General features: G+C 47.4%; 1 protein-coding gene across 1 annotated transcript; it reads right to left on the bottom strand.

Annotated features, from left to right (window-relative positions):
* Positions 1–37,530: 37,530 nt before the first annotated feature.
* Positions 37,531–137,552, bottom strand: UBE2V1 (ubiquitin conjugating enzyme E2 V1). Its single transcript, XM_063958939.1, has 4 exons — positions 137,445–137,552; positions 86,095–86,243; positions 66,166–66,291; positions 37,531–38,285 (listed from the first exon to the last, which is right to left on the bottom strand). Exons 1-4 carry the CDS (start codon positions 137,464–137,466, stop codon positions 38,139–38,141), a joined length of 444 nt encoding a protein of 147 aa, XP_063815009.1. The 5' UTR covers positions 137,467–137,552; the 3' UTR covers positions 37,531–38,138.
* Between the last annotated feature and the right edge of the window lie 6,627 nt (positions 137,553–144,179).

Here is a 144,179-nt window from a genome sequence, read left to right as displayed (position 1 = left end):
AATAAATTCACAATATTATATTTTATCCTATATACAGAAGGAACCATGCTAATCGTGGCTCCGTCTGTGCACCGCCGGGAACAAATGGGACGCATGTGCATCGTAGACGCGCACGCGCCCCATTCACAGTGAATAGGAGCGTCTCTGTATAATCGTCGGTGTGCATAGGCACGCCATGCGCCCTTGCCTGCAATGCAGCCACGCTCAATGGGAGTGGCTCCATCTTTACTCACTGGATTGAGAAAACCATGTCATTCTGTGGATAAGACTATGGGGGAAGCAGTGAAAAGAGTGGAGACATGAGCCAGTTAAGAAGTTGCCCATGGCAACCAATTAGCTTTGAAGTAACATTTATAAGTTGCATACTATAAAATTATACAGAGCAGCTGATTGGTTGCCATGGGCAACTTCTCCGCAGTTTTCACTGCTTAGTACATCTCCACCTAAGATACAAATAAACCTTTATGTGCACATGGGAGGCAATCAGTTTGCCGGCTGTCGGGATCCCGGCAGTCAGGATACCAAAGCTGGAATCTCAACAGCCGACAATGCTGACAACCGGAACACCGGCTCACAGAGGCTATTCCCACTCGTGGATATTCACGATACCCATAGAATGAGAATAGAACCTGTGGCGAGCGCAGCCGGCCCCCCAAGGGAACACTCAGCACTCGCACCGCTGCCAGCATACTGATAGCCGGCATTCCGTCCGCCGGGAATACATATGTATTCTGTGCACATAACCTATTTATGCAAGTAAGCATACATGTAAGAGCCTTCACACTGTGACTTATTCTGCATATGTGGGGTGCCATAGAACAGGTACAGGGCGACTAAGAATTTTGAATAGGACTATTTCACCTTTTCCTGTGTGATTCTATACGTGGGGTGCAATTACCTAGCAATACTACACCATTATATTTTCTGTTGCTTTATTTTCATGTATGGACCCTAACCTGGAGTACATGTGGAAATAGTCACATTTATAAGTTTCTGCAGCAATCTATAGTGCAAGCGAGATCGTTTTTTGTTTTGATTTATACGGAAATGTACTTGCTAATGTATACTTTTTTCTTTTATGTGCCAGACACGCCCTGTGCGGTTTGACCACACCCACTTCACAGCAGTTCATGGCATGCTATTAAATGGGCCCTTCGTGCCAGTCTCCAATAATGAAAGACACAAAGTATAGGCAGTGGTTCCCAAACTCTGCCCTCAAGGACCCCTATAAGAACAGGTTTTAAGGATATCCATGCTAGAGCAGAGATTGTTAAATTAAATTAACTGAAGTGCTTATTAAGTCATCTGTGCTTAGGGTGCCTTGAGGACCGAATTTGGGAGCCACTGGTATAGAGATTTGGCCTAACCTGAAATGATGGGAGGCAGAAAATTTGCAGCCCAGTAAAGGGGGGTACACACGGAGATCCGTGCTTAAAATCTAAGCAATCTGACTAGATTGCTTAGATTTTAAGCACGGATCTGTCGTGTGTATGCCCCCCAGCGATAACGATGCGCGGCACCACGCATCGCTATCGCCGGTGCTAGATTGAGCCTGCATGCAGGCTTAATCTAGCGGGTCGCTCACTTCAGCGCTGTGTGAAGTGAGCGGCCCCCCGTTGTCCCCCCCCCTCTGTGTTAAGATCGCTCAGCACACATCTCTCCCGTCAGTACTGGCCTTAAAAGCGACATTTTCTGTCCACAACCCTTTCATCAGTGTTACATAAATTTATCTTATCTCAACCTGTAATACCTGGTGACCTATTTACCAGAGGGTTTCAACACAGTCTCTGAGTTACATAAATGTAATGGGTAACAGGGAGGGAACACTAGGGGGCTCACAACTTTGTTTTTTAATATTCTTGCACAGTGCAGTTTGGATGGGTGTATGGAGAACAGGATTTATGAGAAATGTGGATGCAGCAGTTAGATCAGGAATGTGGCTAATTGTGCACTATTTTATAAACAAATATATTGTAGATTTGTTAAATGTGAAGGGATTAGTTTTACATAATATTTTCAGGAAAAGATATATCTTTATTCACTCCTATACACAGATATGCTATGAGCTGAACCAACAGTTCTGGGAACACAGCTAAGAATTTCCCTAGGCACGGCACTTGTACAATGGAAATTTACTTCCACTGGCCAACAATACATAATTACTGATTATGGGGTATATGCAATTGCGGTCGAATTGCCGAAAATATTGAAAAACGGGTCATTTTCGACACAAAAAACCTGTCGAATTTGATTAGACAATTCAATACAGTACTTTTCGACAAAAAATCTGCCGTTTCATTTTTGACTTTTGGCATTTCGACATTTTTTCAATTCGACATGTCTGCAATGTTAAAATGCGGCTTTTCGACAAACGTATATTCAATTGAAGAATGTCGATTCGACAATAGTTCTTTTCGATAGTCATTTCGTCAATTTCATTCCGCATCATTTTTCTGTCGTGATCTAATAAAATTTTTAAAAAATTGTTTGTTTTGGTGCTTTTCTTATTGCTAATAGCATATCTATTTATATTTGAAGGGATTATCTACGTGGTTTGTCTATTTAGGAGCCACAAGTATTATTTAATCGTCTTTTTTTAAAGATTTTTTTTTTTTTTTTTACTAACTACAATAATATGGAGAGATCAGTGCATGTATTTCAGATGGAAGGGGTGTGAAATGGTTAAAAATCCTGAAAAAAAATGCGCGGGGTCCCCCCTCCTAAGCATAACGAGCCTCGGGCTCTTTGAGCCGGTCCTGGTTGTAAAAATACGGGGGGGGGGGGGGAGAAATGACAGGGATTCCCCCGTATTTTAACAACCAGCACCGGGCTCTGCGTCCGGTCCTGGTGCCAAAAATACGGGGGACAAAACACGTAGGGGTATCCCGTATTTTTCACACCAGCACCGGGCTCCACTAGTCAGAGAGATAATGCCACAGCCGGGGGACACTTTTATATTGGTCCCTGCGGCCGTGGCATTAAATCCCCAACTAGTCACCCCTGGCCGGGGTACCCTGGAGGAATGGGGACCCCTTAAATCAAGGGGTCCCCCCTCCAGCCACCCAAGGGCCAGGGGTGAAGCCCGAGGATGCCCCCCCCATCCAAGGGCGGCGGATGGGGGGCTGATAGCCAGAGTGTAAAATGAAAGAATATAATTTTTTTTTGTAGAAGAACTACAAGTCCCAGCAAGCCTCCCCCGCCCGCTGGTCCTTGGAGAACCACAAGTACCAGCATGTGTGTGGGGGGAAACGGGCCTGCTGGTACCTGTAGTTCTGCTACAAAAACAAAGACCCAAATAAAAACAGTACACACACACCGTGACAGTACAACTTTATTACATACATGCACACCAACATACACACATACTTACCTATGTTGACACGAAGAGTCGGTCCCCTTCTCCACGTAGAATCCACGGGGTACCTGTAAATAATATGCGCTACATTGTATCTCGAGTGCGCCACCTGATTGGCTGTGCTCGCCTGAGCTGTCAATCAGGAGTGCCATGACGTGGCGCTCCCTGATTGGCTGAAAGGACCCTCTTTGACAGCAGTCACGGGGGGGCCCACCAGTCGGGGAAAGGGGTCCCATGTGTAAACATGGGACCCCTTTCAGTGCGTGGATCGTGTTTTGCGTTTTTTTATTTTGCCAAGTACGTGGATTACAAACAAATAAGAGGACTGATCTACACTGGATTGTTGTGAGTATAATTTTATTTACAGGTACCCCGTGGATTCTACGTGGAGAAGGGTTCCGACTCTTCGTGTCAACATAGGTAAGTATGTGTGTATTTTGGTGTGCATGTATGTAATAAAGTTGTACTATCACAGTGTGTGTGTGTGTACTGTTTTTATTTGGGTCTTTTTTTGTAGAACTACAGGTACCAGCGGGCCCGTTCCCCCCCCGCATGCTGGTACTTGTGGTTCTCCAAGTACCAACTTGCAGGGGAGGCTTGCTGGGACTTGTAATTCTTCTAAAAAAATATTCTTTCATTTTACACTCTGGCTATCAGCCCCCCCTTGGATGGGGGGGGGGGGGGGACAGCCTCGGGCTTCACCCCTGGGTGGCTGGAGGGGGGGACCCCTTGATTTAAGGGGTCCCCATTCCTCCAGGGTACCCCGGCCAGGGGTGACTAGTTGGGGATTTAATGCCACGGACGCAGGGAACGGTATAAATGTGTCCCCCGGCTGTGGCATTATCTCTCTGGCTAGTGGGGCCCGGTACTGGTGTGAAAAATACAGGGGACCCCTATGTCTTCTGTCCCCCATATTTTTGGCACCAGGACCGGACGCAGAGCCCGGTGCTGGTTGTTAAAATACGGGGGAACCCCTGTCATTCTCCCCCCCCCCGTATTTTTACAACCAGGACCGTCTCATAGAGCCCGAGGCTGGTTATGCTTAGGAGGGTGGACCCCACGCATTTTTTTTCAGGATTTTAAGAACACTTTTGTGCCGTCCATGAAGTCGAATCCAGGCCGCCCACTATTTGTCAATTGGTCTGTTTTTTTACAGCGGGACTGTCAAATCCGTTATTTATTGAATATGTCGAATTCGGGTCCCGGCGGGAAGGTTTCGACTGTCGAATTTCAGCCGGTATTCGACCGCAATTGCATATACCCCTATGTCACACTGACTCTCCAACAAGACCAGATTTAGCATGTGCAAGATGCTCCAGGTCCCGATTGTCAGACTTCCCTTTCTTTTGTAGCAATTTGAATTGAATTAAATTACATTTTGAAGTGCTTTTCAGAATTTTTTTTTTTTTTAGGAACGAGGATTAATTCTGCCAACATTACTGCAATGGAATAAAAATAGGTGGGAAAAGCAATAAAAGCTTTTTGTGACAGGTGAAATGGTTTATGTTGGAGTGTCATGTCATACTGTATTGTATAATGAAAACTTAGCATTCATTTTTGAATGTCCCATTGAATCAACTCCACTTGATCCAACAATCGTCCATATATACTGTAATAGTCCTGAAGTGTGTAGTTTCAAGAATGTGCAATAATGAATATACTGTAGTACGCACAGAAAAGCTTTAACTACTGCAAAACAAATGATGAAAAAGATCAGAAATTATAGTAAAATTGGTGTTCTCTCATTGCTGGATTTATAATGTATTTTCATTTTAGTTGGTGAATAACAGCAGCTCCCCAAACATGAACTCATAATTGGAGTATTCCAATTAGGTGTTTCCTTCCTTAGCAAACCCATGATTAAGCAGGAATATCAATGTACAGTATCTGAACAATTAATAAAATTTTACTCACCGGTAAATCTATTTCTCGTAGTCCGTAGTGGATGCTGGGAACTCCGAAAGGACCATGGGGAATAGCGGCTCCGCAGGAGACTGGGCACAACTAAAGAAAGCTTTAGGTCACCTGGTGTGCACTGGCTCCTCCCACTATGACCCTCCTCCAAGCCTCAGTTAGGATACTGTGCCCGGAAGAGCTGACACAATAAGGAAGGATTTTGAATCCCGGGTAAGACTCATACCAGCCACACCAATCACACCGTATAACTCGAGATACTATACCCAGTTAACAGTATGAAAACACTGAGCCTCTCAACAGATGGCTCAACAATAACCCTTTTGTTAACAATAACTATGTACAAGTATTGCAGACAATCCGCACTTGGGATGGGCGCCCAGCATCCACTACGGACTACGAGAAATAGATTTACCGGTGAGTAAAATCTTATTTTCTCTAACGTCCTAGTGGATGCTGGGAACTCCGAAAGGACCATGGGGATTATACCAAAGCTCCCAAACGGGCGGGAGAGTGCGGATGACTCTGCAGCACCGAATGAGAGAACTCAAGGTCCTCCTCAGCCAGGGTATCAAATTTGTAGAATTTTTCAAACGTGTTTGCCCCTGACCAAGTAGCAGCTCGGCAAAGTTGTAAAGCCGAGACCCCTCGGGCACCCGCCCAAGATGAGCCCACCTTCCTTGTGGAATGGGCTTTTACAGATTTCGGATGCGGCAGTCCAGCCGCAGAATGCGCCAGCTGAATTGTGCTACAAATCCAGCGATCAATAGTCTGCTTAGAAGCAGGAGCACCCAGTTTGTTGGGTGCATACAGGATAAATAGCGAGTCAGTTTTCCTGACTCTAGCCGTCCTGGAAACATAAATTTTCAAGGCCCTGACTACGTCCAGTAACTTGGAATCCTCCAAGTCCCTAGTAGCCGCAGGCACCACAATAGTTTGGTTCAAGTGAAAAGCTGATACCACCTTAGGGAGAAACTGGTGACGAGTCCTCAATTCCGCCCTATCCATATGGAAAATCAGATAAGGGCTTTTACATGACAAAACCGCCATTTCTGACACACGCCTGGCCGAAGCCAAGGCCAATAACATGACCACTTTCCACGTGAGATATTTTAGATCCACGGTTTTAAGTGGTTCAAACCAATGTGATTTGAAGAAATTCAACACCACGTTGAGATCCCAAGGTGCCACTGGAGGCACAAAAGGGGGCTGAATATGCAGCACTCCCTTTACAAAAGTCTGAACTTCAGGCAGTGAAGCCAGTTCTTTCTGAAAGAAAATCGACAGAGCCGAAATCTGGACCTTAATGGAACCCAATTGTAGGGCCCATAGTCACTCCTGACTGTAGGAAGTGCAGAAATCGACCCAGCTGAAATTCCTCCGTTGGGGCCTTCCTGGCCTCACACCACGCAACATATTTTCGCCAAATACGGTGATAATGGTTTGCGGTTACTTCTTTCCTAGCTTTAATCAGCGTAGGAATGACTTCCTCCGGAATGCCCTTTTCCTTTAGGATCCGGTGTTCAACCGCCATGCCGTCAAACGCAGTCGCGGTAAGTCTTGGAACAGACAGGGCCCCTGCTGTAGCAGATCCTGTCTAAGCGGTAGAGGCCATGGGTCCTCTGATATCATTTCTTGAAGTTCTGGGTACCAAGCTCTTCTTGGCCAATCCGGAACCACGAGTATCGTTCTTACTCCTCGTCTTCTTATTATTCTCAGTACCTTTGGTATGAGAGGCAGAGGGGGGAACACATAAACCGACTGGTACACCCACGGTGTCACTAGAGCGTCCACAGCTATTGCCTGAGGGTCTCTTGACCTGGCGCAATATTTATCTAGTTTTTTGTTTAAGTGGGACGCCAACATGTCCACCTGTGGCCTTTCCCAACGGTTTACCATCAGTTGGAAGACTTCTGGATGAAGTCCCCACTCTCCCGGGTGTAGATCGTGTCTGCTGAGGAAGTCTGCTTCCCAGTTATCCACTCCCGGAATGAACACTGCTGACAGTGTTAACACGTGATTTTCCGCCCATCGGAGAATCCTTGTGGCTTCTGCCATCGCCATCCTGCTTCTTGTGCCGCCCTGTCGGTTTACATGGGCGACTGCCGTGATGTTGTCTGATTGGATCAGTACCGGCTGGTTTTGAAGCAGAGGCCTTACCTGACTCAGGGCATTGTAAATGGCCCTCAGTTCCAGAATATTTATGTGTAGGGAAGTCTCCTGACTTGACCAAAGTCCCTGGAAGTTTCTTCCCTGTGTGACTGCCCCCCAGCCTCAAAGGCTGGCATCCGTGGTCACCAGTACCCAGTCCTGTATGCCGTACCTGTGGCCCTCTTGAAGATGGGCACTCTGCAGCCACCACAGTAGCGATACCCTGGTCCTTGGAGACAGGGTTATCAGCCGATGCATCTGAAGATGCGATCCGGACCACTTGTCCAACAGGTCCCACTGAAAAGTTCTTGCATGGAACCTGCCGAATGGGATTGCTTCGTAGGAAGCTACCATTTTTCCCAGGACTCGCGTGCAATGATGCACCGATACCTGTTTCGGCTTCAGGAGGTCTCTGACTAGAGATGACAGCTCCTTGGCTTTCTCCTCCGGGAGAAACACTTTTTTCTGGTCTGTGTCCAGAACCATCCCCAGGAACAGTAGACGTGTCGTAGGAACCTGCTGTGAGTTTGGAATGTTTAGAATCCAACCGTGCTGTTGTAGCACTTTCCGAGATAGTGCTACCCCGACTAACAACTGCTCCTTGGACCTCGCCTTTATAAGGAGATCGTCCAAGTACGGGATAATTAAAACTCCCTTTTTTCGAAGGAGTATCATCATTTCGGCCATTACCTTGGTAAACACCCTCGGTGCCGTGTACAGTCCAAACGGCAGTTGATAATGGCAATCCTGTACCACAAATCTGAGGTACTCCTGGTGAGGATGGTAAATGGGGACATTCAGGTAAGCATCCTTGATGTCCAGGGATACCATGTAATCCCCCTCGTCCAGGCTTGCAATAACCGTCCTGAGCGATTCCATCTTGAACTTGAATTTTTTATGTATGTGTTCAAGGATTTTAAATATAAAATGGGTCACACCGAACCGTGCGGTTTCGGTACCCCAAACAGTGTGGAATAGTAACCCCGTCCTTGTTGAAGTAGGGGCACCTTGACTATCACCTGCTGGGAATACAGCTTGTGAATTGCCTCTAGCACAGCCTCCCTGCCTGAGGGAGTTGTCGGCAAGGCAGATTTGAGGAAACGGCGGGGGGAAGACATCTCGAATTCCAGCTTGTACCCCTGAGATACTACTTGAAGGAAACAGGGATCCACCTGTGAGCAAGCCCACTGATCGCTGAAATTTTTGAGGCGGCCCCCCACCGTAACTGGCTACGCCTGTGGAGCCCCCGCGTCATGCGGTGGACTCAGAGGAAGCGGGGGAAGAATTTTGATTCTGGGAACTGGCTGACTGGTGCAGCTTTTTCCCTCTTCCCTTGTCTCTATGCAGAAAGGAAGCGCCTTTGACCCGCTTGCTTTTCTGAAGCCGAAAGGACTGTACCTGATAATACAGTGCTTTCTTAGTCTGTGAGGAAACCTGAAGTAAAAAAATTTCTTCCCAGCTGTTGCTGTGGATACGAGGTCCCAGAGACCATCCCCAAATAATTCCTCACCCTTATAAGGCAGAATCTCTATGCGCCTTTTAAAGTCAGGATCACCTGTCCAGTGACAGGTCTCTAACACCCTCCTGACAGAATGGACATTACATTAATTTTGGATGCCAGCCGGCAAAATATCCCTCTGTGCATCCCTCATATATAAGACGACGTCTTTAATATGTTCATATGTTAGCAAACTAGTCTCCCTGTTTGACAGGGTCACAGACCACGCTGCAGCAGCACGATCTGCAGGTCTCAGTCTAGTACCTGAGTGTGTAAATACAGACTTCAGGATAGCCTCCTGCTTTTTATCAACAGGTACCTTCGAAGTGGCCGTATCCTAAGACGGCAGTGCCACCTTTTTTGACAACCGTGTGAGCGCCTTATCCACCCTAGGGGATATCTCCCAGCGTAACTTATCCTCTGGCGGGAAAGGGTACGCCATCAGTAACTTTTTAGAAATTACCAGTTTCTTAACGGGGGAACCCACGCTTTTTCACACTTCATTCACTCATCTGATGGGGAAACAAACACTGCCTGCTTTTTCTCACCAAACATAAAACCCATTTTTAGAGGTACTTGGGTTAATGTCAGAAATGTGTAACACATTTTTAATTGCCGAGATCAAGTCACGGATGTTCCTAGTGGATTGTGTATATGTCTCAACCTTATCGACACTGGAGTCAGACTCCGTGTCGACATCTGTGTCTGCCATCTGAGGGAGCGGGCGTTTTTGAGCCCCTGATGGCCTTTGAGACCGCCTGGGCAGGCGCGGGCTGAGAAGCCGTCTGTCCCACAGCTGTTACGTCATCCAGCCTTTTATGTAAGGAGTTGACACTGTCGGTTAATACCTTCCACCTATCCATCCACTCTAGTGTCGGCCCCACAGGGGGCGACATCACATTTATCGGCATCTGCTCCGTCACCACATAAGCCTCCTCATCAAACGTGTCGACACAGCCGTACCGACACACCGCACACACACAGGGAATGCTCTGACTGAGGACAGGACCCCACAAAGCCCTTTGGGGAGACAGAGAGAGAGTATGCCAGCACACACCAGAGCGCTATATAATGTGGGGATTAACACTATAACTGAGTGAATTTTCCCCAATAGCTGCTTGTATATACAATATTGCGCCTAAATTTAGTGCCCCCCCTCTCTTTTTAACCCTTTGAGCCTGAAAACTACAGGGGAGAGCCTGGGGAGCTGTCTTCCAGCTGCACTGTGAAGAGAAAATGGCGCCAGTGTGCTGAGGGAGATAGCTCCGCCCCTTTTTCGCGGACTTTTCTCCCGCTTTTTTATGGATTCTGGCAGGGGTATTTATCACATATATAGCCTCTGGGACTATATATTGTGATTATTTTGCCAGCCAAGGTCTTATTATTGCTGCTCAGGGCGCCCCCCCCCAGCGCCCTCAGTGACCGGAGTGTGAAGTGTGTATGAGGAGCAATGGCGCACAGCTGCAGTGCTGTGCGCTACCTTGGTGAAGACTGATGTCTTCTGCCGCCGATTTTCCGGACCTCTTCTTGCTTCTGGCTCTGTAAGGGGGACGGCGGCGCGGCTCCGGGACCGAACACCAAGGACGGGCCTGCGGTCGATCCCTCTGGAGCTAATGGTGTCCAGTAGCCTAAGAAGCCCAAGCTAGCTGCAAGCAGGTAGGTTCGCTTCTTCTCCCCTTAGTCCCTCGGTGCAGTGAGTCTGTTGCCAGCAGGTCTCACTGTAAAATAAAAAACCTAACATATACTTTCTTTCTAGAAGCTCAGGAGAGCCCCTAGTGTGCATCCAGCTCGGCCGGGCACAAAGATCTAACTGAGGCTTGGAGGAGGGTCATAGTGGGAGGAGCCAGTGCACACCAGGTGACCTAAAGCTTTCTTTAGTTGTGCCCAGTCTCCTGCGGAGCCGCTATTCCCCATGGTCCTTTCGGAGTTCCCAGCATCCACTAGAACGTTAGAGAAAAATAACTTTCCTTACTTTCACAAAGTGATCACTGAATCACACCTTTCTAGGGAAAGCGCCAGATCATTTTATAGAGTGGACCATGCCATATGTAGACAGAGATTATGTTGTCTGAACTAGCCATTGCGCCTCAAGTAATGACACCTACAGTAAAGCACAGTTCATGTTCGAATAGACAGGATGAGTAAAAACTTATTGAGGTCAGGTAGTGCAATAATCCTTTATGAAAACCTATACCCCTTTCACATCACACAAATAACCCAGTTTTGACCCTGTACATTGCCAAGTCGACGTGGGTCACTGTGCGGTGTGAAAGGGCCCATGGACGAATTCTCGGATTGCCTAACCCGGTAATTCAACCCGGGTTATAAGGGTTATTCCCGGGTAATTACCGGGTCAGACGCAGTGTGCACAGGTTACCCGGGTCGATGCGACCTTGTACCCGTTCACTGCATAGGGAGAGACGGCGCAGAGGTGATGTCATCTCGCAGCGCCGCCTCCACCCCCGATGCCGGCTCCATCCCTGGATGGCATATTACCGGGTCAAGATTGTGGTGTGTAGTGTCCAATACTGGGTCCCACCTGGGAAGGACCCGTTTCCAATACCTGGGCGGGACCCAGCATTACAATCAGAAAGCGGTATTAGAGAGCTTTCTAGGTTGCAAAAATATATAGAATATAGCAAAGTTCATTTTACTGTACTTCTAAAATGTATGGACACCACTGATGGCAACAGTTCCTGCTGGTGACAGAACCCCTTAAATATTACTTACACCTATACTAATGAAAGATAGCATAGAACCTAACCAAAGCCACTAACTCATGGAACTGACAAACAACTTAGGTGTAATGGTAGGAATAGTAATGCCTACATTCAATCTGAAGCTAAACACTTAGTTTTTATGAATATGTCAAGATAATTCCTTGTTAAAGATAGTTCACAAGACATACTCTACAAGTAAATAAAATTGGATAACATAAATAGCGGGATAATGTAAAAGATATTGTAAGCGAGAAAAAATAGGATTTTGGTACTTACCAGGTAAATCCTTTTCTTTGAATCCATAGGGGGCACTGGAGTACTCTTGGGATATGGACGGTGTTAGCAAGGACAGGCACTGAATATTTACATTTCAGTAACTCAATAGGAACAAGAAGAGAAAAAGAACTGTATTGTCGATGCACAAAAAGAAGGGAGACCTAATTATCGCAACCTTCTGAGAAAAATAATTTCTAAAATTTAACTTTTATTGATGTCTAATAAAATAGTGTGACAATAACTCACACACAAACCACGAGTACAGACGAAACATAGAGGTTAAAATCAAAACATACACAACATATACCACAAGTGCAGTGAAATAAAGGTGATTAAAGTTTAAAATGTGTGTCCGCGTGTCTATTCTTATGTCCGTTTATATACTTATGCTCACAATCCTGTGAGTTCTGATGATTGTTGTCAGCAGTTGGTCTCTATACATTCACATGACCATATATCATTGTCTCCAGTATCTGGAATAACCTATTCCTATATTTATTCTTATTGCTGACAATGTGATCCCAATAGTATCTGCTGTATTCACACTGTGGCTTCCTTGTGTTATAGGCAAAGGTCTGTCTATTTTCACTCCTAGTAAAGTATTTTGATCACACTTAAATATGTGCCATTTAATATATACTATTCATGTCCAGTTACGCAGCCTCATTAAGGTAGAGTATCATTCAATGTATACATATCAATTATTCAGTACCATATACCTCTCTCATGAGCCTTCTAGAGGGCATCTATTGAAAACATGAATTTAATTTAATGGTCTAGGGAGTAATGCATACAGTATATTATTGAATGCTTATATGCAGATTGTTGTTAAAGACAGTGCTAGTGGGCTATAGTCCACCAATATTTGAATATAATGATGTTTGACGTATTTTTAGTGCCAAGGAGACTACCTTTTGTTATGTATAGTAGTTGTATCAAAAGTCATGCTATTTACCTATAATAAAGGTGAATATTATTCTCACGCTTCAATGTAATGTGAAAGATATATAGCAATATAAGGTGTTATAGTATCCCTCTCACAGAAGGTACTTCATATCTTACCAGACTCAATCTGTCTTTATTGGAAAGGGATAATGTATTCTTTATCACCTTACAAATAACCAGCTCGTTGTTAACAGTGAATTATCCAGAGATGGCTTATATTCTCATCTCTAAAAAAATATAGATATACTTATTTATTAATGCTGGTTGCAGGTGGTCTGAGGTGTTAAATCATAATTATCTTCAAATGCTTTTTTGAGTTACATATAACCATACAGTCACAGGTTATAAATGCAACATTGCTGGCTTTGTTGCTGCTTCTAAAAATATAGATGCATTCGTGTGTCTACTGCACAGCTTAATACTGTAACATTTAGCCTGTTAGGGTTTGTTAAATTGTATCATATATGTCTCCTTATGATTAACAGGTGGCCTGAGGTATTGACTCTAAAACATTGTTACTTTGTTGTCTGTAAAAGCCACAGCACTTTCAGTTACTGCTCTATCACTGGCATAAATAGACTGTCTGTATCCACTTAAATTAGCACACTGACTCTTACTCATTAACAAGATAGATCTCTGTCAATAGTTAATACGTCTGCCTATTATTCAGTGCTGCAAGTATCTTTGGGATCTACTAATCACATATTCACATAATCAGAACTAGTAATACATTAATTTTTTATATGAGCGCGGACATAGATTGACAAGCGGACACATTTCAGTAACTCTCCTCCCTTCCATACTCCCAGAATACCTCAGTGTTTTTTCCTGAGCCGAACAGGAGCGATAGAGAGGATGAACAATGGAGAATTACCTATAACGTTATAACATAACGGACAACAATAAAGTTGACACATAACGTAACTGACAACTAAACAGTTGACACCATAACCGATAAATCGGTGAGAATGTGTTGCCATAAGATCCCCTGAACTTATCACAAACCAGGTAAAACTGCTCTGGGTGGGCGTCCAGTGCCCCCTATGGATTCAAAGAAAAGGATTTACCTGGTAAGTACCAAAATCGTATTTTCTTTTTCATCCACTAGGGGTCACTGGAGTACTCTTGGGACGTACCAAAGCTTCCCTCGTGGGTGGGAGAGCTGTTTGGCACCTCTGTAACACTAGGCAGCCAAAGCTAGACGCTGATGCCGCAAACGTATCAAACTTGTAAAAGCGCACAAACGTGTGCACTGATGACCATGTAGCCGCACAGCAAAGCTGCGTCGTAGAAACCCCACGACCAGCTGCCCATGAAGTTCCCACAGAACGTGTGGAATGAGCTGTTACTGATGTAGGCGGCTGTAACCTAACATGAAGGCAAGCCTGACGTATGGTCAGTTTAATACATCTGGATAAGGTCTGCTTAGAAGCTGGCCAACCCATCTTGGCAGGCTCATAGAGAACAAACAACGTATCCGTCTTACGAACTGCAGATGTTCGGGATACATAAACGCGTAATGCGCGTACCACATTGAGGGGTATATGCAATTGCGGTCGAATTCCCGAAATTGTCGAATTTCGGGAATTTTTCGCCAAAAAAAAAAAATCGTCAATGCAATTCAGTGCTTTCCGTCCAAAAAACGGACTTTCAAAATTCGACTTTTTGAAATTTGACTTTTGTCAAATTCGACTTTTCTGCAATGATACAAGTGCTGCAATTCGACCAAAGTGTATTCAATTGAAGTTTGGAAATTCGACAACAGTGCTTTTAGACAGTAAATTCGACATTTTCAATCCGCCACACTTTGGTGGGTGAAACTAATAAAAAAAATTTAAAACATGTTTTTTTTTTGTGTTTTTTTTATTGATAATAGCATATCTATTTATATTAGAAGGGATTAGGTACTTGGTTTGTCTTTTTTGGAGGCAAAAGTATTATTTATATATTTTTTAAAATAAAATATTTTTTTATTTTTTTTAAATGGAATGTTAAAATACCGGGAAAAAATGGCGTGGGGTCCCCCCTCCAAAGCATAACCAGCCTCGGGCTCGTCGAGCTGGTCCTGGTTCTAAAAATGCGGGGGGAAAATTGACATGGGATCCCCCGTATTTTTTAAAACCAGCACCGGGCTCTGCGCCTGATGCTGGTGCAAAAAATATGGGGGACAAAAAGAGTAGGGGTCCCCCGTATTTTATACACCAGCATCGGGCTCCACTAGCTGGACAGATAATGCCACAGCCGGGGGTCACTTTTATACAGTGCCTTGCGGCTGTGGCATTAAATATCCAACTAGTCACCCCTGGACGGGGTACCCTGGGGGAGTGGGGACCCCTTCAATCAAGGGGTCCCCCCCCCAGCCACCCAAGGGCTAGGGGTGAAGCCCGAGGTTGTCCCCCCCCCCATCCAAGGGCTGCAGATGGGAGGCTGATAGCCTTGAGGAAAATTACAGAATATTGTTTTTTCCAGTAGTACTACAAGTCCCAGCAAGCCTGCCCCACAAGCTGGTACTTGGAGAACCACAAGTACCAGCATGCGGGAGAAAAACGGGCCCGCTGTTACCTGTAGTACTACTGGGGAAAAAAATACCCAAATAAAAACAGGAGACACACACCGTGACAAGTACAACTTTATTACACACTGCCGACACACACATACTTACCTATGTTGACACGCCGACTGCCACAGTCTCCGACGATCCGAGGGTACCTGTGAAAAAAATTATACTCACCTCAATACAGTGTCCAGAGATAAATCCACGTCCAGAGATAAAATCCACGTACTTGGCAAAATAAAAACACGCACACCCGTACCAGCTGACTGAAAGGGGTCCCATGTTGACACATGGGACCCCTTTCCACGAATGCAGAGAGACCCCCCGTGACTGCTGTCACTGAAAGGTCTCTTAAGCCAATCAGCGAGCGCAACGTCCTTGCACTCTGCTGATTGGCTGCGCTTCTGAGCTGTCAGACAGCGCCTCGCAAAGCCTCTCCACTATATTCAATGGTGGGAACCTTGCAGCTAGTGGTGGGGTCACCCGCGGTCAGCGGCTGACCGCGGGTAACCCCACCGCTGACGGCAAAGTTCCCACCATTGAAAGTAATGGAGATGCTTTGCGATGCGCTGTCTGACCTCAGACGCGAGATAGCCAATCAGGTGAGCGCCACGAAGTAGCGCTTCCTGATTGGCTGAAGGGCTTCCTGATTGGCTGAAGGGACCTCAGTGACAGGAGTCACGTGGGGTCCCGGCATTCGTGGAAAGGGGTCCCATGTGTCAACATGGGACCCCTTTCAGACCGTTGGTACGGGTGTGCTTGTTTTTATTTTGCCAAGTACGAGGATTTTATCTCTGGACGTGGATTTATCTCTGGACACTGGCAGGTGAGTATAATTGTTTTCACAGGTACCCTCGGATCGTCGGAGACTGTGGCAGTCGGCGTGTCAACATAGGTAAGTATGTGTGTGTCGGCAGTGTGTAATAAAGTTGTACTTGTCACGGTGTGTGTCTCCTGTTTTTATTTGTTTTTGTTTTTTCCAGTAGTACTACAGGTACCAGCGGGCCCGTTTTTCTCCCGCATGCTGGTACTTGTGGTTCTCCAAGTACCAGCTTGTGGGGGAGGCTTGCTGGGACTTGTAGTACTACTGGAAAAAACAATATTCTGTCATTTTCTTCAAGGCTATCAGCCTCCCATCCGCAGCCCTTGGATGGGGGGGGACAGCCTCGGGCTTCACCCCTGGCCCTTGGGTGGCTGGGGGGGACCCCTTGATTGAAGGGGTCCCCACTCCCCCAGGGTACCCCGGCCAGGGGTGACGAGTTGGATATTTAATGCCACGGCCGCAAGGCACTGTATAAAAGTGACCCCCGGCTGTGGCATTATCTGTCCAGCTAGTGGAGCCCGATGCTGGTGTAAAAAATACGGGGGACCCCTACTCGTTTTGTCCCCTATATTTTTTGCACCAGCATCAGGCGCAGAGCCCGGTGCTGGTTTTAAAGATACGGGGGATCCCATGTCAATTTTGTCCCCGCATTTTTAGAACCAGGACCAGCTCGAAGAGCCCGAGGCTGGTTATGCTTTGGAGGGGGGACCCCACGCCATTTTTTTTTTTAGTTTTTTTTCCCGCTTTTCCCCATTTTTTTAAATCGCGGCAAAATCCGGCAAATCGGCCGTTTTTCGCCCGCGGGACTGGCGAATCCGTTTTTCATTGAATATGGTGAATTCCGGAAGCCACCTGCCGGAAATTCACCTGTCGAATTGTGCCGAATTAAAAAACGGCGATAATTTGCCGCTAATTGCATATACCCCTTAAAGTTCCAGAATCTTCTGTTAACACAGGAACTACTATTGGTTGATTGATGTGAAAAGATGACACTACCCTTGGCAAGAAAGTTCCGTTCTGTCATCATGAAACACCAAATACGGTGGCTTGCATGACAAGGCACCCAAATGTGAAACACGCCTTGCCGGAGCTAAGGCTAGGAGAAAAATTGTTTCCCAAGTGAGAAACTTAATATCCACTTGTAAGGGTTCAAAATATGAAGACTGTAAAAAAACTAAAACCAAATTCAAGTCCCATGGCGCTGTAGGTGGAATGAGTGGAGGCTATACTCTGAGGACACCTTGCAGAAAGGTGTGTACCGACGGCAATAGAGCCAATCGTCTTTGAAAGTAGATTGACAAAGCAGATACCTGCACCTTTAGTGTAGATAAACGCAGTCCTCCATCTAACCCCATTTGTAGAAATAACAAGTCGGGATAACTTGAAATATGATGTCGGAAACTTCCGAGCTTCACACCAACCTATATAGGCACGCCAAATTCTGTAATAATGAGCTGCCGTAACTGGCTTCCTAGCACGTAACATGGTTGGTATAACCGATTATGGAATGCCCTCTCTTCTTAAGAGGGCGATCTCAACAGCCACCCCGTCAAACGCAGCCGCGCTAAATCGGGGTAAAGGGACGGACCCTGTTGTAACAGGTCCGGACGTAGCGGGAACGGTGAAGGATCGTCTGCGAGTAGTCCGCGGAGATCCGAGAACCAAGCTCTCCGAGGACTCTCTTTTAATCCGTTGTAGCAACAGAGGGAGCAGCGGAAACAGTGGAAACAGATACACGAGGCTATACGGCCACACGATTGTGAGAGCATCCATAGCCACTGCCTTTGGATCTCGCGTTCTGAACACATACTGGGGCGTTTAGTGATTGTGGCGAGATTCCATCAGGTCCACTTGAGGGTAACCCCACCTCTGGACCAACATGTGAAACACTTCTGGATTTAATGACCATTCTCCTTGATGAAAATCCCGACGGCTGAGATAATCCGCCTCCCAGTTGTCCACTCCCAGAATGAACACTGCCGACAATATCACTTGGTGATGCTCGGGCCTATTGAAGATTCGAGCTACTTCCCGCATGGCCATGCGGCTTCTCATTCGTCCTTGTTTGTTGATGTATGCGACCGCCGTCGCGTTGTCTGACTGCACTTGGGACAGTCTGAGACCGAAGCATGAGCACTGCTTGTCGTAGCGCATTGTAAATAACCTGGAGTTCCAGGACATTTAGAGACAGCAATCTTTCGTGATCTGCCCAGAGACACTGGAGCTGACAATTTTGAACCGCAGCTCCCCAACCTCTGAGACTCGCGACCGTCGTTAGAATTATCCAATTTCAGACGTCGAACCGTTTTCCTCCGGTTAGCGTGTGTACTTTGAGCCACCAGATTAGAGATACTCTGGCCCGTGGAGACGTCACCACCATCTGGTGAATATGCCGATGCGAGGCCGACCACTGTGCGAGCACATCCAGGAGAAAAGGACGTGAGTGAAAACTTCGAACTGAAGCGCTTCGAAGGCTGGCACCATATTTCCGAACAATCGAATGCACAAATGTACCGAGACTGTGCGTGGCTTGAGCACTAATTGTACCAGATGACGAATACTCTGTGCTTTCTGTTCTGGTAGGTAAATTATGTTGGAGGATCATCTGTTGAGACAGATTTTGATGATTAGATGGTTCAAGTACGGAACTATTATCACTCCCAGGGATCCGAGATGAGCTATTATCACAGACATCAGTTTGGTGACTACCCAAGGCGCTGACGAGAGGCCAAATGGTAGAGTCTGAAACTGGTAACAGTTTTGCCGTAGCGCAAACGCAAGAACCTCTGATGAAGTGGCCAAATTGTAATTCTGTAGCTCTAAACCTGCAATTACTGACCGCAGGGATTCCATCTTGAATCTGTAGTAAGTGACGTACTGATTGAGACCCTTTAGGTTCAATATTGGTCTGACCGAGCCTCCGGCTTTGGTCCTACAAAAACCTGGAACAACAACCCTGACCTTGTTAGTGAACAGGGACTGGAAATAAACCGCTGAATCTAGTAGAGACTGAATTGTGATTTCCAGAACTCAGACATGGGGTGGGAGCACGTCATGCCCCAGGCTTCTTGGTGGCCCTAGCGTTGTAAACCACGTCCTCTACATCTACTAGGTGTGGGTGTTCCTTTACCACGGCCTCGAAAAGGCTGAGGTCTCTAATTTAGAATTAAACAACTTCTTTCCAGCGGAAGGTAATGCTTTCAGAGAGCCCGTTGTGCCGAACTAGTGACGCTGAAAGGCGAGAGCTGACCTGACAGACGTCCGTAGAAGCTGTACGTAAATACTCAGCAGCTTCACCGATGTGATCAGCAAGAAGTATAAGGTGGTTGACTTGCAGGCGGATCTGAGTTGTGTTATCAATATAATCACCGCCTCAAGTACCCAAATTCCATGGACTTTTAGCTTACGCTCTGACGGATCTTGAAGCGTAGTAGCCGGTGTTACTGGAAAGGTTAATTTTTTTTTTTAATAAGTTTTGACACATTCGAATCCACCATTGGCGGATTCTCCTATGTAGATGTCACAGACTGTGGAAACGGGTAACTAGACTTAAACCGGCGAGGTATAGAAACCCGATAATGCGGATTCTGCCATGCCTCTATTAACAGTCTGAAAACACACTAAAAATCTCTGTCGTTTAGTAAATACCACCTCATTATTTGTCAGCGGTTCTTCAGTGTCTGTAAAAATGAGAGACTGACGTACCGCCCTGATGAGATTATCAATGCCGGCTGTCAATATCCTTACTATATGACTGCTGGTCCAATTCACCTTCCTCATGCTCATCCTGCGCAGTCGCCAGGATGCAATCAAGCAGAAACTGGGAAAGTATAAGACAAATAAGAACGATCTTTGTGACCCGAACTAGACTGGGACCTGTGCAAAGACGGAGACCTATTCGGAGACCCTCTGGTATCTCTTGTGGTCTCACCCGAGCCTCAATTTCCCCCCCCCCTCCGTGTCTCTCTTGTCGAGCAGCGCCCATTTTGTGAGGCAACAGACACTGACAGACATTGCAGTTACACTGCATCTTTGTTTTTGCTGGTGCCTTATTCATTATGTTGTACGGCTGAAGCAGTGCACGTGGCCAGACTATAGGAAAAAGTGATCCAAAATTCCTACCAACACCCCTACGCCATCCGGTGGAGTATTGTTGTAGGACAGCCCTTTCTGGAAAAAGAAACAGGAAACATGGTTAAAATGGCTTCCAGCCATGTGCTTACATTGTATAACATAGCATACTAGGTTATAAAGACGTGCCCTTAAACCCATGCCCTTATACTCTCAATATAATGCAGCGTTTCTCAATATAAAGCAGCCTTACTATAACGCAGCCTCTCTCAATATAAACCTTACACAATATAAAGCAGCCTTAGACAATATAAACCAGCCTTTGGACAATATAAAGCAGCCTCTGACAATATAAAGCAGCCTCTCTCAATATAAAGCAGCATTTCACAATATAATACAGCCTTCTCAATATAATGCAGCCTTTCTTAATATAATGCAGCATTCCACAATATAAAGCAGCCTTCTCAATATAATGCAGCCTTTCTTAATATAATGCAGCATTCCACAATATAAAGCAGCCTTCTCAATATAATGCAGCCTTTCTTAATATAATGCAGCATTCCACAATATAAAGCAGCCTTCTCAATATAATGCAGCCTTTCTTAATATAAAGCAGCATTTCACAATATAATGCAGCCTTTCCTAATATAAAGCAGCATTTCACAATATAATGCATCAATTAAAGCACATATTAAATAACTTAGAATCTAGGCTTAACAGCCGGTCTAGTCCTGCTGCTGTGGGCATTATGTCACACACCCCCCCCCCCCCCCCCCCTTCGGCTGCGCTGCATGTAAAGGGGACAGACCGCGGCAGCCCTGAGCGCTGGCTCCTCCCTCTACGTCCCTCCACCAGACCTCAGTTAGAGAATCCAGGGCAAGACTCATACCAGCCACACCAATCACACCGTATAACTTGTGATAAACCTACCCAGTTAACAGTATGGACAACAACAGAGCATCAGATCAACCCTGATGCACCATAACATAACCCTTATGCAAGCAATAACTATATACAAGTATTGCAGAAGAAGTCCGCACTTGGGACGGGCGCCCAGCATCCACTACGGACTACGAGAAATAGATTTACCGGTAAGTAAAATCTTATTTTCTCTAACGTCCTAGTGGATGCTGGGGACTCCGTAAGGACCATGGGGATTATACCAAAGCTCCCAAACGGGCGGGAGAGTGCGGATGACTCTGCAGCACCGAATGAGCAAACACAAGGTCCTCCTCAGCCAGGGTATCAAACTTGTAGAACTTTGCAAAAGTGTTTGAACCTGACCAAGTAGCTGCTCGGCAAAGCTGTAATGCAGAGACCCCTCGGGCAGCCGCCCAAGAAGAGCCCACCTTCCTTGTGGAGTGGGCCTTTACTGATTTTGGCAGCGGCAATCCTGCTGCAGAATGAGCCTGCTGAATCGTGTTACAGATCCAGCGAGCAATAGTTTGCTTTGAAGCAGGAGCACCCAGCTTGTTGGATGCATACAGGATAAACAGCGACTCAGTTTTCCTGACTCTAGCCGTTCTGGCTACATAAACCTTCAAAGCCCTGACCACATCTAGTAACTCGGAATCCTACAAGTCACGAGTAGCCACAGGCACCACACTAGGTTGGTTCATATGAAAAGATGACACCACCTTAGGCAGAAATTGTGGACGGGTCCTCAATTCTGCTCTGTCCATATGGAAAACCAGATAGGGGCTTTTATGTGATAAAGCCGCTAATTCTGACACACGCCTAGCCGAAGCCAAGGCTAATAACATGACCACCTTCCACGTGAGATATTTTAACTCCACGGTTTTAAGTGGTTCAAACCAGTGTGACTTCAGGAAACTCAACACCACGTTCAGTTCCCAAGGTGCCACTGGAGGCACAAAAGGGCTGAATATGCAGCACTCCCTTTACAAACGTCTGCACTTCAGGCAGAGAAGCCAGTTCTTTTTGAAAGAAAATAGACAGGGCCGAAATCTGGACCTTAATGGAACCCAATTTTAGGCCCAAAGTCAATCCTGCCTGTAGGAAGTGAAGGAAACGGCCCAGCTGGAATTCCTCCGTGGGGGCATTCCTGGCCTCACACCAAGCAACATATTTTCGCCATATACGGTGATAATGTTTAGCCGTCACGTCCTTCCTAGCCTTTATCAGCGTAGGAATAACTTCATCCGGAATGCCTTTTTCTGCTAGGATCCGGCGTTCAACCGCCATGCCGTCAAACGCAGCCGCGGTAAGTCTTGGAACAGACAGGGCCCCTGTTGCAACAAGTCCTGTCTTAGAGGCAGAGGCCATGGGTCCTCTGTGAGCATTTCTTGCAGATCTGGATACCAAGTCCTTCTTGGCCAATCCGGAACAATGAGTATTGTTCTCACTCCTCTTTTTCTTAGGATTCTCAGCACCTTGGGTATGAGAGGAAGAGGAGGAAATCCATAAACCGACTGGAACACCCATGGTGTCACTAGTGCGTCTACAGCTATCGCCTGAGGGTCTCTTGACCTGGCGCAATACCTCTGTAGCTTGGATGCCATCATGTCCACCTGTGGCAGTTCCCACCAACTTGCAATCTGCGTGAAGACTTCTTGATGAAGTCCCCACTCTCCCGGGTGGAGGTCGTGCCTGCTGAGGAAGTCTGCTTCCCAGTTGTCCACTCCCGGAATGAACACTGCTGGCAGTGCGCTTACGTGATTCTCCGCCCAGCGAAGAATTCTGTTGGCTTCCGCCATCGCCACCCTGCTCCTTGTGCCGCCTTGGCGGTTTACATGAGCCACTGCGGTGATGTTGTCTGACTGAATCAGAACTGATTGGTCGCGAAGCAGGGTCTCCGCTTGACGTAGGGCATTGTATATGGCCCTTAGTTCCAGGAAATTGATGTGAAGGCAAGTCTCCTGACTTGACCACAGACCTTGGAAATTTCTTCCCTGTGTGACTGCCCCCCACCCTCGGAGGCTTGCATCCGTGGTCACCAGGACCCAGTCCTGAATGCCAAACCTGCGGCCCTCGAGAAGGTGAGCACTCTGCAGCCACCACAGGAGAGACACCCTGGCCCTGGGGGATAGGGTGATCAGCCGGTGCATCTGAAGATGTGATCCGGACCACTTGTCCAACAGATCCCATTGAAAGATCCTCGCATGGAACCCGCCGAAGGGAATGGCCTCGTATGATGCCACCATCTTTCCCAGGACTCACGTGCAGTGATGCACCGACACCTGTTTTGGTTTTAATAGGTCTCTGACCAGTGTCATGAGCTCCTGAGCCTTCTCCATCGGGAGATAAACCCTCTTCTGGTCTTTCTGGTCTGTGTCCAGAATCATGCCCAAGAAGGGCAGACGAGTCGTAGGAATCAACTGCGACTTCGGAATATTTAGAATCCAGCCGTGCTGTTGTAACACTTCCCGAGAGCGTGCTACGCTGATCAGCAACTGCTCTCTGGACCTCGCCTTTATGAGGAGATCGTCCAAGTATGGGATAATTGTGACCCCCTGCTTTCGCAGGAGCACCATCATTTCCGCCATTACCTTGGTAAATATTCTTGGTGCCGTGGAGAGACCAAACGGCAACATCTGGAATTGGTAATGACAATCCTGTACCACAAATCTGAGGTACGCCTGATGAGGTGGATAAATGGGGACATGAAGGTATGCATCCTTTATGTCCAGAGACACCATAAAATCCCCCCTTCCAGGCTTGCGATGACCGCTCTGAGCGATTCCATCTTGAACTTGAACCTTTTCAGGTATATGTTCAGGGATTTTAAATTCAATATTGGTCTGACCGAACCGTCCGGTTTTGGTACCACAAACATGGTCGAATAATAACCCTTTCCTTGTTGAAGGAGGGGAACCTTGACCACCACCTGCTGAAGATACAATTTGTGAATTGCAGCTAACACTATTTCCCTCTCTAAGGGGGAAGCTGGCAGGGCCGATTTGAGGTATCGGTGAGGGGGCATCTCCTCGAATTCCAGCTTGTATCCCTGAGACACAATCTCTATTGCCCAGGGATCCACCTGTGAGTGAACCCACTTGTGGCTGAAATTTCGGAGACGCACCCCCACCGGGCCTAGCTCCGCCCGTGGAGCCCCAGCGTCACGCAGTGGATTTAGTGGAAGCCGGGGAGGACTTATGTTCCTGGGAACTAGCTGTGCTGTGCAGCTTCTTTCCTCTGCCCCTGCCTCTGGCAAGAAAGGACGCACCTCGGACTTTCTTGCCTTTTTGTGAACGAAAGGACTGCATTTGGTAATACGGTGCTTTCTTAGGTTGTGAGGGAACATATTTTGACTTTCCAGCAGTAGCTGTGGAGACCAGGTCCGAGAGACCCTCCCCCAAACAATTCCTCACCCTTGTAAGGTAAAACCTCCATGTGCCTTTTTGAGTCGGCATCGCCTGTCCATTGCCGAGTCCACAGGACCCTTCTGGCAGAAATCGACATTGCATTTATTCTAGAGCCCAGTAGGCTAATGTCTCTTTGAGCATCTCTCATATACAGGACAGCGTTTTATATGCCCCAGGGTCATTAATATAGTATCCTTGTCTAAGGTATCCAGATCCTCAGACAAGGTATCCGTCCATGCTGCTACAGCACTACACACCCAGGCCGACGCAATTGCCGGCCTTAGTAAGGTACCTGAATGTGTATAAATGGACTTCAGGGTACCCTCTTGCTTTCTATCCGCAGCATCTTTTAGGGTGGCCGTACCCTGTGACGGTAGGGCCACCTTCTTGGATAAGCGTGTTGGAGATTTGTCCACCCTAGGGGAGGATTCCCAGCGTAGCCTGTCCGTTGGCGGGAAAGGATACGCCATAAGCATCCGTTTGGAAATCTGCAGTTTTTTATCTAGAGATTCCCAAGCTTTTTCACATAACTCATTTAGCTCATGTGAAGGGGAAAAGGTCACTACCTGCCTTTTTTCCCCATACATATGAACCCTCTTGTCAGGGACTGGGGTTTCCTCTGTGATGTGCAACACCTCCTTCATTGCTATAATCATATAACGTATAGCTTTGGCCAATTTAGGCTGTAACTTTGCATCATAGTCGAAACTTGAGTCAGAATCCGTGTCGGTATCTGTGTCAACACTTTGGGATAGTGGGCGCTTCTGAGACCCTGACGGCCTCTGCGACATAGGATCAGGCATGGGCTGAGACCCCGACTGTCCTAAGGTTTCAGCTTTATCCAACCTTTTATGCAAGGAATTAACATTATCATTTAAAACCTCCCACATATCCATCCAATCAGGTGTCGGCGCCGTTGGTGGAGAGACCTCATTCATTTGCTCCCGCTCTGCTTCCACATAGCCTTCCTCGTCAAACATGTCGACACAAGCGTACCGACAACACACACAGGGGATGCTCTTTTTGAAGACAGTTCCCCCACAAGGCCCTTTGGAGAGACAGAGAGTATGCCAGCACACACCCCAGCGCTATATGTCCCAGGAATCACACAGTAGCTTAGTGTTAACCCAGTAGCTGCTGTATATAATGTTTTTGCGCCTAATTTATGTGCCCCCCCTCTCTTTTTACCCTCTTCTACCGTGAATCTGCAGGGGAGAGCTTCCTCTCAGCGGAGCTGTGGAGAGAAAATGGCGCTGGTGAGTGCTGAGGAAGAAGCCCCGCCCCCTCAGCGGCGGGTTTCTGTAAAATTATGGCGGGGGCTCATGCATATATACAGTGCCCAACTGTATATATGCCCAACGTTTGCCAAGAGGTCCTAATTGCTGCCCAGGGCGCGCCCCCCCCCCCCCCCCTGCGCCCTACAGTGACCAGAGTATGTGGGTTTAGTGTGGGAGCAATGGCGCACAGCTGCAGTGCTGTGCGCTACCTCAGTTTGAAGACTGGAGTCTTCTGCCGCCGATTTTGAAGTCTTCTTGCTTCTTACACCCGGCTTCTGTCTTCCGGCTCTGTGAGGGGGACGGCGGCGCGGCTCCGGGATCGGACGACAAAGGGTGAGATCCTGTGTATGATCCCTCTGGAGCTAATGGTGTCCAGTAGCCTAAGAAGCAGGACCTATCTTCAGAGAGTAGGGCTGCTTCTCTCCCCTCAGTCCCACGCTGCAGGGAGTCTGTTGCCAGCAGATCTCCCTGAAAATAAAAAAACCTAACAAAATACTTTCTTATAGCAAGCTCAGGAGAGCTCACTAAACAGCACCCAGCTCGTCCGGGCACAGATTCAAACGGAGGTCTGGAGGAGGGACATAGAGGGAGGAGCCAGAGCACACCAGTATCCAATTTCTTTCTTAAAGTGCCGTCTCCTGCGGAGCCCGTCTATTCCCCATACGGAGTCCCCAGCATCCACTAGGACGTTTGAGAAAGTATGGTATCTATAACGATATCCGGTCAAATGGTCTGCAGTAACCATGTCGAAGTTCATAAAGTTAACACTACAATGTTGTCATCAGAACGTTGACATGGTGTCCTCAGGCTATAAGCCACCATACTCTAAGTGTTGATATCTGAAATATCATCATTCTTAGGGTAGGGTTGGGTTAGGAATTTGGATTACCGATCCTCAGACATGTGCCGGTACTCACGTGACTTCCAGCACCTGGAAGATGCTGGAACATTCACTACCACCGGGAGAAGGTAAGGCATCGCTAGACCACCAAAGACTGTTTGTAGACAGTTCATCATGTCGACATATCATCCGGGTAGACATGATGAATATCAAGATGGTCACTGTCGACAAGTCATACCACACCCTCTATTTCAGCATGCATTATCTAGAAATATCACATGTAAAGGTTCCTAAACCATGCTGGAAGGTGTTTCACACTAATCTTCTATAACTTACTGCAAGCTACTACATTTTCCTTGGACTTCAAAGTAATGTGTACTGAGAAATCGAGTTATGCATTACATGCTGCCATATGTATGTGAAACTCTACACTGTGTCCAAAACTGACTATCCAGTTTCATTCCCAACCAATGTGTCTTTTTGAAAAAGACTTTGGTTTCTCTCCCACAATTATTCATAAAATCACTTTTACAAATAGAACTGGACAGAACATTTGTTGCCAAGAAATCTTGACTTCTCTATAAATGTCAGAGTATGAGCGGCTTTCAGAGAATATCCTGGCAGTTCACATACTATTATAATGCAGTGTACAGTGTTCATCAACCGCTTACACGTCCCGCTCCAACACTGGAATACGCAGCACACTGCTTGCATTGTATCTGGCATCAATGGATGGTGGGTAAGGGTGTAATGACAAAATAAGAATTTACTCACCGGTAATTCTATTTCTCTGACGTCCTAGTGGATGCTGGGAACTCCGTAAGGACCATGGGGAATAGCGGGCTCCGAAGGAGGCTGGGCACTCTAGAAAGATTTATGACTACCTGGTGTGCACTGGCTCCTCCCACTATGACCCTCCTCCAAGCCTCAGTTAGGACACTGTGCCCGGACGAGCTGACATAATAAGGAAGGATTTAGAATCTCGGGTAAGACTCCTACCAGCCACACCGTACAACTCGTGATACTATATCCAGTTTGACAGTATGAAAACAACTGAGCCTCTCAACAGATGGCTCAACAATAACCCTTTAGTTAACAATAACTATTTACAAGTATTGCAGACAATCCGCACTTGGGATGGGCGCCCAGCATCCACTACGGACTACGAGAAATAGAATTACCGGTAAGTAAATTCTTATTTTCTCTGACGTCCTAGTGGATGCTGGGAACTCCGTAAAAACCATGGGGATTATACCAAAGCTCCCAAACGGGCGGGAGAGTGCGGATGACTCTGCAGCACCGAATGAGAGAACTCCAGGTCCTCCTCAGCCAGGGTATCAAATTTGTAGAATTTTGCAAACGTGTTTGCCCCTGACCAAGTAGCTGCTCGGCAAAGTTGTAAAGCCGAGACCCCTCGGGCAGCCGCCCAAGATGAGCCCACCTTCCTTGTGGAATGGGCATTCACAGATTTTGGCTGTGGCAGGCCTGCCACAGAATGTGCAAGCTGAATTGTACTACAAATCCAGCGAGCAATAGACTGCTTAGAAGCAGGAGCACCCAGCTTGTTGGGTGCATATAGGATAAACAGCGAGTCAGATTTTCTGACTCCAGCCGTCCTGGAAACATATTTTCAGGGCCCTGACAACGTCTAGCAACTTGGAGTCCTCCAAATCCTTAGTAGCCGCAGGCACCACAATAGGCTGGTTCAGGTGAAACGCCGACACCACCTTAGGGAGAAATTGGGGACGAGTCCTCAATTCTGCCCTATCCATATGGAAAATCAGATAAGGGCTTTTACATGATAAAGCCGCCAATTCTGACACTCGCCTGGCTGAAGCCAAGGCCAATAACATGACCACTTTCCACGTGAGATATTTCAGATCCACGGTTTTTAGCGGCTCAAACCAATGTGATTTTAAGAAGCTCAACATCACGTTGAGATCCCAAGGTACCACAGGAGGCACAAATGGGGGCTGAATATGCAGCACTCCTTTCACAAATGTCTGAACTTCAGGTACTGAAGCTAGTTCTTTTTGAAAGAAAATCGACAGAGCCGAGATCTGTACTTTAATGGAGCCTAGTTTTAGGCCCATATTCACTCCTGCTTGCAGGAAATGCAGAAATCGACCTAGTTGAAATTCCTCTGTTGGGGCCTTTTTGGCCTCGCACCATGCAACATATTTCCGCCATATGCGGTGATAATGCTTTGCCGTAACATCTTTCCTGGCCTTAATAAGCGTAGGAATGACTTCTTCCGGAATACCCTTTTCCTTTAGGATCCGGTGTTCAACCGCCATGCCGTCAAACGCAGCCGCGGTAAGTCTTGGAACAGACAGGGCCCCTGCTGTAGCAGGTCCTGTCTGAGCGGTAGAGGCCATGGGTCCTCTGAGAGCATCTCTTGAAGTTCCGGGTACCACGCTCGTCTTGGCCAATCCGGAACCACGAGAATGGTGTTTACTCCTCGCTTTCTTATTATTCTCAATACCTTTGGTATGAGAGGCAGAGGAGGGAACACATAAACCGACTGGTATACCCACGGTGTCACTAGAGCGTCCACAGCTACCGCCTGAGGGTCCCTTGACCTGGCGCAATATCTTTTTAACTTTTTGTTGAGGCGGGACGCCATCATGTCCACCTGTGGTTTTTCCCAACGGTTTACCAGCATCTGGAAGACTTCTGGATGAAGTCCCCACTCTCCCGGGTGGAGGTCGTGTCTGCTGAGGAAGTCTGCTTCCCAGTTGACCACTCCCGGAATGAACACTGCTGACAGTGCTAGTACATGATTCTCCGCCCATTGGAGAATTCTTGTGGCTTCTGCCATCGCCATCCTGCTTCTTGTGCCGCCCTGTCGATTTACATGGGCGACTGCCGTGATGTTGTCTGACTGGAACAGCACCGGCTGGTGTAGAAGCAGGGATTTTGCTTGACGTAGGGCATTGTAGATGGCCCTTAGTTCCAGAATATTTATGTGAAGGGAAGTCTCCTGACTCGACCATAGTCCTTGGAAGTTTCTTCCCTGTGTGACTGCCCCCCAGCCTCGAAGGCTGGCATCCGTGGTCACCAGGACCCAGTCCTGTATGCCAAACCTGCGGCCCTCTAGAAGATGGGCACTCTGCAGCCACCACAGTAGAGACACCCTGGTTCTTGGAGACAGGGTTATCAAGCGATGCATCTGAAGATGCGATCCGGACCACTGGTCCAACAGGTCCCACTGAAAGATTCTGGCATGGAACCTGCCGAAGGGAATTGCTTCGTAAGAAGCCACCATCTTTCCCAGGACCCGCGTGCAGCGATGCACTGATACCGGTTTTGGTTTCAGGAGGTCTCTGACTAGAGATGACAACTCCTTGGCTTTCTCCTCCGGGAGAAACACTTTTTTCTGGACTGTATCCAGAATCATACCCAGGAACAGTAGCCGTGTTGTCGGAACCAGCTGTGACTTCGGGATATTCAGAATCCAGCCGTGCTGGTGCAGCACCTCCTGAGATAGTGCTACTCCCACCAACAACTGTTCCTTGGACCTCGCTTTTATTAGGAGATCGTCCAAGTACGGGATAATTAAAACTCCCTTTTTTCGAAGGAGTATCATCATTTCCGCCATCACCTTGGTAAATACCCTCGGTGCCGTGGACAGTCCAAACGGCAGCGTCTGGAATTGGTAATGGCAATCCTGTACCACAAATCTGAGGTACTCCTGGTGAGGATGGTAAATGGGGACATGCAAGTAAGCATCCTTGATGTCCAGGGATACCATGTAATCCCCCTCTTCCAGGCTCGCAATAACCGCCCTGAGCGATTCCATCTTGAACTTGAATTTTTTTATGTATGTGTTCAAGGATTTCAAATTTAAAATGGGTCTCACCGAACCGTCCGGTTTCGGTACCACAAATAGTGTGGAATAGTAACCCCGGCCTTGTTGAAGTAGGGGTACCTTGATTATCACCTGCTGGGAATACAGCTTGTGAATTGCCGCTAGCACCGCCTCCCTGTCTGAGGGAGCAATCGGCAAGGCAGATTTTAGGAACCGGTGGGGTGGAGACGCCTCGAATTCCAGTTTGTACCCCTGAGATACTATTTGAAGGATCCAGGGATCCACCTGTGAGCGAGCCCGCTGATCGCTGAAATTCTTGAGGCGGCCCCCCACCGTACCAGGCTCCGCCTGTGGAGCCCCACCGTCATGCGGCGGACTTGGCAGAAGTAGCGGGGAGGACTTTTGCTCCTGGGAACCTGCTGTTTGTTGCAGCCTTTTTCCCCTGCCTCTGGATAGAAAAGACCCGCCTTTTCCACGCCTGTTTTTCTGGGTCCGAAAGGACTGAACCTGATAAAACGGCGCCTTCTTAGGCTGTGAGGGGACATGGGGTAAAAATGCTGACTTCCCAGACGTTGCTGTGGAAACTAGGTCCGAGAGACCATCCCCAAATAATTCCTCACCTTTATATGGCAACACTTCCATGTGCCTTTTAGAATCTGCATCTCCTGTCCACTGGCGAGTCCATAAGCCTCTCCTAGCAGAAATGGACAATGCACTAACTTTAGATGCCAGTCGGCAGATTTCCCTCTGTGCATCTCTCATATATAAGACTGAGTCTTTTATATGGTCTATGGTTAACAGGATTGTGTCTCTGTCTAATGTGTCAATATTTTCTGACAGTTTATCTGACCACGCAGCGGCAGCACTGCACATCCAAGCTGACGCAATAGCTGGCCTAAGTATAATGCCTGAATGTGTATATACAGACTTCAGGATCGCCTCCTGCTTTCTATCAGCAGGTTCCTTGAGGGCGGCCGTATCCGGAGACGGTAGTGCCACCTTTTTTGACAAACGTGTGAGCGCTTTATCCACCCTAGGAGGTGTTTCCCAACGTGACCTATCCTCTGGCGGGAAAGGGAACGCCATTAGTACCTTCTTAGGAATTACCAATTTTTTATCAGGGAAAGCCCACGCTTCTTCACACACTTCATTTAATTCATCTGATGGGGGAAAAACTACGGGTAGTTTTTTCTCCCCAAACATAATACCCTTTTTAGTGGTACCTGTATTTATATCAGAAATGTGTAACACCTCTTTCATTGCCTCAATCATGCAGTGAATGGCCTTAGTGGGCATCAGATTAGACTCATCTTCGTCGACACTGGTGTCAGTATCAGTGTCGACATCTGGGTCTGCGGTCTGAGGTAGCGGGCGTTTTAGAGCCCCTGATGACCTGTGCGACGCCTGGGCAGGCACGAGCTGAGAAGTCGGCTGTCCCACATTTGGCATGTCGTCAAATTTCTTATGTAAGGAGTCTATACGTGCACTCATTTCTTTCCATAAGCTCAACCACTCAGGTGTCTGCCCCGCAGGGGGTGACATCCCTTCTAAAGGCATCTGCTCCGTCTCCACATCATTATCCTCATCAAACATGTCGACACAGCCGTACCGACACACCGCACACACACAAGGAATGCTCCAACAGAGGACAGGACCCACAAAAGCCCTTTGGGGGGACAGAGTGAGAGTATGCCAGCACACACCAGAGCGCTATATAATGCAGGGACTAACTGAGTTATGTCCCCTATAGCGGCTTTTTTATATATAATTTATACAGCGCCTAAATTTAGTGCCCCCCCCAGGGAGCTTCCTTCCAGTGGATCTGTGAAGGAGAAATGGCGCCAGTGTGCTGCAGGAGATAGCTCCGCCCCTTTTCCGCGGCCTATTCTCCCGCATTTTTCTGGATTCTGGCAGGGGTATTTTCCACATATATAGCCTCTAGGGCTATATATTGTGGTATTTTTGCCAGCCAAGGTGTTATAATTGCTTCTCAGGGCGCCCCCCCCCCAGCGTTCTGCACCCTCAGTGACCGGAGTGTGAAGTGTGTGTGAGGAGCAATGGCGCACAGCTGCAGTGCTGTGCGCTACCTTGGAGAAGACTGATGTCTTCTGCCGCCGATTTTCCGGACCTCTTCTTGCTTCTGGCTCTTTAAGGGGGACGGCGGCGCGGCTCCGGGACCGAACACCAAGGACTGGGCCTGCGGTCGATCCCTCTGGAGCTAATGGTGTCCAGTAGCCTAAGAAGCCCAATCCGGCTGCAAGCAGGCGAGTTCGCTTCTTCTCCCCTTAGTCCCTCGCTGCAGTGAGCCTGTTGCCAGCAGGTCTCACTGAAAGTAAAAAACCTAAATCTATCTTTCTTTCTAAGAGCTCAGGAGAGCCCCTAGTGTGCATCCAACCTCGGCCAGGCACAAAATCTAACTGAGGCTTGGAGGAGGGTCATAGTGGGAGGAGCCAGTGCACACCAGGTAGTCATAAATCTTTCTAGAGTGCCCAGCCTCCTTCGGAGCCCGCTATTCCCCATGGTCCTTACGGAGTTCCCAGCATCCACTAGGACGTCAGAGAAATTAAAGATGGATAAGAACCCAGGAAGAAACATTAGCTCTCCCTTCATTGAGGGAGAGTCTACCTAGGCTGAACAGATGAAGCAAATATGGAAATGCAGTAAGTAAACGTGTACTGAAGAACTACTCTTACAGTATTCTTTATATGTTGTTTGTACTTTTGTCATTTTAAACATTTAAGTAGTGGGTAAGGATGGCATCTAATGTGATTTTATGCTATAGTTTTGTTATTTTTTTAATCTTTACTACTTTCAGAATAAAAAAATAACATTTCTATAACAGGTATAGGAATAGACAACATTTTTAAAAAGTGCGGACAGTAAAATATATGGAAGTCAGTGAAGGTCACACTGAACTGGCATGGTCAGATCACATGCGACCGCACCGCTCTCCTGTGTCACCCAGTTTTTGACGAGGAGATCTGTTCTGCAAATGTGCATAATATAGTAGGTAAATATTTAAAAAAAAATACTTTTTAAACTATATTGAATAACATGAACAGTTTTGAAATTTGTCTGTTAAGCAGTTACGGCAGAGGTTCCCACATTTATTTGAATCACGGCGCCCTAGATCATCAGAATTTTTTCCACAGCACCCCTAGGCCAAAAGTTTCTTATTGAGAAATTTGGAAAGAAATTTTAAATTAAGTAATTGTGTTTATATGTTACCCTTCAGTTCAGTTGTGTGGTGAAGGACAAGTTTTGCTTCGGTTTGTCCACATAGACTATAATTGGCAGCCACCAGCACTGGTTTTGCCTATTACATTGACCATAAATAATTAGAATTGGTCCTGGACCATCAATCCAAGGTACCCTTGCAAGTGTCCTGAGGCACCCCAGGGTGCCACAGCACACAGTTTGAGAACCACTGGGTTAAGGAACTGAGAAGCTCCTGGCAAGCTGATGTGCTTGAATATTAGTAGCAGCTCTATTATATTAAGAAAATCTTAAAAGGTGTTGAGTTCTTCGATAATGGATGCAGTCCAAGATGATACAATGCCAACAGTTATGTCGACTTTGTTGAAATGTCAACATTGAACAATTTGGTATCTGCCGAATGCCGACATTCACAATGTCAACATGTGAAATGTTGATAATCCGCAGGGAGTGTAACGTTAGTATTATGGTTAAGCACTAGGAAGAGAGGGTAAGGGGTTAGTGATACTTACCGCTAGAGGTTCTCATCAGCTGACCGCTGACCTAGAAGACACAGCTGAGCTGCTGTACTAGGTTAGTCACTACTGGTCGACAAGTAACATTTTGTTGACATTTCCATCAGTGTCTAAATGATGAATGTCAATGTAGTCAATGTCAACAAAATATAACACACCCATTTGATAGTATATACTCTCTGGTATCAGAGGGGTGTGGGTTGATAGATAGACCGTGTCTGGTTAGACAGTCAATAGATAGACACCAGATGTTAGACAGACATTAGGTCTTCAGGGTCAAAGGGTCTACAAAAAAAAAAAAAGGTAGACACCATGTTTTTTGCATTTTTGTGGTTAGTGTGGATAGTTTTGTCATCTGGGACCATCAATTGTAGAAAGGCCTTTGCTCGCGACGTTTCGCGCTCGGTGGCTCGCTGCGCTCGCCACAAGGTTTGTAACCAACTCTATGCCGACATGGATAGAGAAGGTATGAAATAGTTCAAAAACATGTTAAATTTACAAAAAAAAAACCACATGTAGACCATTTTCAAGTAGACATTTTGACCCTGTCGACCCAATGTCTGTCTAACATATGGTGTCTATCTATTGAATGTCTAACAAGACACTGTATCTATCAACCGGATACCGTATCAGAGAAACCTTTCGGTGCAGCAGTCAGCAAAAAAAAAACAACAAACCCTGCATTGACTGTTTCAAGACATTGCCACATGTTTAGGCAGAACATGGCTGTACTGTTACTATGCACAATGACACACCAATATAATATTAATGCACACTTTATTGTAATAAACTTAAGCAAATGGTTCGATACATTAAAAAGGAAGCTTATGGAATGCTTCAAACCACCCCCACCCCTTTTTTTTTTTTTTTTTTTTTACACAGTGGAACAAAAAGAGGGTATTTTTTATTTCATTATCGCCAATTTCTGGAAGAAAAAAAAAGTGTGAACGTGAAAATGGCTGTATTTAAAAGGGACCAGAGTGTGATGGCCATGAATAGCATGTTGGCCATGCATATATGCAAAAAGTGAATGAAGTACAAAATCTGTTTTGTATAACAGTGCAATGATGGCCATTATCATAGCTTAACCAATGTACTTCTTGAGAATAGTCACAATTGGGAAGATGTAACTTATGGGCTCTTCATCTTTTACAGCTTCAGGCATGCTGGTACTTGTAGTTACACAACAACTGGCGAGCCACTTGCTGTATTTCTCTGCTATAAATTTATATAAACTGGTAGCCAAAACGTTTCTTGGTCACCAACCCAAAAATTCTTGCCAAGTGCTGCTGCTAAAATGATTGTGATAAAAATATGTTACAACCCAAGTTCAGTTCCGATGAGCCTATTTTAGAGTGATATAAGAAGAATTAAAAAAAAAACCCATCTATAACAAGACAAACTTTCTGATATTGCAGTAGCTCCAAGAGACCAGAGACTGGTGTCATACACTAATTGTGAGGTCTGGAGCGCTCATTCTCAGAAAGAGTTAAGGCCCGTACACACTGGTCGATATATCGGCCGTTCTCTTGAACGGCCGATATATCGCGGGACCGTCGGCCAGTGTGTACGGCCGATACGTCTGTGAACTCCGTCGTTCACAGACGTATCGCGTCGGCCGCGCAGCACAGCCGACGGCCAATATATCTACCGATATATTGGCGCGTCGCTGTGTGTGTACGGCCGACCGCCCGTACACATGCTGCGGCGGCCGGCGGTGATTGCAGCTGAACTGGGCGGGCGTGTGTACGACAGTCCCCGACGGATCGGGCAGTGTGTATGCACAACACACTGCCCAATCCGTCCATAGATATATCTGCAGATCAATTGATCTGCAGATATATCTATTAGTGTGTACCCACCTTAAGAAGCATTCCTCTACATGGGAGATACTGCACTGACCAGGCCAATATTTGAAAACAAACTGTATAATTCAATTTTATCCTCAAGGGGAAAAATTTACACCTCAGTTAATAAAGTTAGAATCTGAAAACTTCACAACTTCATTAGTAATCACAGAAAACTTTGTAACGGAACATTCACCAAATAAAATCAGTGGACAAGAAAAGAAAAGAAAAAAGAAAGAAAAAAAAAACCTTAGTCTCTGATTTAAATGCTACAAGAATCTCACAGCTAAGAAAGTGCAAACAAAAAAAGCAAAATCTGTATTTGGACTCAAAACCTGCCATGCTACTCAATGTATCGCACAATTGGGGCAAGCTCCTAAAGACACTGTCTAAAATGGAAAAAAACAAACCTTTTGAATCTTGAGAACAAAGGAATTCAGAACGGAGAATCATACACTGAGGAACATTTATAAACAGCCATGAGACTGCTGCAAAAGCACTAAAAAGGCAGGTAAACCAGATTTTTAAATAGTAGTATACAACCGGAAAAAAAAAAGGAAAAATTATTCTGTATTTATATCTAAAGTTCAGAGAATTTATAGAAACAGCTAAAAGATTTGCATTAAAAGTAAAAATTAATACTTTAGAAGGACCGGCTTATGTGTATGGCCAATTAGCACTGCTGTGACTATTTTTGTACTTTTTTTTTTTTTTTTTTTATTCAACTTTTGAAACAAGTGTACCTTTTAGTGCTATTTTAGAAAAGCTTTTAAATAAAGGATAATAATTTAAAGAACAAATTTGACCTCAGGTGAAGGAAATGGGTAAGAGACCAGATCCACGGAAAGATATCAAAGAGCTACACAGATACTGCAGGCTGTAACAGCAGAAGGTGGCTAACTCAAATCTCCCAAAATTCATTTTGAACAGAAAACTTTAACATGAACTTTAAGTGCACCTGTTCAAATGCAGTTACTAATTTTGTGGGCTCTACCAATGCCCAAGAGAATCCCACTACTTCCTAGAGACAGGCTGAATAAAAGTTCAGGCCACAAACCGCTGCCTTCACTGCATGGTCAGACAGGTAAACGTTAATTGGACATTATGACAGTTTAGTTCTAGACATACAGCATGCAGAGGAGCAGTTTCAATAAGAAGCTATAGCCTTATGACTATTATATAGGTAAATAAAATGAAAAAGCCAGGAAATTGCATCTAATCCCTGAATGTGACAAAAGGACATTAAAAACAGGCTAAAATGGTTGTCTGAAAAGATTGTGAAATAAACCCGTTCTCTGAAGCTGGTCTTGGGGGAAACAAAAAAAAAAACAAAAAAAGCCTCTTCTCTCATCAGCAGCATTCAATGAAATCACAAAGACAATACAACCCGCAATCTGCCACATCCAGCATTTATTAGAGACGACACAAAAGGGAAAGGATGACCCAAATTAGCACGCGTTCCTATTAGTAGTCCATGAAACCCAGTCTGTAGACTGGACACACACACAAAAAAAAAAAAAGAGGAAAAATATTGAAAAAGAAACAACACCCTTGTTGGGACTCAAACAGCTCAACATAAAAAGGTCTAAAGCAAAGTAAATAAAACCAAAGAGGAAAAAATAAAACTGCAGCAATGTGATTGTGTGATACATGATTTCACAGTCATATAATGTGCCACACTCCTCTTAGACAGTAATAAATTTAAATAGATTTTTCTTGACACCGGAACTTCAACTATGCAGACAGGATTATTGGTTATAGCACAAACTTATATTTTGTTTTGAGATGGTAAAACAAAATAATAAAAAAAAAATATTAGTATAATTTACAGCGTCTCAAGATAAATGGCTTATCTCGGGGGACTTCCTTTTCCAGTACGTTTGAGGTCTACAAGATGTATCTAGAAAATTTACTACTGTTGAAAATGAAGACAGCTTAAATTCCTTTCAAATTGGGCATGAACATTTTTTTCTTTTGTTTATGTTTTTTTTTTTTTTTTTTAATTGCTGTAACATTGTCCTTCGGGTGGCTGCGGAAGTTTCATATTTTCTTTAGACATCATTAGACGCCGCATTTCTTGGAGGACAACTTTGATGCAATAGGAATTCTGCCATTTTGATAGTACGGATATGGCTCTGGGATCAACCTGAAGCAAAAGAAAAGAAAAAAGGAAGATAAAAGGTCAGAGCTTGCAATTCAATCTTTTTCTCAAGGTATAAAGAAATCCTGACTCCTCAGTGACATGGGGTCTTTATTTCTTCCAATTAATATTGATGATCTTACCTCCATGACCCCAGTGTTGTGAGGCAGTAATGCTTACCATTACACCATCCGTACAGTCCGAGTTACCCATTATTCTCGAGAGGGACTGCAGTCTGACCCTATGTAGCCCGCAAATCTAGACTTCTTGAACTTGGCCCCATACTTTAATGCCATCCGTGTTTTCGCTTTATGCCTGACTGAGGCATACTTGCTGGGGATTCCTCTCCTGCAGCCTTTGCCCACAACTGAAGGTTTAGGAAAGTGACAGCATGTGCAGGAGAAAAGCTTTTTATTTTTTTGCTGGGTTGTATTGTGCAGGGACAGCTGGTTTGCGCAACCTATGTCCCTAGATAAGTTTTGAATACAAAGACGTGATAATTATGCCAAAACGCTAGTGACCACCACGATAAGGATCACTACCTAAAGCTGCAGACCAGTTACACTTATGGGTGCCGACTCAAATAATTTGGGCGTCTGTCAAAAACGAGACGACCAAACAATTGTCACAATTCAATAATTGTTTGGGCGCACATTCATATCACACCCAAATAGGCAGTATTTAGCTGCAAAAAACAGCTAAAACCACCTAAAGTCCTACTTTTGGTGTCCAAACTCCCGCTCGGATGCCCAAAGTGCCGACTTAGTGCACATTTCTTCACCGGGCAAAATTGAGCTACAACTGAATTACTCGGTTTTGCGCCCCCCTAGTGGTAGCCGCGGGGTAAAACAACTGAGTTCCTCCCATTGTCTTTAGAATGACCCACACCCACAAAACAGGTAGGGAGTCTTGGCCAATGAGGGTGGTTGACGGTGTTGTGCATGCGCATTAAGTAACTTCACATGTGCTACAGCTATTCAGGCCTTTTTAACAGATTCTGTGCAGTATCCATGAAATGTCTGCAGTGCAAAGCACCTAAGCTTCGAAGTGATATTAAAGAACCTCTTTGTAAAGGTGGTATCCAGATGAGAGACAGTGTCTAGTTAGACAGTCAATAGATAGACAACACGTTAGACAGACATTAGGTCGATAGGTTCAAAAGGTCAACAAAAAAATGGTCGACATAAAAAAAGTAGACTTTTTTAGTAAATTTTAAATGTTTTTGGACTTTTTCCATGCCTTCTCTATCCATGTCGGCATAGAGTTGGTTATAAACCTTGTGGCGAGACCCGCGAGAGGATGCCTTTCTACAATTGGGGGTCCCAGATGACAAAACTATCCACACTAACCCCAAAAATGCAAAAAAAATAAGAATTTACTTACCGATAATTCTATTTCTCGTAGTCCGTACTGGATGCTGGGGACTCCGTCAGGACCATGGGGTTTAGCGGCTCCGCAGGAGACAGGGCACAATAATAAAAGCTTTAGGATCAGGTGGTGTGCACTGGCTCCTCCCCCTATGACCCTCCTCCAAGCCTCAGTTAGGATACTGTGCCCGGACGAGCGTGCATAATAAGGAAGGATATTGAATCCCGGGTAAGACTCATACCAGCCACACCAATCACACCGTACAACTTGTGATCTGAACCCAGTTAACAGTATGATAACAACGAAGGAGCCTCTGAAAAGATGGCTCACAACAAGAATAACCCGATTTTTGTAACAATAACTATGTACAAGTATTGCAGACAATCCGCACTTGGGATGGGCGCCCAGCATCCACTACGGACTACGAGAAATAGAATTATCGGTAAGTAAATTCTTATTTTCTCTAACGTCCTAAGTGGATGCTGGGGACTCCGTCAGGACCATGGGGATTATACCAAAGCTCCCAAACGGGCGGGAGAGTGCGGATGACTCTGCAGCACCGAATGAGAGAACTCCAGGTCCTCCTCAGTCAGGGTGTGCCCCTGACCAAGTAGCAGCTCGGCAAAGTTGTAAAGCCGAGACCCCTCGGGCAGCCGCCCAAGATGAGCCCACTTCCTTGTGGAATGGGCTTTTACTGATTTTGGCTGTGGCAAGCCTGCCACAGAATGTGCAAGCTGAATTGTACCACAAATCCAGCGATCAATCGTCTGCTTAGAAGCAGGAACACCCATCTTGTTGGGTGCATACAGGCTTAAACAGCGAGTCAGATTTTCTGACTCCAGTCGTCCTGGAAACATATATTTTCAGGGCCCTGACAACGTCAAGTAACTTGGAGTCCTCCAAGTCCCTAGTAGCCGCAGGTACCACAATAGGTTGGTTCATGTGAAAAACAGAAAACACCTTAAGGAGAAATTGAGGAAGAGTCCTCAATTCTGCCCTGTCAGAATGAAAAATTAAGTAAGGGCTTTTATATGATAAAGCCGCCCATTCTGACACACGCCTGGCTGAAGCCAGGGCTAATAGAATCTTCACCTTCCATGTGAAATATTTTAATTCCACAGTGGTGAGTGGATCACCAATGTGACTTTAGGAAACTCAAAACAACATTGAGATCCCAAGGTGCCACTGGGGGCACAAAAGGAGGCTGTATATGCAGTACCCCTTTTACAAACGTCTGAACTTCAGGCACTGAAGCCAGTTCTTTCTGGAAGAAATTTGACAGGGTCGAAATTTGAACCTTAATGGACCCTAATTTTAGGCCCATAGACAGTCCTGTTTTCAGGAAATGTAGGAAACGACCCAGTTGGAATTCCTCTGTAGGGACCTTCTTGGCCTCACACCACGCAACATATTTTCGCCAAATGCGGTGAAAATGTTTTGCGGTTACATCCTTCCTGGCTTCGACCAGGGTAGGGATGACTTCATCTGGAATGCCCTTTCAGGATCCGGCGTTCAACTGCCATGCCGTCAAACGCAGCCGCGGTAAGTCTTGAAACAGACAAGGCCCCTGCTGGAGCAGGTCCTTTCTTAAAGGTAGAGGCCACGGTTCTTCCGTGAGCATCTCTTGAAGTTCCGAATACCAAGTCCTTCTTGACCCATCCGGAACCACGAGTATCGTTCTTACTCATCTCCTTCTTATGATTCTCAGTACTTTTGGTAAGAGATGCATAGGAGGGAACACATACCCTGACTGGTACACCCACAGTGTTACCAGAGCGTCCACCGCTATTGCCTGAGGGTCCCTTGACCTGGCGCAATATTTGTCTAGTTTTTTGTTCAGGCAGGACGCCATCATGTCCACCTTTGGTTTTTCCCAACGGTTTACAATCATGTGGAAGACTTCCCGCTGAAGTCCCCACTCTCCCGGGTGGAGGTTATGCCTGCTGAGGAAGTTTGCTTCCCAGTTTTCCGCTCCCGGAATTAACACTGCTGAGAGTGTTATCACATGATTTTTCGCCCAGCGAAGAATCCTTGCAGTTTCTGCCATTTCCCTCCTGCTTCATGTGCCGCCCTGTCTGTTTACGTGGGCGACTGCCGTGATGTTGTCCCACTGGATCAATACCGGCTAACCTTGAAGCAGAGGTCTTGCTAAGCTTAGAGCCTTGTAAATTGCCCTTAGCTCCAGTATATTTATGTGGAGAGAAGTCTCCAGACTTGATCACACTCCCTGGAAATTTTTTCCTTGTGTGACTGCTCCCCAGCCACTCAGGCTGGCATCCGTGGTCACCAGGACCCAGTCCTGAATGTCGAATCTGCGGCCCTTTCATAGATGAGCACTCTGCAGCCACCGCAGAAGAAAACACCCTTGTCCTTGGAGACAGGGTTGTCCGCTGATGCATCTGAAGATGCGATCCGGACCATTTTCCCAGCAGATTCCACTGAAAGGTTCTTGCGTGAAATCTACCGAATGGGATCGCTTTGTAAGAAACCACCATTTTTCACAGGACCCTTGTGCAATGATGCACTGATACTTTTCCTGGTTTTAGGAGGTTCCTGACTAGCTCGGATAACTCCCTGGTCTTCTTCTCCGGGAGAAAACATCCTTTTCTGGACTGTGTCCAGAATCATTCCTAGGAACATTAGACGTGTCGTCGGAAAAAGCTGCGATTTTGGAATATTTAGAATCCACTCGTGCTGTCGTAGAACTACTTGAGATAGTGCTACTCCGACCGCCAACTGTTCTCTGGACCTTGCCCTTATCAGGAAAGCGTCCATATTTCTTTTAGGAAGAATCATCATTTCGGCCATTACCATGGTAAAGACCCGGGGTGCCGTGGACAATCCAAACGGCAGCGTCTGAACTGATAGTGACAGTTCTGTACCACGAACCTGAGATACCCTTGGTGAGAAGGGCAAAATTTGGACATGTAGGTAAGCGTCCCTGATATCCAGTGACACCATATCGTCCTGGTTCGCTATCACTGCTCTGAGTGACTCCATCTTGATTTGAACCCTTGTATGTAATTGTTCAAATCTTTTAGATCTCACCGAGCCGTTTGGCTTCAGTACCACAATATAGTGTGGAATAATACCCCTTCCCTTGTTGTAGGTGGGGTACTTTGATTATCACCTGCTGGGAATACAGCCTGTGAATTTTTTTTCCAATACTGCCTCCCTGTCGGAGGGAGACGTTGGTAAAGCAGACTTCAGGAACTTGTGAGGGGAAGACGTCTCGAATTTCCAATGTACACCTGGGATACTACGTGTAGGATCCAGGAGTCCACTTGCGAGTGAGCCCACTGCGTGCTGAAACTCTTGAGATGACCCCCCACCGCACCTGAGTCCGCTTGTATGGCCCCAGCGTCATGCTGCGGACTTGGCAGAAGCTGTGGAGGACTTCTGTTCCTGGGAATGGGCTGCCTGCTGCAGTCTTCTTCCCTTTCCTCTAACCCTGGGCAGATATGACTGGCCTTTTGCCCGCCTGCCTTTATGGGTACGAAAGGACTGAGACTGAAAAGACTGTGTCCTTTTCTGCTGAGATGTGACTTGGGGTAACAAAAGTGGATTTTCCAGCTGTTGCCATGGCCACCAGGTCCGATGGACCGCCCCTTTATACGGCAATACTTCCATGTGCCGTCTGGAATCTGCATCACCTGACCACTGTCGTGTCTATAAACATCGTCTGGCAGATATGGACATCACATCTACTCTTGATGCCAGAATGCAAATATCCCTCTGCGCATCTCGCATATATAGAAATGCATCCTTAAAATGCTCTATAGTCAATAAAATATTGTTCCTGTCAAGGGTATCAATATTTTCAGTCAGGAAATCCGACCAAGCCTCCCCAGCGCTGCACATCCAGGCTGAGGCGATTGCTGGTCGTAGTATAACACCAGTATGTGTGTATATACTTTTTAGGATATTTTTCAGCTTCCTATCAGCTGGCTCTTTGAGGGCGGCCGTATCTGGAGACGGTAACGCCACTTGTTTTTATAAGCGTGTGAGCGCCTTATCCACCCTAAGGTGTGTTTCCCAACTCGCCCTCACTTCTGGCGGGAAAAGGTATACCTCCAATAATTTTCTATCGGAGGAAACCCACGTATCATCACACACTTTAATTTATCTGATTCAGGAAAAACTACAAGTGAATTATTCCCACCCTACATAATACCCTTATTTGTGGTACTTGTAGTATCAGAAATATGTAACACCTCCTTCATTGCCCTTAACATGTAACGTGTGGCCCTAAAGGAAAATACGTTTGTTTCTTCACCGTCGACACTGAAGTCAGTGTCCGTGTCTGTGTCGACCAACTGAGGTAAATGGGCGTTTTTACAAGCCCCTGACGGTGTCTGAGACGCCTGGACAGGTACTAATTTGTTTGCCGACCGTCTCATGTCGTCAACCGACCTTGCATCGTGTTGACATTATCACGTAATTCCTAAATAAGCCATCCATTCCGGTGTCGACTCCCTAGAGAGTGACATCACCAATACAGGCAATTTGCTCCGCCTCCTCACCAACATCGTCCTCCTACATGTCGACACACACGTACCGACACACAGCACACACACAGGGAATGCTCTGATAGAGGACAGGACCCCACTAGCCCTTTGGGGAGACAGAGGGAGAGTTTGCCAGCACACACCAAAAACGCTATAATTATACAGGGACAACCCCTTATACAAGTGTTTTCCCTTATAGCATTTTCACATATGTAATCATATCGCCAAATAAGTGCCCCCCCTCTCTGTTTTAACCCTGTTTCTGTAGTGCAGTGCAGGGGAGAGCCTGGGAGCCTTCCTCACAGCAGAGCTGAGCAGGAAAATGGCGCCGTGTGCTGAGAATAGGCCCCGCCCCCTAAAACGGCGGGCTCTTCTCCCGGAGTTTGTGAGATCTGGCAGGGGTTAAATACATCCATATAGCCTCAAGGGCTATATGTGATGTATTTTAGCCATAAAAAAGGTATAATACATTGCTGCCCAGGGCGCCCCCCCCCAGCGCCCTGCACCCTCAGTGACCGCTGGTATGAAGTGTGCTGACAACAATGGCGCACAGCTGCAGTGCTGTGCGCTACCTTATGAAGACTGAAAGTCTTCTGCCGCCTGTTTCTGGACCTCTGGACCTCTTCAACTTCGGCATCTGCAAGGGGGGTCGGCGGCACGGCTCCGGGACGAACCCCAGGGTGAGACCTGTGTTCCGACTCCCTCTGGAGCTAATGGTGTCCAGTAGCCTAAGAAGCAAATCCATCCTGCACGCAGGTGAGTTTACTTCTCTCCCCTAAGTCCCTCGTAGCAGTGAGCCTGTTGCCAGCAGGACTCACTGAAAATAAAAAACCTAACTTAAACTTTTATTCTAAGCAGCTCAGGAGAGCCACCTAGATTGCACCCTTCTCGGCCGGGCACAAAGATCTAACTGAGGCTTGGAGGAGGGTCATAGGGGGAGGAGCCAGTGCACACCACCTGATCCTAAAGCTTTTATTATTGTGCCCTGTCTCCTGCGGAGCCGCTAAACCCCATGGTCCTGACGGAGTCCCCAGCATCCACTTAGGACGTTAGAGAAAATGGTGTACACATTTTTTATGTCGACCTTTTGACTGTCTAGCATGTGGTGTCTATTTACTGTCTAACTAGACACTGTATCCATTATACCACACCCTGTAAAGGTTTGAACAATGTAATTCAAGTGGTTTTCCTACAAACTCCACATACAAAACACAATTCTGTCTTAACGGGATGGTTTAGACGCCCAAACAATTGTCACTACTCAATAATTGTTGGGACGCACATGCATATCGGCCCAAACAGACCGGGTTTAGCAGCCTAAAACGGCTAAATCCTTTTACACTCCTTGCACTGTAAACTGGGCAAGGATGCTATCCGTTCTATACACCTTAGGCTATTTTTAGATGTTGACCTCAATGTGGAATAGGGAAGGTAAATAGGAGTCAGCCTTAGTGAAAAGTTTGCAGTCTCAGGTGTGACAATACTCTGTAGAGTGGGATGGTCACAAGTGTAATGGCCACAGATGTCAGCGTGGCTTATAGCAATGTATACCACGGACGTGCAGTGATGTAAATGGTTTAGTAGGCACTGGCTAGTGCCAGAACCAAATTTACAGACAATGGGGGATATTCAATTGTTTAAAAAGTCAGTTGGGTGTCTGTTTTTTCCTAATAGACAGGAAAACAGACACCCAACCGACTTTTCATACATTTGAATTCCCCCCTATATATGAGCCCAAGGGTGCATGTGGGTAATTATACACAGGTGCAGCAGTATATACTCCTGGAAATTTGGTGAGTTTTGATCAGAGATGTGCGGAAAAGATAGGCGCTTCATCTGTCAGACTTTTTACTCCGGAGTTTTGACTATAAAGATGATTCGAATAAGATATTTCTAAAATATTCTTAGTATTTTTCATATACTTTATATCAGAGGTTCTCAAACTCGGTCCTTGGGGGCACACACAGTGCATGTTTTGCAGGTCTCCTCACAGAATCGCAAGTGAAATAATTAGCTCCACCTGTGGACCTTTTAAAATGTGTCAGTGAGTAATTAATACACCTGTGCACCTGCTGGGTTACCTGCAAAACATGCACTGTGTGTGCCCCCGAGTACAGAGTTTGAGAACCTCTGCTTTATATAGTCATAACTCTGGTATATACGTTAGTATGGGATTGCAGTCAATTTACCTACAATCAAAATCCAGACGGTCAAAATACTGACAACCATTGACCTTTGGTCAAAATACCAACATGGTCACAATACCAACATTAACAATGTTGACATGGTCAAAATACAGACATTTAAAATGTCGACAGGTCAAAAAATCGGCGAGTTTTTCATTGAAATCAACTTGTTCATACTTTACCATCCCAGTGGACCTGGAGAGGGAATATAATAAGTGTGCCCTAAGCATGGCGAGGGGACGCGGTACACCATGTCGACATACACCCCCCAAAAATGTGAAAAACTCATGTCGACGTTTTGACCTGTCAACATTTTAAATGTCTGTATTTTGACCGCATCGACATTTTAAATGTCGGTATTTTGACCATCGGTCAGTTGTTGTCGGTATTTTAATTGCAGGTAAATCATACTGACTCCTATATCACTGAGCTATACCAATAGCACACTGCTCACTGGTTAAAAGCGGAGGCATTATCATGGTGACGAACATACTTCTGCTATGGAAAACGCTTAAACTGAATCTAGCACACTGAACAAGAACAGAAATGCACCCCCACCAATTTGCGCTATATGTGAGGCAGCAAGAAACAGAGTAACCCCTTGGGTGTTTATCCTAACCCAAAAACAATACAAATATAGAAAAAATGGGGTAACCCCTTCTCTGCGCCTCCTAATGAAATTAATACCATATGTTTCTACTTAACTTATGGATGGGCGGAGCTCTCTCAATCTGCTAATTTCTTCTTAATTAATGAGAGATGTGGTGTCCAGATAGGTAAACATGTAAAAATAGAAAAGAGCAATCTAGTGTAGCATATTTTGCAAGCGATATCAGTCATATAACTTTATCAACCTGTGATTCACTCATAACAGATAAGCATATATTTCTTAAAAACAGGTTTTTTAATATTAAAAATTTGTCATAAGGCACTCATAACTATGCCTTGAAAAAGATCAGAATCACTGACTGAAACGCGTTGGCTGATGAGAGGGACAGAACGGCGACCTGACCAGACGAGGAGAAGACGGGTGATCCTTTCTTGGAGCTGAAAACTTCCCCGGGGATTTTTTGGAACATCTATTGATTCCTTTTATGTGCACCTTATACTCCGTAAATCTGGTAGGAAGCCACCCTCATAAATGTTCGTATGGATGTAACATCTGTGGATTATTCATCATTTCCTTGCCTGGATATTTTATGATGAATTTTTTATATTAAAAAACCTGTTTTTAAGAAATATATGCTTATCTGTTATGAGTAAATCACAGGTTGATAAAGTTATATGACTGATATCGCTTGCAAAATATGCTACACTAGATTGCTCTTTTCTATTTTTACATGTTTACCTATCTGGACACCACATCTCTCATTAATTAAGTTAGCAGATTGAGAGAGCTCCGCCCATCCATAAATTAAGTAGAAACATATGGTATTAATTTCATTAGGAGGCGCAGAGAAGGGGTTACCCCATTTTTTCTATATTTGAATCTAGCACACTGTAACTTTTGCTACTACCCTAAAACTGAACATACTATATAATCTTATGGCTTCATGACACAGGATGATTTTACAAAATATAAGCTCTAATCATACAGTACATCCCCACTGCCTTACCACAGAGAGAATACCCCTACCAATCGCAAGCATCATCTCTAATTTGCAGCTTTCAGCTGATTGTAGTGTTTTACATATTCCTTAAAGTACACAAGGAAATCTAGACAATGGTTCTGATTCTGAGTTTGGAGCAAAACAAAAATAATATAGCAATATTGCACCTGGGCAGACCGTGTTGCACAGCAAGAGATGCAATAATAAGAATTTACTTACCGATAATTCTATTTCTCGGAGTCCGTAGTGGATGCTGGGGTTCCTGAAAGGACCATGGGGAATAGCGGCTCCGCAGGAGACAGGGCACAAAAAAGTAAAGCTTTAGGATCAGGTGGTGTGCACTGGCTCCTCCCCCTATGACCCTCCTCCAAGCCAGTTAGGTACTGTGCCCGGACGAGCGTACACAATAAGGGAGGAATTTTGAATCCCGGGTAAGACTCATACCAGCCACACCAATCACACCGTACAACTTGTGATCTAAACCCAGTTAACAGTATGATAACAGCGGAGCCTCTGAAAAGATGGCTCACAACAATAATAACCCGATTTTTGTAACTATGTACAAGTATTGCAGATAATCCGCACTTGGGATGGGCGCCCAGCATCCACTACGGACTCCGAGAAATAGAATTATCGGTAAGTAAATTCTTATTTTCTCTATCGTCCTAGTGGATGCTGGGGTTCCTGAAAGGACCATGGGGATTATACCAAAGCTCCCAAACGGGCGGGAGAGTGCGGATGACTCTGCAGCACCGAATGAGAGAACTCCAGGTCCTCTTTTGCCAGGATATCAAATTTGTAGAAATTTACAAACGTGTTCTCCCCTGACCACGTAGCTGCTCGGCAGAGTTGTAATGCCGAGACCTCTCGGGCAGCCGCCCAAGATGAGCCCACCTTCCTTGTGGAATGGGCCTTAACCGATTTAGACTGTGGCAGGCCTGCCTCAGAATGTGCAAGTTGAATTGTGTTACAAATCCAACGAGCAATCGACTGCTTAGAAGCAGGCGCACCCAACTTGTTGGGTGCATACAGTATAAACAGCGAGTCAGATTTTCTGACTCCAGCTGTCCTGGAACATATTTTCAGGGCCCTGACAACTTCTAGCAACTTGGAGTCCTCCAAGTCCCTAGTAGGTGCAAGGCACCACAATAAGCTGGTTCAGGTGAAACACTGACACCACCTTAGGGAGAGAACTGGGGACGAGTCCGCAGCTCTGCCCTGTCCGAATGGACAAACAGATATGGGCTTTTTTGAGAAAAAACCACCAATTTGACACTCGCCTGGTCCAGGCCAGGGCCAAGAGCATGGTCACTTTTTATGTGAGATGCTTCAAATCCACATATTTGACTGGTTTTAAACCAATGTGATTTGAGGAATCCCAGAACTACGTTGAGATCCCACAGTGCCACTAGAGGCACAAAAAAGGGTTTTGTATATGCAATACTCCCTTGACAAACTTCTGGACTTCAGGAACTGAAGCCAATTCTTTCTGGAAGAAAATTTACAGGGCCGAATTTGAACCTTAATGGACCCCAGTTTGAGGCCCATAGACACTCCTGTTTGCAGGAAATGCAGGAAACGACCGAGTTGAAATTTCTTTGTGGGGCCTTCCTGGCCTCACACCACGCAACATATTTTCGCCACACGTGGTGATAATGTTGTGCGGTCACCTCCTTTCTGGCTTTGACCAGGGTAGGAATGACCTCTTCCGGAATGCCTTTTTTCCCTTAGGATCCGGCTTTCCATCTCCATGCCGACAAACGCAGCTGCGGTAAGTCTTGGAACAGACATGGTACTTGCTGAAGCAAGTCCCTTCTTAGCGGCAGAGGCCATAAGACCTCTGTAAGCATCTCTTGAAGTTCCGGGTACCAAGTCCTCCTTGGCCAATCCGGAGCCATGAGTATAGTTCTTACTCCTCTACGTCTTATAATTCTCAGCACCTTAGGTATGAGAAGCAGAGGAGGGAACACATACACCGACTGGTACACCCACGGTGTTACCAGAACGTCCACATCTATTGCCTGAGGGTCTCTTGACCTGGCGCAATACCTGTCCCGTTTTTTGTTCAGACGGGACGCCATCATGTCCACCTTTGGTATTTCCCAACGGTTTACAATCATGTGGAAAAAACTTCTCAATGAAGTTTCCACTCTCCCGGGTGGAGGTCGTGCTGAGGAAGTCTGCTTCCCAGTTTCCATTCCCGGGATGAAAAACTGCTGACAGTGTTATCACATGATTTTCCGCCCAGCGAAAAGTCCTTGCAGTTTCTGCCATTGCCCTCCTGCTTCTTGTGTCGCCCTGTCTGTTTACGTGGGCGACTGCCGTGATGTTTTTCCCACTGGATCAATACCGGCTGACCTTGAAGCAGAGGTCTTGCTAAGCTTAGAGCATTATAAATTTACCCTTAGCTCCAGTATATTTATGTGGAGAAAAGTCTCCATACTTGATCACACTCCCTGGAAATTTTTCCCTTGTGTGACTGCTCCCCAGCCTCTCAGGCTGGGCTCCGTGGTTACCAGCATCCAATCCTGAATGCCGAATCTGCGGCCCTCTAGAAGATGAGCACTCTATAACCACCACAGGAGAGACACCCTTGTCCTTGGATATTGGGTTATCCGCTGATGCATCTGAAGATGCGATCCGGACCATTTGTCCAGCAGATCCCACTGAAAAGTTCTTACGTGAAATCTGCCGAATGGAATTGCTTCGTAGGAAGCCACCATTTTTACCAGGACCCTTGTGCAATGATGCACTGTTTTTAGGAGGTTCCTGACTTGCTCGGATAACTCCCTGGCTTTCTCTTCCGGGAGAAACACCTTTTTCTGGACTGTGTCCAGAATCATCCCTAGGCACAGCCGACGTGTCGTCGGGATCAGCTGCGATTTTGGAATATTTAGAATCCACCCGTGTTGATTGTAGCAGTATCCGAGATAGTGCTACTCCGACCTCCAACTGTTCCCTGGACTATGCCCCTATCAGGAGATCGTCCAAGTAAGGGATAATTTAGACGCCTTTTCTTCGAAGAAGAATCATCAATTCGGCCATTACCTTGGTAAAGACCCCGGGGTGCCGTGGACAATCCAAACGGCAGCGTCTGAAACTGATAGTGACAGTTCTGCACCACGAACCTGAGGTACCCTTAGTGAGAAGGGCAAATTTGGGACATAGAGGTAAGCATCCCTGATGTCCCGGGACACTATATAGTCCCCTTCTTCCTGGTTCGTTATCACTGCTCTGAGTGACTTCATCTTAATTTGAACCTTTGTAAGTGTTCAAAAAAAAATTTTTAGAATAAGTCTCACCTAGCCTTCTGGCTTCAGTACCACAATATAGTGTGGAATAATACCCCTTTTCTGTAGTAGGAGGGGTAATTTAATTGTCACCTGCTGGGAATACAGCTTGTGAATTTTTTTCCCATACTACCTCCTTGTCGGAGGGAGACTTGGTAAAGCAGACTTCAGGAGCCTGCGAAGGGGAAACGTCTCGACATTCCCATCTGTACCCCCGGGATACTACTTGTAGGATCCAGGGGTCCTGTACGGTCTCAGCGCCATGCTGAGAACTTGTCAGACGCGGTGAAACGCTTCTGTTCCTGGGAATAGGCTGCCTGCTGCAGTCTTCTTCCCTTTCCTCTATCCCTGGGCAGATATGATCTTATAGGGACGAGAGGACTGAGGCTGAAAAGACGGTGTCTTTTTCTGCAGAGATGTGACTTAGGGTAAAAAACGGTGGATTTTCCAGCAGTTGCCGTGACCACCAGGTCCGAAGGACCGACCCCAAACAAGTCCTCTTCCTTTATACGGCCATACTGTGCCGTTTGGAATCTGCATCACCTGACCACTGTCGTGTCCATAACATCTTCTGGCAGTTATGGACATCGCGTTTATTCATGATGCCAGAGTGCAAATATCCCTCTGTGCATCTCGCATATATAGAAATGCTCTATAGTCAATAAAATACTGTCCCTGTCAAGGGTATCAATATTTTTAGTCAGGGAATCCGACCAAGCCACCCTAGCTCTGCACATCCAGGCTGAGGCGATCGCTGGCCGCAGTATAACACCAGTATGTGTGTATATACTTTTTATTATATTTTCCAGCCTTGTCAGCTGGTCCTTGAGGACGGCCCTATCTATAGACGGTACCGCCACTTGTTTTGATAAGCGTGTGAGCGCCTTATCCACCTTAAGGGGTGTTTCCCAACGCGCCCTAACTTCTGGCGGGAAAGGGTATACCGCCCATAATTTTCTATCGGGGGGAACCCACGCATCATCACACACTTTATTTAATTTATCTGATTCAGGAAAAACTATGGTAGTTTTTTCACATCCCACATAATACCCTCTTTTGTGGTACTTGTAGTATCAGAAATACGTAACACCTCCTTCATTGCCTTTAACGTGTGGCCCTAATAAGGAATACGTTTGTTTATTCACCGTCGACACTGGATTCAGTGTCCCTGTCTGTGTCTGTGTCGACCGACTAAAGTAAACGGGCGTTTTAAAACCCTTGACGGTGTTTTTGAGACGTCTGGACCGTACTAATTGTTTGTCGGCCGTCTCATGTCGTCAACCGACCTTGCAGCGTGTTGACATTATTATCACGTAATTTCCTAAATAAGCCATCCATTCCGGTGTCGACTCCCTAGAGTGTGACATCACCATTACAGGCAATTTCTCCGCCTCCTCACCAACATCGTCCTCCTACCTGTCGACACACACGTACCGACACACAGCACACACACAGGGAATGCTCTGATAGAGGACAGGACCCACTAGCCCTTTGGAGAGACAGAGGGAGAGTTTGCCAGCACACACCAAAAACGCTATAATTATATAGGGACAACCTTATATAAGTGTTTTCCCTTATAGCATCTTAATATATATATATAAGCATATCGCCAAATTAGTGCCCCCCCTCTCTGTTTTAACCCTGTTTCTGTAGTGCAGTGCAGGGGAGAGCCTGGGAGCCTTCCCTCCAGCCTTTCTGTGAGGGAAAATGGCGCTGTGTGCTGAGGAGATAGGCCCCGCCCCTTTTTCGGCGGCCTCGTCTCCCGCTCTTAACGGATTCTGGCAGGGGTTAAATATCTCCATATAGCCTCCGGAGGCTATATGTGAGGTATTTTTAGCCAAAATAGGTATTCATTTGCCTCCCAGGGCGCCCCCCTCCCAGCGCCCTGCACCCTCAGTGACTGCCGTGTGAAGTGTGCTGAGAGGAAAATGGCGCACAGCTGCAGTGCTGTGCGCTACCTTTAGAAGACTGAGGAGTCTTCTGCCGCCGATTCTGGACCTCTTTTTACTTCAGCATCTGCAAGGGGGCCGGCGGCAAGGCTCCGGTGACCATCCAGGCTGTACCTGTGATCGTCCCTCTGGAGCTGATGTCCAGTAGCCAAGAAGCCAATCCATCCTGCACGCAGGTGAGTTCACTTCTTCTCCCCTAAGTCCCTCGTTGCAGTGATCCTGTTGCCAGCAGGACTCACTGTAAAATAAAAAACCTAAGCTAAACTTTCCTAAGCAGCTCTTTAGGAGAGCCACCTAGATTGCACCCTTCTCGGCCGGGCACAAAAATCTAACTGGCTTGGAGGAGGGTCATAGGGGGAGGAGCCAGTGCACACCACCTGATCCTAAAGCTTTACTTTTTTGTGCCCTGTCTCCTGCGGAGCCGCTATTCCCCATGGTCCTTTCAGGAACCCCAGCATCCACTAGGACGATAGAGAAACATTAATTTAATTTGCATACAGGGTAAATACTGTCTGCTTTTGCAGCTAGCCCACAAATGCTGGACAACTTCATATTTACACTGCAATTTAGATTTCAATTTGGACACGTCCCTCTTTAACCTTTATCTCTCTGCACATTTTAAATCTGTCCCACCAGAAATTCAACATGGTTTTGCCAAGGTGCAAAGTCAATTGCTCTTTGTTTACATAGGCTGGATGCTGTACAAGATTAGACAAATGGAGGCACCAAATTGATTCGAAGCCTTCCATTATATTGAAAAAAGTTGTAACAGGAAAAAGTTCCCTAATGCTGTAATGTTGCAGCTTTTTCTCTTATCTCTTAAAACTGAGCGATTGATGTTGTGAAAAAATGATTTAGTTACTGAAGCATGAAAGAAGACCATCTATGCTCTAAATTATTCAATTCAAAGCAATGTTAATACCGCCGGGAAGGAGGTACCAAAGCTATTCAACTGTCCTCGTCGCTAGTCGGGTGATGCCAGTTCGTGCATCTTAATCCGACTGTGTAGTCACAGAGACCACCATTCTCTGACTTAAGTGTCTGCCACGATAATGTTTGCGCCACGTTGAATACAGAAAATAAGATTTTAAACCTACCGGTAAATCTTTTTCTCGTAGTCCGTAGAGGATGCTGGGGACTCCGTAAGGACAATGGGGATAGACGGGCTCCGCAGGAGACATGGGCACCCCAAGAAAGAACTTTTGGTATGGGTGTGCACTGGCTCCTCCCTCTATGCACCTCCTCCAGACCTCAGTTAGAGAAACTGTGCCCAGAGGAGACTGACAGTACGAGGAAAGGATTTTTGTTAATCCAAGGGCAAGATTCATACCAGCCACACCATTCACACCGTATAACTTGTGATATACTAACCAATTAACAGTATGAAAACAACATAGCATCAGTCCGAGACCGATGAAACTATAACATAACCCTTTAGTAAGCAAAACTATATACAAGTCTTGCAGAAGTAGTCCGCACTTGGGACGGGCGCCCAGCATCCTCTACGGACTACGAGAAAAAGATTTACCGAAAGGTTTAAAATCTTATTTTCTCTTACATCCTAGAGGATGCTGGGGACTCCGTAAGGACCATGGGGATTATACCAAAGCTCCCAAACGGGCGGGAGAGTGTGGATGACTCTGCAGCACCGATTGAGCAAACAGGAGGTCCTCCTCAGCCAGGGTATCAAACTTATAGAATTTTGCAAAGGTGTTTGAACCCGACCAAGTAGCAGCTCGGCACAGCTGTAGTGCAGAGACCCCTCGGGCAGCCACCCAAGAAGAGCCCACCTTCCTAGTGGAATGGGCCTTGACCGATTTTGGTAACGGCAATCCAGCAGTAGAATGAGCCTGCTGAATCGTGTTACAGATCCAGCGAGCAATAGTCTGCTTTGAAGCAGGAGCGCCAACCTTGTTGGCTGCATATAGGACAAACAGTGCTTCTGTTTTTCTGACTCTAGCCGTTCTGGCCACGTAAATTTTCAAAGCCCTGACCCACATCAAGGGACTCGGAATCCTCCAAGTCTCGCGTAGCCACACAGGCACCACAATAGGTTGGTTCATATGAAAAGATGACACCACCTTAGGCAAAAATTGAGGACGGGTCCGCAATTCCGCTCTATCCATATGGAAAACCAGATATTGGCTATTATGAGACAAAGCCGCCAATTCCGACACTCACCTAGCCGAAGCCAAGGCTAACAACATGACCACCTTCCAAGTGAGATATTTTAACTCCACCGTTTTAAGTGGTTCAAACCAGTGCGACTTAAGGAAACTCAACACCACATTAAGGTCCCAAGGCGCCACCGGAGGTACAAAAGGAGGCTGAATATGCAGCACTCACTTCAAAAAAGTCTGTACTTCTGGGAGAGAAGCTAATTCTTTCTGAAAGAAAATGGATAAGGCCGAAATCTGAACCTTAATGGAGCCTAATTTTAGGCCCAAATTCACTCCAGTTTGTAGGAAGAGAAGGAAACGGCCCAGATGGAATTCTTCCGTAGGAGCATTCCTGGCCTCACACCAAGAAACATACTTTTGCCATATACGGTGATAATGTTTAGCTGTCACGTCCTTCCTAGCCTTTATCAGAGTAGGAATGACCTCATCCGGAATGCCCTTTTCCGCTAGGATCCGGCGTTCAACCGCCATGCCGTCAAACGCAGTCGCGGTAAGTCTTGGAACAGACAGGGCCCCTGTTGCAACAGGTCCTGCCTTAGAGGAAGAGGCCACGGATCGTCTGTGAGCATCTCCTGCAGATCCGGATACCAGGCCCTTCGCGGCCAATCTGGAACAATGAGAATTGTCTGTACGCCTCTTTTCCTTATTATTCTCATCACCTTTGGTATGAGAGGAAGAGGAGGAACACATAAACCGACTGGAACACCCATGGTGTCACTAGGGCGTCCACAGCTACCGCCTGAGGGTCTCTTGACCTGGCGCAATACCTCTGCAGCTTTTTGTTGAGGCGGGACACCATCATGTCTATCTGGGGCAGTCCCCACTGACTTGCAATCTGTGCGAAGACTTCCTGATGAAGTCCCCACTCTCCTGGATGCAGGTCGTGCCTGCTGAGGAAGTCTGCTTCCCAGTGGTCCACTCCCGGAATGAACACTGCTGACAGTGCGCTTACATGATTTTCCGCCCAGCGAAGAATCCTGGTGGCTTCCACCATTGCCACTCTGCTCCTTGTGCCGCCTTGGCGGTTTACATGAGCCACTGCGGTGATGTTGTCTGACAATCAGAACTGGTAGGTCGCGAAGTACGGTCTCCGCTTGACGAAGGGCGTTGTATATGGCCCTCAGCTCCAGGACGTTGATGTGAAGACAAGTCTCTTGACTTGTCCAAAGTCCTTGGAAGTTTCTTCCCTGTGTAACTGCTCCCCAACCTCGGAGGCTCGCGTCCATGGTCACCAGAACCCAGTCCTGAATGCCGAACCTGCGGCCCTCTAGAAGGTGAGCACTCTGTAGCCACCACAGGAGAGATACCCTGGCCCTGGGGGACAGGGAGATCAACTGATGAATCTGTAGATGTGACCCGGACCACTTATCCAGTAGGTCCCATTGGAAGGTCCTCGCATGGAACCTGCCGAAGGGAATGGCCTCATACGATGCCACCATCATTCCCAGGACTCGAGTGCAGTGATGAACCGACACCTGTTTTGGCTTCAATAGGTTCCTGACCAGGGTCATGAGTTCCTAAGCCTTTTCTATCGGAAGATAAACCATTTTCTGGTCCGTATCCAGAATCATGCCCAAGAAGGTCAGACGAGTCGTAGGAACCAACTGCGACTTCGGGATATTGAGAATCCAGCCGTGTTGCTGTAACACTTTCAGTGAAAGTGACACGCTGCTCAGCAACTGCTCTCTTGATCTCGCTTTTATGAGGAGATCGTCCAAGTACGGGATAATTGTGACACCCTGCTTGCGCAGGAGCACCATCACTTCCGCCATTACCTTGGTGAAAATCCTCGGGGCCGTGGAAAGCCCAAACGGCAACGTCTGAAATTGGTAATAACAATCCTGTACAGCAAATCTCAGGTATGCCTGATAAGGTGGATATATGGGAACATGAAGGTATGCATCCTTTATGTCCAGGAATACCATAAAATCCCCACCTTCCAGGCTGGCGATGACTGCTCTGAGCGATTCCATCTTGAACTTGAACCTTTTCAAGTATAGGTTCAGGGATTTTAAATTTAAAATGGGTCTGACCAAACCATCCGGTTTCGGGACTACAAACAGGGAGAAGCCGGCAGGGCCGATTTGAAAAAACGGCGAGGAGGCACCTCTTCGAATTCCAGCTTGTAACCCTGAGAGACAATTTCTATTGCCCAGGGATCCACCTGTGAGTGAACCCAGATGTTGCTGAAAAGTCGAAGACGTGCCCCCACTGGGGAGAACTCCCTTAGCGGAGCACCAGCGTCATGCGGTGAATTTTGTAGAGGCCTGGGAGGACTACTGTTCCTGGGAACTAGCTGTGTTGTGCAGCTTTTTTCCCTCTGCCCTTACCTCTGGCAAGAAAGGACGCACCTCGTACTTTGTTTCTCTGTGACCGAAAGGACTGCATTTGATAATGTGGCGCATTCTTAGGCTGTGAGGGAATATAAGGCAAAAAATTGGATTTACCAGCTGTAGCTGTGGAGACCAGGTCCGAGAGACCTTCTCCAAACAATTCCTCACCCTTGTAAGGTAAAACCTCCATATGCCTTTTTGAGTCGGCATCACCTGTCCATTGGACTCGTCTAGCAGAAATCGACATAGCGTTGACTCTAGAACTCAGTAAACCAATGTCTCTTTGAGCATCTCTCATATATAAGACAGCATCTTTTATATGTCCTAGGGTCAATAAGATGGTATCCTTATCCAGAGTCTCAATCTCCGCTGATAAGGTATCTGTCCACGCTGCTACAGCGCTACAAAACCAAGCCGACGTAATAGCCGGTCTGAGTAAAGTACCAGAATGTGTGTAAATGGACTTCAAAGTAACCTCCTGCTTGCGATCAGCAGGATCCCTTAGGGTAGCCGTATCTTGGGATGGCCACGCTACCTTTTTGGATAAGCGTGTCAACGCTTTGTCCACCCTAGGGGAGGATTCCCACCGTATCCTGTCCTTTGCCGGGAAAGGATACGCCATAAGAATACTTTTGGGAATCTGCAGTTTTCTGTCTGGAGATTCCCACGCTTTTTCACACAACTCGTTCAGCTCATGAGAAGGGGGAAAGATTACCTCAGGTTTCTTTCCCTTATACATGTGTACCCTCGTGTCAGGGACAGGGGGTTCCTCTGTGATATGCAAAACTTTTATTGCAATAATCATATATCGAATACATTTAGCCAATTTTGGCTGTAACTTTGCATCATCGTAGTCGACACTGGAGTCAGAATCCGTGTCGGTATCAGTGTCTACTATTTGGGATAGTGGGCGCTTTTGAGACCCCGAAGGTCCCTGCGACATAGGGACAGACATGGGTTGACTCCCTGGCTGTTCCCTAGCCTCAGCTTTGTCTAATCATTTGTGCAATAAATTCACATTAGCACTTAAAACATTCCACATATCCATCCAGTCAGGTGTCGGCGTTGTCGACGGAGACACCACATTCATTTGCTCCACCTCCTCCCTAGGAGAGCCTTCTACCTCAGACATGTCGACACACGCGTACCGACACAACACACACACAGGAATCCTCTTATCTGAAGACAGTTCCCCCACAAGGCCCTTTGGAGAGACAGAGAGAGAGAGTATGCCAGCACACACCCAGCGCTAATGACCCAGGAAAAAACACACAATATGTTTACCCAGATAGCGCTGTAATCTGTATATTGCGCTAATTATGTGCCCCACCCCTTCTTTAAAACCCTCTTTCACCGTGGATAAGCAGGGGAGAGCCCGGGGAGCTTCCTCTCAGCGCTGTGCTGTGGAGAAAATGGCGCTGGTGAGTGCTGAGGAAGAAGCCCCGCCCCCTTGGCGGTGGGCTTCTGTTCCGCTCAAATATAGAAAAACCTGGCTGGGGCTCTTTATATATACAGTGCCCAGCTGTATATATACACATTTGCCAGAAAAAGAGGTTTTATTGCTGTTCAGGGCGCCCCCCCTGCGCCCTTACAGTGACTGCCGTTTGTGTGTGCTGTGTGGGAGCAATGGCGCACAGCTTTATTGCTGTGCGTTACCTCAGTGAAGATCTGAAGTCTTCTGCCGCCTCTGAAGTCTTCTTTCTTCTCATACTCACCCGGCTTCTATCTTCCGGCTCTGCGAGGAGGACGGCGGCGCGGCTCTGGGACGGACGGCGAGGATGAGACCTGCGTACCGATCCCTCTGGAGCTAATGGTGTCCAGTAGCCTAAGAAACAGAGCCTAACATTAAAGCAGGTCTGTTTCTCTTCCCTCAGTCCCTCGATGCAGGGAGTCTGTTGCCAGCAGGCTCCCTGAAAATAAAAAACCTAACAAATATACTTTCTTTCAGGAAACTCAGGAGAGCTCCCTGTAATGCACCCAGTCTCCTCTGGGCACAGTAGTAAACTGAGGTCTGGAGGAGGGGCATAGAGGGAGGAGCCAGTGCACACCAATACCTAAAGTTCTTTCTTGGGGTGCCCATGTCTCCTGCGGAGACCGTCTATCCCCATGGTCCTTACGGAGTCCCCAGCACCCTCTACGACGTAAGAGAAAATAGGATTTTAATTACCTACCGGTAAATCCTTTTCTTGTAGTCCGTAGAGGATACTGGGGTCTATTTTGTACCATGGGGTATAGACTGGTCCACTAAGAGCCTTAGGCACTTTAAGAAATCAATAGTGTGCACTTGCTCCTCCCTTTATGCCCCTCCTACCAGACTGTCTAGAAACTGTGCCCGAGGAGGCGGACATATCCTGAAGAAGGATGTAACAGAACAGTGGTGAGATTCGAACCAGCACACACAAACAAGAGGAAAGCCATGCTAACCTAGCTGAACAGGAACAGCTGAACCAACAACATTACTTAACGAAGTAACAGGGCGGGCGCCCAGTATCCTCTACGGACTACGAGAAAAAGACTTATCGGTAGGTAATTAAAATCCTATTTTCTCTTACGTCCTAGACGATACTGGGGTCCATTTAGTACCATGGGGATGTACCAAAGCTCCCAAACCGGGTGGGAGAGTGCTGAGGCTCCTGCAGAACTGACTGACCAAACTGAAGGTCCTCAGAGGCCAAATTATCGAACTTGTAGAACTTTGCAAACGTGTTCGAACCCGACCAAGTAGCTGCTCGGCAGAGCTGTAAAACCGAGACACCCCGGGCAACTACCCAGGAAGAACCCACCGACCTACTAGAGTGGGCCTGTACTTTAGTAACCGGCAATCCTGACGATGAATAAGCATGCTGGATAGTAAGCCTGATCCAGCGAGCAATAGACTGCTTTGAAGCAGGACACCCAATTTTCTTGGGATCATAATGAACAAACAGCGAGTCAGGTTTTCTGTGACGAGCTGTCCTCTTCACGTAGATTTTCAAAGCCCTCACAACATCCAGTGACTTTGAGGTAGCAGAGGTGTCAGTAAGCACCGGAACCACAATGGGTTGGTTGATATGAAACGCAGACACCACCTTAGGAAGAAATTGCTGACGAGTTCTGAGTTTAGCTCTATCCTCATGAAAAATCAAATAGGGCTTTTGTGAGACAACGCCTCTAATTCGGACAAACGTCTTGCAGAAGCCAAGGCCAACAGTGTAACAGTCTTTCAAGTAAGAAACTTAATGCCAACCTCCTGTAAAGGTTCAAACCAGTCCGAATGTATAAACTGCAACACAGCGCTAAGATCCCAAAGTGCCGTGGGAGGCACAAAGGGCGGTTGGACGTGCATAACACCCTTCAAGAACGTCTGAACCTCAGGGAAGGAAGCCAATTGTTTCTGGAAGAAAACAGACTAGGCCGAAATCCGGACTATCAAGGAGCCCAAACTTAGGCCCATATCCACACCTGACTGTAGAAAAAGGAGAAAATGTCCCAGTTGAAATTCCACAGCAGGAATTTTCCTGTTTTCACACCACAAGACATATTTTTTTCAAATACGGTGGTAATGTTTAGACATTACCCCCTTCCTAGCTTGGATCAGGGTTGGAATAACCTTGTTCGGAATGCCATTCTGGACTAAAATCTGACGCCCAACATCCATGCCGTCAAACGTAGCCGCGGTAAGTCTTGATAGACGAATGGCTCCTGTTGTAGAAGATCCTCTCGCAGAGGCCACGGGTCCTCCAGGAGCAACTCCAATAGATCTGCGTACCAGGCCCTTCTTGGCCAATGTGGAGCAATGAGAATTGCTTGAACCTTATCCCTTTTTATTCTTTTGAGAATTCTTGGGATCAGTGGAAAAGGTGGGAACACCTAAACCATCTGGTAGACCCATGGAGTCACCAGAGTGTCCACCGCCACTGCTTGCGGGTCCCTCGACCTGGAACAATAGCGCTTTAGATACTTGTTTAGACGAGAGGCTATCATGTCTATCTGTGGAATTCCCCACCGACTTGTAAAGGACTCGAACACCTGCGGGTGAAGGCCCCACTCTCCTGGGTGAAGGCCTGTCTGCTGAGGAAGTCCACTTCCCAGTTGCCTACTCCCGGAATGAAGATTGCCGACAGTGCCACTGCGTGTCTTTCTGCCTAGAGGATAATTTTTGTTACCTCTGACACTGCAGCTCTGCTCCTCGTTCCGCCCAGTAGGTTTATGTACGTTACTGCCGTTACATTGTCCGACTGAACCTAAATGGCTTGATCTTGAAGATGCAATGCCTGTAGAAGGGCGTTGTATATGGCCCTTAGTTCCAGAATGTTGATCGGAAAAATGGCTACCTAACTTGACCATTTTCCTTGGAACTGTTCCCCTTGGGTGACTGCTCCCCAACCTCTGAGGCTTGTGTCCGTGGTTAGCAGAATCCAATTTTGACTCCCGAACCGTCGACCCTCGGTCAGGTGAGAAGTCTGGAGCCACCACAGAAGAGAAATCCAGGCTTTTGGCAACAGACGTATCCTCTGGTGCACGTGAAGATGCGATCCGGACCATTTGTCCAACAGATCCAGCTGGAACGGCCTGGCATGAAACCTTCCATACTGCAGAGCCTCGTAAGAGGCTACCATCTTCCTCAGAAGGCGAGTGCACAGATGCACCGATATCCTGGTAGGTTTTAGGACATCCTGCACCATGGACTGGATTACCAATGCCTTGTCCAACGGAAGGAACACCTTTTGTTCCTCCGTATCCAGGATCATTCCTAGGAACGGAAGCCTCCATGTTGGTTCCAGGTGGGATTTTGGCAGGTTCAGAATCCACCCATGATCCTGGAGAAGTCAGGTTGAGAGGGCAATGCTGCCCAACAACCTTTCCCTGGAAGGTGCTCTTATCAGCAGGTCATCCAGGTATGGTATTATGTTCACTCCCTGCTTGCGGAGGAGAAACATCTCTGCCATTACCTCGGTGAATATCCTCGGTGCCGTGGAGAGGCCAAATGGCAGGGCCTGAAACTGGTAGTGACAGTCCTGCAGTGTAAACCGTAGATACACCTGATGAGGCGGCCCAATCGGTATGTGAAGGTACGCATCCTTGACGTCCAGAGACACCAGGAATTCCCCCTCCTACAGACCGGAGATCACCGCTCTCAGAGACTCCATCTTGAATTTGAACACCCTTAAATACGGGTTCAGAGATTTGAGGTTGAGAATGTGCCTCACCGAACCGTCCGGTTTCGGTACCACAAACAGGTTGGAGTAATAACCCTTGTTTTGTAGTTGAAGTGGAACTGGGACAATGACCTGAGTCAGCACCAGTTTTTGAATTGGCGTCTGCAAGGTCACACTTGCTTCCGGAGAAGCTGGTAAGCCTGATTTGAAGAATCTGTGAGATGGGAGTTCCCGAAACTCCAGTCTGTATCCCTGGGCGACAAGGTCTGTGACCCAGGGATCCAGGCAAGACGTTGCCCAAACATGACTGAAAAACCGTAACCGTGCTCCGACCTGCCTGTCTTCTAGGCAGTGCGGTCCACCGTCATGCTGAAGGCTTTGAGGAAGCTGACCCGGAGGACTGTTCCTGTGATCCTGCAGTTGCTGGTTTTCTGGGTTTACCTCTATTGCCTTTGAAGGCCGTAGAAGAACCTTTGGTATTTTATTTTAAAACTTCGCTGTTCAAAAGAACTGTAGAGTAGGAGCAGTGAAGGATTTTCTAGCTGGGGAAGCTGTGGAAGAAAGGTATGTAGACTTACCCGCCGTAGCGTTGGATATCCACGAATCCAGTTCATCTCCAAAGAGGGTTTCACCTGTGAAAGGTAGGCAATCCATGCCTTTCCTGGAATCCGCATCTGCAGTCCACTGGCATAGCCACAAGCCCGTGTGCTTACACTGCCGTAGCAGTGGTGTGCATTGAGTAAACCAATTTCCTTTATGGCCTCCACCATAAGGCTAGCAGAATCCTGTATATGCTGTAGGAGTAACATTATCTCCCCCTTGATAAGGAATCTAACCCGTCAATTAGATTACCCGACCATTTTTCCATGGCCCGAGAGATCCATGCACAAGCTATAGTGGGTCTCAGGGCCACCCCCGCAGTTGTGTACGGGGATTGAGAGAGGTCTCAATTGTGCGGACAGCCGAGTCCTTTGAGGAGGCTGCGCCTGAGACAGGTAAAGTTATTTTACGTGACCATCTAGACACAGATGCGTCTATGATTGGTGGGTTTCCCCATTTCTTCCTATCCTCCTGAGGGAAAGGGACGGAAATGAGCAACCTCTTATGGATTTGAAAATTGTTTCACTGGATTTACCCAAGTTTCTTCGAACAGAGAAATATACTCTTTTGATGCAGGAAAGTAGCTGAGGAATTCTTCATTTTATCAAAACAAGATCCCTCCTTGTCCACTGCCATCTAATAGAAATCTGCAATACATTTTTCATAGCTTCTACCAGAGCTTGCACCCTCCCCCCCCCCCCCCCCTACATCCGCTTCACCATCCCCTGCATCTGAGGCATCGTCATCAGAGTCAGCCTGCAAGATGTGGGCCAGTGTACGCTTTTGTGTACCAATGGTAGGGGTTTGAGGTAATTTAGTCTGAAAGTTAATCATCCCCTTTTTGGAATTCAACCATGCAGGGTCGGACCCACTAACATGAGACTGTGTACTGAGTACAGTGTAATGATCCCCCAGGGGAAGAAAAAGACTATGCTATGCAACACCCTCCTTAGACATTGTATTGTGAAAGGTTACACACACACACAGGAGAATACAGGTTAAGCACAATTAACCAACGGATCCCTCCAGGGAGACCCAGTGCTACGAGGAATCCAGCCACACAGCGCCCCCTTAGTTAATAATCACAGCTGGGCGCAGACTAAGTACCCCTAATAGGGTATTAATACTCATAATAATGTGCCCCCCCTTTGTGAAGGAGCTGCATTTCCCTGCCAGTGTTTACAGTCAGACCTGTAGAGGGAAAATGGCGCTGGTGAGCTGCTGGGTCCGCTCAGTGTGAAGTCCCGCCCCCTTAATGGCGCGCGGCTTCCCACACTTTTATTTATACTGGCCTGAGGTATTTGTCCGACAGAGGGTTAATACCCCTGTTATATGTTAGCCAGTGTGAGTAAGCAGTGGGGCTCAGCGCACCCATCATCAGCGGGACACACTACATTGCATGTCCACCTGAGCCCCCTGGAGCACAGCTTGCACTTAGAGCTGCGCTCCTACTGTTGTGCCGCCAATCCCTCCGGCGACCCGCTAACCGGGACGCCGGCGCTGTACTCAACACTCGTCTGTCTTCTGGCTCTGCTAGGGGGTGGCGGTGTGCTGCGGGAGGGTACGCTGCACCATGGTGTGGCTTGTGAATGACTCCCTCAGGAGCTCAGTGCCCTGTCAGCAGAGAAACGGGTCCACTAACTCTGTAGGAAGTTTGGCCGTTCTCCCCCCTAAGTCCCACGCAGCAGTCAGGCTGCTGCCAAACAGCCCTGACTGAATATAACAAAGAGAAAAATAAAAGTAGAAAACTCTTCAGGAGCTCTCCAAAGCATGACCGGCTCCTCCGGGCACATTTTCTAAACGGACGCTGGAAGGAGGGGCATAGAGGAAGGAGCCAGTGCACACTATTGATTTCTTAAAGTGCCCAAGGCTCCTAGTGGACCAGTCTATACCCTATGGTACTAAATGGACCCCAGTATTCTCTAGGACGTAACAGAAAACAGCATCACTGCACTAGTTTAGTTAGACTTCTGCTAGCACCTCAGGAGGGGCCTAACAGCATGGCTAATTGAAAAGCTCCGGGATCTCCTTCCCAGCGCTATTAACACTGCAATTAATTGAATTGAGCCTAAGGAGTTAAGGAGGAGAGTGTGGTAGAAGAAAGGCAAAAGTAGAGAATAACCCATACAATATTCCAGCTTTGTTGAGATTAAAGTGATCTACATCATCTGTGACTATCCTAACATCTACAGTATAGACTACCCAAACACTCTCATAGTGAAGAGCAGCATGCCATCTCATTTTCCATGCATACTATTCCTGCGCATATTTACATTCACTGATATGAAGTGATAGCGCTACACGCTTATGGAAGGCAGTGGCTTCGGCATGCCTCTGTGTTAAGGAACGCTCCCCGTCTCCTCCACCAAGGGCCTGCAACATGTGAATCAGCACATGAACACTGCAGCCCCAGCGCAGTCCTGAAACAGTTGATCATTTGTTACTGAATGAGAACTACTGTTACTGTGAATAAGTCCTTGTGCCACAACCAATGTAGGGAAAAATGGTAAAATACTGAGACAAAACAGAACAACCTGCAGCTCCAGTTTTACTCAGCAGGAAGCATCCTATCAATCATATATGTAAATAATTTTTAATATGATATACATGCAATTGCTAAATGATGGATCTAATGTATGTTACCACAGAATAATGTGCCCACATGGTTGTCTGATCTTCGAGATACAACTACATTTTCTGGGGAACAGGGATAATTGTACTCACCACTCCATTAGAATTATTCACTCCATTCATATTAATTTTCGTTACAAATTTAACAAACGGCGGTGCTTCTGGGTATTTAGGCCCACACTCTACTTTAAGGCTGTATATCCTGTTTTCATAAATTGTCTGGAAAACAAATACAATAGAAATCAGAAACAATGGCTCATTACATCTTTAGGGACTCCTCTACCACTATCAAATTTAACTGCTGTCTCACTTATTTAGACTTAGTCATTTATTGTACAGAAGTCTTTGCATCTCTGCCTTAGGGGGGATTCCATTAGAGGCGAGGGGATGTAGCTTCTGGGATGAGTGTCTGGGGCTATTCAATAGCCTTTGCTGCAAACCCGTGACTGGCGGATTTCTGCTCACACACCCCCTGAGGTGCAAATAGAAATCAGCAATGGTGTTACCACATACATGCATCACATCCAGCACTTAAGTAGGGAAAAATAAGATTTTACTTACCGATAAATCTATTTCTCATAGTCCGTAGTGGATGCTGGGGACTCCGTCAGGACCATGGGGAATAGCGGCTCCGCAGGAGACAGGGCACAAAAGCAAGCTTTTAGGATCACATGGTGTGTACTGGCTCCTCCCCCTATGACCCTCCTCCAAGCCTCAGTTAGGTACTGTGCCCGGACGAGCGTACACAATAAGGAAGGATCTTGAATCCCGGGTAAGACTCATACCAGCCACACCAATCACACCGTACAACTTGTGATTTGAACCCAGTTAACAGTATGATAACAATGAAGTAGCCTCTAAAAAAGATGGCTCACAACAATAATAACCCGATTTTTTGTAACAATAACTATGTACAAGTAATGCAGACAATCCGCACTTGGGATGGGCGCCCAGCATCCACTACGGGCTATGAGAAATAGATTTATCGGTAAGTAAAATCTTATTTTCTCTAACGTCCTAGTGGATGCTGGGGACTCCGTCAGGACCATGGGGATTATACCAAAGCTCCCAAACGGGCGGGAGAGTGCGGATGACTCTGCAGCACCGAATGAGAGAACTCCAGGTCCTCCTCAGCCAGGGTATCAAATTTGTAGAATTTTGCAAACGTGTTTGCCCCTGACCAAGTAGCTGCTCGGCAAAGTTGTAAAGCCGAGACCCCTCGGGCAGCCGCCCAAGATGAGCCCACCTTCCTTGTGGAATGGGCATTTACAGATTTTGGCTGTGGCAGGCCTGCCACAGAATGTGCAAGCTGAATTGTACTACAAATCCAACGAGCAATAGTCTGCTTAGAAGCAGGAGCACCCAGCTTTTTGGGTGCCTACAATATAAACAGCAAGTCAGACTTTCTGACTCCAGCCGTCCTGGAATTATATATATATATATATATATATATATATATATATATATATTTTCAGGGCCCTGACAACGTCTAGCAACTTGGAGTCCTCCAAGTCCCTAGTAGCCGCAGGCACCACAATAGGTTGTTTCAGGTGAAACGCTGACACCACCCTAGGAAGAAACTGGGGACGAGTCCGCAGTTCTGCCCTGTCCGAATGGAAAATCAAATATGGGCTTTTGTAAGACAAAGCCGCCAATTTTGACAATCGCCTGGCCGAGGCCAGGGCCAACAGCATGGTCACTTTCCATGTGAGATATTTCAAATCCACAGATTTGAGTGGTTCAAACCAATATGATTTGAGGAATCCCAACACTACGTTGAGATCCCACGGTGCCACTGGAGGCACACAAGGGCTGTATATGCAATACTCCCTTGACAAACGTCTGGACTTCAGGAACTGAAGCCAATTCTTTCTGGAAGAAAATCCATAGGGCCGAAACTTGAACCTTAATGGACCCCAATTTGAGGCTCATAGACACTCCTGTTTGCAGGAAGTGCAGAAATCGACCTAGTTGAAATTTTTTCGTGGGGCCTTCCTGGCCTCACCCACGCAACATATTTTTACCACATGTGGTGATAACGTTGTGCGGTCACCTCCTTCCTGGCTTTGACCAGGGTAGGTATGACCTCTTCCGGAATGCCTTTTCCCTTAGGATCCGGCGTTCAAACCGCCATGCCGTCAAACGCAGTCGCGGTAAGTCTTGGAACAGACAAGGTCCCTGCTGGAGCAGGTCCTTTCTTAAAGGCCGATGCCACGGTTCCTCTTGGAACAGACATGGTACTTGCTGAAAGCAAATCCCTTCTTAGCTCCCGAGGCCATTAGTCCTCTGTGAGCATCTCTTGAAGTTCCGGTTACCAAGTCCCTCTTGGCCAATCCGGAGCCACGAGTATAGTTCTTACTCCTCTATGTCTTATAATTCTCAATACCTTGGTTATGAGAAGCAGAGGAGGGAACACATACACCGACTGTTACACCCACGGTGTTACCAGGACGTCCACAGCTATCGCCTGAAGGTCTCGTGACCTGGCGCAATACCTGTCCCATTTTTTGTTCGGGCGGGACGCCATCATGTCCACCTTTGGTCTTTCCCAACGGTTCACAATCATGCGGAAAACTTCCCGATGAAGTTCCCACTCTCCCGGGTGGAGGTCGTGCCTGCTGAGGAAGTCTGCTCCCCAGTCGTCCACTCCCGGAATGAACACTGCTGACAGTGCTATCACATGATTTTCCGCCTAGCGAAAAATCCTTGCAGTTTTGCCACTGCCCTCCTGCTTCTTGTGCCGCCCTTTCTGTTTACGTGGGCGACTGCCGTGATGTTATCCCACTGGATCAATACCGGCTGACCTTGAAGCAGAGGTCTTGCTAAGCTTAGAGCATTATAAATTTGCTCTTAGCTCCAGTATATTTATGTGGAGAGAATTCTCCAGACTTGATCACACTCCTTGTGTGACTGCTCCCCAGCCTCTCAGGCTGGCCTCCGTGGTCACCAGCATCCAATCCTGAATGCCGAATCTGCGGCCCTCTAGAAGATGAGCACTCTGTAATCACCACAGGAGAGACACCCTTGTCCTTGGATATAGGGTTATCCGCTGATGCATCTGAAGATGCGATCCGGACCATTTGTCCAGCAGATCCCACTGAAGAGTTCTTGCGTGAAATCTGCCGAATGGAAGCGCTTCGTAATAAGCCACCATTTTTACCAGGACTCTTGTGCAATGATGCACTGACACTTTTTCTGGTTTTAGGAGGATCCCGATTAGCTCGGATAACTCCCTGGCTTTCTCCTCTGGGAGAAACACCTTTTCCTGGACTGTGTCCAGAATCATCCCTAGGACCAGCAGACGTGTCGTCGGAACAACTGCGGTTTTGGAATATTTAGAATCCACCCGTGCTGTCGTAGAACTACTTGAGATAGTGCTACTCCGACCTCCAACTGTTCTCTGGACCTTGTTCTTATCAGGAGGTCGTCCATTTTCTTTGAAGACGAATCCTCCTTTCGGTCATTACCTTGGTAAGGACCCGGGGTGCCTTGGACAATCCAACGGCATCGTCTTGAAACTGATAGTGACAGTTCTGTACCACGAACCTGAGGTACCCTTGGTGAGAAAAGGCAAATTTTGGGACATGGAGGTAAGCATCCCTGATGTCCCGGGACACCATATAGTCCCCTTGTTCTTTGCTATCACTGCTCTGAGTGACTCCATCTGGATTTGAACCCTTGCAAGTGTTCAAATTTTTCAGATTTAGAATAGGTCTCACCTAGCCTTCAGTACCACCATATAGTGTGGAGTAATACCCCTTTCCTTGTTGTCGGAGGGGTAATTTTATTATCACCTGCTGGGAATACAGCTTGTGAATTGTTTTCAATACTGCCTCCCTGTCGGAGGGAGACATTGGTACAGCAGACTACAGGAACCTGCGAGGGGGGAAACCTCTCGACATTCCAATCTGTACCCTTTGGATACTACTTGTAGGATCCAGGGGTCCTGTACGGTCCCAGCGTCATGCTGAGAACTTGGTAGAAGCGGTGGAGGGCTTCTGTTCCTGGGAATGGGCTGCCTGCTGCAGTCTTCTTCCCTTTCCTCTATCCCTGGGCAGATATGACTCTTATAGGGACGAAAGGACTGAGGCTGAAAAGACGGTGTCTTTTTCTGCAGAGATGTGACTTAGGGTAAAAAACGGTGGATTTTCCAGCAGTTGCCCTGGCCACCAGGTCCCATGGACCGACCCCAAATAACTCCTCCCCTTTATACGGCAATACATCTTTGTGCCGTTTGGAATCTGCATCACCTGACCACTGTCGTGTCCATAAACATCTTCTTGCAGATATGGACATCGCATTTACTCTTGATGCCAGAGTGCAAATATCCCTCTGCGCATCTCGCATATATAGAAATGCATCCTTTAAATGCTCTATAGTCAATAAAATACTGTCCCTGTCAAAGGTATCAATATTTTTAGTCAGGGAATCCGACCAAGCCACCTCAGCTCTGCACATCCAGGCTGAGGCGATCGCTGGTCGCAGTATAACACCAGCATGTGTGTGTATACTTTTTAGGATATTTTTCAGCCTCCTATCAGCTGGCTCCTTAAGTACGGCCCTATCTGTAGATGGTACCGCCACTTGTTCTGATAAGCGTGTGAGCGCCTTATCCACCCTGAGGGGTGTTTCCCACCGCGCCTTAACTTCTGGCGGGAAAGGGTATACCGCCAATAATTTTCTATCGGGGGAAACCCACGCATCATCACACACTTCATTTAATTTATCTGATTCAGGAAAAACTACAGGTAGTTTTTTCACCTCACACATAATACCCTTTTTTGTGGTACTTGGAGTATCAGAAATATGTAACACCTCCTTCATTGCCCTTAACGTGTGGCCCTAAAAGAAAATACGTTTGTTTCTTCACCGTCGACACTGAAATCAGTGTCCGTGTCTGGGTCTGTGTCGACCGACTGAGGTAAATGGGCATTTTACAGCCCCTGACGGTGTTTGAGACGCCTGGACAGATACTAATTTGTTCGCCGGCCCTCTCATGTCGTCAACCGGCTTGCAGCGTGTTGACATTGTCACGTAAGTTCCATAAATAAGCCATCCATTCCGGTGTCGACTCCCTAGAGAGTGACATCACCATTACAGGCAATTTGCTCCGCCTCCTCACCAATATTTTCCTCATACATGTCGACACACACGTACCGACATACAGCACACACATAGGGAATGCTCTGATAGAGGACAGGACCCACTAGCCCTTTGGGGAGACAGAGGGAGAGTTTGCCAGCACACACCAAAACGCTATAATTATCCAGGGACAACCTTTATATAAGTGTTCCTTTTATAGCATTTTAATATATATACATATCGCCAAATCAGTGCCCCCCCCTCTCTGTTTTAACCCTGTTTCTGTAGTGCAGTGCAGGGGAGATCATGGGAGCCTTCCCACCAGCCTTTCTGTGAGGGAAAATGGCGCTGTGTGCTGAGGAGAATAGGCCCCGCCCCCTTTTCGGCGGGCTTCTTCTCCGGAGTTTTAGATATCTGGCAGGGTTTAAATACATCCATATAGCCTCAAGGGCTATATGTGATGTATTTTTCGCCATACAGGTATTATACATTGCTGCCCAGGGCGCCCCCCCCCAGCGCCCTGCACCCTCCGTGACCGCTGTGTGAAGTGTGCTGACAACAATGGCGCACAGCTGCAGTGCTGTGCGCTACCTGATGAAGACTGAGAGTCTTCTGCCGCCTGGTTCCGGACCTCTTCATCTTCAGCATCTGCAAGGGGGGTCGGCGGCGCGGCTCCGGGACGAACCCCAGGGCGAGCCCTGTGTTCCGACTCCCTCTGGAGCTATGTCCAGTAGCCTAAGAATCCAATCCATCCTGCACGCAGGTGAGTTGAAAATCTCTCCCCTAAGTCCCTCGATGCAGTGAGCCTGTTGCCAGCAGGACTCACTGAAAATAAAGAACCTAAAAACTTTTTCTAAGCAACTCTTTAAGAGAGCCACCTAGATTGCACCCTGCTCGGCCGGGCACAAAAACCTAACTGAGGCTTGGAGGAGGGTCATAGGGGGAGGAGCCAGTACACACCATGTGATCCTAAAAGCTTGCTTTTGTGCCCTGTCTCCTGCGGAGCCGCTATTCCCCATGGTCCTGACGGAGTCCCCAGCATCCACTAGGACGTTAGAGAAATAAGAATTTACTCACCGGTAATTCTATTTCTCGTAGTCCGTAGTGGATGCTGGGAACTCCGTAAGGACCATGGGGAATAGCGGGCTCCGAAGGAGGCTGGGCACTCTAGAAAGATTTCAGACTACCTGGTGTGCACTGGCTCCTCCCACTATGACCCTCCTCCAAGCCTCAGTTAGGATACTGTGCCCGGACGAGCGTACACAATAAGGAAGGATTTTGAATCCCGGGTAAGACTCATACCAGCCACACCAAGCACACCGTACAACTCGTGATATGAAACCCAGTTAACAGTATGAAACAACTGAGCCTCTCAACAGATGGCTCAACAATAACCCGATTTAGTTAACCATAACTATGTACAAGTATTGCAGATAAACCGCACTTGGGATGGGCGCCCAGCATCCACTACGGACTACGAGAAATAGAATTACCGGTGAGTAAATTCTTATTTTCTCTGACGTCCTAGTGGATGCTGGGAACTCCGTAAGGACCATGGGGATTATACCAAAGCTCCCAAACGGGCGGGAGAGTGCAGATGACTCTGCAACACCGAATGAGAGAACTCCAGGTCCTCCTCAGCCAGGGTATCAAATTTATAGAATTTTGCAAACGTGTTTGCCCCTGACCAAGTAGCAGCTCGGCAAAGTTGTAAAGCCGAGACCCCTCGGGCAGCCGCCCAAGATGAGCCCACCTTCCTTGTGGAATGGGCATTGACAGATTTTGGCTGTGGCAGGCCTGCCACAGAATGTGCAAGTTGAATTGTACTACAAATCCAACGAGCAATAGTCTGCTTAGAAGCAGGAGCACCCAGCTTGTTGGGTGCATATAGGATAAACAGCGAGTCAGATTTTCTGACTCCAGCCGTCCTGGAAACATATTTTCAGGGCCCTGACCACGTCTAACAACTTGGAGTCCTCCAAGTCCCTAGTGGCCGCAGGCACCACAATAGGCTGGTTCAAATGAAACGCTGACACCACCTTAGGGAGAAACTGGGGACGAGTCCTCAATTCTGCCCTATCCATATGGAAAATCAGATAAGGGCTTTTATAAGACAAAGCCGCCAATTCTGATACTCGCCTGGCAGAAGCCAAGGCCAATAACATGACCACCTTCCACGTGAGATATTTCAGATCCACGGTTTTTTAGTGGTTCAAACCAATGTGATTTTAAGAAACTCAACACCACGTTGAGATCCCAAGGTGCCACAGGAGGCACATATGGGGGCTGAATATGCAGCACTCCCTTTACAAATGTCTGAACTTCAGGTACTGAAGCTAGTTCTTTCTGAAAGAAAATCGATAGAGCAGAGATCTGTACCTTAATGGAACCCAGTTTTAGGCCCATATTCACTCCTGCTTGCAGGAAATGCAGAAATCGACCTAGTTGAAATTCCTCAGTTGGGGCCTTTTCGGCCTCACACCATGCAACATATTTCCGCCATATGCGGTGATAATGATTTGCTGTAACCTCTTTCCTGGCTTTAATAAGCGTAGGAATGACTTCCTCCGGAATGCCCTTTTCTTTCAGGATCCGGCGTTCAACCACCATGCCGTCAAACGCAGCCGCGGTAAGTCTTGGAACAGACAGGGCCCCTGCTGTAGCAGGTCTTGTCTTAGCGGCAGAGGCCACGGGTCCTCTGAGAGCATCTCTTGAAGTTCCGGGTACCATGTTCTTCTTGGCCAATCCGGAACCACGAGAATTGTGTTTACTCCTCGCTTTCTTATTATTCTCAATACCTTTGGTATGAGAGGCAGCGGAGGGAACACATAAACTGACTGGTACACCCACGGTGTCACCAGAGCGTCCACAGCTATCGCTTGAGGGTCTCTTGACCTGGCGCAATACCTCTAGTTTTTTGTTTAGGCGGGACGCCATCATGTCCACCTGTGGACGATCCCACTGATGTACAATCATTTGGAAGACTTCTGGATGAAGTCCCCACTCTCCCGGGTGGAGGTCGTGTCTGCTGAGGAAGTCTGCTTCCCAGTTGTCCACTCCCGGAATGAACACTGCTGACAGTGCTAGTACATGATTTTCCGCCCATCGGAGAATTCTTGTGGCTTCTGTCATTGCCATCCTGCTTCTTGTGCCGCCCTGTCGATTCACATGGGCGACTGCCGTGATGTTGTCTGACTGGATCAGCACCGGCTGGTGTAGGAGCAGGGATTTTGCTTGACTTAGGGCATTGTAGATGGCCCTTAGTTCCAGAATATTTATGTGAAGGGAAGTCTCCTGACTTGTCCATAGTCCTTGGAAGTTTCTTCCCTTTGTGACTGCCCCCCCAGCCTCGCAGGCTGGCATCCGTGGTCACCAGGACCCAGTCCTAAATGCCGAATCTGCGACCCTCCAGAAGATGAGCACTCTGCAGCCACCACAGAAGAGACACCCTGGTTCTTGCAGACAGGGTTATCAAGCGATGCATCTGAAGATGCGATCCGGACCACTTGTCCAACAGGTCCCACTGAAAGATTCTGGCATGGAACCTGCCGAATGGAATTGCTTCGTAAGAAGCTACCATCTTTCCCAAGACCCGCGTGCAGTGATGCACCGATACCTGTTTTGGTTTCAGGAGGTCTCTGACTAGAGAAGACAACTCCCTGGCTTTCTCCTCCGGGAGAAACACTTTTTTCTGGACTGTGTCCAGAATCATCCCCAGGAACAGTAGACGTGTCGTCGGGACCAGCTGTGACTTTGGGATATTCAGAATCCAGCCGTGCTGGTTCAGCACTTCCTGAGATAGTGCTACTCCCACCAACAACTGTTCTTTGGACCGTGCCTTTATTAGGAGATCGTCCAAGTACGGGATAATTAAAACTCCCTTTCTTCGAAGGAGTATCATCATTTCCGCCATAACCTTGGTAAATACCCTTGGTGCCGTGGAGAGTCCAAACGGCAGCGTCTGGAATTGGTAATGGCAATCCTGTACCACAAATCTGAGGTACTCCTGGTGAGGATGGTAAATGGGGACATGCAGGTAAGCATCCTTGATGTCCAGGGAAACCATGTAATCCCCCTCGTCCAGGCTTGCAATAACCGCCCTGAGCGATTCCATCTTGAACTTGAATTTTTTTATGTACATGTTCAAGGATTTCAAATTTAAAATGGGTCTCACCGAACCGTCCAGCTTCGGTACCACAAATAGTGTGGAATAGTAACCCCGGCCTTGTTGAAGTAGGGGTACCTTGATTATCACCTGCTGGGAATACAGCTTGTGAATTGCCGCTAGCACCGCCTCCCTGTCTGAGGGAGCAATCGGCAAGGCAGATTTTAGGAACCGGTGGGGTGGAGCCGCCTCGAATTCCAGCATGTATCCCTGAGATACTACTTGAAGGATCCAGGGATCCACCTGTGAGCGAGCCCACTGATCGCTGAAATTTCTGAGGCGGGCCCCACCGTACCTGGCTCCACCTGTGGAGCCCCACCGTCATGCGGCGGACTTGGAAGAGGAAGCGGGGGAGGACTTTTGTTCCTGGGAACCTGCTGTCTGTTGCAGCCTTTTTCCCCTACCTCTAGACAGAAAAGACCCTCCTTTTCCACGCTTGCTTTTCTGGGTCCGAAAGGACTGAACCTGATAAAATGGCGCCTTCTTAGGCTGTGAGGGAACATGGGGTAAAAATGCTGACTTCCCAGACGTTGCTGTGGAAACTAGGTCGGAGAGACCATCCCCAAATAATTCCTCCCCTTTATAAGGCAAAACTTCCATGTGCCTCTTGGAATCTGCATCTCCCGTCCACTGACGAGTCCATAAGCATCTCCTAGCAGAGATAGACAATGCACTTACTTTAGATGCCAGCCGGCAAATTTCCCTCTGTGCATCTCTCATATATAAGACTGAATCTTTTATATGGTCAATCGTTAGCAGAATAGTGTCTCTGTCTAGTGTGTCAATATTTTCTGACAGTTTTTCTGACCATGCAGCGGCAGCACTGCACATCCAAGCTGACGCAATAGCTGGTCTAAGTATAATGCCTGAGTGTGTGTATACAGACTTCAGGATTGCCTCCTGCTTTCTATCAGCAGGCTCCTTAAGGGCGGCCGTATCCTGAGAGGGTAGTGCCACCTTTTTTGACAAACGTGTGAGCGCTTTATCCACCCTAGGTGGTGTTTCCCAACGTGACCTATCCTCTGGCGGGAAAGGGAACGCCATTAGTACCTTCTTAGGAATTACAATTTTTTTATCAGGGAAAAGCCACGCTTCTTCACACACTTCATTTAGTTCATCTGATGGGGGAAAAACTACGGGTAGTTTTTTCTCCCCAAACATAATACCCTTTTTTGTGGTACCTGGATGTAAATCAGAAATGTTTAACACCTCTTTCATTGCCTCAATCATGCAGTGAATGGCCCTGACAGGCATTAGGTTTGACTCATCGTCGTCGACACTGTTATCAGTATCCATGTCGACATCCGGGTCTGCAAACTGAGGTAGCGGGCGTTTTAGAGCCCCTGACGACCCCTGAGGCACCTGGACAGGCACGAGCTGAGATCCCGGCTGTCCCACATTTGGCATGTCTTCAAATTTCTTATGTAAAGAATCTATACGTGCACTCATTTCTTTCCATAAGTTCATCCACTCGGGTGTCTGCCCCGCAGGGGGTGACGTCCCTTCAAAATGCATCTGCTCCGCCTCCACCTCATTATCCTCATCAAACATGTCGACACAGCCGTACCGACACACCCCACACACACAGGGAATGCTCAACAGAGGACAGGACCCACAAAAAGCCCTTTGGGGGGGACAGAGTGAGACTATGCCAGCACACACCAGAGCGCTATATATATATATACAGGGACTAACTGAGTTATGTCCCTAATAGCTGCTTTTCATATAATATATGTATATATACTGCCAAATTTAATGCCCCCCCTCTCTTTTCCCTCTTACTGTTACTGTATATTGCAGGGAAGAGCCAGGGAGCTTCCTTCCAGCCGAGCTGTGAGGGAAAAATGGCGCCAGTGTGCTGAGGAGATAGGCTCCGCCCCTTTTTCGCGGCCTATTCTCCCGCTTTTTATGGAATTCTGGCAGGGGTATTTACCTCATATATAGCCTCTGGGGTTATATATTGAGGTATTTTAGCCAGCCAAGGTGTTATTATTGCTGCCTCAGGCCGCCCCCCCCCCAGCGCCCTGCACCCTCAGTGACCGGAGTGTGAAGTGTGAGAGGAGCAATGGCGCACAGCTGCAGTGCTGTGCGCTACCTTGGTGAAGACAGAGTCTTCATGCCGCCGATTTTCCGGACCATCTTCTTGCTTCTGGCTCTGTAAGGGGGACGGCGGCGCGGCTCCGGGACCGAACACCAAGGACTGGGCCTGCGGTCGATCCCTCTGGAGCTAATGGTGTCCAGTAGCCTAAGAAGCCCAATCCGGCTGCAAGCAGGCGAGTTCGCTTCTTCTCCCCTTAGTCCCTCGCTGCAGTGAGCCTGTTGCCAGCAGGTCTCACTGAAAATAAAAAACCTAAGTCTATTCTTTCTAAGAGCTCAGGAGAGCCCCTAGTGTGCATCCAACCTCGGCCGGGCACGAATTCTAACTGAGGCTTGGAGGAGGGTCATAATGGGAGGAGCCAGTGCACACCAGGTAGTCTGAAATCTTTCTAGAGTGCCCAGCCTCCTTCGGAGCTCGCTATTCCCCATGGTCCTTACGGAGTTCCCAGTATCCACTAGGACGTCAGAGAAATGCAGATTACCATGACTAAGTCCCGTACATCAGTCAAAGTAAACTGCATCTCCCGACTTAAATGCCAGGCACAAAGTAGTCAATTGAATAGTTTCGGCACTCATACTTCTTATTGTTGCGTACACAGTGGGTGAGAAAGTTGAACGTGCACCCGTTTGATCAGCATACTTGGCGAATTTCCACTGCACAAGCAACAAAAATAGATGCACAAAGGACAAGTGCGAGGTATGGGTGATGCAGAATCATATGTATATCAACTGCACCTATGACTGGGAACTGGGTTGTCACTGGGCGTTTCTTGAGTAGGCAAAATGCAGTAAGAGTGAGTTCACACAAATGTAAGCTTTGCACAAATGGACATTAGTGAAAATATGGCTATTTGGAGGTGAAGGTCCACACTAATAACCAGCAGTAAATCTGTGCGCCTGCACTTGCACACAATACACACATTTCTTCTGAGCAAAATTTACTTCCAACTCTTCATCTGTAACGATCGTTCAATTCATCTAATGGCTACCTGCAGTCTACAAATGGTCGAATAGCACATTGGGGTAAATTTACTAAGATAGGAGTTCTATTTAAGATGGGATGTTGCCCATATCAACCAATCAGATTCTATTTCTCATTTATCTAGCACCTTCTAGAAGTTAATACCTGAAATCTGATTGGTTGCTATGGGCAACATCCCATCTTAAATAGAACTCCCATCGTAGTAAATTTACCCTATTGAGTCTCCTTGATCTGTGTATGCTAAGGCAAATAAAAAAAGGACTTATTTTGATCAAATTAAATGTAATGGCATGAAGAGGTTCAGTAAGATGTTGCACTACGTATTTCTGTTCAGTAAAAGTATTCCTCTCAAGGGACATTTCTGCCCAAAGAGGAGTATAGTTTTATATCATTCGCACAAGGCAATGAAGTCCAAACCTGGGAAAACGCTAACTAGTGAGGACAGGACCTTACCGCAGGCCACAGTATACAAGATGAGCAGTAAGAGATAGCACATTATCCCTTTTAAGGAACTGGTCTGCCACCAGCATCCTTTGTCACGAGTGACAGATGAGCTGCAGTCATCTATAGCAGGCCTGGCCAACCTGTGGCTCTCCAGCTGTTGTAAAACTACAAGTCCCATCATGCCTTTCCACAGTTTTGCTATTAGGGAATGCTAAAACTATGGCAGGGCATGCTGGGATGTGTAGTTTCACAACATCTGGAGAGCCACAGGTTGGCCAGGCCTGATCTATAGCAAAGCATTCTAAGCAGCATTACAACATTTTTTGTCTATGCCAAATAATCAGTCTTGTGTACAAAAGCGCTATTACAAGCCATCAGGGAGATCTGTATTTACGTCAATGTGGTCTCTATTCCAAAACACATAATCTCACGAACATTACACTTGTCTCACAAGAAACTGAATAGAAATACATATTCACATATATCTAGGTTATTCGCAAATATTCAAGCAATATACACTATTAAATTGTACCCTCTATCTACGCACAATGCAGGCAGCTACTTTGTGGCAGGAAGTGATGAGATTAAGGCATGAAGTACAAAGCTTCTAGCAATTTGATAAGCAGCGTGTACATGATTGTTACAGTCCACAAAACAGCTACATCTACTATAAATAGGCATACTTTAACAAAATAGGATTTTAATTACCTACCGGTAAATCCTTTTCTCGTAGTCCATCGAGGATGCTGGGGTCCACATTAGTACCATGGGGTATAGACGGGTCCACTAGGAGCCACTGGCACTTCAAGAGTTTAATAGTGTGGGCTGGCTCCTCCCTCTATGCCCCTCCTACCAGACTCAGTCTAGAAACTGTGCCCGAGGAGACGGACAACTTCGAGAGAAGTATTTTACACAGATAGTGGCGAGATTCACAACAGCTCACACACAAGGCAACCCATGCTAACCAGCTTGAAAAACTCTGCAACGGCTGAACAAGATTACTTAACCAAATAGCAAAACAGTACTTAACCAAGAACTAAGTAACCACAACAGGATCACAAAACGCTGGGAGGGCGCCCAGCATCCTCTACGGACTACGAGAAAAGGATTTACCGGTAGGTAATTAAAATCCTATTTTCTCTTATGTCCTAGAGGATGCTGGGGTCCACATTAGTACCATGGGGATGTACCAAAGCTCCCAGAACGAGAGGGAGAGTGTGGAGGCTCCTGCAGAACTGATTGTCCTCTGAGGACCTGAAGTTTGGTCAAAGTATCGAACCTGTAGAACTTTGCAAACGTGTACGACCCAGACCAAATAGCCGATCGGCAAAGCTGTAAATCCGAGACACCCCGGGCAGCCGCCCAGGAAGAACCCACCTTACGAGTAGAGTGGGCCTTAACAGATGTAGTATATGGCAATCCTGATCCAGCGAGAGATAGTCTGTTTAGAAGTAGGACACCCAAGTTTCTTGGCATCATACAGGACAAACAGAGGAGTCCGATTTTCTGTGATGGGCAGTCCTCTTCATATAGATTTTCAGAGCCCTTACAACATCCATGGACTTTGATGAAATTGAGGAGTCAGTAGCAACTGGCACCACAATAGGTTGGTTGATATGAAATGCCGACACAACCTTCGGAAGGAACTGCGGACGTGTCCGGAGCTCAGCTCTATCTTCATGGAAGATCAAGTAGGGGCTCTTACAAGACAAAGCCCCCAGCTCCGACAGACGTCTAGCAGAAGCTAAGGCCAACAAAGTGACAGCCTTCCACGTGAGAAACTTGACCTCAACCTGCGGTAGAGGTTCAAACCAATCCGATTGGAGGAACTGTAACACCACGTTAAGATCCCAGGGCGCCGTAGGCGGCACAAAGGGAGGCTGGATGTGCAAAACCCCTTTCAAGAAAGTCTGAACCGCAGTGAGGGAAGCCAATTGTTTCTGGAAGAAAATGGATAGGGCCGAAATCTGGACCTTTACAGATCCCAACCTCAGGCCCATATCCACACCTGCTTGCAGGAAGAGGAGAAACCGTCCCAGTTGAAACTCCACCGTAGGAAACTTCTTGGACTCGCACCAAGATACATATTTTTTCCAAATGCGATAGTAATGTTTAGCCGTTACTCCTTTCCTAGCCTGTATCAGGGTAGGAATAACCTTGTTTGGAATGCCCTCCCGAGCTAATATCTGGCGTTCAACCTCCATGCCGTAGCTGCGGTAAGTCTTGATAAGCGAACGGCCCCTGCTGCAGCAGGTCCTCCCGAAGAGGAAGAGGCCTCGGCTCTTCCAGTAGTAGATCCAGAAGATCCGTGTACCAAGCCCTTCTTGGTCAGTCTGGAGCAATAAGGATTGCCTGAACTCTTGTTCTCCTTATGAGCTTTAGAATCCTTGGAATTAGTGGAAGTGAAGGAAACACGTACACCAACTGAAACACACACGGAGTTAACAGGGCGTCCACAGCCACTGCTTGTGGGTCTCTTCACCTTGAGCAATACCTCCGAAGTTTTTTGTTGAGGCGGGAGGCCATCATGTCTATGTGAGGAACCCCCCCAAAGGTTTGTCACCTCCGTGAACACCTCTGGATGGAGGCCCCACTCTCCTGGATGGAGATCGTGTCTGCTGAGGAAGTCCACTTCCCAGTTGTCCACTCCCGGAATGAAAATCGCCGACAGAGCTAACACGTGCTTTTCCGCCCAACGGATGATTCTTGTCACCTCTGACATTGCAGCTCTGCTCTTTGTTCCGCCTTGTTGGTTTATGTAGGCCACCGTCGTTACATTGTCCGACTGCACTTGAATGGGCTGATCTCGCAGAAGGAGAGATGCTTGGAGAAGACCGTTGTATATGGCTCTTAGGTCCAGAATCTTTATTGGAAGACAGGATTCCAGACTTGACCACCTTCCTTGGAAGGTTTCCCCTTGAGTGACAGCGCCCCCTCCTCGGAGACTTGCATCCGTGGTTAGAAGGATCCAGTCCTGAATTCTGAACTTGCGGCATTTGTAGCCACCAGAGGAGTGAAATCCTTGCTTTCGGCGACAGACTTATCGTCATGTGCATATGTAGATGAGAACCTGACCACTTGTCTAGGAGATCCAATTGGAAGGATCGAGCATGAAATCTTCCGTACTGTAGAGCCTCGAAGGAGGCAAACATATTCCCCAGAAGGCGAATGCACTGATGAACGGAAACCCGGGCTGGCTTCAGGACATCCCGGACCATTGTTTGTATTACCAACGCTTTCTGCGCCGGTAAAAACACCCTCTGCATTTCCGTGTCGAGGATCATCCCCAGGAAAAACAATCTCCTTGTCAGCTCCAAATGTGACTTTGGAAGGTTCAGGATCCAACCATGGACCCTGAGCAGATGAGTCGTGAGAGCAATGGACTGCAACAGCTTCTCCCTGGAGGAAACTTTTATCAGCAGATCGTCCAGGTATGGAATTATATTCACTCCCTGCCTGCTGCGGAGAACCATCATTTCTGCCATCACCTTGGTGAACGCACTCAGTGCCGTGGAGAGACCGAATGGCAGTGCCTGAAACGGATAGTGACTGTGTAACAGTGCAAATCTGGTGCGGAGGCCAAATTGTAATGTGGAGATACGCATCCTTGATATCTAGTGATACCAGAAACTCCCCCTCCTCCAGACCTGAAATCACTGCTCTCAGAGACTCCATTTTGAATTTGAACTCCCTTAGATAAGGGATCTCCCTTAGGGTTTAGCTATTTCAAGTTCAAAATTGGTCTGACCGAACCATCCAATTTTTGTACCACATAAAGGTTTGAATAGTAACCCACATTAGGCATATGAGGTGGAACTGGAACAATGACATCTGCCTTTTCCAATTTTTGGATAGCTTCCTGTAGGACAGTTCTGTCTGACAGTAAAGTTGGCAAGCCTGATTTGAAGAATCGGTGAGGTGGGGTTTCTTGAAACTCCAGTCTGTACCCCTGGGACATAATATCCTGCACCTAGGGATCCAGGCAGGACGAAACCCAGATGTGGCTGAAACGCCTGAGTCATGACCCCACCAGCCCGTCCTCCAGGCTGTGTGGTCCACCGTCATGCTGAGGATTTTGAGGAACCAGAGGCAGGTTTCTGGTCCTGAGAGCCTGCAGGCTTTTTGGATTTTGCCCGAACACCTCTAAAGAAGGTGGTAAGAGGCTTGGACTTTTTTGTCTTAGCGGTCCGAAAGGACTGTGATGCAGATGAAGAAAAGGGTTTTTTCGTAGAAGGCATAGCTCAGGGAAGAAAAGGTGACTTACCCGCGGTTGCCGTGGAAATCCACGCATCCCCAAATAGAACCTGATCTGTGTAGGGTAGGTTCTCCACACTTCTCCTGGATTCCGCATCTGCAGACAATTGGCGTAGCCAGAGTCCCCCTGCGAGCTGAGAAAGACATGGAAGATATCCTTGCAGTCACAGTCAGCGTACCCAGGACCTTCATGGATTCCACCATGAACCCCGCAGATCCCTGTATGTTACGTAAAAATAATTCAATGTCACATCTATCCAATGAATCCAAATCCTCTAGTAACGTGCCTGACCACTATAGCTTTAGAGATCCATTGGGGGTAATTCCAAGTTGATCGCAGCAGGAAATTTTTTAGCAGTTGGGCAAAACCATGTGCACTGCAGGGGAGGCAGATATAACATGTGCAGAGAGAGTTAGATTTGGGTGGGGTATTTTGTTTCTGTGCAGGGTAAATACTGGCTGCTTTATTTTTACCCTGCAATTTAGATTTCAGTTTGAACACACCTCACCCAAATCTATCTCTCTCTGCACATGTTATATCTGTCCCTCCTGCAGTGCACATGGTTTTGGCCAACTGCTAAAAAATTTCCTGCTGCGATCAACTTGGAATTACCCCCCATGTGCAGGCAATAGAAAGCCTCAGCGCTACCCCTGAAGCAGTGTATATGGATTTGAGTGTAGAGTCAATCTTACGATCAGCCGGTTCTTTTAACACGGTAGACCCAGGGACATGTAAAACCACCTTTTTCGACAGTCTGGAAACAGATGCGTCAACTATGGGTGGGTTTTCCTATTTTTTTCTCTCTCCTCAGGGAAGGGGAAAGCAACCAGAATCCTTTTAGGAATCTGGAATTTTTCTCCTCTGCAGCACAAGACACAGAGTCCCTAGACATGGCAATGTGAGACAACACCACCCACACAGGGAAATATCAGACACAGTCCCGCCCCCCCCCCCCCCCCACCCCCCCAAGAATGCCACAGAGAGACACAGATATTGGAGCCAACCCACACACACCACTTCCCAAGGGACAGCTCTCCCTGTCAGCGTCTCTGTATAGGATCTGCAGGCAGGAAAATGGCGCTGAACGCTGCTGGGTCCGCTCTGAGTAGAAGCTCCGCCCCTTGAACATGGCGTTGCTTCCCGCTCTCCACATTTTTATACTGGCCTGAGGAATTGTTCTGACAGCATTACCGAGGTCCCTGACAGCCTTGGTGCCAGTGTAGGGTATAGGCTCTGGCTCAGGGCGCCCCTAACAGCGCCGCACTATGTACCTCTGATCCTCCGGGAGCGCAGTTAATACTGCTCTCCCACCCTTTTACCGCCATCTTCACACCGGCTCCCCGCTTGCCAGGGGGGCCAGTGACTCACTCGCCACCTAAATCTTCTGGCTCTGTGAAGGGGTGGCGGCATGCTGCGGGAGTGAGCGGTTGCCTGGAGCTGCTAACGATCATCACCCTCAGGAGCTCAGTGTCCTGTCAGCGGAGATATTGTCTCAAACCCCGCAGGGCGGACACTACTCCCCCCCTAAGTCCCACAAAGCAGGGAGGCTATGCTAACTCTTAGAAAAAAATAAAACTAAAGAAGCTGTTGGTGCTAACCTAGCTGTGACCGGCTCCTCCGGGCACATTTTCTAAACGGAGTCTGGTAGAATTGGCATAGAGGGAGGAGCCAGCCCACACACTCAAACTCTTAAAGTGCCAATGGCTCCTAGGGTACCCGTCTATACCCCCATGGTACTAATGTGGACCCCAGCATCCTCTAGGACGTAAGAGAAATATATATAGACACCTTAGATCAGCATATTTGCATATACTAAGATCAGACCAGTCAAGGAGGAAAGCATACAGCCAATAAAAAGGATCATGATCCTATGTTCAGATTGTTTTTTTCAGGTCAAGTGCGGTGAAAACACTGCCAGTTCACATAGTGGGATATACAGTGATGGGTGGGTGTATCCTTCACTCAAAAGTGTCCTTTGCTCCCACAGTCAATCTGTGTCCAAATGATATTACATACAGAAACATATCCAGGATGCACACTTCTTACTCAAGACACTTTAAAAACCCCAGTTTCCCCCAGGAACAGCATGAATTATATTTGTGACATGGATTTAACAAGGTGTTAGAAACATTCCTTAGAGATTATGGTCCATGCTAACATGATCATATCACACAGTTGCTCCAGATTTGTTAGCTGCTCACTCATTCTACCAATCTCCCATTTCACTGTATTCTGAAGGTGCACTATTGGACTGAGATCTGGTGACATACGTAGGCAATGCGAGTACTCCGAACTCGGTACCACGTTTGTGGAAGCAGCTTGAGAAGACACGTGCTTTGTGACATGGCACCGTATCCTACAAGTAATAGTCATTAGAAGATGGATAGACTGCAGCCAAACATGGATGCCCATGTACAGCAACAAAACAAATAAGCCGGCATATGCGCAGTAGGAATTAAGCAAGCTAAAGTGTGCCAAGAAAATATTCCTGATGCCAATACACCACCGACAAGGTAGAAAAGACCAATAGCTTCTTGTTTTTGCTAAATTCTGAATATCTATCTGAATGGTGTGGCAGAAATCGAGATTCGGCAGAGAAGGCAAAGTTTTTCCAATCTTAAACTGTCACATTCCTGTCAGCTTGAATCAGTATGGCCACCCTTCTCTGACTTATTTTATGAACAAGGTGTTTTCCACCCACAAAACTGCCACTCACTGGATGATTTTTTTGTGCATCATTCTACGTAAATTTTTAGTGATAGTCGCAAATAAAAATCCCAGCAGTTTTTGATATAACGAAACTGTACTGTCTGGCACATTTCTCTCCTATTATGGTGTTTGGTCTGAACAAATGAACCTGTTGACCAAGCCTACATGCATTAAATTACTGAACTTGATTGGCTGATTAAGAGATCCCATACCTGTTCTCAGAAAAGGTTCAGAGATCTTAACACAGATTACCAGTAATTTACCAGACATATCCACCAGTATACATACTCTAGGTGGTCCAATGATCATCCCAGTCCATCTTGTGAGTGTCATGTCTTCATCATCTACCAGACCCCAGCTAACTGTCCCATCGCCAACTCCTTTCTGGCCTTCCTCAAGTTCTTCCAATAGCCGAAAATTACGAGGAACTTTGACGCCTAGAATAAATAAAAATGGAATGTCAGTGTCTCTGAGAACTTTCCTGTATATGTAGTAATCCATGCTACTTTACCAGTCCTGTTACTAATTACAGTCCAGTATTTATTAAAAAAAATGTGTGACCTATATTTTATCAATAATACAATTACATGATAACATGGTGCTAAAACGTTTTAGCTTCTTCTGTGACTACCCAATTGTGCATGCATTCTGTGGTAAAGTTCTACAGGTTCTGTTAACTACTGGCAATCCTCAAGTATAACCACACTAGTTATATACTGTTTAAGTTCATTAAATAAGAATGCTGTGGATCAAGTAGACAATATATACTCAATAGCGGAATTCAATTACACCCAATAAATGATTGCGGGTGAAAACGGGAGGTAGCCTCAGACTTCAGTTGGACTCCCTATTTCACCCAATAGCCTTAATGCACGTTAAAATACCGTGGTAACGGGCATTAACATATGTTAACAGGCATTAACGCACAGTAACCATGAAAAGTTCACGGATTCATGCATCAACTGAGTCACGGCACCTGTTAACCCCAGAATGATCAGCAATTTTTTTTTTTATCTGCTGAGGCAGGTGAAAGAAAATCTCACATAACTGCTGGCTTCGAGGCGAATTGAATAGCCCGGAGGATCAATTAGCCTGCAATAATCTACAGCGGCTAATTTAATCCCAGCCTATATGTGTACTCTTGCTAAGGTATGTATGGCCTGTTCGTGGCTGGCACCTACAGGACCTGACTACATGTGGTTGTCTCTTGTGCGTACTACCGTCCAACACGAGTAGCATCTATATATTGCCCGTAAAACTGAAACAAAGTTTGAATGTATCTGGAACAGGTGACTGGAATCCAGGTATACCTGTCCCGTTTTCAGGGACTGAACTTTGCGAGATTCCAGATAGAGGTGTGCTATGTACTGGTCAAATACTCTTTACCAGGGGTTTGATGGGGATTTATCTGGGTCACTTGTTTGGGGTGCTGCAGGTTTATGGTATTTATATTTGATTGGGTTTCCAGAATCTTTGTTTGAGCTGAGGTGGCACATAGTGCTATGGCAGTTGGTAGTGTGGTACTTGCTATTACCTTTTCTGCTAATTTTATGTTCTCTTATTTTTGGTTCTATTTTCTTGTTTTTATCCTGCTTCTTCACTAATCTTCTTTCAGTGTTCCAGAATTGCTGTCATGTACATCGGTGCATACTATTTTTTTTTTCTGTCAGCAGCTGCTTATGCTATGTTCACTTTGTGTTTTTTTCATATTTACAAACAGCAAATGCTGATTTGTTTAAGGTTTGTTGAAAAATCAATGATTAAAAAAATCTATTTAAAACATAAAAGGTTCTAAAAAGCAAAGGTTTGCTGCAGAACTCATTTATTCGCTCAGAATGTCTTAAGGTGTTTACACACTAAGCAACTTGCTCAGTGAGTGACATCACCTAATGTTTGCCCTCCCGAGCCGGGCTGCCCGATGGCGGGCATATACACTGTGCATCATGCTGTGTCCGGCCAGACCATGCAGCTTTGGATGATGAGTCCAAATTAAGCTGCATGCACGATAGAGATCGAGGGTTGTTAGCGACCCATGGGGCCGCGTATCGCTCGTCGTCAGCTGCATACACATTGGGTGATATAGTAAACTATATCACTCAGGAGGGGGAAATTGAGCAATATAGTTTACTAGTACAAAGTCCTTGCAATCAGAAATCCACGAGTCCGTAAGTATAGACGCACTGACTTGCGGGTAATTAAATTGACCCCTTGCCACTACCTCGTTTGCAAACACACTTTACCTATTTTTCATCCAGCATGCTCTGCTTCATTCTATTTACCAATGCTTAATGTACCATACATTAATGCTAAGAGCTTAGTTACCTATTCATCTACGTTTGTAACTAGGTATGTGCAGGGGCATAATAATGCCAGCTTGCATAGGAAAATTTGAATGAGGGCTCAGCGATGCCAGCCCAACGTCCCAAAGGATAGAGAGGCATTACTTGGTTACTCCTCGCCTCTGGATCTCACAATTGCAAATACCCCATGCACGGCAATTCCGCCACTAGGCACTAGGGTGAAATAAGCAACCTCTGAAAGATCTTCTCAGAGTATAACTACAGATGGTAGCGTGTTTTAAAGAAATCACAGCAAGGTCAACATAGGTAGTAAAAAGCAAAAAACAGCAATACATTACTAATAGCTGAAGCTTATACTGGTAAAACCACTACAAACACACAGAAATAGCTGGATTGTAAACATTCATGAACAATCAGAACAGGGTTCTTTGGTAACACACATCTTGAGCACAGAATCTTGTAATACACAACAAAAATTGCAACAGATATAAAACAACATTCCCTAAAAGCAAACACCATATTGTGAATTTGCCGTACCGTATATCGCAGTCCTGACAAAGTTACTGGGTGGAATTCAATTCTTTTACCATAGGGTGGCAAGCTTAAATGTGTGAAGAGAAACCTGTTTGGACGCCCAAACACTTTTTGCCGTCGAGCCCATTAGTTTAGTTGCGTTTAGGTGCTTTACATGGCTAAACCAGGAACTAATGGCGACAATAACGGGCATCAATTGAATATGGCCCCAGCGATCTCACGTCACTTTAGACAGGAGATCGGGCAGCAATAACAATGGAATTCCCCCCGCTGTGTCTAGATCCTCATTACTAGGTCTCTCTGTAACCCCACTGCCTGCAAAGATTTTGGTTGGGACAGTGCAAGAACGCCAAGAGGTATTTAGTGGCTGATTCAATTGTGATGTGCGCCCCCTGGTGAGCATCTATATGAATGGGTGTCTATTGGAACTAATCAATTATTTCTCCAATAAGACGCCCATTAGCCATAGCAGTCACATTTTTATTTTTTTGCAGCTTACTGAGGTGTGTGAAAAAATGTGTTAAAAAGTCTGTAATCTGAATGCCCTAGTCTCTTGAGGCAACCTCACCAATTGGGGAACTGATCTAAAAAAAAATCCCATGAACCACATATTATGCACAACAGGTGACACAATATGCACATTTTACTCAATGGTTATTAATAAATTATAATTTAACCATTTTTCGTGCAAATGGACATTTATAAATGCCATGTTCTGTGTGAATCACTATAAGTTAAGAGGAGTTTTATGGGCCCTTCTAAAGTACCGGCTAGGGAGCCCAAACCACAGGCTTTTTGCAGATTTCTTCTCTCCAACTCAGGAGGCTGCGAGAAAAAATGTCCCCCACCACGCAGCTCTTTCAGGTGAAAGCAGCAACAATTGAATTGCTCTGTCAGCTGCCTTTTAGTGTCAGATGCGGAGGAAAACAATTAAGTTGTTCCCTTAGAAGTTACCGATGATGTCTTTATACAGGTCATCGATCTCTGATGCGACTTCTAATACTGATAACAAATTCCAGTAGTTTGTGGTGTTCCCTATAATACACCAGTTTTCCCAATAAACAGTAATGACATCAGAATTCTTAGTTTAACCAGATTTTGTTTTCATCTGGTTTGTACATATTTTCACACCACTTGTTTGTTAAATTGGGTACACACTAGACCATATTCTAAACAATATCACACACTTTGACACTTCTGAGCGATATCGTTTGTAATATTGTCCAACGATGCGCGTTCCTGCGGGTTTGCTAGCGAGCTCTTCTGTACATGCAGGTCAATTTTGTCTACAGTGTGTTGTTAACAATAAGTGTATGCTATGAACAATGAACGGCCACCATGAAATTCCTACCCAGTAGCTGAAAAACCATAGTATTGTATGACTCCTATACATAACGTTGGTCGTTTGAAAAAAATCGCTCAGTGTGTACGCTCAGTATCATTTGTCAAATACTCTGGGAAGTTCAGGGGAAAATCGGTCAACGATATCGCTCAGGGAGAATATAATTTAATGGAGGGCTCAACAAATCCCAGGGGCCAGGTAGCCCTGTCCCCTAGATTTTGCTGCCTGGTTACCAGATTGTGGAGGGAGGAAGTAAATAGTCTTCAGTCCCAAAAGTCCCAGCGGAGATTTTTGGAGGCATGCTTGTACTGTGGCAGCCATTTCTTGCATGTGCTGAGTGTCTGTCCCATCCTGCTCTGTTTTCTGGCCATGAGGGTTAACTTCTCATTGATGTGGCCGCTGGTTGTTGTTTGCCTGGTGGGTAGCTGCACTGTAGTGTGGATGTGAAGGGCTGGTATGCCGGGGGTACCCCTTAGTTGTGTGGCTGTGGGGGTTGGTTTGCCTTGTGGTGGGAAGCAGCTCAGTAATGTGGCGGGGGATGTTCCTTTTTTTTTGGGGGGGGGGGGGGGGTCGGTGCTCTGGCTCCTACACTATTAGTCTGGCTCATAGTTTGAAGAAGAAATTGTCAAGCCCTGATCTCGTGTGTTCCCAGCTTTATAGCTATATTAGTATCACTAGTGTATTACAGAGCTTATTTCATGAAGTTGTTGCATCTGTTACAACATTAAATGAAATAAACAAACATGAAATCATAAATAACTTTCTCTATCGTCCTAAGTGGATGCTGGGGTTCCTGAAAGGACCATGGGGAATAGCGGCTCCGCAGGAGACAGGGCACAAAAGTAAAGCTTTTACAGGTCAGGTGGTGTGTACTGGCTCCTCCCCCTATGACCCTCCTCCAGACTCCAGTTAGATTTTTGTGCCCGGCCGAGAAGGGTGCAATTCTAGGTGGCTCTCATAAAGAGCTGCTTAGAGAGTTTAGCTTAGGTTTTTTATTTTACAGTGATTCCTGCTGGCAACAGGATCACTGCAACGAGGGACAGAGGGGAGAAGAAGTGAACTCACCTGCGTGCAGGATGGATTGGCTTCTTGGCTACTGGACATGAAGCTCCAGAGGGACGATCACAGGTACAGCCTGGATGGTCACCGGAGCCACGCCGCCGGCCCCCTCACAGATGCTGAAGCAAGAAGAGGTCCAGAATCGGCGGCTGAAGACTCCTGCAGTCTTCTTAAGGTAGCGCACAGCACTGCAGCTGTGCGCCATTTTCCTCTCAGCACACTTCACACGGCAGTCACTGAGGGTGCAGGGCGCTGGGGGGGGGCGCCCTGGGAGGCAAATGAAAACCTTTAAAAAGGCTAAAAATACCTCACATATAGCCCCAGAGGCTATATGGAGATATTTACCCCTGCCTAAATGTACTAAATAGCGGGAGACGAGCCCGCCGAAAAAGGGGCGGGGCCTATCTCAGCACACGGCGCCATTTTCTGTCACAGCTCCGCTGGTCAGGAAGGCTCCCAGGTCTCTCCCCTGCACTGCACTACAGAAACAGGGTATAACAGAGAGGGGGGGCAGAATAAATGGCAATATATTAATATAAAAGCAGCTATAAGGGAGCACTTAATCATAAGGCTATCCCTGTCATATATAGCGCTTTTTGGTGTGTGCTGGCAGACTCTCCCTCTGTCTCCCCAAAGGGCTAGTGGGTCCTGTCTTCGTATAGAGCATTCCCTGTGTGTCTGCTGTGTGTCGGTACGTGTGTGTCGACATGTATGAGGACGTTATTGGTGTGGAGGCGGAGCAATTGCCAAATATGAGGATGTCACCTCCTAGGGGGTCGACACCAGAATGGATGCCTTTATTTGTGGAATTACGGGATAGCGTCAACTCGCTTAAGCAGTCGTTTGCCGACATGAGGCGGCCGGACACTCAATTAGTGTCTGTCCAGGCGCCTCAAACACCGTCAGGGGCTGTAAAACGTCCCTTGCCTCAGTCGGTCGACACAGACCCAGACACAGGCACTGATTCCGGTGGTGAAGGTGACGAATCAACCGTATTTTCCAGTAGGGCCACACGTTATATGATTTTGGCAATAAAGGAGATGTTACATTTAGCTGATACTACAGGTACCACTAAACAGGGTATTATGTGGGGTGTAAAAAAACTACCAGTAGTTTTTACCGAATCAGAAGAATTAAATGACGTGTGTGATGAAGCGTGGGGTGCCCCGATAAAAAACTGCTAATTTCAAAGAAGTTATTGGCTTTATACCCTTTCCCGCCAGAGGTTAGGGAGCGCTGGGAAACACCTCCTAGGGTGGACAAAGCGCTAACACGCTTATCAAAACAAGTGGCGTTACCCTCTCCTGAGACGGACGCACTTAAAGATCCATCAGATAGGAGGATGGAAAATATCCAAAAAGGTATATACACACATGCAGGTGTTATACTACGACCAGCTATTGCGACTGCCTGGATGGGCAGTGCTGGGGTAGTTTGGTCAGAGTCCCTGATCGAAAATATTGATACCCTGGACAGGGACAATATTTTACTGTCGTTAGAACAAATAAAGGATGCATTTCTTTATATGCGTGATGCACAGAGAGATATCTGCACACTGGCATCACGGGTAAGTGCTATGTCCATTTCGGCCAGAAGAGCTTTATGGACACGACAGTGGACAGGCGATGCGTAGAGGAGTTATTTGAGGTCGGTCTATCGGATTTGGTGGCCACGGCTACGGCCGGGAAATCCACCTTTCTACCTCAAGTCACTCCCCAACAGAAAAAGGCACCGACCTTTCAACCGCAGCCCTTTCGTTCCTTTAAAAATAAGAGAGCAAAGGGCTATTCATATCTGCCACGAGGCAGAGGACGAGGGAAGAGACAGCAACAGGCAGCTCCTTCCCAGGAACAGAAGCCCTCCCCGGCTTCTACAAAAGCCTCAGCATGACGCTGGGGCTTCGCAAGCGGACTCGGGGGCGGTAGGCGGTCGTCTCAAAAATTACAGCGCGCAGTGGGCTCACTCGCAGGTAAATCCCTGGATCCTGCAGATAATATCTCAAGGGTACAGGTTGAAATTAGAGACAGAGCCACCTCGCCGTTTCCTGAAGTCTGCTTTACCAACGTCCCCCTCAGAAAGGGAGACGGTTTTGGAAGCCATTCACAAGCTGTATTCTCAGCAGGTGATAGTCAAGGTACCTCTTCTACAACAAGGGAAGGGGTATTATTCCACTCTATTTGTGGTACCGAAGCCGGATGGCTCGGTAAGGCCTATTCTAAATCTGAAGTCCTTGAACCTATACATAAAGAAGTTCAAGTTCAAGATGGAGTCACTCAGAGCAGTGATAGCGAACCTGGAAGAAGGGGACTTTATGGTATCCTTGGACATCAAGGATGCGTATCTCCACGTTCCAATTACCCCTCACACCAGGGGTACCTCAGGTTCGTTGTACAAAACTGTCACTATCAGTTTCAGACGCTGCCGTTTGGTTTGTCCACGGCACCTCGGGTCTTTACAAAGGTAATGGCCGAGATAATATTTCTTCTTCGAAGAAAAGGCGTATTAATTATCCCATACTTGGACGATCTCCTAATAAGGGCAAGGTCCAGAGAACAGCTAGAGATGGGTTTAGCACTATCTCAAGAGGTGCTAAAGCAGCACGGATGGATTCTGAATATTCCAAAATCCCAATTAATGCCGACAACTCGTCTGCTGTTCCTGGGGATGATTCTGGACACAGTTCAGAAAAAGGTTTTTCTTCCCGAAGAAAAAGCCAAGGAGTTATCTGACCTGGTCAGGAACCTCCTAAAACCAGGAAAGGTGTCTGTACATCAATGCACAAGAGTCCTGGGAAAAAATGGTAGCTTCTTACGAAGCAATCCCTTTCGGCAGATTCCATGCAAAGGGATCTGTTGGACAAATGGTCAGGGTCGCATCTTCAGATGCACCTGCGGATAACCCTGTCGCCGAGGACAAGGGTATCCCTTCTGTGGTGGTTGCAGGAGGCTCATCTATTGGAGGGCCGCAGATTCGGCATGCAGGATTGGATCCTGGTGACCACGGATGCCAGCCTGAGAGGCTGGGGAGCAGTCACACAGGGAAGAAATTTCCAGGGAGTGTGGTCGAGCCTGAAAAAGTCTCTTCACATAAGCATTCTGGAACTAAGAGCAATCTACAATGCTCTAAGCCAGGCGGAACCTCTGCTTCAAGGAAGACCGGTGTTGATCCAGTCGGACAACATCACGGCAGTCGCCCATGTAAACAGACAGGGCGGCACAAGAAGCAGGAGGGCAATGGCAGAAGCTGCCAGGATCCTTCGCTGGGCGGAGAATCACGTGATAGCACTGTCAGCAGTATTCATCCCGGGCGTGGACAACTGGGAAGCAGACTTCCTCAGCAGACACGACCTTCACCCGGGAGAGTGGGGACTTCATCCAGAAGTTTTCCACATGCTATTAAACCGTTGGGTAAAACCAATGGTGGACATGATGGCGTCTCGCCTCAACAAAACACTGGACAGGTATTGCGCCAGGTCAAGAGATCCGCAGGCAATAGCTGTGGACGCGCTGGTAACACCTTGGGTGTACCAGTCGGTATATGTGTTTCCTCCTCTGCCTCTCATACCAAAGGTATTGAGGATTATACGGCAAAGAGGAGTAAGACTAGTGGCTCCGGATTGGCCAAGAAGGACTTGGTACCCGGAACTTCAAGAGATGGTCACGGACGATCCGTGGCCTCTACTTCTGAGAAGGGACCTGCTTCAGCAGGGTCCTTGTCTTTTTCAAGACTTACCGCGGCTGCGTTTGACGGCATGGCGTTGAATGCCAGATCCTAAAAGGAAAAGGCATTCCAGAAGAAGTCATTCCTACCTTGATAAAGGCAAGGAAGGAAGTCACCGCGAAGCATTATCGCCGTATTTGGCGAAAATATGTTGCGTGGTGCGAGCAGCGGAGTGCTCCGATGGAGGAATTTCAACTGGGTCGTTTTCCTACATTTCCTGCAATCAGGATTGTCTATGGGTCTCAAATTGGGATCTATTAAGGTTCAAATTTCGGCCCTATCAATATTCTTCCACAAAGAATTGGCCTCAGTCCCTGAGGTCCAGATTTTTATCAAAGGAGTACTGCATATACAGCCTCCTGTGGTGCCTAAGGTGGCACCGTGGGATCTAAATGTAGTTTTAGATTTCCTCAAATCCAATTGGTTTGAACCACTAAAGAATGTGGATTTGAAATATCTCACATGGAAAGTGACTATGTTACTGGCCCTGGCTTCGGCCGGGAGAGTATCTGAACTGGCGGCTTTGTCTTATAAAAGCCCTTATTTAATTTTCCATTCGACATAGGGCAGAGCTGCGGACGCGTCCGCATTTTCTCCCTAAGGTGGTATCAGCGTTTCACCTGAACCAGCCTATTGTAGTGCCTGCGGCTACAGACGACTTGAAGGACTCCAAGTTGTTGGACGTTGTCAGAGCCTTAAAAATATACATTTAAAGGACGGCTGGAGTCAGAAAATCTGACTCGCTGTTTATACTGTATGCACCCAACAAGTTGGGTGCACCTGCTTCTAAGCAGTCGATTGCTCGTTGGTTTTGTAACAAAATTCAACTTGTACATTCTGTGGCAGGCCTGCCACAGCCTAAATCTGTTAAGGCCCATTCCGCAAGGAAGGTGGGCTCATCTTGGGCGGCTGCCCGAGGGGTCTCGGCATTACAACTCTGCCGAGCAGCTACGTGGTCAGGGGAGAACACGTTTGTAAATTTTTACAAATTTGATACCCTGGCAAAGGAGGACCTGGAGTTCTCTCATTCGGTGCTGCAGAGTCATCCGCACTCTCCCGCCCGTTTGGGAGCTTTGGTATAATCCCCATGGTCCTTTCAGGAACCCCAGCATCCACTTAGGACGATAGAGAAAATAAGAATTTACTTACCGATAATTCTATTTCTCGGAGTCCGTAGTGGATGCTGGGCGCCCATCCCAAGTGCGGATTATCTGCAATACTTGTACATAGTTATTGTTAACTAATTCGGGTTATTGTTTAGGAAGCCATCTTTCAGAGGCTCCTCTGTTATCATACTGTTAACTGGGTTTAGATCACAAGTTGTACGGTGTGATTGGTGTGGCTGGTATGAGTCTTACCCGGGATTCAAAATCCTCCCTTATTGTGTACGCTCGTCCGGGCACAGTACCTAACTGGAGTCTGGAGGAGGGTCATAGGGGGAGGAGCCAGTACACACCACCTGACCTGTAAAAGCTTTACTTTTGTGCCCTGTCTCCTGCGGAGCCGCTATTCCCCATGGTCCTTTCAGGAACCCCAGCATCCACTACGGACTCCGAGAAATAGAATTATCGGTAAGTAAATTCTTATTTTCCTTTTGTTCACTCATATTAAATATCTAAAATGTAGTGGGACCTGTACTAAATTATAACTCTCCAAATATTGCATCAGTGAAAATAGAATGTCACAAATAATTGACCTGTAGCCGCTAATCCTCACATGAGCATCGAAAAAAAGAATCGATGACATAATGCTATAAAATGCAGAAGTCTGTCTGCTTGTAAATTATTATTTAGTTGGTTATTAAAAGTCCTCCCCAATTACAAAGGTTTTGTTTTCATTGCAGCGTGAGCACATTCTTCATGATGCCCTGGCATTTTAGATTTGGTGTATGTAGTGATTGATGGCGAGGAAAAGTGGGTGCTTCCTGGTTTGTCTGAGAGGTTTAACATGCCGCAAGACATAAACAGACAAATGTTTACTGTAGAATAATCCACGGGATGCTGGTGGTCTCTGTGCTCTAATGTTTAGTTTTGTCCTCAACTACTCCTAGCAAGCCACTGCTTTTTTCGGCAATATTGGGGTATATTCAATTACAGTCAGAAGTGCATGACGTTTATTTTTATTGTATAATTAAATCCAATTATTTACACTCTGGGGCAATTCAATGGTTTTTGGGCTCCTAATCTCCCTTCTAAAGTGACAGGAGATGTGGAGGGGTGCAATTCAGGTTTGTTTTATTAACGGGCTGATCGCGCCCAGCCAGACCGGGTTGAACCACGACCAAAGTGCAGGGCACGATGCAAAAAAATTATTTTAGGTGCCCAAATAGGACACTTTTCCAACATCTCGGGGAGGCTGCAATCAGAAATGATGTTTGTGGTCAAACAGAGCAACAATTAAATTGCTCCGTCAGATGACATCTAGTGGTAAACGGCACGATAACGAGTTTTATGGTAAGAACTTACCCTTGTTAAAACTCTTTCTGCGAGGTACACTGGGCTCCACAAGTCTGGCCAATGGGGTGTAGAGTAGGATCTTGATCCGAGGCACCAACAGGCTCAAAGCTTTGACCTTCTTCCCAAGATGCATAGCGCCGCCTCCTATATCACCCCGCCTCCCAGCACAGGAGCTCAGTTTAGTTAACCAGCCCAATGCAGTAGCAGGAAAAGAGACGACAACGGTTAGTAGCCACATACACCACACTCTCACGACAAGAGAAGTGTCAGCGGCTAATGCCATATCAACCCAAAGAAGCTAAGTGCGTCAGGGTGGGCGCCTTGTGGAGCCCAGTGTACCTCGCAGAAAGTTTTAACAAGGGTAAGTTCTTACCATAAAACTCGTTTTCTGCTGCGGGGTACTCTGGGCTCCACAAGTCTGGACAATGGGAATGTCCTAAAGCAGATCCTTATGGGAGGGGACGCACTGTAGCGGGCACAAGAACCCGGCATCCAAAGGATGCATCCTGGGAAGCAGCAGTCTCGAAGGCATAGAACCTTATGAACGTGTTCCCGGAGGACCACGTAGCCGCCTTGCACAATTGATCAAGGGTCGCACCACGTTGGGCCGCCCAAGAAGGTCCAACAGACCGAGTAGAATGGGCCGTAATGTGAACAGGAGCTGACAGACCAGCCTTCACATAAGCATGCGCAATCACCATTCTGATCCACCTGGCCAGGGTCTGCTTGTGAGCAGGCCAGCCACTTTTGTGAAATCCAAACAAAACAAAGAGAGAATCAGACTTTCGAATAGAAGCAGTTCTCTTCACATAGATACGGAGAGCCCGTACCACATCCAAAGACCGCTCTTTGGGAGACAAATCAGGAGAGACAAAAGCTGGAACCACAATCTCCTGATTAAGGTGGAACGAAGAAACCACCTTAGGCAAATATCCGGGACGAGTCCTAAGAACCGCCCGGTCATGGTGAAAAATCAGATATGGGAAACTACAAGACAAGGCACCCAAATCCGACACTCTTCTAGCAGAGGCAATAACCAACAGAAACACCACCTTAAGGGAAAGCCACTTAAGGTCAGCTGAACCAAGAGGTTCAAATGGAGACTCTTGTAACGCCTCCAAAACCACCGACAAGTCCCAAGGAGCCACAGGCGGGACATAGGGAGGTTGGATACGCAACACACCCCGAGTGAAAGTATGAACATCAGGTAAAGTCGTAATTTTTCTCTGAAACCACACCGACAAGGCAGAAATATGAACCTTGAGGGAGGCCAGACGCAGGCCTAAATCTAGGCCCTGCTGTAGAAAAGCCAAAAGTTTGGCTGTACTAAACTTGGAAGCGTCATAATGGTTAGATGCACACCAAAGTAGGAATGCCAGACCCGATGGTAAATCCGAGCAGAGGCCGATTTCCGGGCTCGCAACATAGTTTTAATGACCTCTTCAGAAAAACCCTTAGCTCTTAAGACGGAAGCTTCAAAAGCCACGCCGCCAAAGACAGCTGGGCTAGGTCCTGGTAGACACAGGGGCCCTGAAGGAGGAGGTCTGGGCGTTGTGGAAGTAGAAGTGGACGCTCTGACGATAGGCCTTGCAGGTCTGAGAACCAGTGCCGTCTGGGCCACGCCGGAGCTATGATTTCCTTTTTCTTGCTTGAACTTCCGAATTATCCTGGGCAGGAGTGACACCGGAGGAACACGTACGGCAGCTGAAACCTCCACGCCACTGCCAGCGCATCCACGAATGCTGCTTGAGGATCCCTTGTCCTTGCTCCGAAGACCGGAACCTTGTGATTGTGTCGAGACGCCATCAGATCCACATCTGGAAGACCCCACCTTTCCACGAGGAGTTGAAACACTTCTGGATGGAGGCCCCACTCGCCGGCATGCAGGTCCTGACGACTGAGAAAGTCCGCTTCCCAATTCAGGACTCCCGGAATGAATTTTGCCGATATTGCCGGTAGATGGTGTTCTGCCCAACGTAGAATCCGTGAGGCTTCCTTCATTGCCAAACGGCTTCGAGTGCCGCCTTGATGATTTATGTAAGCCACTGTGGTGGCTTTGTCCGACTGTACTTGAACAGGACGGTTCTGAATCAAATGCTTGGCTAGGTTCAATGCATTGAAGACCGCCCGCAATTCCAGAATGTTGATCGAGAGGAGATCTGTCGTCAACAGGACCCAGTTGGATATCCAGAAGGGACGGCCTCTGCCCAATTGTCGGTCCTGGAGCCACCAGAGCAGCGTCAGACGGACTTACGGAGTCAAAGAGATCATTTGAGACCTGATCCGGTGAGGCAGGCCGTCCCACTTGGCTAGAATCAGCTTCTGGAGGGGGCGAGAATGGAATTGAGCATACTCCACCATGTCGAATGCTGATACCATGAGGCCCAGCACCTGCATTGCCGAATGTATCGACACTTGCGGACGAGAAAGGAAGCAACGAATCCTGTCCTGAAGTTTCAGGACTTTCTCCTGAGACAAGAACAACCTCTGGTTTTGAGTGTCCAACAGCGCTCCCAGATGCACCATGCTCTGAGCAGGGACCAGGGAGGATTTCTTCCAGTTGATGAGCCACCCGTGGGCTTGTAGAAACCGCACCGTCATATCCAGATGACGCAGGAGAAGATCTGGGGAATTTGCCAGGATTAACAAGTCGTCGAGATACGGCAGTATCCTGACCCCTTGACGGCGGAGTACCACCGTCATCACCGCCATAACTTTGGTGAAGACTCGCGGAGCCGTTGTTAAACAAAAGGTAACGCCCAAAACTGGTAATGGAGGTTGCCAATAGCGAACCTCAGGTATTGTTGATGTGACACTGCTATAGGAATATGTAGGTAAGCATCCTGTATGTCCAGGGAGACCATGTAGTCCCCAGGTTCCAAGGCCAGAACTATAGAGCGAAGGGTTTCCATACGGAACTTGGAAATCTTCACAAACGTGTTCAGTGCCTTGAGGTTGAGAATGGGCCGGGAGGACCCATTCGGTTTCGGGACTAGAAACAGCGGAGAATAGTACCACCGGCCCTTCTGAGCAAGAGGCATCTGTACTACGACTCCTGTATCCAGGAGGGTCTGTACCACCGAATGCAGAGTGTTTGCCTTTGTCTGGTCCCACGGGACGTCTGTCTGGCAAAATCAATGAGGGGGTCTGTTTTTAAGGCTATGGCGTAACCTCGAGTGACGACTTCCCGTACCCAGGCATCTGAAGTGGTCTTCAACCATTCCTGGGTATACCCTAGAAGCCGGCCCCCCACCCTGGGATACCCCAGGGGGAGGCCCGCCCCGTCATGCGGCAGGCTTATCGGTCTTGGCTGCTGTCTGACGGGCAGTCCAGGCTCTTTTGGGCTTCGGCTTACCAGGTTTGGAAGTGCGGGCCTGCTTATGGTACGCCTGACCTTTTGCTTTACCTGAAGGACGAAAGGACGTGCCTTTGGCCTTCGACACAGAAGGAGCTGTATTAGGCAGACAGGCAGTTTTGGCAGTAGCCAAGTCAGCCACTATCTTATTTAGATCCTCCCCAAACAGAATATACCCCTTGAAAGGGAGTACCTCCAGGGTTTTTCTAGAATCCAGATCCACAGACCAGGATTTCAGCCACAATATCCTGCGAGCCAGGACTGACATGGTAGAGGCCTTGGCTGCTAGGATACCGGCATCAGAAGCTGCCTCTTTAATATAGCGAGAAGCTGTGACAATATATGACAAGCATTGTCTAGCATGGTCAGAGGAGATTTCAGCTTCTAACTCCAAGGCCCATGCTTCATCAGCCCCTGCCGCCCATGTAGCTGCAATAGTGGGCCTTTGTGCAGCACACGTGAGGGTGTAAATCGCTTTTAGACAACCCTCGACACGTTTATCCGTAGGCTCTTTTAGAGACGTGACGGTAGTGACAGGTAGAGCTGAGGAAACCACCATCCTAGCCACGTGAGTCTACTGGAGGAGGCGTTTCCCAATTATTAGACGGCTCTAGCGCGAGGGGATAGCAAGCCAGCATCTTCTTTTGAGGCACAAACTTCGTACCCGGGCTTTGCCAGGGTTCCTGACGTATATCCACTAGGTGGTCAGAGTGAGGTAAAACTTGTTTAATCACCTTCTGACGCTTGAACCTATCTGGTTTCTTAGGAGGAACGGATGGCTCGGGATCATCCGTAATCTGCAGAATTAATTTAATGGCCTCCAAAAGATCAGGAACATCCACATATGAACTACCCTCCCCATCAGCCGTATCTGAGTCAGAACCTGTGGGGTCAGTGTATGTGCTGTCTTCATCAGACGAGATGTCAGTAACAGCAGTGGATTGTGAGGAGACGAGCGCTCGCTTAGAGGACCTCTTGGACTTAGGCGAGCGTTGGTCAGACTTTTTAGTAGTCAGGGACTGGTTCAACTTCTTTAATTGAGCAGATAAATCGTCCGCCCACGGCGGGTTAGCTGCAGGAACCACATACGGTTGTACCGGCATTGGGGGTCCCATAGGGGGTGTTAGTTTATGAACTAGCGTATGCAGAAGCATGGAAAAAGCGGCCCGCGGAAGGTCAGTATGTGCCTCCGTTGCCACAGTCCCACTGGGGGGCAAGGAGCCCCCAGAACCAGAGCCCACAGCTGCTATATTCTCCCCATATGTGCATGTGGCTTCAGCAACACCAGCAGTGTGTTCCGCTCCAGAACCGTTACCCTCAGAAGCAGACATGATATAACTTGCAGTATGAGGTAACACAGTACAATTATTAGCAGCACTATATCCCTAAACCCAAACCCATGCGCAGTGTAGTCAGCACCAGCAGAGATAAAGGAGAGATATGGTGACTAAATCACAGAGAAAAAATAAGAATTTACTTACCGATAATTCTATTTCTCATAGTCCGTAGTGGATGCTGGGAACTCCGTAAGGACCGTGGGGAATAGCGGCTCTGCAGGAGACTGGGCACAAAAGTAAAAGCTTTTAGGTCACCTGGTGTGCACTGGCTCCTCCCCCTATGACCCTCCTCCAAGCCTCAGTTAGGATACTGTGCCCGGACGAGCGTACATAATAAGGAAGGATCTTGAATCCCGGGTAAGACTCATACCAGCCACACCAATCACACCGTACAACTTGTGATCTGAACCCAGTTAACAGTATGATAAACGTAGGAGCCTCTGAAAAGATGGCTCACAACAATAAACAACCCGATTTTTGTAACAATAACTATATACAAGTATTGCAGACAATCCGCACTTGGGATGGGCGCCCAGCATCCACTACGGACTATGAGAAATAGAATTATCGGTAAGTAAATTCTTATTTTCTCTGACGTCCTAGTGGATGCTGGGAACTCCGTAAGGACCATGGGGATTATACCAAAGCTCCCAAACGGGCGGGAGAGTGCGGATGACTCTGCAGCACCGAATGAGAGAACTCCAGGTCCTCCTCAGCCAGGGTATCGAATTTGTAAAATTTAGCAAACGTGTTTGCCCCTGACCAAGTAGCTGCTCGGCAAAGTTGTAAAGCCGAGACCCCTCGGGCAGCCGCCCAAGATGAGCCCACTTTCCTTGTGGAATGGGCTTTTACAGATTTTGGCTGTGGCAGGCCTGCCACAGAATGTGCAAGCTGAATTGTACTACAAATCCAACGAGCAATCGTCTGCTTAGAAGCAGGAGCACCCAGCTTGTTGGGTGCATACAGGATAAACAGCGAGTCAGATTTTCTGACTCCAGCCGTCCTGGAAACATAAATTTTCAGGGCCCTGACTACGTCCAGCAACTTGGAGTCCTCCAAGTCCCTAGTAGCCGCAGGTACCACAATAGGCTGGTTCATGTGAAACGCTGAAACCACCTTAGGGAGAAATTGAGGGCGAGTCCTCAGTTCTGCCCTGTCTGAATGAAAAATTAGGTAAGGGCTTTTATATGATAAAGCCGCCAATTCTGAGACACGCCTGGCTGAAGCCAGGGCTAACAGCATGACCACTTTCCATGTGAGATATTTCAATTCCACAGTGGTGAGTGGTTCAAACCAATGTGATTTTAGGAGACTCAACACTACATTGAGATCCCAAGGTGCCACTGGGGGCACAAAAGGAGGCTGTATATGCAGTACCCCTTTGACAAACGTCTGAACTTCAGGCACTGAAGCCAGTTCTTTTTGAAAGAAGATTGACAGGGCCGAAATTTTAACCTTAATGGACCCTAATTTTAGGCCCATAGATAGTCCTGTTTGCAGGAAATGCAGGAAACGACCCAGTTGAAATTCCTCTGTAGGGGCCTTCTTGGCCTCACACCACGCAACATATTTCCGCCAAATGCGGTGATAATGTTTTGCGGTTACATCCTTTCTGGCCTTGACCAGGGTAGGGATGACTTCATCTGGAATGCCTTTTTCCTTCAGGATCCGGCGTTCAACCTCCATGCCGTCAAACGCAGCCGCGGTAAGTCTTGGAACAGACAAGGTCCCTGCTGGAGCAGGTCCTTTCTGAGAGGTAGAGGCCACGGGTCTTCCGTGAGCATCTCTTGAAGTTCCGGGTACCAAGTCCTTCTTGGCCAATCCGGAGCCACGAGTATAGTTCTTACTCATCTCCTTCTTATGATTCTCAGTACTTTGGGTATGAGAGGCAGAGGAGGGAACACATACACTGACTGGTACACCCACGGTGTTACCAGAGCGTCCACCGCTATTGCCTGAGGGTCCCTTGACCTGGCGCAATATCTGTCTAGTTTCTTGTTGAGACGAGACGCCATCATGTCCACCTTTGGTTTTTCCCAACGGTTTACAATCACGTGGAAGACTTCTGGGTGAAGTCCCCACTCCCCCGGGTGGAGGTCGTGTCTGCTGAGGAAGTCTGCTTCCCAGTTGTCCACTCCCGGAATGAACACCGCTGACAGTGCTGTCACATGATTTTCCGCCCAGCGAAGAATTCTTGCAGCTTCTGCCATTGCCCTCCTGCTTCTTGTGCCGCCCTGTCTGTTTACGTGGGTCGACTGCCGTGATGTTGTCCGATTGGAGCAAAACCGACTGACCCTGAAGCAGAGGCCTTGCTTGACTTAGGGCATTGTAAATTGCCCTTAGTTCCAGGATATTTATGTGAAGAGACGTTTCCATGCTTGACCACAAGCCCTGGAAGTTTCTTCCCTGTGTGACTGCTCCCCAGCCTCTCAGGCTGGCATCCGTGGTCACCAGAATCCAGTCCTGAATGCCGAATCTGCGGCCCTCTAGAAGATGAGCACTCTGCAACCACCACAGGAGAGACACCCTTGTCCTTGGAGATAGGGTTATCCGCTGATGCATCTGAAGATGCGATCCGGACCATTTGTCCAGCAGATCCCACTGAAACGTTCTTGCATGGAATCTTCCGAATGGAATCGCTTCGTAAGAAGCCACCATCTTTCCCAGGACCCTTGTGCATTGATGCACTGACACTTGTCCTGGTTTCAGGAGGTTCCTGACTAGCTCGGATAACTCCCTGGCCTTCTCCTCCGGGAGAAACACCTTTTTCTGGACTGTGTCCAGAATCATCCCTAGGAACAGTAGATGTGTTGTTGGAATCAGCTGCGATTTTGGAATATTTAGAATCCACCCGTGCTGACGTAGCACCACCTGAGATAGTACTCCGACCTCTAACTGTTCCCTGGACCTTGCCCTTATCAGGAGATCGTCCAAGTAAGGGATAATTAAGACGCCTTTTCTTCGAAGAAGAATCATAATTTCGGCCATTACCTTGGTAAAGACCCGTGGTGCCGTGGACAACCCAAACGGCAGCGTCTGAAACTGATAATGACAGTTCTGTACCACAAACCTGAGGTACCCTTGGTGAGAAGGGCAAATTGGGACATGGAGGTAAGCATCTTTGATGTCCAGAGACACCATATAGTCCCCTTCTTCCAGGTTCGCTATCACTGCTCTGAGTGATTCCATCTTGAATTTGAACCTTTTTATGTAAGTGTTCAATGATTTCAGATTTAAAATCGGTCTCACCGAGCCGTCCGGCTTCGGTACCACAAACAGCGTGGAATAATACCCCTTTCCCTGTTGTAGGAGGGGTACCTTGATTATCACCTGCTGGGAATACAGCTTGTGAATAGCTTCCAATACTGCCTCCCTGTCGGAGGGAGACGTTGGTAGAGCAGACTTCAGGAACCGGCGAGGGGGAGACGTCTCTAATTCCAGTTTGTACCCCTGTGATACTACCTGCATGATCCAGGGGTCCACTTGCGAGTGAGCCCACTGCGCGTTGAAATTTTTGAGACGGGCCCCCACCGTGCCTGAGTCCGCTTGTAAAGCCCCAGCGTCATGCTGAAGACTTGGCAGAAGCGGGGGAGGGCTTCTGATCTTGGGAAGAGGCTGCTTGCTGCAGTCTTTTTCCCCTTCCTCTGCCCCGGGGCAGAAATGAGTGGCCTTTTGCCCGCTTGCCCTTATGGGGACGAAAGGACTGAGTTTGAAAAGACGGTGTCTTTTTCTGCTGAGAGGTGACCTGGGGTAAAAAGGTGGATTTCCCAGCCGTCGCCGTGGCCACCAGGTCTGATAGACCGACCCCAAATAACTCCTCCCCTTTATACGGCAAAACTTCCATATGCCGTTTTGAATCCGCATCACCTGACCACTGTCGTGTCCGTAAACTTCTTCTGGCAGAAATGGACAACGCACTTACTCTTGATGCCAGGGTGCAAATATCCCTCTGTGCATCTCGCATATATAGTAATGCATCCTTTAAATGCTCTATAGTCAATAATATACTGTCCCTATCCAGGGTATCAATATTTTCAGTCAGGGAATCCGACCAAGCCACTCCAGCACTGCATATCCAGGCTGAGGCGATTGCTGGTCGTAGTATAACACCAGTATGTGTGTATATACCTTTTAGGATATTTTCCAGCTTTCTATCAGCTGGTTCCTTGAGGGCGGCCGTATCAGGAGACGGTAACGCCACTTGTTTTGATAAGCGTGTGAGCGCCTTATCTACCCTAGGGGGTGTTTCCCAACGCGCCCTAACCTCTGGCGGGAAAGGGTATAATGCCAATAATTTATTAGAAATCAGCAGTTTTTTATCGGGGGAAACCCACGCTTTGTCACACACCTCATTTAATTCATCTGATTCAGGAAAAACTATGGGTAGTTTTTTCACACCCCACATAATAACCTTTTTTGTGGTACTTGTAGTATCAGAAATGTTCAAAGCCTCCTTCATTGCCGTGATCATGTAACGTGTGGCCCTACTGGACATTACGTTTGTCTCGTCACCGTCGACACTGGAGTCAGTATCCGTGTCTGGGTCGACCATCTGAGGTAACGGGCGCTTTAGAGCCCCTGACGGTGTTTGAGACGCCTGGACAGGCACTAACTGATTTGCCGGCTGTCTCATGTCGTCAACAGTTTTTTGCAAAGTGCTGACACTGTCACGTAATTCCTTCCATACGACCATCCAGTCAGGTGTCGACTCCCTAGGGGGTGACATCACTATTACAGGCAATTGCTCCGCCTCCACATCATTTTCCTCCTCATACATGTCGACACAATCGTACCGACACACAGCACACACACAGGGAATTCTCTGATAGAGGACAGGACCCCACGAGCCCTTTGGGGAGACAGAGGGAGAGTTTGCCAGCACACACCAGAGCGCTATATATATGCAGGGATAACCTTATATAAGTGTTTCTCCCTTCTATAGCTGCTGTATATGTATTTTCTGCCAATTAGTGCCCCCCCTCTCTTGTTTTACCCTGATTCTGTAGCAGGACTGCAGGGGAGAGTCAGGGAGCCTTCCTTCCAGCGGAACTGTGAGGGAAAATGGCGCTTGTGTGCTGAGGAGATAGGCTCCGCCCCCTTCACGGCGGCCTTTTCTCCCGCTTTTTTTTTATTTTTAGGAAAACTGGCAGGGGTGAAATGCATCCATATAGCCCAGGAGCTATATGTGATGTATTTCTATAGCCATATAAGGTTTAAACATGTTTTATTGCGTCTCAGGGCGCTCCCCCCCAGCGCCCTGCACCCTCAGTGACCGGAGTGTGAAGTGTGCTGAGAGCAATGGCGCACAGCTGCAGTGCTGTGCGCTACCTTATTGAAGACAGGAACGTCTTCTGCCGCCGATTTTTCCGGACCTCTTCGTCTTCTGGCTCTGTAAGGGGGCCGGCGGCGCGGCTCCGGGACCCATCCAGGCTGAACCTGTGATCGTCCCTCTGGAGCTAATGTCCAGTAGCCAAGAAGCCCAATCCACTCTGCAGTCAGGTGAGTTCGCTTCTTCTCCCCTTAGTCCCACGATGCAGTGAGCCTGTTGCCAGCAGGTCTCACTGAAAATAAAAAAACCTATTTAAAACTTTTACTCTAAGCAGCTCTGGAGAGCTACCTAGCACCCTTCTCGGCCGGGCACAAAAATCTAACTGAGGCTTGGAGGAGGGTCATAGGGGGAGGAGCCAGTGCACACCAGGTGACCTAAAAGCTTTTACTTTTGTGCCCAGTCTCCTGCGGAGCCGCTATTCCCCATGGTCCTTACGGAGTTCCCAGCATCCACTAGGACGTCAGAGAAATACGTAATACAGTATATCTTTGTGAAAATCCTATTTTAAATAACACCTGACACACCAAGCCCCCTCAGGTTATAGAATATAGAGATAGCAAGTTGAGTTAAAGACACGAGATGGACACCACTCAGCTATCAATGCACACACAAATAGTCCCAGTTTGTACAATGCAGAGGTTATTACAGACAATACTGCACTGGACTAGCTTACACAGCTATATAGTCAATAGATATAACACTACACAGTAAGAAATTGGATGTATATCACAGGGTAATTGTACTATAAACCCCTGACTAAATGCACTCTTTCTTACGAACACTGACTAAAAAGGCAGGTAGAATACTTAAGTGTCATGTAAAAGGCACAACGCTGACAACCAGGCGGCTTTACATAGGAGGATTTGCCCAAGCAGTCCCAGGAACAGTGAGCTGAGGGATAATGGCGCCGCAGACACTGACAGGGAGTGAGGAAAAGACAGAGATGCAGTTCCAGGGCGGGAACACTTGCTGGAAATGGCGCCCTGGGGCAGGGGGAGGGGCTTCAAGTCTAAGCCTTATCCCCCTTGCTGGCAAAACCACCGGGTACTGTAGGCGATATTAAAATCGGTTTTAAGAGAAAACCTGACCTGCGCCCATGCCCTGGTGATCTAGTGGGATCGCCTGTATCCACAGTGTCCACCGCCAGCGCGCGCGGCCCGCCTCCCACTGACCGCGCCAGATGGCGATAAAGCCCCGAAGCGCGGCCACGCAATCCTGGAGAGCCCCAGCCGTGTGTGTCTAACATGAAGAAAACCGGAGCCTCCGCTGTAGGTACCCAGCAAACAGGGCTCGGGAGTGTACAGCGCCGCTGGGGAGAGCTGGAGCTGCAGCAGTGAATGACACAAGACATTTACCACCGCTGCTGCCCTTGAAGTCTTCACTTTTTACCTCATAAAAAGCTTTTCTTAGGGCTGCCTGGAGCAGCCCCTCTGTTAAGTGCCTGCTTACTGCAGCACCAACTGACAAACTGAGCTCCTGTGCTGGGAGGCGGGGTGATATAGGAGGCGGCGCTATGCATCTTGAGAAGAAGGTCAAAGCTTTGATCCTGTTGGTGCCTCGGATCAAGATCCTACTCTACACCCCATTGTTCAGACTTGTGGAGCCCAGTGTACCCCGCAGCAGAAAAACAATTTAATTCCCCCCATGTTATCATAGGGTCTTGAGTCAAAGTTGCACGCAGTCGGACGATAATTGCTCAAATTCGTAAATATCAGCATTGCATACATTTCTGAATCAGGACCTTTGAAATTAGGGAGCCTAGATATGGTTCTCTCACTTGGGGCGTTTCAGTTGTTTGTGAGAATTTAGACCCCGTGTAAAACTATTCAATAGTTCTAAACGACCTGGCCAGGGCTGTACATATCGCACATTTCTGCTTGCAAGCTCAGGAGGTATAGGCAGACATCCACGTGAGGAAGGGCTTTGATGATGGTCACAAGTGACAGGCATGCCATAACTGCAGGGTGCCCGGCATTTAGCACGGAATAAGCTTCATATGGCAACTATTGTGTTTTCTTGTGAGACTGCGGCTGTCGCAACCAGCATGGAGCTGGTTGCGCAATTGAATAACTCATGTAAGTTTAGATGGGAGCTATAAACATTGGAAACGCCTCCATATAGTGTCATCTTTCCAGTGTTAATGAAAAATCATTTCATATAGTAAGAAACGCTGTAGCCTCTTCTTTAAATTATACAAAATTGATCTAATTTTTCTGACCTTTGACACTTCTAATATCCATATAATTTACAGCAGCAAATGCATTAATACAAAACTTGTCTGCAGGAATACAAATCTGATTAAAACAAGGCAAAATGCAGACAAGAGTTTCTACCCGCACCCGCAGCTACCACTAGGGGGCGCAAAACTGATAAATTCAATTGTTGCTCTGTTTAGACGCCTGTTAACCGAGGGGGTAGACATTTTTTCTCGCAGCCTACTGAGTTGCAAGAAGAAATGTGTGCAAAGTCCTTGGTTTTGGCACCCTAACCACTTCTTTAGATGGGTTTGGCCGCGCAAGCCAGGTGCTTTTAGGTGCGTCAATACTTACAGACGCATGAACGGAGAAGCGGGATACGTACGATTTGCTGGCTGTCGTGATTCCAACTGCGGGATCCCGTCCTCCAGAATGCCAGCAGCGAAGCGAGCACTAGAAAGCCCCTTGCGGGCTCGCTGCACACACCATGCTGCGGGCACTGTGGCTTGGCTGCGCTCGCCACAGGTTACATTCTCCATCTATGTGGACACCCATGGAGGGAGAATAGCCTGTATTGCTGGTATTCTGGCAGCGGCATTTCACCCCGTCGGGATTCCGGCATCGGCACTGTGACCGCTGGGATCCCGACTGGTGCTATTTTAACCGCTTACGGAGAAGCAAGTGAATTGCTCTGTCAGGCGCCTATTTGTTTCAACGTCTTGCAGGTGGCGTATAAAACAATTGAATCAGCCCTACAGAAACTATGCAATACTGTACATTGATTAAAGGTATTATAGCAACCCTAATACTGGATTTAAGAATGGCAGTGTAAATAGGATTTGGTTACCTACCGGTAAATCCTTTTCTCGCAGTCCGTAGAGGATGCTAGGGTCCATATTAGTACCATGGGATATAGACGGGTCCACCACGAGCCATTGGCACTTTAAGAGTTTAACAGTGTGGGCTGGCTCCTCCCTCTATGCCCCTCTTACCAGACAGTCTAGAAACTGTGCCCGTGGAGACAACATACTTCGAGAGAAGGATTATACACAGATAGTGGCGAGATTCATACCAGCTCACACAATAAGACAAATCCGGACAACATGCCGGATAAACTCAGCAACAGCTGAAAAAGTACTGATACAGTAAAAAAGGCAGAACTTACCTAGAAACCAGGCAGTACTGAACTAAATAACCACTGCAGGAAAACGAAGTGCTGGGCGGGCGCCCAGCATCCTCTACGGACTACGAGAAAAGGATTTACCGGTAGGTAACCAAAATCCTATTTTCTCTTACGTCCTAGAGGATGCTGGGGTCCATATTAGTACCATGGGGATGTACCAAAGCTGCCAGAATGGGAGGGAGAGCACGGGGGCTCTTGTAAAACTGCTTGACCAAACTTGAGGTCATCAGAGGCCAAAGTATCGAACTTGTAAAACTTAGCAAACATGTTCGACCAAGACCAAGTAGCTGCTCGGCAAAGCTGTATAGCGGAGACACCCGGGGCAGCCGCCCAGGAAGAACCCACCTTACGAGTAGAGTGGGCCTTAGCAGATTTTGGACACGGCAATCCTGTCGTAGAATACGCATGCTGGATGGTGAACCTGATCCAGCGTGAAATCAACCGCTTAGAAGCAGGACACCCAATTTTCTTGGGATCATTGAAACAAATCGAGGAGTCAGTAGCCACTGGCACCACAATAGGTTGGTTGATGTGAAAAGCTGACACAACCTTAGGAAGGAACTGTGGACGAGTTCTGAGTTCCGCCCTATCTTCATGGAAGACCAGATGGGGACTTTTACAGGACAAATCCCCCAATTACGACACACGTCTAGCAGAAGCTAAGGCCAACAAAGTGATCACCTTCCACGTGAGAAATTTGATTCAGCCTCCTGTAGAGGCTCAAACCAATCCGACTGCACGAACTGTAACACCACATCACGATCCCAGGGTGCCGTTGGCGCCACAAAGGGAGGCTGGATGTGCAGAACACCTTTCAAAAAGGTCTGAACCTCAGGGAGGACAGCCAATTGATTTTGGAAGAAAATGGATAAAGCTGAGATCTGGACCTTGATGAAGTCCAATCTCAGGCCCATATCCACACCTGCTTGCAGGAAAAGGAGAAAACGTCCAAGTTGAAACTCCACCACAGGAAATGTATTGGATTCACACCAAGACACATTTTTTCCAAATTCGATGGTAATGTTTAGGCGTTACCCGTTTCTAGCCTGTATCAGAGTAGGAATAACCTCACTCGGAATATCCTTCCGAGCTAAGATCTGGCGCTCAACCGCCATGCCGTCGAACGTAGCAAGTCTTGATAAGCGAACGGCCCCTGCAGTAGAAGATCCTCTCGAAGAGGTAGGGGCCTTGGATCTTCCAACAGTAGATCCACGTACCAAGCCCTCCTTGGCCAGTCCGGAGCAATGAGGAATGCCAGAACCTTTGTTCTTTTTATAAGTTGTAGAACTTTTGGAATTAGAGGAAGTGGAGGGAACACATACACTGACGTGAACACCCACGGTGTTACTAGTGCGTCCACCGCCACTACTTGTGGGTCTCTCGACCTGGAACAGTACCTCTGCAGCTTCTTGTTGAGGCGGTAGGCCATCATGTCTATGTGAGGAACCCCCCACCAACCGGTTACCAACCTCGAACACCTCCAGGTGGAGGCCCAACTCTCCTGGATGGAGATTGTGTCTGCTGAGGAAGTCCGCTTCCCAGTTGTCTACTCCCGGACTGAAGATTGCTGACATCGCTACCGCGTGCCTTTCTGCCCAGAGAAGGATTCTTGTCACCTCTGACATTGCAGCCCTGCTCTTCGTTCCACCTTCTCGGTTTATGTAGGCCACCATGGTCACGTTGTCCGACTGCACCTGTAAAGCCTGATCCTGCAGAAGGTGTGCTGCTTGAAGAAGGCCGCTGTATACGGCTCTTAGCTCCAGGATGTTTATTGGGAGAAGGGATTCTTGACTTGAACACCTTCCTTGCAAGGTTTCCACCTGAGCGACTGCTCCCCAACCGCTTAGACTTGCATCCGTGGTTAGAAGGATCCAGTCCTGAACTCCGAACCTTCGGCCCTCCAGAAGGTGTGGTAGTTGAAGCCACCAGAGGAGCGAAATCCTGGCTTTCGGTGACAGACGTATCCTCTGGTGCATATGTAGGTGAGATCCCGACCACTGGACCAAGAGATCCAGCTGAATGGATCGAGCATGAAACCTTTCGTACTGTAGAGCCTCGTAGTAGGCAACCATCTTCCCCAGAAGGCGGATGCACTGATGAACCGATACCCGGGCTGGCTTCAAGACGTCCCAGACCATTGTTTGAATCACCAACGCTTTCTCCACCGGTAGAAAAACCCTCTGCACCTCCGTGTCGAGGATCATGCCCAGGAAAGACAGCCTCCTTGTCGGCTCCAGATGAGACTTCGGAAGGTTCAGGATCCAACCGTGCTCCTTGAGCAGATGTGTCGTGAGAGCAATGGATCTTAACAAATCTCTGGACGATGCCTTGATCAGCAGATCGTCCAGATACGGAATTATGTTCACCCTCTGCTTGCGGAGGAGAACCATCATCTCTACCATCACCTTGGTGAAGACCCTCTGTGCCGTGGAGAGACCGAACGGCAGTGCCTGAAACTGATAGTGATCGTCTAACAGTGCAAACCTGATATAGGTCTGGTGCTGCGACCAAATGGGAATGTGGAGGTACGCATCCTTGATGTCCAGTGACACCAGGAACTCCCCCTCCGTCAGTCCTGAGATAACTGCTCTGAGAGACTCCATCTTGAATTTGAAGTCCCTGAGATAAGGGTTCAAAGATTTCAAGTTCAGAATTGGCCTTACCGAACCATCCGGCTTCGGTACCACAAAAAGGTTCAAATAGTAACCTTTGTTCAACTGATGAGGTGGAACTGGAACAATGACCTTGGACACTACCAATTTTCGGACAGCGACCAGAAGAATAGCTCTGTCTGCCGGCAAAGCTGGCAAGCCTGATTTGAAGAAACGGTGAGGCAGGAGAGTTTGAAACTCCAGCCTGTACCCCCTGGACACAATATCCTGTATCCAGGGGTCCAGGCCCAACGACACCCAGACGTGGCCGAAATGCCAGAGTCTTGCTCCCACCTGACCTACCTCCAGGCTGTGCGGTTCACCGTCATGCCGAGGACTTTGAGGTACCAGAAGCCGGCTTCTGGTCCTGGGAACCTGCGGGGGCAGGCTTTTTGGATTTGGCACGACCACCTCTAAAGAAGGTGTGAGAAGGCTTGTTCTTTCTAGGCCTCGCGGGCCGAAAGGACTGTGATGTGTTGGGAGTAAAAGGCTTCTTCGTAGCCGACGCAGCTGAGGGGAGAAAAGTAGACTTACCCGCGGCAGCCGTGGCAATCCAAGCATCCAGTGCCTCCCCAAACAGAGCCTGATCTGTATAGGGTAGGCTCTCCACACTTTTCCTGGATTCCGCAACCGCAGACCATTGGCGCAGCCAGAGACCCCTGCGAGCCGAGACGGACATGGAGGAGATCCCTGCATGGAACCCAGGTCCTATATGGATTCTACCAGGAACCCTGCAGAATCCTGTATGTTACGTAAAAACAAATCAACGTCACCTTTATCCATCGTAGTCAAGTCCTCCTGCAGAGCGACACATCACGCATGGCCTCAATCATCAAACGCACCCCCTTAGCAAGTGATGCCGTCCCACTCGACACATTCCCATCACCGTCTGCTGTGTCAGAATTGGTATCCGTGACATCCTGCATAATTTGGGCAAGAGCACGTTTGTGAGAATGTAACGCAGGGGGCCCTGAGGGAGCAGTATCAGACTATACTGCCATAGAGGATTGCAACACCCGAGTTGCATGCTCAGTCCTTGCAACCCGTTCAGAAATCTGAGAAATAGCCCCCCTAAGAGAAGTTAACCACTCCGGTTCTCTAGCTGGGATCTGCGCTACAACAGTGCAATCCTTATTACATGGGATGGGATCTTCCTGAGAAGATAAATCCTCTGCAGCATGAGACAGAGTCTCTAGACATGTTTGCTTACACACCCCACATACACACAGGGTACAGGGCAGACAGTGTTTCCCCCCCAAGAATGGCAGAGAGACAGAGATTGGAGCCAACCCACACAGAGCGCTATATAGGTAAAGGGAGACCCTTAACCAGCGCTGACTGTGTCCCTTAATAGGTGACACAGTCTTACGCAGCCTCCCCTCCCTTCTACAACCCCCTGGTACCGAACAGATAGCTGGAGTTGCTCTGGAGGGACTGCTCTTCCACTGGCAGCATGTCTGCAGGCAGGAAAATGGCGCTGAACGCTGCTGGGTACGCTCTGAGAAGCTCCACCCCCTTAATGGCGCTGCATTCCCGCTCTTCCAAGATTATACTGGCCTGAGGATTTTTTGCTGGCTGAGATCCGCAGACCCCCGACAGGCTTTCCGGTCAGTGTAGGGTTAAGGCGCCGGCTCGGGTTCACCCCTCACAGCGCCGCACCTAAGTACCACTGGGCCTACCCTGTAGCCGCCATCTTCACACCTGCCCCCCGCTTGCTAGGGGGGTTGGTGACTCACTCACCACAAACTTCAGCTGTGCAAGGGGGTGACGGTATGCTGCTGGGGTGAGCGTTCCCCTGCGGCGGGGAGTGATCTATCCCCTCTAAAGCTCAGTGTCCAGTCAGCGGGGACAGTGGCTCAGACCCCGCAGGGCGGACACTGCTCCCCCCACCTCAGTCCCTCGATGCAGGGAGGCTGTTGCCAGCAGCCTCCCTGTAAAATAAAAACTCTAAAATAAACTTTTACTAAGAAAGCTCTGTAGAGCTCCCCTAGCTGTGACTGGCTCCCCCGGGCACATTTTCTAAACTGAGTCTGGTAGGAGGGGCATAGAGGGAGGAGCCTGCCCACACTGTTAAACACTTACAATGCCAATGGCTCCTGGTGGACCTGTCTATACCCCATGGTACTAATATGGACCCCAGCATCCTCGAGGACGTAAGAGAAAATACAAATCAAAGATGGCCTGGAGACATTACTAATGATTGTATATTACCTATTATCCAGCAAGTTGTATAATTGTAGCCTTGAGAAGTACACAAAGGGGTCGATTCAATACAGCGACTAGGTACTAGAGATGAGCGGGTTCGGTTTCTTTGAATCCGAACCCGCACGAACTTCACTTTTTTTTCCACGGGTCCGAGCGACTCGGATCTTCCCGCCTTGCTCGGTTAACCCGAGCGCGCCCGAACGTCATCATGACGCTGTCGGATTCTCGCGAGGCTCGGATTCTATCGCGAGACTCGGATTCTATATAAGGAGCCGCGCGTCGCCGCCATTTTCACTCGTGCATTGAGATTGATAGGGAGAGGACGTGTCTGGCGTCCTCTCCATTAGAATAGAGATAGATAGATTAGATAGAGAGAGATTGTGCAGAGTCGCAGACAGAGTTAGTTTACCACAGTCAGTGACCAGTGCAGTTGCTAGTTAACTTTTATTTAATAATATATCCGTTCACTTCTCTCTGCTATATCCGTTCTCTGCCTGAAAAAAAAAACGATACACAGCACAGTCAGTCACACAGTGTGACTCAGTCTGTGTGCACTCAGCTCAGCCCAGTGTGCTGCACAGTCATCAATGTATAAATTAAAAGCTTATAATTAATTGTGGGGGAGACTGGGGAGCACTGCAGGTTGTTAGCAGGAGCCAGGAGTACAATTATATTAATTAACAGTGCACACTTTTGCTGCAGGAGTGGTGACCAGTGCCTGACCACCAGTATAGTATTGTTGTATACTACTAATATCTCTTTAAATATCAACCAGTCTATATTAGCAGCAGACACAGTACAGTGCGGTAGTTCACGGCTGTGGCTACCTCTGTGTCGGCACACGGCAGGCAGTCCGTCCGACCAGAATTGTATTATTTATTATTATATACCTACCACCTAACCGTGGTTTTTTTTTCATTCTTTATACCGTCATAGTGTCATCCTAATTGTTACGAGTATACTACTATCTCTTTATCAACCAGTGTACAGTGCGGTAGTTCACGGCTGTGGCTACCTCTGTGTCGGCACACGGCAGGCAGTCCGTCCGACCAGAATTGTATTATTTATTATTATATACCTACCACCTAACCGTGGTTTTTTTTTCATTCTTTATACCGTCATAGTGTCATCCTAATTGTTACGAGTATACTACTATCTCTTTATCAACCAGTGTACAGTGCGGTAGTTCACGGCTGTGGCTACCTGTGTCGGCAGTCGGCAGGCAGTCCGTCCATCCATAATTGTATTATAATATATACCACCTAACCGTGGTTTTTTTTTCATTCTTTATACCGTCATAGTGTCATACTAGTTGTTACGAGTATACTACTATCTCTTTATCAACCAGTGTACAGTGCGGTAGTTCACGGCTGTGGCTACCTCTGTGTCGGCACTCGGCAGGCAGTCCGTCCATCCATAATTGTATTATAATATATACCACCTAACCGTGGTTTTTTTTTCATTCTTTATACCGTCATAGTCAGTCATACTAGTTGTTACGAGTATACTACTATCTCTTTATCAACCAGTGTACAGTGCGGTAGTTCACGGCTGTGGCTACCTCTGTGTCGGAACTCGGCAGGCAGTCCGTCCATCCATAATTGTATTATTATAATATATACCACCTAACCGTGGTTTTTTTTTCATTCTTTATACCGTCATAGTCAGTCATACTAGTTGTTACGAGTATACTACTATCTCTTTATCAACCAGTGTACAGTGCGGTAGTTCACGGCTGTGGCTACCTCTGTGTCGGAACTCGGCAGGCAGTCCGTCCATCCATAATTGTATTATTATAATATATACCACCTAACCGTGGTTTTTTTTTCATTCTTTATACCGTCATAGTCAGTCATACTAGTTGTTACGAGTATACTACTATCTCTTTATCAACCAGTGTACAGTGCGGTAGTTCACGGCTGTGGCTACCTCTGTGTCGGAACTCGGCAGGCAGTCCGTCCATCCATAATTGTATTATAATATATACCACCTAACCGTGTTTTTTTTTTCGTTCTTTATACCGTCGTCATACTAGTTGTTACGAGTATACTACTATCTCTTTATCAACCAGTGTACAGTGCGGTAGTTCACGGCTGTGGCTACCTCTGTGTCGGAACTCGGCAGGCAGTCCGTCCATCCATAATTGTATTATAATATATACCACCTAACCGTGTTTTTTTTTTCGTTCTTTATACCGTCGTCATACTAGTTGTTACGAGTATACTACTATCTCTTTATCAACCAGTGTACAGTGCGGTAGTTCACGGCTGTGGCTACCTCTGTGTCGGCACTCGGCAGGCAGTCCGTCCAACCATAATTGTATTATATACCACCTAACCGTGGTTTTTTTTTCATTCTTTATACCGTCGTCATACTAGTTGTTACGAGTATACTACTATCTCTTTATCAACCAGTGTACAGTGCGGTAGTTCACGGCTGTGGCTACCTCTGTGTCGGCACTCGGCAGGCAGTCCGTCCAACCATAATTGTATTATATACCACCTAACCGTGGTTTTTTTTTCATTCTTTATACCGTCGTCATACTAGTTGTTACGAGTATACTACTATCTCTTTATCAACCAGTGTACAGTGCGGTAGTTCACGGCTGTGGCTACCTCTGTGTCGGCACTCGGCAGCCCGTCCATAATTGTATATACCAGTGACCTAACCGTGGTTTTTTTTTCATTCTTTATACATACATACTAGTTACGAGTATACTATCTCTTTATCAACCAGTCTATATATTAGCAGCAGACACAGTACAGTGCGGTAGTTCACGGCTGTGGCTACCTCTGTGTCGGCACTCGGCAGCCCGTCCATAATTGTATATACCACCTAACCGTGGTTTTTTTTTCTTTCTTTATACATACATACTGCAGTGCCACTCCTAGATGGGCCCGGTGTTTGTGTCGGCCACTAGGGTCGCTAATCTTACTCACACAGTCAGCTACCTCATTGCGCCTCTTTTTTTCTTTGCGTCATGTGCTGTTTGGGGAGGGTTTTTTGGAAGGGCCATCCTGCGTGACACTGCAGTGCCACTCCTAGATGGGCCAGGTGTTTGTGTCGGCCACTAGGGTCGCTTATCTTACTCACACAGCTACCTCATTGCGCCTCTTTTTTTCTTCTTTGCGTCATGTGCTGTTTGGGGAGTGTTTTTTGGAAGGGCCATCCTGCGTGACACTGCAGTGCCACTCCAAGATGGGCCAGGTGTTTGTGTCGGCCACTAGGGTCGCTTAGCTTACTCACACAGCTACCTCATTGCGCCTCTTTTTTTCTTCTTTGCGTCATGTGCTGTTTGGGGAGTGTTTTTTGGAAGGGCCATCCTGCGTGACACTGCAGTGCCACTCCTAGATGGGCCAGGTGTTTGTGTCGGCCACTAGGGTCGCTTAGCTTAGTCATTCAGCGACCTCTGTGCAAATTTTAGGACTAAAAATAATATTGTGAGGTGTGAGGTATTCAGAATAGACTGAAAATGAGTGTAAATTATGGTTTTTGAGGTTAATAATACTTTGGGATCAAAATGACCCCCAAATTCTATGATTTAAGCTGTTTTTTAGTGTTTTTTGAAAAAAACACCCGAATCCAAAACACACCCGAATCCGACAAAAATAATTCGGTGAGGTTTTGCCAAAACGCGTTCGAACCCAAAACACGGCCGCGGAACCGAACCCAAAACCAAAACACAAAACCCGAAAAATTTCAGGCGCTCATCTCTACTAGGTACCCTCAATTGTTGGGAATTCTTCTCTCAGCCCCGGAGGGTGAGAGAAGAAAACCGCCAAAAGAGCTGCTGCGCGGCCGGCGCAAGGCTGCTTCTGTCGGGAATCAGCATCGTGCAGGTAGTTAAGTCGGAGGATGCTCGTTCTCCCGACAAAACAACCTGTTAAGTCGGCGAGAACGGGCATTCTCCGACTTAACTTTAGCTGAATTGAATAGCGACGGGAGCTAATTCCCAACGCTATTCAACTGTTGCTGAATAGAATCGACCCCAAAGTATACATACGATTTCAGTTATTTCAATAAAACTGAACATATTCTTAAAGCAAAAAATAAGAATTTACTCACCGGTAATTCTATTTCTCGTAGTCCGTAGTGGATGCTGGGACTCCGTAAGGACCATGGGGAATAGCGGCTCCGCAGGAGACTGGGCACAACTAAAAGAAAGCTTTAGACTAACTGGTGTGCACTGGCTCCTCCCACTATGACCCTCCTCCAGACTTCAGTTAGGATACTGTGCCCGGAAGAGCTGACACAATAAGGAAGGATTTTGAATCCCGGGTAAGACTCATACCAGCCACACCAATCACACCGTATAACTCGTGATACAATACCCAGTTAACAGTATGATAACAACTGAGCCTCTCAACAGATGGCCCAACAATAACCCTTTAGTTAAACAATAACTATATACAAGTATTGCAGACAATCCGCACTTGGGATGGGCGCCCAGCATCCACTACGGACTACGAGAAATAGAATTACCGGTGAGTAAATTCTTATTTTCTCTGACGTCCTAAGTGGATGCTGGGACTCCGTAAGGACCATGGGGATTATACCAAAGCTCCCAAACGGGCGGGAGAGTGCGGATGACTCTGCAGCACCGAATGGGCAAACTCTAGGTCCTCCTCAGCCAGGGTGTCAAACTTGTAGAATTTAGCAAATGTGTTTGACCCCGACCAAGTAGCTGCTCGGCAAAGTTGTAGAGCCGAGACCCCTCGGGCAGCCGCCCAAGAAGAGCCCACCTTCCTCGTGGAATGGACTTTCACTGATTTAGGATGCGGCAGTCCAGCCGCAGAATGTGCAAGCTGAATCGTACTACAGATCCAGCGAGCAATAGTCTGCTTTGAAGCAGGTGCACCCAACTTGTTGGGCGCATACAGGATAAATAGCGAGTCAGTCTTTCTGACTCCAGCTGTCCTGGAAACATAAATTTTAAGGGCCCTGACTACGTCCAACAACTTGGAAGCCTCCAAGTCTTTAGTAGCCGCAGGCACCACGATAGGTTGGTTCAGATGAAAGGCTGATACCACCTTAGGGACAAATTGGGGACGAGTCCTCAATTCTGCCCTATCCATATGGAAAATCAGATAAGGGCTTTTACATGACAAAGCCGCCAATTCTGATACACGCCTGGCCAAAGCCAAGGCCAACAACATGACCACTTTCCACGTGAGATACTTCAATTCCACGGTTTTAAGTGGTTCAAACCAATGTGACTTTAGGAAATCCAACACCACGTTGAGATCCCAAGGTGCCACTGGAGGCACAAAAGGGGGCTGAATATGCAGCACTCCCTTAACAAAAGTCTGAACTTCAGGTAGTGAAGCCATTTCTATCTGGAAGAAAATCGATAGAGCCGAAATCTGGACCTTAATGGAACCCAATTTTAGGCCCATAGTCACCCCTGACTGTAGGAAGTGCAGGAAACGGCCCAGCTGAAATTCCTCCGTTGGGGCCTTCCTGGCCTCACACCACGCAACATATTTTCGCCATATGCGGTGATAATGGTTTGCGGTTACTTCATTCCAAGCTTTAATCAGCGTAGGAATGACTTCCTCCGGAATGCCCTTTTCCTTCAGGATCCGGTGTTCAACCGACATTCCGTCAAACGCAGCCGCGGTAAGTCTTGGAACAGACAGGGCCCCTGCTGCAGCAGGTCCTGTCTGAGCGGCAGAGGCCATGGGTCCTCAGATCATTTCTTGAAGTTCCGGGTACCAAGCTCTTCTTGGCCCACCCGGAACAATGAGTATAGTTCTTACTCCTCTTCTCCTTATTATCCTCAGTACCTTTGGTATGAGGGGAAGAGGAGGGAACACATAAACCGACCGGTACACCCACGGTGTCACTAGAGCGTCCACAGCTATCGCCTGCGGGTCTCTTGACCTGGCGCAATATTTTTCTAGCTTTTTGTTTAGGCGGGACGCCATCATATCCACCTGTGGCCTTTCCCAACGGTTTACAATCAGTTGGAAGACTTCTGGATGAAGTCCCCACTCTCCCGGGTGGAGGTCGTGCCTGCTGAGGAAGTCTGCTTCCCAGTTGTCCACTCCTGGAATGAACACTGCTGACAGTGCTAACACGTGATTTTCCGCCCATCAGAGAATCCTTGTGGCTTCTGCCATCGCCGTCCTGCTTCTCGTGCCGCCCTGTCGGTTTACATGGGCGACCGCCGTGATGTTGTCTGACTGGATCAGTACCGGCTGGTTTTGAAGCAGGGGTTTTGCCTGACTTAGGGCATTGTAAATGGCCCTCAGTTCCAGAATATTTATGTGTAGGGAAGTCTCCTGACTTGACCATAGTCCTTGGAAGTTTCTTCCCTGTGTGACTGCCCCCCAGCCTCGAAGGCTGGCATCCGTGGTCACCAGGACCCAGTCCTGTATGCCGAATCTGCGACCCTCTTGAAGATGAGCACTTTGCAGCCACCAACCACAGCAGAGACACCCTGGTCCTTGGAGACAGGGTTATCAGCCGATGCATCTGAAGATGCGATCCGGACCACTTGTCCAACAGGTCCCACTGAAAGGTTCTTGCATGGAACCTGCCGAATGGAATTGCTTCGTAGGAAGCTACCATCTTTCCCAGGATCCGCGTGCAGTGATGCACCGACACCTGTTTTGGTTTTAGGAGGCCTCTGACTAGAGATGACAGCTCCTTGGCCTTCTCCTCCGGGAGAAACACTTTTTTCTGTTCTGTATCCAGAACCATCCCCAGGAACAATAGACGTGTCGTAGGGACCAGCTGTGACTATGGAATATTTAGAATCCAGCCGTGCTGTTGTAGCACCTCCCGAGATAGTGTTACCCCGACTAACAACTGCTCCCTGGACCTCGCCTTTATCAGGAGATCGTCCAAGTACGGGATAATTAAAACTCCCTTCTTTCGAAGGAGTATCATCATTTCGGCCATTACCTTGGTAAAGACCCTCGGAGCCGTGGAGAGACCGAACGGCAACGTCTGGAATTGGTAATGACAATCCTATACCACAAATCTGAGGTACTCCTGGTGAGGATGGTAAATGGGGACATGCAGGTAAGCATCCTTGATGTCCAGTGATACCATGTAATCCCCCTCGTCCAGGCTTGCAATAACCGCCCTGAGCGATTCCATCTTGAACTTGAATTTTTTTATATGTGTGTTCAAGGATTTCAAATTTAAAATGGGTCTGACCGAACAGTCTGGTTTCGGTACCATAAACATTGTGGAATAGTAACCCCGTCCTTGTTGAAGTAGGGGCACCTTTACTATCACCTGCTGGGAATACAGCTTGTGAATTGCCTCTATCACTGCCTCCCTGCCTGAGGGAGTTGTTGGCAAGGCAGATTTGAGGAAACGGCGGGGGGGAGACGTCTCGAATTCCAGCTTGTACCCCCGAGATACTACTTGAAAGATCCAGGGATCCACCCGTGAGCAAGCCCACTGATCGCTGAAATTTTGAGACGGGCCCCCACCGTACCTGGCTCTGCCTGTGGAGCCCCAGCGTCATGCGGTGGACTTAGAGGAAGCGGGGGAGGACTTTTGCTCCTGGGAACTGGCTGTATGCTGCAGCTTTTTCCCTCTACCTCGGCCTCTGGGCAGAAAGGACGCGCCTCTAACCCGCTTGCCCTTATGGGGCCGAAAGGACTGTACCTGATAATACGGTGCTTTCTTTGGCTGTGAGGGAACATGGGGTAAAAATGCAGACTTCCCAGCTGTTGCTGTGGAAACTAGGTCCGAGAGACCATCCCCGAACAACTCCTTACCTTTATAAGGCAAAACTTCCATGTGCCTTTTAGAGTCTGCATCACCTGTCCACTGCCGAGTCCCTAACCCTCTCCTGGCAGAAATGGACATTGCACTTATTTTAGATGCCAGCCGGCAAATATCCCTCTGTGCATCTCTCATGTATAAGACTGCGTCTTTAATATGCTCTACGGTTAGCAATATAGTGTCCCTGTCTAGGGTATCAATATTTTCCGACAGGGAATCTGACCACGCAGCTGCAGCACTGCACATCCTTGCTGAAGCAATAGCTGGTCTCAGTATAATACCTGTGTGTGTATATACAGACTTCAGGATAGCCTCCTGCTTTCTATCAGCAGGTTCCTTTAGGGCGGCCGTATCCGGAGACGGTAGTGCCACCTTCTTTGACAAGCGTGTGAGCGCTTTATCCACCCTAGGTGATGTTTCCCAACGTGACCTATCCTCTGGCGGGAAAGGGTACGTCATTCGTAACCTTTTACAAATTACTAGTTTCTTATCGGGGGAAGCCCACGCTTCTTCACACACTTCATTTAATTCCTCAGATGGAGGAAAAACTACTGGTAGTTTTTTCTCTCCAAACATAATACCCTTTTTTGTGGTACCTGGGGTAACATCAGAAATGTGCAACACATTTTTCATAGCCTCAATCAGGTAACGTGTGGCCCTATTGGAAGTTACATTAGTCTCATCGTCGTCGACACTGGAGTCAGTATCCGTGTCGACATCTGTGTCTGCCATCTGAGGTAGCGGGCGTTTTAGAGCCCCTGATGGCTTTTGAGACGCCTGGGCAGGCACAGGCTGAGAAGCCAGCTGTCCCATATTCGGTATGTCGTCAAACCTTTTATGTAAGGAGTCGACACTGTCACGTAATTCCTTCCACATAACCATCCACACAGGTGTCGGCCCCGCAGGGGGTGACATCACATTTATAGGCATCTGCTCCGCCTCCACATAAGCCTCCTCATCAAACATGTCGACACACCGCACACACACCGGGAATGCTCTGACAGAGGACAGGACCCCACAAAGCCCTTTGGGGAGACAGAGAGAGAGTATGCCAGCACACACCAGTGCGCTATAATAATACAGGGATTAACTGAATTATTTCCTCTTATAGCTGCTATATATGTTATACTGCGCCTAAATGTAGTGCCCCCCCTCTCTTTTTTACCCTTTGTAGCTTGATACTGCAGGGGAGAGCCAGGGAGCGATCCTTCCAGTGGAGCTGTGAGGGAAAAATGGCGCCAGTGTGCTGAGGGAGTTAGCCCCGCCCCTTTTTCGGCGGACTTTTCTCCCGCTTTTTTCAGGAATTCTGGCAGGGGTAATTTATCACACATATAGCCCTGGGACTATATATTGTGATGATTTGCCAGCCAAGGTGTTTATATTGCTGCTCAGGGCGCCCCCCCCCCCGCGCCCTGCACCCATCAGTGACCGGAGTGTGAGGTGTGCATGAGTAGCAATGGCGCACAGCTGCAGTGCTGTGCGCTACCTTGTTGAAGACCGAGGTCTTCTGCCGCCGATTTTCCGGACCACTTCTTGCTTTTGGCTCTGTAAGGGGGACGGCGGCGCGGCTCCGGGACCGAACGATCGAGGTCGGGTCCTGTGTTCGATCCCTCTGGAGCTAATGGTGTCCAGTAGCCTAAGAAGCCCAAACTATCTCCAGTCAGGTAGGTTCGCTTCTTCTCCCCTTAGTCCCTCGCTGCAGTGAGTCTGTTGCCAGCAGATCTCACTGTAAAATAAAAAAACCTAAAATATACTTTCTTTCTAGCTCAGGAGAGCCCCTAGTGTGCATCCAGCTCAGCCGGGCACAAGATTCTAACTGAAGTCTGGAGGAGGGTCATAGAGGGAGGAGCCAGTGCACACCAGTTAGTCTAAAGCTTTCTTTTAGTTGTGCCCAGTCTCCTGCGGAGCCGCTATTCCCCATGGTCCTTACGGAGCCCCAGCATCCACTTAGGACGTCAGAGAAACTATAACAACTTGATTCTATATCGGACTTTCAAGTTGAAACAAAGCATATGTACTCAAAGTAAAAATAAAATGTCTAACAACCAGCTGCCTTGACAACATTTCAATGTCAGATTACTTTCAGGGCCAGTGGGGGAGAGCATCTCCCAAACTACTATAGCGGCTTATTAGTCAGTTCAGGGGGAATGAGGTGTTATTGTGAAAGTATTAGGCTTGGTAAAGTTCCACTTTAGGATAAGACCAGGTCTGCTCAACAAGTGGCCTTCCAGCTTCTGTTGAACTACACATCCCAGCATGGCCAGTCACAGTTTTGCCATCATGGAATGCTAATCCTGTGGCAGGGCATGCTGGGATGTATAGTTCCACAGCAGACTGTCAGGATCAGCGTTTCCCAACTCCAGTACTCAGTCCTACCGCTGCATATTTTCCATATATTCTTGCTGGGGCACAGGTGTATTTATTACTGGGAGGCATTTGATATGCCGGCTGTCGTGATCCTGTCGCTCACCATACCGGTGTCGGGATACCGACAACTATTCTCCTACTTGGGGTGTCCACAACACCCCTGGAGGGAGAATAAATAGCATGGTGCGCATAGCGTGCCACCGTGCCCGCATTGTGGCGAGCGCAGTGAGCCCGCAAGGGGTCATTTTGCGCTCACCCCGCTGCCTGCATCCCGGCAGTAGGGATCCCGGCGCCAGTACGCTAGAACCCCAAGAGCCGGCATAACATAGTAGACCCTTTATTACTAACTGACACTATTCAATTGTTTTGGGTGCCTGTAGCTTCCGTCTAAAGTGACCAGGAGCTATTCAATTGTTTTGGGTGCCGAGCAACAAGGCTGCACTTAAGGTGCGGGACAAATTCTGCATAAAGTGGGCTAGGCACAAGTGCAAGGTGTTCCTTAGCTGCAGAGTGCTCGCCACTTAGCATGGGAGAATAGTTATGCAGCTAATCCAATGTACTTTGGGAGCCTGAATTCGGTCATCGTAACCAGCGCAGGGCTCATTGCGCAAACAATTGATAACTCCCAACTAAAGTGATGACAGTTATTCAGTTATTTGCGCAACCAGCCCTGCGATGGTTAAGATGGTGGAATTCGAGCCCAAAATTGAAAAGCTCCAATCACTTTAAACAAGAGCTACGGGCATCCAAAACAATGGAATTACCCCCTATAAATGATTCACAGAAGGAGGAAATTATTTCTTGTGATTCTGTGAGAAGACCTGAGAACTGGAGTTGAGAAACACTGGTGGGGACATACAACGTGCTGCATGTCTTTTAAAATAAGATTTTACTTACCGATAAATCTATTTCTCGTAGTCCGTAGTGGATGCTGGGACTCCGTCAGGACCATGGGGAATAGCGGCTCCGCAGGAGACAGGGCACAAAATTTAAAAGTTTGACCACTAGGTGGTGTGTACTGGCTCCTCCCCCTATGACCCTCCTCCAAGCCTCAGTTAGGATACTGTGCCCGGACGAGCGTACACAATAAGGAAGGATTTTGAATCCCGGGTAAGACTCATACCAGCCACACCAATCACACCGTACAACTTGTGATCTGAACCCAGTTAACAGTATGACAAACGTAGGAGCCTCTGAACAGACGGCTCACAACAATACAACCCGATTTTTTTGTAACAATAACTATGTACAAGTATTGCAGACAATCCGCACTTGGGATGGGCGCCCAGCATCCACTACGGACTACGAGAAATAGAATTATCGGTAAGTAAATTCTTATTTTCTCTGACGTCCTAGTGGATGCTGGGACTCCGTCAGGACCATGGGGATTATACCAAAGCTCCCAAACGGGCGGGAGAGTGCGGATGACTCTGCAGCACCGAATGAGAGAACTCCAGGGCCTCCTTAGCCAGGGTATCAAATTTGTAGAATTTTACAAACGTGTTCTCCCCTGACCACGTAGCTGCTCGGCAGAGTTGTAATGCCGAGACCCCTCGGGCAGCCGCCCAAGATGAGCCCACCTTCCTTGTGGAATGGGCCTTGACAGATTTAGGCTGTGGCAGGCCTGCCACAGAATGTGCAAGTTGAATTGTGCTACAAATCCAACGAGCAATCGTCTGCTTAGAAGCAGGAGCACCCAGCTTGTTGGGTGCATACAGTATAAACAGCGAGTCAGATTTTCTGACTCCAGCCGTCCTTGAAATATATATTTTCAATGCTCTGACAACGTCCAGCAACTTGGAATCCTCCAAATCGCTAGTAGCCGCAGGCACCACAATAGGCTGGTTCAGGTGAAACGCTGAAACCACCTTAGGCAGAAAGTGAGGACGCGTCCGCAGTTCTGCCCTGTCCGAATGGAAAATCAGATATGGGCTTTTATACGATAAAGCCGCCAATTCTGACACTCTCCTGGCTGAAGCCAGGGCCAGTAGCATGGTTACTTTCCATGTAAGATATTTCAAATCCACCGATTTGAGTGGCTCAAACCAATGGGATTTGAGAAAATCCAAAACTACATTAAGATCCCACGGTGCCACTGGGGGCACAACCGGGGGCTGTATATGTAGTACTCCTTTTACAAAAGTCTGGACTTCAGGAACTGAAGCCAATTCTTTCTGGAAGAAAATCGACAGGGCCGAAATTTGAACCTTAATGGACCCTAATTTGAGGCCCATAGACAATCCTGTTTGCAGGAAATGTAGGAATCGACCCAGTTGAAATTCCTCCGTCGGGGCCTTCCTGGCCTCACACCACGCAACATATTTTCTCCAAATGCGGTGATAATGTTGTGCAGTCACCTCCTTCCTGGCTTTTACCAGGGTAGGGATGACCTCTTCCGGAATGCCTTTTTCCCTTAGGATTCGGCGTTCAACCGCCATGCCGTCAAACGCAGCCGCGGTAAGTCTTGGAATAGACACGGTCCCTGCTGAAGCAGGTCCCGTCTTAGAGGTAGAGGCCACGGATCTTCCGTGAGCATCTCCTGGAGTTCCGGGTACCAAGTTCTTCTTGGCCAATCCGGAGCCACGAGTATCGTTCTTACTCCCCTTTGCCGTATAATTCTCAGTACTTTTGGTATGAGAGGCAGAGGAGGAAACACATACACTGACTGGTACACCCATGGTGTTACCAGAGCGTCTACAGCTATTGCCTGAGGGTCTCTTGACCTGGCGCAATACCTGTCCAGTTTTTTGTTGAGGCGGGACGCCATCATGTCCACCATTGGTCTTTCCCAATGGACCACAATCATGTGGAAGACTTCTGGATGAAGTCCCCACTCTCCCGGGTGCAGATCGTGTCTGCTGAGGAAGTCTGCTTCCCAGTTGTCCACTCCCGGGATGAACACAGCTGACAGTGCTAACACATGATTTTCTGCCCAGCGGAGAATCCTTGCAGCTTCTGCCATTGCCCTCCTGCTTCTTGTGCCGCCCTGTCTGTTTACGTGGGCGACTGCCGTGATGTTGTCCGACTGAATCAACACCGGCTGACCCTGAAGCAGAGGTTTTGCCAGGCTTAGAGCATTGTAGATTGCTCTTAGCTCCAGTATATGCATGGAATCTGCCGAATGGAATCGCTTCGTAAGAAGCTACCATTTTTCCCAGGACTCTTGTGCATTGATGCACAGATACTTTTCCTGGTTTTAGGAGGTTCCTGACTAGATCGGATAACTCCCTGGCTTTCTCCTCCGGAAGAAATACCTTTTTCTGAACAGTGTCCAGAATCATCCCTAGGAACAACAGACGTGTCGTCGGGATCAGTTGGGATTTTGGAAAATTCAGAATCCACCCGTGTTGTTGGAGCACTACTTGGGTTAGTGCTACTCCGACCTCCAGCTGTTCTCTGGATCTTGCCCTTATCAGGAGATCGTCCAAGTAAGGGATAATTAAGACGCCTTCTCTTCGAAGAAGGATCATCATTTCGGCCATTACCTTGGTAAAGACCCGGGGTGCCGTGGACAATCCAAACGGCAGCGTCTGAAACTGATAATGACAGTTTTGGACCACGAACCTGAGGTACCGTTGGTGTGAAGGACAAATTGGAACATGAAGGTAAGCATCCTTGATGTCCAAGGACACCATAAAATCCCCTTCTTCCAGATTCGCTATCACTGCTCTGAGTGACTCCATCTTGAACTTGAATTTTTGTATGTACAGGTTCAGAGATTTTAGATTTAGAATCGGTCTTACCGAGCCGTCCGGCTTCGGTACCACAAATAGCGTGGAGTAATACCCCTGTCCCTGTTGTAGGAGGGGTACCTTGACTATCACCTGCTGAGAATACAGCTTGTGAATGGCCTCCAATACCGTCGCCCTGTCGGAGGGAGACGTTGGCAAAGCAGACTTTAGGAAACGGCGAGGAGGGGACTTCTCGAATTCCAACCTGTAACCCTGAGATACTACCTGCAGGATCCAGGGGTCCACCTGCGAGTGAGCCCACTGTGCGCTGAAATGTTTGAGGCGACCCCCCACCGCCCCTGAGTCTGCTTGTAAGGTCCCAGCGTCATGCTGACGCCTTTGTAGAAGCCGGGGAGGGCTTCTGCTCCTGGGAAGGAGCTGCTTGTTGCAGTCTCTTACCCTTTCCTTTGCCTCGGGGCAAATAGGAATGTCCTTTTGCTCGTTTGTTCTTATAGGAACGAAAGGACTGCGGCTGAAAAGCCTGCGGCTTTTTCTGCTGGGAGGTGACCTGGGGTAAAAAGGTGGATTTTCCGGCCGTTGCCGTGGCCACCAGATCCGATAGACCGACCCCAAATAATTCCTCCCCCTTATACGGCAATACTTCCATATGTAGTTTGGAATCCGCATCACCTGACCACTGGCGCGTCCATAAACTTCTTCTGGCAGATATGGACATCGCACTTACTCTTGATGCCAGAGTGCAAATTTCTCTCTGTGCATCTCGCATATAAAGAAATGCATCCTTTAACTGCTCTATAGTCAGTAAAATACTGTCCCTATCCAGGGTATCAATATTTTCAGACAGTGACTCCGACCAAGCCACGCCAGCACTGCACATCCAGGCTGAGGCGATTGCTGGTCTCAGTATAACACCCGTATGTGTGTATATACTTTTTAATGTATTCTCCAGCCTCCTATCAGCTGGATCCTTGAGGGCGGCCGTATCAGGAGACGGTAACGCCACTTGCTTTGATAAGCGTGTGAGCGCCTTATCCACCCTAGGAGGTGTTTCCCAGCGCGCCCTAACCTCTGGCGGGAAAGGGTATAATGCCAATAACTTCTTTGAAATTAGCAGTTTTCTATCTGGGGTAACCCACGCTTCATCACACACTTCATTCAGTTCCTCTGATTCAGGAAAAACTATCGGTAGTTTTTTCACACCCCACATAATACCCCTTTTTGTGGTACTTGCAGTATCAGAGATATGCAAAGCCTCCTTCATTGCCGTGATCATATAACGTGTGGCCCTACTGGAAAATACGTTTGTTTCTTCACCGTCGACACTGGATTCAGTGTCAGTGTCTGGGTCTGTGTCGACCGACTGAGGTAAAGGGCGTTTTACAACCCCTGACGGTGTCTGAGACGCCTGGACAGGTACTAACTGGTTTGCCGGCTGTCTCATGTCGTCAACCGACTTTTGTAGCGTGCTGACACTATCCCGTAATTCCATAAACAAAGCCATCCATTCTGGTGTCGACTCCCTAGGGGGTGACATCACCATTACAGGCAATTGCTCCGCCTCCACGCCAACATCGTCCTCATACATGTCGACACACACGTACCGACACACAGCAGACACACAGGGAATGCTCTGATAGAAGACAGGACCCCACTAGCCCTTTGGGGAGACAGAGGGAGAGTTTGCCAGCACACACCCAAGCGCTATAAATATATATAGGGACAACCTTAATAAGTGTGTTCCCTTTATAGCAGCTCAAATATTAAAAATATCGCCAATAAGTGCCCCCCCTCTCTGTTTTTACCCTGTTTCTGTAGTGCAGTGCAGGGGAGAGTCCTGGGAGCCTTCCTCGCAGCGGAGCTGGGCAGGAAAATGGCGCTGTGTGCTGAGGAGAATAGGCCCCGCCCCCTTTTCGGCGGGCTTCTTCTCCCGGTTTTTTTGGAACCTGGCAGGGGTTAAATACATCCATATAGCCCCAGGGGCTATATGTGATATATTTTAGCCAGAATAGGTATATTACATTGCTGCCCAGGGCGCCCCCCCCAGCGCCCTGCACCCTCAGTGACCGCTGGTGTGAAGTGTGCGGAGAGCAATGGCGCACAGCTGCAGTGCTGTGCGCTACCTCATGAAGACTGAGACGTCTTCTGCCGCCGGTTTCTGGACCTCTTCTCTATTCGGCATCTGCAAGGGGGTCGGCGGCGCAGCTCCGGTGACCCATCCAGGCTGTACCTATGATCGTCCCTCTGGAGCTAGTGTCCAGTAGCCTAAGAAGCAAATCCATCCTGCACGCAGGTGAGTTCACTTCTTCTCCCCTAAGTCCCTCGTTGCAGTGAGCCTGTTGCCAGCAGGACTCACTGAAAATGAAAAACCTAACAAACTTTTTCTAAGCAGCTCTTTAGGAGAGCCACCTAGATTGCACCCTGCTCGGACGGGCACAAAACCTAACTGAGGCTTGGAGGAGGGTCATAGGGGGAGGAGCCAGTACACACCACCTAGTGGTCAAACTTTTAAATTTTGTGCCCTGTCTCCTGCGGAGCCGCTATTCCCCATGGTCCTGACGGAGTCCCAGCATCCACTAGGACGTCAGAGAAATTAAGTTGTCTACTTTGGGACAAACATTTATGCTAATGGTTGTCAACTCCTGTACTCAAGTATCATATCAAGGTCATATTCTCACAGTTTCTGTCTGTGGAAACAGGTAAGAAAATTACTGACCCAGCATAATAGATTAAGGTTCTCACCCTTGACCGAAGTAATTTTAATGCACTCATCACATTTCAAGATCAATGTCACTGATTTTTTTTTATGCAGTACCCACACAATTTTTATAATTGACATATCAAGAAAGAGAAGCTAAAGAAAATGTATTTTTAATGAACAACAAGAAATTCTTTGTGGTTTTCTTGTTTCGCAAATAATCCACCTAAACAAAAGCAGAAATCTTTGAGTTCAATTCATGGAGCTATTCAATTCAACGCAATGCTAAGTCGGAAAATGCCCATACTCCCACACTAAACAGATTGTTTAGTCGCGAGAACAGGCATTCTCCAACTAAAGGGCCCTATACACTAGAGCGATAATGCCCGATTTCATCCGATTTCGGGCATTCAGTCCGATATATCGGATGAAATCGGGCATTTTGGAGTTGTTTCCGAAGCGTTGCGTGTTTCCGTGAGCATCGGATCGGATCCTCCAGATTAAATGTGCTACACATTCAATCAGGTCTGACCTGGGATTGCCCAAGATACATCGTATGCAAAAGGACAGCATACGATGCATCTTGGTTGATCCTGCCCTCCGGGAGGCTGCCGGGGTGATCGCTTGCGACATGTGGTCGCATAAGTGTACGGGGCCCTTTAGGGGGGAATTCAGACCTGATCGTAGATGTGCGCAAAAAACGCACATCTACGATCAAATTCTTTGACATGCAGGGCTACACCCAGCACAAGGCAAGTACGCCCCGCATGCCGGATACAGCCCCCCGCAGACATGCGAAAGCATCGCACAGCGGCAAAGCTTTAGCATGTTTCAAGTAGCCCACGCAGGAAGACAGCTACCCGCCATGTTAAGGGTTGCAGCGGCTGCATGTGACATCACAAGCGCTGCACCCAGCCCCAGTAGCGGTCCGGGCACACCAAAGTTGTCCGGACCGCGCCCCTTAAACAGAGCGCCGATGGCCACAAACCGTGGTGTTGACGCCCCATTCCCGCCCTCCTCCAGTCATAAACTGCGTTCTGAAGAGACCGTACCGGCATATGTGCAGATTAGCAAAAATCACTTCATATCGATTTTTGCACATCAGCAACAGGACTTGAATTAGGCCCTAAATTTCCTCACCACAATGCTGTTTGCACAGCGCTAGGCCATAAAAACATCATCGTGGACCTAGTTATGCCAATTTCTGCTCGCACCCCCGAAACTGGTGCGAGAAATCCTCTAGTTGGGTACGGCATCATGCTGAATTGAATAGGTCCAGGAGCTATCCCCGACGCTGTTCAAGCCACGATTAATTGAATTAACCCCTTAGAGGTATATTCAATACCTGTAGGAAGCTGCCATCTTGTCGGAAAGGCGGCAGCTTCCGACAGTTTTAGGTCGTAAGGGGTTCCGACCTATTCATTACGGCCCCGTTTTTTCCGACTTGTCAGAATGCACGCTGATCGACGGCTTCAGCCGCCGATCAGAGTGCATTGTCGGAAGCAGGGCCAAACACGACAGCTTTTAGCCCCGTTTCCGACAATCTCAGTCCGACTTTAAAAAAAAGCGAGGTCCCGATTGCTGGAGCTGGGTGGACGCTGCCACGAGCCTCCAGTTACGCTGCTGCTGCAGCCGCTGCTCTCCCCATCTCCTCCCCTGCTGCTCCCCTCACTGCAGACATCTCTCACCCCCCCCCCCCCCGCGCCACTGATGACAGCTCCCCCTTCACCCCCGGCGCAGCTGACAGCTCCACCCTCACCCCCGGCGCCACTGACAGCTCGCCCCCAGGCACAGCTGACAGCTCCCCCCTCACCCCCGATGCCGCTGACAGCTTCCCTTAATGCCGCTGTCAGTGCACCCGCAGCGCTGACAGCAGGTCAGGAAACCGGGAGCGGCCAAATCCGACAGTCGGATTTGGCCGCTCTTTGAACAGGGGTTGTTGGGTCCATTCCGACAACTGCATGTAGGAATGGATGCGACTCTTATTAAATATACCCCTATGAGTGTGTTTTCAAATGTTTACAGTATAGATTAAACAAGGCCTACCATTTTAGAAACTAGACAACCTACCGCATTAAATGAGGGACCACTTTTTTTATGTGATACAAAATGAGGGAGATATGGGCTTTAGACATCCACCGCTACAATGAAATTTTAATGTTTTGTGTACTGTTTGAGTTATTGTCTGGTGATCACCAGACAATAACTACTAAGGGGCACAGAGGAGATGTCCCTCAAAACAGGGGTGCCCCATGTGTGTGCAGGCCAGTATGGGAGGGGATAGGACATCGATATATATGGAAAACTTTTTTTTGTGTCGGGGGAAATATTCTCCTGCGATCACAGGTGAAAGCCAATAGTAGGCCACATAATTTGAAAGTGGGGACATCTGCTTTCAAAAATGGGTGCCCACTTGGTTGCAGCTGTCACTATGGGGGGTCATTGGGTATGTAACGCCTGCCCCCCCCCCCCATATGTAAAATGTAAATTAGTACGAAGAGGGACTAATATTTGAAAGAGAGGGAATTACCCTGTTCTAAAGTGGGTGTCCCTTAATTATTGCTATGTTGGGGCGTTCTTCCCTCATGGGTGGATTAATTTTTTTTTTTTTGCCTGTAGTGCAAAGGACTTAATATCTGGCGTTCAGGGTGCTACCATCTGTTTATTTTACACGGGGTCCCTCTGCCACCATTTTTCTTTTTTTTTTTTAAAGTAATGCTGCCTGCCGCACTTCTGAATTGCCTGCTGCAAGGTGGGGACAAAGTAAATTGTTTGGGAAAGTTGACGCTATATTCACCACTGTGGTGGACGCATGGGGCGCATCTTCCGTAGTATAGCTGTTAAGTAGACAAGCCCCAATCATCATCCACATCAAAGGGGTTCAGGAAATCCTAAACTTGAGGATTGGAGTTCAGAACCATTGCTCCATACTGCAGCAATGTAATGTAACCACTTGCATTATATGAAAACATGAGATTAGAGGGGCTTGGACCAACTAATCAGTTGTCCCATTTGGCATACTCCTCCTTCTAAAGGACAATTAGTCCTTGGGACAGCTCCAATCTCGAAGAACTTAAACCTCTCTGTTCTGTATACTAATAAAGTTAAATAGGGCCTAATTCAGATCCGATCGCTGCTGCGTGATCAGATCCGAACTGTGCATGCATCGCAATGCGCAGGCGCATCGGACAGGTACAACGGGCTTTGCCGTCAGCGACGAGGTGGTGCGAATGATCCATTTGCACAGGCGTTCACAAAGGAGATTGACAGGAAGAATTCGTTTGTGGGTGGCAACTGACCGTTTTCAGGGAGTGTCCGGAAAAACGCATTCGGACTCAAGCGTTTTCAGGGAGTGTGTTTGACGTCAGCTCCGGCCCAGATCAGCAGGATTCTATCGCACTGGAACAGTAAGTCCTGGGTTGCGCAGAGACTGCACAAAATCAGTTTATGCAGCTCTGCTACACATTCGATCTCACACTTACACAGCAAAAATACAGTCCCCCTGTAGGCAGCGACTATCTAATTGCAGGGCAGCAAAAAACGAAGCCCAGCGATCAGATCTGAATTATAGGCCCTACACACTGGGTAGATGCTAGAATCAAGTGGGCTAAGGGACCTTTTCCGTAAGGGGGAGGAGTTATGATGCAAGGGGGAGGAGCTAGGCCAGCGGGATAGTTCCTCTACTATCCACGCCACCAACTATTACCTTTAGTAATTAGGTGGTGAGCGAAGCGGAGCGAGCCACCGCGCCCGAAGCGTGGCGAGCGTACTTTTCGGGTACCCTGTTCGCCCGTAGCTCCTCCCCCTGGTGACGTAGCTCCTCCCCTCAATACGTCACAAGGTCCCTTCAGCCCCTCCGATATAGAACCAACCCTACACACTGGCCGACATCAGTCAAAGATATGAACGATCTTGTTCATAAATGAATGAGATACCGTTCATATCTTTGTGTGGAGGCTCCAGCGATGAACGATGCGCGGCCCCGCGCTCGTTCATCGCTGGTCCCCCATCGGCAGTACATGCAGGCAAATATGGACGATCTCGTCCATATTTGCCTGCACTTCACTCCCCCCGTTACCCGGCTGCATTGAAGATACTTCACTCCCCCCGTCACTACCCCTCCGCCACCGGGTTGCCCGTCGGCCGTATCCGCCGTCGGGCAGCTCGGCGGCGGATCGGCCAATGTGTAGCGCCCATAGTTGCTCTTACCACATCATAAAGATGATTTGAGGCACTACCCACAAATAATTGCCAAGTTAAGCTCCTAAAATAATCTTTAATTGCTCCTCAGATGAGAATGCAGACTCCAATAGGAGGGACCTATATTGAATGTTTTTGTAATGCAGAAATAGGGTGATTTACTACTGTTACAGACATGTCATTTTTGTTAACACAATTTTTTTCCCAGGATATGCAAATGTTGAAGCATTTTGGTTAAATCCACTGACTATCGGATTTCCTTCATGCAAATAACTCAATATAATACTTTTAAAGAAAAGTGGTTATGTGTTAATGAGCTATAACATGTACAAGTACATGCACCATTTCAAAATGCAATCAAAACACCAAATAAAAAAAATTCTTAGTACAAGTAGCCACAATGCTCTGATATAGAAGCACTATATGACACACAAGGGTATGATACACCACTGATCTGGTAAACAACATTTATAATGTACAGATTTAACAGATATCATACTTACTACAGCATATTGGCCTGAATACAGAATTGTTTGTGGTTTATGTTATGACTGCAAAGAGTCTGCTGTATTGGACTAATTGACACGACTTTAGGACTAGAGCTATAGGGTGGTCCAGGATGCAGCCAACATACCTCATATAGATATGCCAAGGCGTCTGGCCCCACCTGATCACACAGCACAATTAGATGCCTATGGCTGGGGCCCTCACCGACACTGCTCCTTGGGGGACGCACCCTGCACACAGGTGGTGAGAGGACAGCCATAACAGGGACCACAGGATGGGACCACGGGGATAGGACCAGACCCTCAGCACAGGGAGGCAGGCGGCATGAAGCAGGGGCAGCGCGCACACACCGCATTTTAGGCCTGGATGGGTGTGTGTGGCCCCCTGGGGCCCGGGTGACGCTGCACCGCGGCAGTATATGAGGAAGTGAGGCACCGGTCTGTGTACAGTATAGTGTGTATTATAAACGTCTGAATGCGTGGCCCCTGGGCTCCCCCAGCGTCATTACTCCCCGGGAACAGGAGCACTGGACAGTCCTCAGGAGCCCCGGATGAGGGCGCACTGGTAGCCAGGGTGTGGGGCGCCCCTGACAGAGCAGATTCATGCGATGACAGAGAAGGCCTCAGCCCCGGTCCTGCCTAGCCAAACACCGCCAGACACGGCCGGAGCAGACCCGCGCTTCCCCGCAGTGCGGGCGAGCACACGAGGGCTGCCTCCCCACCGCAGCCGCCGCTTCCTCCCCACTTCCCCCGTCACCCAACTCACTCGAGCCCGTGGTGGCCGCCATCTTGCGCTAGCTGTGGTCCGGAGCCGGCCTCTCGGTGACGTCATGAAGGGGGTGGGCTCACAGCAGCCGGCTGTCAGAGCAGAAAGAGGGCGGAGCTAGCGCTGACGCAGCCTGGAAAGCGTAGAGACGGGGTCTGACAAAGATTGACTTCCAGACGTTATTCTAGGCAGCTGCCATATTTGATGAGGGCACAGGAAATTTACTTAGGTATCAGAATTCTACGGGGACAAATACAGAGAGTATACAACGAGGCTGAAGTTAGCTTCTTATTCGGCCAGCTTCTTATTCACTTCTTATTCGGCTCCAGCTTCTTATTCACTTCTTATTCGGCTCCAGCTTCTTATTCAGAAATTATTATATTAAAATAAATTAAATAAGGATAGATCACTAAGTTAACATTGCATAAACTTCAAATAGTGTCCCTTACACCAATTTACATGACATTTTGCAATAAACAAAAATGATTAAGGCATGAAAATGGTGGTAAAGCGGGCACAGACACCAGATTTCATCATTTTGAATAAGAAGCTGTAGCTGTACAAAGGTTAAACAGCGTTGGTCAAAAGATTTGACACTTGAAACTCACACAGGGTGGTCACTTACATATCACCCACTTGCAGTTTGTCTTGACCAACAAGCATTTGGGCATGAAAATGGTGGTAAAGCGGGCACAGACACCAGATTTCATCATTTTGAATAAGAAGCTGTAGCTGTGCAAGGGTTAAACAGCGTTGGTCAAAAGATTTGACACTTGAAACTCACACAGGGTGGTCACTTACATATCACCCACTTGCAATTTGCTTTGACCAACAAGTATTTGGGCATGAAAATGGTGGTAAAGTGGCACAGACACCAGATTTCATCAATTTGAATAAGAAGCTGTAGCTGTGCAAGGGTTAAACAGCGTTGGTCAAAACATTTGACACTTGAAACTCACACAGGGTGGTCACTTACATATCACCCATTTGCAAGTTGCCTTGACCAACAAGCATTTGGGCATGAAAATGGTGGTAAAGCGGGCACAGACACCAGATTTCATCAATTTGAATAAGAAGCTGTAGCTGTGCAAGGGTTAAACAGCGTTGGTCAAAAGATTTGACACTTGAACCTCACACAGGGTGGTCACTTACATATCACCCACATGCAAGTTGCCTTGACCAACAAGCATTTGGGCATGAAAATGGTGGTAAAGCGGGCACAGACACCAGATTTCATCATTTTGAATAAGAAGCTGTAGCTGTGCAAGGGTTAAACAGCGTTGGTCAACAGATTTGACACTTGAAACTCACACAGGGTGGTCACTTACATATCACCCACTTGCAGTTTGTCTTGACCAACAAGCATTTGGGCATGAAAATGGTGGTAAAGCGGGCACAGACACCAGATTTCATCATTTTGAATAAGAAGCTGTAGCTGTACAAGGGTTAAACAGCGTTGGTCAAAAGATTTGACACTTGAAACTCACACAGGGTGGTCACTTACATATCACCCACTTGCAGTTTGTCTTGACCAACAAGCATTTGGGCATGAAAATGGTGGTAAAGCGGGCACAGACACCAGATTTCATCATTTTGAATAAGAAGCTGTAGCTGTGCAAGGGTTAAACAGCGTTGGTCAACAGATTTGACACTTGAAACCTACACAGGATGGTCACTTACATATCACCCACTTGCAATTTGCTTTAACCAACAAGCATTTGGGCATGAAAATGGTGGTAAAGTGGCACAGACACCAGATTTCATCAATTTGAATAAGAAGCTGTAGCTGTGCAAGGGTTAAACAGCGTTGGTCAAAACATTTGACACTTGAAACTCACACAGGGTGGTCACTTACATATCACCCACTTGCAAGTTGCCTTGACCAACAAGCATTTGGGCATGAAAATGGTGGTAAAGCGGGCACAGACACCAGATTTCATCAATTTGAATAAGAAGCTGTAGCTGTGCAAGGGTTAAACAGCGTTGGTCAAAAGATTTGACACTTGAACCTCACACAGGGTGGTCACTTACATATCACCCACATGCAAGTTGCCTTGACCAACAAGCATTTGGGCATGAAAATGGTGGTAAAGCGGGCACAGACACCAGATTTCATCATTTTGAATAAGAAGCTGTAGCTGTGCAAGGGTTAAACAGCGTTGGTCAACAGATTTGACACTTGAAACTCACACAGGGTGGTCACTTACATATCACCCACTTGCAATTTGTCTTGACCAACAAGCATTTGGGCATGAAAATGGTGGTAAAGCGGGCACAGACACCAGATTTCATCATTTTGAATAAGAAGCTGTAGCTGTGCAAGGGTTAAACAGCGTTGGTCAACAGATTTGACACTTGAAACTCACACAGGGTGGTCACTTACATATCACCCACTTGCAATTTGTCTTGACCAACAAGCATTTGGGCATGAAAATGGTGGTAAAGCGGGCACAGACACCAGATTTCATCAATTTGAATAAGAAGCTGTAGCTGTGCAAGGGTTAAACAGCGTTGGTCAAAAGATTTGACACTTGAACCTCACACAGGGTGGTCACTTACATATCACCCACATGCAAGTTGCCTTGACCAACAAGCATTTGGGCATGAAAATGGTGGTAAAGCGGGCACAGACACCAGATTTCATCATTTTGAATAAGAAGCTGTAGCTGTGCAAGGGTTAAACAGCGTTGGTCAACAGATTTGACACTTGAAACTCACACAGGGTGGTCACTTACATATCACCCACTTGCAGTTTGTCTTGACCAACAAGTATTTGGGCATGAAAATGGTGGTAAAGCGGGCACAGACACCAGATTTCATCATTTTGAATAAGAAGCTGTAGCTGTACAAGGGTTAAACAGCGTTGGTCAAAAGATTTGACACTTGAAACTCACACAGGGTGGTCACTTACATATCACCCACTTGCAGTTTGTCTTGACCAACAAGCATTTGGGCATGAAAATGGTGGTAAAGCGGGCACAGACACCAGATTTCATCATTTTGAATAAGAAGCTGTAGCTGTGCAAGGGTTAAACAGCGTTGGTCAACAGATTTGACACTTGAAACCTACACAGGATGGTCACTTACATATCACCCACTTGCAATTTGCTTTAACCAACAAGCATTTGGGCATGAAAATGGTGGTAAAGTGGCACAGACACCAGATTTCATCAATTTGAATAAGAAGCTGTAGCTGTGCAAGGGTTAAACAGCGTTGGTCAAAACATTTGACACTTGAAACTCACACAGGGTGGTCACTTACATATCACCCACTTGCAAGTTGCCTTGACCAACAAGCATTTGGGCATGAAAATGGTGGTAAAGCGGGCACAGACACCAGATTTCATCAATTTGAATAAGAAGCTGTAGCTGTGCAAGGGTTAAACAGCGTTGGTCAAAAGATTTGACACTTGAACCTCACACAGGGTGGTCACTTACATATCACCCACATGCAAGTTGCCTTGACCAACAAGCATTTGGGCATGAAAATGGTGGTAAAGCGGGCACAGACACCAGATTTCATCATTTTGAATAAGAAGCTGTAGCTGTGCAAGGGTTAAACAGCGTTGGTCAACAGATTTGACACTTGAAACTCACACAGGGTGGTCACTTACATATCACCCACTTGCAATTTGTCTTGACCAACAAGCATTTGGGCATGAAAATGGTGGTAAAGCGGGCACAGACACCAGATTTCATCATTTTGAATAAGAAGCTGTAGCTGTGCAAGGGTTAAACAGCGTTGGTCAACAGATTTGACACTTGAAACTCACACAGGGTGGTCACTTACATATCACCCACTTGCAATTTGTCTTGACCAACAAGCATTTGGGCATGAAAATGGTGGTAAAGCGGGCACAGACACCAGATTTCATCATTTTGAATAAGAAGCTGTAGCTGTGCAAGGGTTAAACAGCGTTGGTCAAAAGATTTGATACTTGAAACTCACACAGGGTGGTCACTTACATATCACCCACTTGCAATTTGCCTTGACCAACAAGCATTTGGGCATGAAAAAATGGTGGCAAGGCGGGCACAGACACCAGATTTCATCATTTTGAATAAGAAGCTGTAGCTGTACAAGGGTTAAACAGCGTTGGTCAAAAGATTTGACACTTGAAACTCACACAGGGTGGTCACTTACATATCACCCACTTGCAGTTTGTCTTGACCAACAAGCATTTGGGCATGAAAATGGTGGTAAAGCGGGCACAGACACCAGATTTCATCATTTTGAATAAGAAGCTGTAGCTGTGCAAGGGTTAAACAGCGTTGGTCAAAAGATTTGACACTTGAAACTCACACAGGGTGGTCACTTACATATCACCCACTTGCAATTTGCTTTGACCAACAAGCATTTGGGCATGAAAATGGTGGTAAAGTGGCACAGACACCAGATTTCATCAATTTGAATAAGAAGCTGTAGCTGTGCAAGGGTTAAACAGCGTTGGTCAAAACATTTGACACTTGAAAATCACACAGGGTGGTCACTTACATATCACCCACTTGCAAGTTGCCTTGACCAACAAGCATTTGGGCATGAAAATGGTGGTAAAGCGGGCACAGACACCAGATTTCATCAATTTGAATAAGAAGCTGTAGCTGTGCAAGGGTTAAACAGCGTTGGTCAAAAGATTTGACACTTGAACCTCACACAGGGTGGTCACTTACATATCACCCACATGCAAGTTGCCTTGACCAACAAGCATTTGGGCATGAAAATGGTGGTAAAGCGGGCACAGACACCAGATTTCATCATTTTGAATAAGAAGCTGTAGCTGTGCAAGGGTTAAACAGCGTTGGTCAACAGATTTGACACTTGAAACTCACACAGGGTGGTCACTTACATATCACCCACTTGCAATTTGTCTTGACCAACAAGCATTTGGGCATGAAAATGGTGGTAAAGCGGGCACAGACACCAGATTTCATCATTTTGAATAAGAAGCTGTAGCTGTACAAGGGTTAAACAGCGTTGGTCAAAAGATTTGACACTTGAAACTCACACAGGGTGGTCACTTACATATCACCCACTTGCAGTTTGTCTTGACCAACAAGCATTTGGGCATGAAAATGGTGGTAAAGCGGGCACAGACACCAGATTTCATCATTTTGAATAAGAAGCTGTAGCTGTGCAAGGGTTAAACAGCGTTGGTCAACAGATTTGACACTTGAAACCTACACAGGATGGTCACTTACATATCACCCACTTGCAATTTGCTTTGACCAACAAGCATTTGGGCATGAAAATGGTGGTAAAGTGGCACAGACACCAGATTTCATCAATTTGAATAAGAAGCTGTAGCTGTGCAAGGGTTAAACAGCGTTGGTCAAAACATTTGACACTTGAAACTCACACAGGGTGGTCACTTACATATCACCCACTTGCAAGTTGCCTTGACCAACAAGCATTTGGGCATGAAAATGGTGGTAAAGCGGGCACAGACACCAGATTTCATCAATTTGAATAAGAAGCTGTAGCTGTGCAAGGGTTAAACAGCGTTGTTCAAAAGATTTGACACTTGAACCTCACACAGGGTGGTCACTTACATATCACCCACATGCAAGTTGCCTTGACCAACAAGCATTTGGGCATGAAAATGGTGGTAAAGCGGGCACAGACACCAGATTTCATCATTTTGAATAAGAAGCTGTAGCTGTGCAAGGGTTAAACAGCGTTGGTCAACAGATTTGACACTTGAAACTCACACAGGGTGGTCACTAACATATCACCCACTTGCAATTTGTCTTGACCAACAAGCATTTGGGCATGAAAATGGTGGTAAAGCGGGCACAGACACCAGATTTCATCATTTTGAATAAGAAGCTGTAGCTGTGCAAGGGTTAAACAGCGTTGGTCAAAAGATTTGATACTTGAAACTCACACAGGGTGGTCACTTACATATCACCCACTTGCAATTTGCCTTGACCAACAAGCATTTGGGCATGAAAAAATGGTGGCAAGGCGGGCACAGACACCAGATTTCATCATTTTGAATAAGAAGCTGTAGTTGTGCAAGGGTTAAACAGCGTTGGTCAACAGATTTGACACTTGAAAATCACACAGGGTGGTCACTTACATATCACCCACTTGCAGTTTGTCTTGACCAACAAGCATTTGGGCATGAAAATGGTGGTAAAGCGGGCACAGACACCAGATTTCATCATTTTGAATAAGAAGCTGTTGTTGTGCAAGGGTTAAACAGCGTTGGTCAACAGATTTGACACTTGAAACTTACACAGGGTGGTCACTTACATATCACCCACTTGCAATTTGCCTTGACCAACAGGCATTTGGGCATGAAAATGGTGGTAAAGCGGGCACAGACACCAGATTTCATCAATTTGAATAAGAAGCTGTAGCTGTGCAAGGGTTAAACAGCGTTGGTCAAAAGATTTGACACTTGAACCTCACACAGGGTGGTCACTTACATATCACCCACATGCAAGTTGCCTTGACCAACAAGCATTTGGGCATGAAAATGGTGGTAAAGCGGGCACAGACACCAGATTTCATCATTTTGAATAAGAAGCTGTAGCTGTGCAAGGGTTAAACAGCGTTGGTCAACAGATTTGACACTTGAAACTCACACAGGGTGGTCACTTACATATCACCCACTTGCAATTTGTCTTGACTAACAAGCATTTGGGCATGAAAATGGTGGTAAAGCGGGCACAGACACCAGATTTCATCATTTTGAATAAGAAGCTGTAGCTGTACAAGGGTTAAACAGC

Source organism: Pseudophryne corroboree, chromosome 3 (assembly GCF_028390025.1).
Source record: "Pseudophryne corroboree isolate aPseCor3 chromosome 3, aPseCor3.hap2, whole genome shotgun sequence".
NCBI lineage: Eukaryota > Metazoa > Chordata > Amphibia > Anura > Myobatrachidae > Pseudophryne > Pseudophryne corroboree.
Note: the sequence above shows the minus strand (reverse complement) of the source record. Positions and strands in the feature narration are given on the sequence as shown.

Excerpts from the sequence above, each read along its gene's own strand:
- UBE2V1 (XM_063958939.1), bottom strand. The coding sequence starts at position 137,466 with ATGGCGGCCACCACGGGCTCGA. Across the intron at positions 86,244-137,444 it reads GGCGGCCACCACGGGCTCGA|GCGTCAAAGTTCCTCGTAAT; the intron begins GTGAGTTGGGTG and ends TATTTATTCTAG. Across the intron at positions 38,286-66,165 it reads TGAATAATTCTAATGGAGTG|GTTGATCCCAGAGCCATATC; the intron begins GTGAGTACAATT and ends CTTTTGCTTCAG.